General features: G+C 39.0%; 3 protein-coding genes and 1 non-coding gene across 10 annotated transcripts; 2 read left to right on the top strand and 2 right to left on the bottom strand.

Annotated features, from left to right (window-relative positions):
• Positions 1-25,569: 25,569 nt before the first annotated feature.
• HELQ (helicase, POLQ like) lies at positions 25,570-72,531 on the bottom strand. 6 transcript variants are annotated; one of them, XM_037530380.2, is made up of 18 exons: positions 72,098-72,531; positions 70,391-71,111; positions 67,035-67,213; positions 66,027-66,227; positions 65,573-65,645; positions 64,936-65,033; positions 62,571-62,669; positions 60,922-61,067; positions 60,063-60,302; positions 56,353-56,494; positions 55,927-56,031; positions 47,956-48,214; positions 44,251-44,408; positions 42,679-42,777; positions 40,929-41,102; positions 38,270-38,383; positions 37,243-37,377; positions 25,570-25,978 (listed from the first exon to the last, which is right to left on the bottom strand). In XM_037530380.2, the coding sequence occupies exons 1-18, from the start codon at positions 72,284-72,286 to the stop codon at positions 25,862-25,864; spliced, it is 3,249 nt and encodes a 1,082-aa protein (XP_037386277.1). In that variant the 5' UTR covers positions 72,287-72,531; the 3' UTR covers positions 25,570-25,861. The 6 variants fall into 6 exon arrangements, 5 of the variants coding, with proteins under 5 accessions (XP_037386277.1, XP_054544241.1, XP_037386278.1 ...); XM_037530381.2 differs by lacking the exon at positions 25,570-25,978 and adding an exon at positions 26,213-27,697; XM_054688266.1 differs by lacking the exon at positions 55,927-56,031.
• LOC119230276 (U6 spliceosomal RNA) lies at positions 32,744-32,850 on the top strand. The gene has a single exon (XR_005121720.1). It is a non-coding gene; the product is annotated as a U6 spliceosomal RNA (small nuclear RNA).
• Positions 72,532-72,635: 104 nt separating the features above from the next.
• Positions 72,636-92,336, top strand: MRPS18C (mitochondrial ribosomal protein S18C). Of its 2 annotated transcripts, none has more exons than XM_054688269.1 (6): positions 72,636-72,803; positions 74,014-74,066; positions 75,462-75,545; positions 76,453-76,510; positions 77,004-77,063; positions 91,817-92,336. In XM_054688269.1, the coding sequence occupies exons 1-6, from the start codon at positions 72,704-72,706 to the stop codon at positions 91,915-91,917; spliced, it is 456 nt and encodes a 151-aa protein (XP_054544244.1). In that variant the 5' UTR covers positions 72,636-72,703; the 3' UTR covers positions 91,918-92,336. The 2 variants fall into 2 exon arrangements, with proteins under 2 accessions (XP_054544244.1, XP_037386281.1); XM_037530384.2 differs by lacking the exon at positions 91,817-92,336 and adding an exon at positions 77,145-79,289 and having other exon boundaries at positions 72,639-72,803.
• Positions 76,372-99,981, bottom strand: ABRAXAS1 (abraxas 1, BRCA1 A complex subunit). The gene is made up of 9 exons (XM_037530385.2): positions 99,849-99,981; positions 97,796-97,886; positions 94,208-94,244; positions 90,024-90,090; positions 84,582-84,775; positions 83,732-83,851; positions 82,671-82,755; positions 80,878-80,992; positions 76,372-80,533 (listed from the first exon to the last, which is right to left on the bottom strand). Exons 1-9 carry the CDS (start codon positions 99,933-99,935, stop codon positions 80,097-80,099), a joined length of 1,233 nt encoding a protein of 410 aa, XP_037386282.1. The 5' UTR covers positions 99,936-99,981; the 3' UTR covers positions 76,372-80,096.
• Between the last annotated feature and the right edge of the window lie 40,501 nt (positions 99,982-140,482).

Here is a 140,482-nt window from a genome sequence, read left to right on the forward strand (position 1 = left end):
CAGGTCCCAGCCGGCGGCGCCAGGTCTTCCGACCCCCAACTCAGGCGTCCAGTTGCTCATTCAGCGCTTCTCCCCTCGCTTGGCTTATCAACATTTGCCCCTCAGTGCCAAATTTAATTTAACGCGTGTTCTCAGGCCGGAGAGCTTACTTAGGCATTTTTACCTCAAAATTCTGACCTGGCTTGGGCTCACGTAGAGAAGGAGAGCAACCTCTAAAAATGCTTTATCAACAACTTCTCAAGAAAAGTGTTAGGCAGCCTTAAAGTTTTTGGTGCTCAAACTTTTGAAATTCAGGACCTGAAGTCCCCTGCAGGCATGGGGTGGAAATAGTCCCTTGACTTTGGAGATTTTGACAAATTTCCCGTCTGTACATGTATCTTCAGCTGGTGGCCAAACTTTTCTTAGTTTTTCCTTAATGCTGTCATTGACATATAATTGAAAGTCGCACCATGCCTTAGGACTTACTGCATGCCTGATACAAGAGGTACCTTAACTTTTTTCTCCCTCATTCCCACAACTCTGCATATTATCCTCATTTTAAACAGGAGGATGCAAGCTCTGGGACATTAACAAGTGTCAAAATGGGAATGTGAATGACAGCAGTTATATAACACTTGAGCAGACGGCTTCCGAGTCTTAAACTCTTAAACGTGTCTCAGCTGACATGTTACTTCCCCAAAGAAGCTCTGCCTGAACCTCCAGACAGTTGAAGTCCCCTGGGACACACTCTCATATCCTTAACTTTTGAGAATTTAACAAATTTGTTGATAATGTGAATGTTGCACCACATTGGCCTCATTTGCTAGATTGAAAACTCCATGAATGCAGGGGCCTCCCTGATGGGGCAGGGGTTAAAGTGTCAGCACTGTCAAGCTATTACCAGCCACTGCTGCATTGAGTTCTATCCCCCTGGCCAGGGAGCTAACCCACAAGGAGCAGCAGACCTCTCCTGTCTCACCCGCTGCTCCCCTCAGCAGTGTATTTCAGTAGATCTGCCTGTTCTGCTCCCCACTCTGTCTCCGGTGAATCCTCTCACCACCACCCCTACCTCTGGCCTACACCCCAGCTCTTATATGCATAAGTAAATAAATAAAAATATCTTTAAAAAAAGTTAGAAAAACAAAACTCCATGAATGCAGAGATGGGGTTTGTCTTATTTTACAGAACTTGCGGGAGCAAACTTCCTCCCACCATTTCTTACTGTGCTTAGTAGATAGTAGGCTTCCAGTAAACGTATGCTGAGTAAGCAAATGACATCACAACTCTTAGAATTTTTCACTTGGAATCCACCAAGAATAAAAAAATAAATAAAAATAGGTTACTTTGAAGTGTAGATCTGATTAGCGTAGTTGTCTATTCTGAAGCAACTTTAAAAATGTGTAGTCAATGGTGCAAGTTTATAGTTGGGAGATTTTGTGTTTGTGTGTATCAGTTACTATTTTGCAACCTGAATAAGGCTCAAATCCTACAATCACACATTTTCAAGCCTCATATATAAGCACTAAACCAGAAGAGGACATGTGGTCACAGAGTGAGGTGCAGGAGCAGGAGCTAGCCTCTTTTCCAACCATTGTCATGACATTGACTTTACACCTGAACCCCCCTGCACCTGTTGTTGTGGCCTAAAGTCCACACCCCTTTCTTTGGAATATTTAGGTAAATTGAAAAGTGCATCATTGTAAATTTTCTAAGTAGTGAATGCTTGTGAAATCCTGAGATGTGGACCTGTGTGGGTGGCGCATGTGAGTTACTAATATGCAAATTGGGAAAAATTAAATGAGGAAGTGAAGAAGTGCATCTTACCCACAGGATGATCTGCTGGTTGAGATTAAATGATTTTTTACCCCTGAATTTAAGTTAGTTTGATCCAATGTACCAGAGATGAGGAATATTTGGGTACATAAAAGGGAGGAAATAGAAGAATTAGGGTATAAGCCAGAGGTGCGGGGGGTGAGAGGATTCACCAGAGACAGAATGGGGAGCAGAACAGGCAGATTGACTGAAATACACTGCTGAGGGGAGCAATGGCGGGACAGGAGAGGTCTGCTATGTCATGGGGTAGCTCCCTGGCTGGGATCAAACTGAGGCCATAGTGGTGATAGCACTAAGACTTAACCTCTAGGTCACCAGTCACTTTCCACTGTTATTTACTTTCTATCTACAGATTTATGTATTATACACTTTTCACACAAAAAGAATCACACAATAAAAAAAAAAAAGAATCATACAATACATGACTTTTGGTGTCTAGCTTGCTTTACTTGGCACAATGTTTTCAAAGTTTATTCATTTTGTTGCATGAATCAGTACTTTATTCCTTTTTATGGCTGAATAATATTCCTTAATATGGTGATACCACATGCATATATCGATTGACCAGTTGACAGACATTTGTGTTGTTTCTATTCTTTAACTATTATGTATGATGCACCTATAAGCATACATATGCCAGTTTTTGTGTGGACATACATGCTTTTAATTCTCTTGGGTATACATTTTAGGAATGGAATTATGGAGTGATATGTTAACTATCTTTTACATTTTGAAGAAGCGCCAAACTGTTTTCCAAAATGACTGTACCATATTACATTTCTACAAATAATATATAAGGGCTCCAGTTTTTCCACTGTGAGCACTTGTTATTGTCTGTCTTTTTCGTTATAGTCATCCTGGTAGGTGTGAGGTGATATTTCATTGTGATTTTGATTTTCAGTTCCCTAAAGACAAATGATGCAGAACATCTTTTTATCTTTTATTGGCCACTTGTATATTTTCTTTGTGAGCACTTGTTATTGTCTGTCTTTTTCGTTATAGTCATCCTGGTAGGTGTGAGGTGATATTTCATTGTGATTTTGATTTTCAGTTCCCTAATGACAAATGATGTGGAACATCTTTTTATGTTTTATTGGCCACTTGTATATTTTCTTTGAAGAAATATCTATTTGAATCCTTTATCCAACATCTGCCCCTCTCCCCCATGCATTGGAATGTAAGCATTACTCTTTTTTTTAAAGATTTATTTATTTATGCATGCAAGAACTGAGGTACAGGCCAGAGGTGCGGGGAGTGAGAGGATTCACCAGAGACAGAGTGGGAAACAAACAGGCAGATTAACTGAAATACACTGCTGAGAGGAGCAGCGGGCAAGTCAGAAGAGGTCTGCTGTGCCATGTGGGTAGCTCCTTGGCTGGCCAGGGATCAAACTCATGCTGCAGTGGCTGCAGACCGCTCCATAGGTTGTGTCTTAACCCTTTGCACCACCAGGAAGGCCCAATATTACATTACTTTAAAAGACTTGTGCATGCATACTATTAACTAGAGTTCAATATTTGTTGATGATTCTTTTGTTTTTAGGTAAAATTTACAAAATTTAGGTTAAAAAAAATTTTTTTTGAAGGCTCGTTTATTTTTTAAATTTTATTTATTTATTTAAACATTTATTTATTTATTTACACAAGCACTGGGCACAGTCAGAAGTGCGGGAGGGTGAGAGAATTCACCAGAGTCAGAGCAGGGAGCAGAGCAGGCAGAAGGATCGAAGTACACTGCTGAGGGGAGCAGCGGGCGGCAGGAGAGGTCTGCGCGCCATGTGGGACCCTCCCCCGGTAGCCGGGGAGCAGCCGGGGAGCAGCCGGGGATCGAACCGGCGCTGCAGAGGCTGTGGGCAGCCTCGCAACCCAGCGCTCAACCGCTGCGCCACTGGGGAGGCCCTAAATTTACAATCGTAAGTGTAACATAAGATTTGTATGTATTTTGACAAATAAATATTGACATAAACCCAACCTATCACCCCAGAAATTTCCTTCAAACTCTTTCCCAGTAAATCCCTGTTCCCATCCCGAGAGGCAATCACTATTCTGACTTCTTTCATCAAATACTAGTTTTGTCTACTCTAGAATGAAAAAAAAAAATCACACATTATATATATATACTTTTGTATAATGCTTCTTTCACTCAGCAAAACGTTTTTTTTAATTAATTAGGCTGTTGCATATATCAGAGTTCTTTTTTTTCTAAGTAGTTTTCGTTGTATACATTTAACTTCTCCATCCGTTTTCTATAGATGGGCATATGAGGTTGAGGTTGTTGCCAGGTTTGGGCTAGTATCAGCAAAACAGCTAAAAGCATTCTTAACTCAGTCTCTTTGTAGACATGCATTTTCATTTCTCTAGAGTAAACAGGCAGGAGTAGAATTGTTTGCTCATAGGATCATTACAAAACTACCCAAATGTTTTCCCAAGTGATTGTATCATTTCACACAATGGATCAGAGTTCCGGTTATTCCACATCTTAATCTGCATTTAGTATTGTCAGTTTTTAAAACTCTACCTATTATACACCCTAACCTTATCCCATTGTAGGTTTATTTTTCATCTCTCTGAAGACCGATGTTTTATAGGAGCTTATTTTCTTTTATGAAATGATAGTTCAAATTTTTAGTAGTTGTATAGCACTTTAATATATGACCAAAAGTGACCAAGAGGCAATTAAGGCTACTGTCTCTGACTGCATTATTACTCATGTGCATTCTAGATACATGTTGATTGCTGGTTCAATTAAAGCAATTGACATGCTGTTATTAGTCACACATTATTATTATTTTTTTAAGATTTATATATGCATACATGAACTGGGGTACAAGCCAGAGGTTTGGGGGGGTGAGAGGATTCACCAGAGACAGAGTGGGGAACAGAACAGGCAGATTGACTGAAATACACTGCTGAGGGAAGCAATGGTGAGTCAGGAGAGGTCTGCTGTGCCATCTGGGTAGCTCCCTGGCCAGGCATGGAACTCGTGCTGCAGCGGCTGCAGATAGCTTCATAGGTTGAGTTCTAAACCCTGGCACCACCAGGGAGGCCCTAGTCACACATTATTAATGCAGATGTCAAGAAATGTCAAATATAATTCCATTTTTTTATTTTTATTGTAAGATTTGTGAAAAGTTCCAGGTCCACGTGTATTATTGAGCAACAACAATGACTTTGTTGGCAGCTTTAGTATGTTCATTGCCAGCAATGGATGTTGTAACATGAAAAATTTTCATTAACTCCTGCCACCCAATTATCAATGCATGATAGGGCCTATGAACTGAGCTTATTGGTTCTAGTGGGATTATAAGTAAGCTGAGGGATCTAACATTACTTAGAAAGTTGTCCCAAATATTTATATTTGGATTCTCTGCTCTGTGATCCTAAGATTAACCTCATGAATTAACATGTGTCTTTAAAAGACTATAATAAGGGCCTCCCCGGTTGAGTGCTGGGCCCCACATGGCACTCAGACTTCTCCTGCCGCCCGCTGCTCCCCTCAGCAGTGTACTTTGTCAGTCTGCCTGCTCTTCTCTCTGCTCTGGCTCTGGTGAATTCTCTTACCCTCCCGCGCTTCTGACTGTACCCAGTGCTTTGTATAAATAAATAAATAAATAAATAAATCTTCAAAATAAATAAAGACTATAATGAAAGATCATTGCATATTTATTGAATAGTTTATATCCATTGTCAAATTGTTTTGCCCCAGAAGATTTTAAGTAACATTGGTAGAAAGGTAGAGTATATTATCCCTTTGGTGAAAATAAAATCATTTGTTGTACATAGTTCCTGGATCTCTGAAGTAAAGGTATGAGTAACGTAGGGTACAAATGGTTTCATCAAGGCTTTATTTAGGAAGTAAGAAAAATAGCAGTGATAATTAAGCTGCTGCTGCCCATAACTGTCCTTGTACTTGTACACTAACAATTTTTCCAAGCAAGTGACACTCTGTTACTTCCTGGTCCCCATCAGCAGGAGCCCTACTGCCTAGACACTATTTCATTTATTTATGTTTGGAAAATCCTTGACATTTGTGTTTGCAATTTATTTCTTTTGTTATGTTTTAGATCAAGTTTGAATATTATATAGTACCTAAATTGAAAAACTTTTGTCAAGTTTTTTCTTGTAAAATTTCTTTGCCTTGGGTCTCCCCGGTGGCGCAGTGATTGAGCGCTGGGTTGCAAGGCTGCCCGCAGCCTCTGCAGCGCCGGTTCGATCCCCGGCTGCTCCCTAGCCACTGGGGGAGGGTCCCACATGGCTCGCAGACCTCTCCTGGTGCCCGCTGCTTCCCTCAGCAGTGTACTTCGGTCCTTCTGCCTGCTCTGCTCCCCGCTCTGGCTCTGGTGAATTCTCTCACCCTCCCGTGCTTCTGACTGTACCCAGTGCTTGTATGCATGTATGTGTAAATCAATCAATTGATCAATAAATAAATCTTTAAAAAAAATTTCTTTGCCAGTATTGTCTTGCCAGTCAATCCCTCACCTTAAAATAAGAAATACATTTTGACAGAGACTTAATTTTTTAAAGATTTATTTATTTATGCATACAAGAACTGAGGTACAGGCCAGAAGTGGGGGTGGGGGGGTGAGAGGATTCACCAGAGACAGAGTGGGGAGCAGAACAGGTGGATTGACTGAAGTATACTGCTGAGGGGAGCAGTGGGCGAGACAGGAAAGGTCTGCTGTGCCATGTGGGTAGCTCCCTAGCCAGAGATTGAACTAGTGCTGCAGAGGCTGCAGACAGCTCCATAGGTGGTGTCTTAATCCTTGCACCACCAGGGGGGCCCGAGGCTTAATTTGAAAAAAAAAAAAAAAAAAAAAAAAAAAAAACCCAACAACAGAAAACATAGGAAAGAGTTATATGCACTTTAAGATAGTATTAAAAAAAAAGACAGAATTTTGATCCAGATATGTAGCTATTTGAAGAACCAAAGAAACACAAGTGCTTAGGCATAGTGGGCCAGTCTGGTAGGGGTGTGAGCTCTGTAAACTTAGGGTTAGGGCCTGGTGGAACTCATACCTATGGATGTGGGCTAAGCGACCAGGGTCACACTATGACTTTCTTAAGCTCTGGGCACTTTTGTCTATGTGGGAAAAAAACATTAAAAACTATATTTTACTACTGCATTATAAAAAGATGAACATAATCCAAAATTGATGCTATATTATCTATTGAGTATTATTACATTAATATTTTTCTTCTGATTTTAAAATAAATTAGATATTTTTGTGGGAACTTAAAGGACAGTGGGTCCTAGATAGAGGCTATGCCACTCTTCCTAATGTGTAAGTCAGCTCTGTTATTAACCTCCCTAAATTATGGCATAAAGAAACATCTAGAGGCTGTAAATAAGAACTCAACCTAGGTCAATGAGGTAAGAAAAGCCACTCTGGATCTCTATAGCCCAGAACTAATATCTGGGCTGAAACTCTAGTACTTCTGCCACCCATCAAGCATCTAAGAAAATAATTCCCAAAAAGTATGGAATAACATCATCTTTTCCTAGTGGATAAGCATCTCTCAGCCTCAGAAAGCATTAAGTTTTGGAGTGTTTAGGAAAATCATACCTATACATGAATATGATGGCATTAAAGAAACGGCACATAATTGATATTTTTGCTTAAGGAAATTTGGCCTTAGAGTTATGGGGCTGGTCTTCCCAAAAGAGTCAGATAGACCCAGTGTAGGCCTCCTGTCACCTTGGTATGGAAGGTCAATCAAGGCCCTGTGAGCCTCTGTGGGTCTGTTACCATTCTTTAAAAATGTGGATGATTTTGAGTTGAGTGTAAGAAGGGCTAGGAGAATCTTCTGACCTTGCCTAGGTGTTTTGCCTTCTCTAATCAAAAAAGAGATTGTATGACTTGAGCTTCTGTCCTTGTTTCATTGGAGAAGTAATCACTGTTCCCCTTTCATGAATTAGAAGGATGTTGTTTGGAGGGTTGGGGTGGCTTATCCAGTTTTAGGTTTCATGTGAAACATGAATCAGTGAACATGATTTTATGTAAAGACTCTTATCTCCACTCTCAGAATAAAGATGAGGTAATGCTTTCTCATCTGTCATATGAAGTTCCTCCCCCGCTTGATGCCCCAGATCCCTAAATATCCCTACTGCATTCAGTTATTCTTTAGAATTAATAACTATGGGGCCTCCCTAGTGGCACAGGGGTTAAGTCTCAGCGCTATCATGCCATCATGCCCGAGCTTGATCCCTGCCAGGGAGCTAACCCACATATGGCGCAGCAGACCTCTCTTATCTTGCCTGCTGCTACCCTTAGCAGTGTATTTCAGTAAATCTGCCTGTTCTGCTCCCCACGCTGTCTCTGGTGAATCCTCTCACTCCCTCCACCTCTGGCCTACACTCCAGTTCTTCTATGCATAAATAAATAAACAAATCTTTAAAAAAAGAATTAAGGGCCTCCCCGGTGGCGGTGGCGCAGCGGTTGAGCGCTGGGTTGAGAAGCTGCCCGTGGCCTCTGCAGCGCCGGTTCGATTCCTGGCTGCTCCCCGGCCAGCGGAGGAGGGTCCCACATGGCTCGCAGACCTTTCCTGCCACCCGCTGCTCCCCTCAGCAGTGTACTTCAGTCCTTCTGCCTGCTCTGCTCCCTGCTCTGGCTCTGGTGAATTCTTTCACCCTCCCGTGCTTCTGACTGTACCCAGTGCTTGTATAAATAAATAAATCTTTTTTTAAAAAAAGGAATTAACAACTATGTTAAGTCTCTGTATATATGGTATTTAATTGATTTTCCTTCTGCTAACCTCTCTGATGCTGTCTTGAGTACTTGGTCAGCCTGAAAGAAGCCCAGAGGGATATGAGATGATTTGCTTTGTACCATGACAAATTAATATTTTAATTTTGTAATTCCCAATTAAATATATCATTGAGCAATTGATTTAACTCATGATTTTTAAGTTAATAAGTCATATGTTTATTATATTTTAATTTATCTGAAAACATGGGAGAGTTTTGTTTAAACAGTACTTGAAAGGAAAATCAAACATATTAACTGTATGAGTTTAGTTGGAAATACTTAAGGGCGCCTACTCACATTAAAATACTCTTCAAGGTGAGTGTTAAAATTATCTACATTTATGGGCCTCCCCGGTGGCGCAGCGGTTGAGCCCTGGATTGCAAAGTTGCCTGCGGCCTCTGCGGCGCCCGTTCGATCCCCGGCTGCTCCCCGGCCACCGGAGGCGGGTCCCACATGGCGCGCAGACCTCTCCTGCCGCCCGCTGCTCCCCTCCGCAGTGTACTTCGGTCTTTCTGCCTGCTCTGCTCCCCGCTCTGGCTCTGGTGAAGTCTCTCACCCTCCCGCGCTTCTGACTGTACCCAGTGCTTGTATAAACAAAACAAACAAACAAACTAGAAAACAAATAAATAAAGCATGCCTCTATAAAAAAAAAATTATCTACATTTATAGAGTCACATTTTTAAAATTGTGACTTCTGAAAAGCTTAATTAGGTTTTCGATAATTTGAATATTGATTTTTTAAATAAAAAGAACTTTCTCTCTGTACACAAAAGCCACCCATGAGGACATTAAAAATATTGCAATGACAATATATATTGCCACAATGGGGGAAACAGGCTTTAGACAAGAAATGAGGAGGGCAAGTTGTATAAAGGGAGGATACCAGGAACCAAGTGAGAATAAAAGTCTGCTCCTCTGTCTAAACCTCATGTTTTTGGGCCTCAGTCCTAAGCACAAACTCAATGAAGTTGTATGGCATATGCCCTTGACACTGGCACACTAATGTCAAAGCCTTGTGCCAATCAATGTATTATGATCACCTTTCTATAAAATGCACTAAAAATATATCAACAGACCCCGATCTCTCAAATATGCCTTCCACTTTGGCCCAGACCCTCTGTTTTTGCATTATTTATCTGGTTATTTATTCCTCCCAAATTCTTCTTTGTACCTCCTGGGTGCAATTAGAGCTCTTGGAAGCCGACTCAAATTTTTCAGTCACTAGGGTCCTATTTACCAGAAAATAATTCCTTAAATGATGCCCTGGTGGCCTGGAATAAATGGATGCCCCTTCAAATGGTCTAATTTGCATCCAGAGCATGATTTAGTCACCTGGCAAGATCTAGAGTTCTATTTTTATTTATCTCATTAGCTAACTTTATAGTTACTTTGATAACTATTTTCACAGTAGCCACATCATATTGCTTGGAAAGGGAAATAGCAAAGCCACTGAGCTAGTGTGGGCTGCTTTAAATTGCTGTGTGAGAACATATACATATTCATATGCAAAGAGTATAATTTTTTGAATGTGAAGGTCATGATAACCTTCTATGTAGGTAGCTAGACTTACATTCACATAAAATTTACAAAGTCTTTGCTCCTTGTGGTACTGTTTTGCACACACTGTGGCTTGTTTATCTGCTCTTCATGCCACCAGGAACTAAGTGCTTCTCCCACCCCACAGGATACTCTTCAGGAGGGTCCTGCCCTCTCTCTTGTTTCATTTATTGGGCTTCAAAGTAATGGTTTAGTTGAAGAAAAAGGTTTAATGTATTAAAAAGAAACTTCAGGGCCTCCCTGGTGGCGCAAGGGGTTAAGCACAGCACTGTGAAGCTATCCACAGCCTCTGCAGCACAAGTTCGATCCCTGGCCAGCCAGGACTACCCACATGGCACAGCAGACCTCTCCCGTCTTACCCTGTTTCCCTTAGCAGTGTATTTCAGTAGATCTGCCTGTTCTGCTCCCCACTCTGTCTCTGGTGAATCCTCTCACCCCCTTTCACCTCTGGCCTGTACCCCAGCTCTTGTATGCATAATTAAATAAATCTTTAAAAAAAAAAAAACTTCATTGAGGTACGAATGACAGAATACAAACTGTATATTTTTAAATGTATAATTTGGTAAGTTCTGGTATGTCTATACTTGTGAAACTGTTATAGAGCAACCCCGATATTAAACGGGTTCCTGGCTGTGGGTCCTCACCCGCGCGCTTTAAAGGGACTTATGAATACTCTACTACAGACACACACAAAAGGGTTAATAAAAGGTTTATTTACAAGAGAAAAAGAAATAAGGAAAATGTACCACTCAGGGAGAAAATAGGGAAATAAAGTCTTTAATGCGTCCTACCCGATCCGACGACCTGGAAACCCAAAGTCCCTCTCAGAGCTGGCCGGACGCTCCTAGCTGGCCGAGAGCCCAAAAATGGAGAGCCCCCCAAAGCCCACGTGTCTGCCTTTTGTATCCACCTGGCTGCTTAACCCCACCCTCAGGTCCCAGCCACCTTCCCTTTGGTGGTGATGGGATTTGGAGTTCCCAGTGTCTTTGGCTTTGACCTGGGGTGGGGGTGGAGTCCACAAAGCCTGTATGGAATTTGCTTTGGGACAGCCTTTTCCCCCTAACAAAATTAACTTGTGAAACAAACAAGATAGTATGCTTATCCATTACTCTCAAACTCTACTTACAGCAAGAATAAGCCCTCTCTCTCCCCCCACTCAAGAAACCACTGATTTCCTTTTGTCACTGTAAATTAGCCTTCATTCTTTATATAAATGGACTCAGAAACCATGTACTTTTGGTTTTCTGGCTTCTTGTACTTCTCTAAATTATTTTCAGATTAATTCATGTTAGAATATGAATAGTATATCATAGCATATATTTATTCATCCCATCCATATGATAGTTTCAGTAGTCCATGTTGTTGATAAGTATTACATCTTGTGATGTCACAATTTGTTTGTTAATTTACATTTGAAGGGAGTGGGGGTTGGGTGGTTCCCAAAAAAAGTTCCTATGAATATCTGTGTATCAGCCTAAAAAATGTGGACTACATGAAAGCTGATTTTTCTTTTTTTTTTTTAAATATTTATTTATTTATTTATATATACAAGAACAGAGGTAAAGGCCAGCTATGTGGAGGGTGAGAGGATTCACCAGAGACAGAGTGGGGAACAGAACAGGCTGAAATACACTGCTGAGGGGAGCAGCAGGCGGGCGAGTCAGGAAAGATCTGTTGCGCCATGTGGGTAGCTCCCTGGGTGGGTATCGAACTTGTGTTGCAGTGGCTGCAGATAACTTCAAGGGTTACATAAGGGTTACCCTTGGGAGGGTTACGCCACCAGGGAGGCCCAAAAGCTGCTTTTTCTTGACACAGTTGTTTGACAACCCTGGAAATTGGATCTAAAATTATTCATTCCTTTCTGGGAAATTTGGACTCAGAGAACCAGGAGAGTGTTTGCTGGTATGCAAAGGAGAGGTCTTGTGAACAGGGTCTGAAGCTACTGCTGTTGGGCAACCTGCCTGCACCCACATCTGTAGAGTCACATCTGGGGGTGGGAAGAGAGAGCGAGAGAGGGAGAGGCCCAGCAAAGTAAAGGTAGGTAAGAGCCTGGCAGCATGGAAAAAGCAGCTGTTTCTGATAGCTTTTCGGTTCCTGGTTTCTGTCCCTGTGAACCTCAGTGCACATCTGTCCTTGGAATCTATGAAGTGACCTGTGTGTTACAATAAATTCTCCCATTCACCCAGGTTACTTTTTCTGGGTTTCTCTTACTTGTAACCCAAACAACTTTGACTAAAAAATAAAGGCCATTTGCTAAATAATAGTCATAGAATCAGAATCTTAAAAATAATTGAACTCCTTTAGAAGAAAAATCATGCAATCTTGAAAAAAAAAGGGAGGTCCACGTGTTAGGATTTCCCTTCCCAGGTTAAAACAAAGTGAAGTGTAAGTTCAGCCTAAAAATACCGAAATGAACTTGCATAGAAATAACCACATTGCCCATTTCCCCCTTGATTTCCTCAAAATCTTTTACTTTCCAGTAGAAATTTGTGAATTCTTCAATATATCCCATTCAATAACTCAATCTCTATAAGGTCTTACTTATAGAGATTACTAAAAGGTCTGGCGGGAACCAGAGTTACTAGGACGAAAAGGTATCTGGTATCTTGCTCAAGGGGGCTCCATGGCCCGCCTCCCTACTGGCGCCTGCTGAAAATCCTGAGTGACCCTGGGCCCAGATGTCCCCTCGAGAATGAGGAAGCCCACCTAGGGGCGAGAATGAAGGCCTGCTGGTACCATCAGAAAACAACTGTTCCTCATCAGACCTGTTCCCCCACCTGCAAGCCCTGACAATGGGCGCGACTTCACCGACCCCCACCTTGGGTCCGTGAATTTCGCCCGGGAACGCAATAGAGCCCCTCCCCGCCCACTTTAAACTTATTCTGTCGTCCTCGTCTTTCTCTGCCGACCCTTTCACTTATCACAGAGTATGCCAATATTGGGGCTACCCAATGAGAAGGACTGGCCCTTTGCCTGTAGAGGGAGTGCCCAACACATAGAGAGAGAAAGTCAGTAAATGTAGCTCTTTCCTCCCCTGTCTGCCCTTCCGGCTCTATAGCGGGGTGGAGTGTGCTCCCTGGGATCAGCTGACAGGTCCCATTTCCTGGAGTGTGATCTAGACCAAGAGCCTTGCATAGGAACCCTGGGCTCCAGTCTGGCCTTTGTCAACACTAACTCAGCTCTGGGAAGCCTTGTCTTAAGTCAGTTTTCCATTTATTTTCACAACACAAACAGGACTTCAGGAAATGGAGAACAGGGCTCACATGGGTAGATCATGCAGGATTCAGTTGTAGGCTGCAGACACACTCCACATGTTAAGCAGAAGGATTTCTTTTTTTTTAGAGGTTACTAAGCTCTTGCAAAACGACTGAAAGGACTAGAAGTAAGTGCTCCAGGCTGGGCCTCTGGGATGATTCTAAAGAACAGAGGGGAGCACCCCATCCCTCTAGTGAATCAGAGGCTAAAGCAGGATTTGTTGACTTCAAAGACACACCTCTATATGCTATATCCAAATGCCTCTGGCTACCCTAGAAGCTACTGATGGACACCAGAACTCTGCTATAGAAACCTGAATGGCTCCAGGATGAAATTTGCCAGACTAAGACAGTTCTATTGCAGAACATGACCTTTACCTCACCTCCACCTTCAAAAGAACAACATGGTTATAATAAACTAACTCTTGCTGATACTGTTATAGGACAGGGAGAGGGGCAGCCCAAACCCCGCAAACCTGCCTATTCTACATGGGTTCTGCCATCCGCCGCATCAACACAAAACATAGGAGACTTTAATGGGAAGGAACTTTAATAAAACTAGGAAGCAATACAGGTAAGGCAAAGAGTCTAGTTTCTAAATGAAGCACCCAAAGTTACCCGTCCCCTTGTGGGTAAAAGTCCATCCAAATGGGATCGGCCCAGAACAAGGCCCCAAAGCCTGCCACAAGTCTAAAGCATCTTCCAGTGGGGACCCACAGAAAAGGGTCACAAACAACTGGACAAGCCCGGAAGGAAAAGAGCAAAATCAACATCAAGATAAAAGCTGCCATTGTCACCTCCCCACGGGTCTCACCCACATCTGTGTCACCCAGACCACGACCAAAAGACAAGCGCAGTTTCTTCACGTGTCTCTAGGCTCCATGCGCCTCTTCCAGGTCTCCTGGCTCCATCCTGCTTCCTTCCTCAGTCTTTCTCCCCTTCCTTGGGTGGGGCAGGGAACCTGGAACCTCCCCCTTTCCTGGGGACCACCCTGTTACAATACTATATGCCTGGCTAGGCAAATTTTAGTGATTTAATTCAATTCTTATAAAACTGCTATGAGTTAGGTAAACGCTGTTACTATCTCTATTTTATAGACAAGGAACCTGAGGTTAAAAAAAAAAAAAAAAGTAAGCACACCCAGGTCACACACAAAGTAAATAGCAGGGGAAAAATGCATGCATCACATGTGCAGTCTATTTCATGCCAGAATGCCTTCTTGCAAGAAGTCTAGGAAGCAAACATTGATATTCCTCCCTCTGCAGCTTACAACGGCACTAGAAGGGGGTCTTCATGGTGCTGTGGGGCTGTCTTTCATATCTATTCCCTGCAGGCAGCTTCTGACCAAAGGCCCATTGTAGCAAAAATGCCACAGCAACAGATTCAGTGTAAATCAATTCAATGCAACGAATCTTGTCATCTGTGAACCTAAGATTAGCTCACCACAAAACCCTATCAAACAATACAGCTTCTAGATTGTATCTGACACACATTCTTATTTGAACAAGGCTAAATTATTTCTTGCCTGTGGTTATTTCAATGACAGAAAATTACAAACATGATTTTAAATTTGGTGCTTCAAATTTACTAATTTTTTGCAAAATATAAAGTGTTTTTCTTGAAAAGCAAGCAAACTCTGAGCAGTAATCACAAGCTCATTGGATGTCAATAATTTCACTGCGTTTTTCAGGACCAAACTCAAAAGGCATGTCTTTTGTAAATAAATAGAATAATATTAGTGATATCTTTCATTAAATATATTGTATTATGGTTTTTACCAATTAACATTAATGATCTAAGAGGTAATCTTCCCAGAAATGAAAGAACATATTATTCCTAAAATCATCCCATAAAGATGATGGCATTTGCTGATTTTTAGTACAATTTCCTATTGATCACAGGAAAAAAATGAATAGCTTTTCTGATAAATCTAAGTGCACAATTAAAACATTAAAAAAATCGAGCAATACAAGTAATGTGATGTTATTCCTAATATGTAGGAATAAGAGGTGTATAATTTTGAGCAGTTCAGAGTGGTACGGATGATCTCTATGCCTCACAATTCATTTAGCAGTGGTAAGTTAAGGCTGAGTACATTATTATTATTTTTTTAAGGTTTATTTATTTATTTATTTTTGCATAGAAGAACTGCAGGCCTGGGTGGGGGAGCTGGGGACAGGATTCACCAAAACAGAGTGGGGAGCGGAATAGGTGGATCTGTAACAGGGTGGTCCCCAGGAAAGGGGGAGGTTCCCTGCCCCACCCAAGGGAGGGTGGAGCTGAGCAGGAAGAGAAGAAGCTGCAGAAGAGACTGAGGAAGGAAGCAGGATGAAGCCAGAAGGAGACTTGGAGGAGGCTCATGGAGCCTAGAGACACGTGAAGAAACTGTGCTTGTCTTTTGGTCGTGGACTGGGTGACACAGATGTGGGTGAGACCCGTGGGGAGGTGACCATGGCAGCTTTTATCTTGATGTTGATTTTGCTCTTTTCCTTCCGGGCTTGTCCGGTTGTTTGTGACCCTTTTCTGTGGGTCCCCACTGGAAGATGCTTTAGACTTGTAGCAGGCTTTGGGGCCTTGCTCTGGGCCGATCCCATTTGGATGGACTTTTACCCACGAGGGGATGGGTAACTTTGGGTGCTTCATTTAGAAACTAGACTCTTTGCCTTTCCTGTATTGTTTCCTAGTTTTATTAAAGTTCCTTCCCATTAAAGTCTCCTATGTTTTGTGTTGATGCGGCGGATGGCAGAACCCATTTAGAATAGGCAGGTTTGCGGGGCTTGGGCTACCCCTCTCCTGTCCTACAACAGATTCACTGAAATACACTGCGAAGGGGAGCAGTAAGCAAAACAGGAGAGGTCTGCTGCGCATGTGGGTCAGCTCCCTGGCTAGGGATCAAACTCATGCTGTAGTGGCTGGTGATCGCTTGATAGCACTGAGACTTTAACCACTGCACCACCAGGGAGGCCCTAGAGTCTTCATTTCACTCTTGAGTGAGGAACTCCAGAACATATTCCTGCCAGTCGATAACAGGGTCATCCTCAGCTTCTAGATCTCCCACACCGCCAATCTCTCTGTCTCTGTCTCACACGGCATCTCCCCAGTGTCTTCACTTTGTCTTCTTATAAGGACATCAGTCATATTGGATTTAGACCCCACCATACCATTGCCCTGTGACCTTTGCAAACAGGGGTTGGGTCACTCGGTGAGTCAAGGTACTCACGATGATGAGGCTTAAGCAAGAGATTTATTTACTTGAATCAAGTAAAGTGGGTACCAAAGACAACTCCACAAAGCCATGCTGCCAAATGGGAGTAAGCTTTCTGTTTTGCCCCCTGATGCCCTGAGGGCCCCCTGGGATTTGGGCACAGGCTGCGTCACCATGATGCAACTCAGGCTTCCTGTGTGCCTTTCCTCTTTGCCATGTGTGTCACTCTGATCCCTGTATTCTTTCGTCTGGCTTCTGCTTTTTGCTTAGCACTTTGATTCTTTTTCTCCTTAGTGAGTCAAACTCTCCTCCATGGGGACCCAATTGCAATCTGGCCTCAGCAGGCTGCAGCCGTTTTCCCCCCTTTTGCCCTCCAGGTGTGTGATCAGCTCCTGCTTCCTCTGCTTGGAGTTACCCTTAGCACTGTCTTGCACATGAGGCTTTGGCTTATGTCATGGTGACGCCCATCTGGCTTCCACAATGAGTCGAGAGGAAGATTCAGTGTTCACACTGTGGAAGCTGAACCTGTTCATTCCCTGCCAGCTCCCTGGACTATCTTTCCTCCCTCTGTATTATTCCTTGCTCAAATAAATGGACACATGCCATGGTCAAACAGCTCAATCTTCCCTTCCATTCCCAGCCGATGTTTCTTGAATTTCTACTGTCCTCATGATACCGAACGCCAGCCTCAGTTTCCTTCAGCCAATAAAAAGGAAACAGAGTTTGAGAAAAAGGAAAGTAGCTTAATTTGTTGACAAATGAGGATGGCAGCAGACTCATCTCAAAGACCACCGTCCTGCTCTTTGGCAGAGTGCAGGGGTTTTTATACAAAGGGGAAAAAGGGGAAGATGGGTGTGGAATCAAGCTTAGCTGAAGCTTCGCCATTTTGTATATCCTCCATTTTGATATTTCAGTCCTTGCACAACTGCATTCCAGAGAGAGCTCCAACAGTCACCACCCTCACCCCACTTGGTGACGGAAAAACAGACCACCCCAACCACCAATGAGGATGCTCTTGCCCACTAGTGGGGGCTGCATCCCTACCCGACCAATCAGCCTGAAGCTGCAACTGTGCGACCCAAAATGCTTTCTTGTAGCCAATGAGTAACTGCCAGCTTATTTCAAAATTCGAGCCTGCGAACACCCCCATAAAAGACCCCTACTCCCTTTGTTCTGGGCTCTCGACCTCTGCCGCTGCGTCGTTGTATGTCGTGAGCCCAGACTCGAGCCCGAAATAAACTCCTTCGTGTTCTTGCATCGGTTGTCTGTGTGTCCTTGGGGCTGCACCCGCTGACGTTGGGCACAACAATGGGCAAGGGCCTGAAACGGGTGGGGGAAAAGGGGTCTGCACGGAGACAGGGGGGCGCCAGCTTGCTTTTTTCAACAACTCCTGTCTAGCTCCCTTTTCCTTGGAATGCAAGGAGACACACCTGTCAAACAAGGGGGAAATTGCAAGACATGGGGGAAAGAGAAACTTGTTAATGCTTCTCTGCGAGACTAGTCATTTGTAACTGCATCACTCATGCCACCAGTAGACTCCAAATATCGTAAATAGTTTCAACAGAGAGGCTGCTGTTGGAATAATGCTCATTTCAGATATCTCAGTTGAGGGAATATGATGTAGGAAACTAATTGCAAAGGTGCTGCAAGTGTTTAAAAGTCAAATCCATACACAGCAACAGTGGGAGCTGCTCTTACTCACAGGGCAGGAGGGAGCAAAGGAGAAAGGAATTTCAGGAGTCCAGGAACGGTGACCACCATCTTTCCTGGGAACTAACCACCTGGAGGTGGCCAGAGGAGCAGGAGTACAGAGGTGTAATCACGGAAACTGCAAACTTGGAGGAGACGCAGCCAGACATGCTACCACATCTCCTGGCACTGCCTCTTGGGCTGGTTGGAGTAGAAAAGCTTTTCTTCTACCCTCTTAAAATTTAGTAATGGGGGTCTTTGAATTTAACTGACAAAAGGCAGATTAACAAGAGAAAGACCATTTACTTATGTGTGCAATGCACAAACATGTGGGAGTGCTCAGTGACGAGAAAGTCAAAGGGGTGGTCAGAATTTGGGGGCTAATATACCTAAATTAGTAGTGGGAAAGGGTTGGGGAGGAGAAAAGATTTGTATGGGAAGAACAGACAGGATTCTTTTAGAAGGTTTATAGGCTATTTAGGAGAAGAATCAGGAGATAAGAAAGTTTGTAATAATGCTCACCTGTGCAAATGCAAATAGTCTTTATTTTTTATGGCCATGAGACACCCCTAAAGAGGGGATATGTAGTAGGTTTATTCTTGGTCTCGCTCCTGGGAACTGATGCACCCCAGAGAGAGAATTTAACAGTGCCTAATTTCTCAGAAGTTTCTCTTTGTAGTAAGAGAAGCCCTGAAAGGGCTTCTTTCAACGTCTGTTGAATCTCAGATCTTTTCAGGTTAAATAATCTTTATGCCAAGTCTGCAGTTCCAGTGGATCTGTGACAAGGCAGGGAGAGGGGCACCCCAGACCCCGCAAACCTGCCTACTCTAAATTGGTTCTTCCATCCACCTCATCAACACAAAACAAATGAGACTTTAATGGGAAGGAACTTTAATACAATTAGGAAACAATACAGGAAAGGCCAAGAATCTAGTTTCTAAATCAAGCACCCAGAGTTACCCGTCCCCTTGTGGGTAAAAGTCCACCCAAGCAGGATTGGCCCAGAGCAAGGTCCCAAAGCCTACCACAAGTCTAAAGCATCTTCCAGTGGGGACTCATAGAAAAGGATCAGCAACAACCAGACAAGTCTGGAAGGAAAAGAGCAAAATCGAAATCAAGACAAAAACCGCTATTGTCACCTCCCCACTGGTCTCACCCACATCTGTGTCACCCAGTCCACAACCAAAAGGCAAGTGAAGTTTCTTCACGTGTCTCTCGGCTCCATGTGCCTCCTCCAGGACTCCTTCTGGCTCTCCATCCTGCTTCCTTCCTTCCTCAGTCTCTTCTGCAGCTTCTCCTCTCCCTGCTCAGCTCCACCCTCCTTTTGGGTGGGGCAGGGAACCTGGAACCTCCCCCTTTCCTGGGGGGCACGTGTTACAGATCTTGATGGGGTTCAGGACATGCTAATCAAAATATGGTACCTTGAATATTTTAGGCTGAAGAAGTTTGAGAAAACAACAGACACAGGGAGGCCACTCTGACTGCCTTCTTTCCTCTAAAATCAGTCATAAAAACCTCCTGAGAAGGTTGCTGTCCTGCTCTCCAGGGGAAGGAGCAGCCTTATCTCTAAAGATAAAGGGCACTAAGGAGAATTCTAACAAGCGGACTTTGATAAGTGTTTCCCAGTTCACCACAATTACCTCACACTCTTTCACCTATAATATTTCTACAGTTGTCTACTCTTCATCAAAACTAGTATAAAAATACTTAGTTTAACTTTGAGTGTCAGATAAAACATATTAAATACATTTTCATGCTTTTCTCCCATTAATCTGTCTTTACTGGTTTAAATTTCAGCCCCAGCCTTGTCCCTGAAGTTCAAGGACACTTTTCCTCCCTTCTAGCTCCCAGAGGCCACTCCTTAGAGGCCAGTTGTGCAAAGGAGTCTGGGAAGTGGAAATGTCCAGACTAGCCCCTGCAAGCAGAGAAGAAACGGGGAATCGTTCTAAGAACAAGTAGGCAAAAGGCAATCCACCTCTTTTTCTGTGGTTACTTGTGACATAGTTTTGCCACATGTTACTTCTAGATTTGTCAGGCAGGAAGCAATGCCCACCCATAAAACTGCCAGTCCCATAGCTCACTTCAGAGTCTACGCAAAGTGCTGATTGATGGCACTGCCTGAAGAGCTTTTCATTGGATAGAGCTCTGACACAGCCCAACAGTCAGTCACACACGCAAAAGGTCTTCCTTTATGTTGCTTTATAAGCAAATCAATTTCAAGTTCTCAATTAAAACATCCTAAAGTAACCTAAAATCAACAATTAAAGGAGTACCCCTCTCCCCGTCTCAACCGAGAAGCACAAACTAAAGAACTAAGGTGCTGCTGGATGGCCTTGCGAAGAAACTGTGTCAATGACAAAAAAGGTTGTCTCCAGGGTAATCCACCACTTCAAAGAAAGACAGACTTCAAGGTTCATGGCATTGCTAAAGCTCCCAGTTCCCAGAAGATAAAGCTTAAATAGAGTGAGCCTTAACCCCCTTGTTTTCCTGTGTATAGAAAACATCAAAGAAATATATTGACTGGATACCTGCCTGGCCTTTCTCTATAAAAATCCTTGGAAATGTAAAATGTTTACTTGCAGACTGTATAATATTCTCACTCTGGTTTTCAGAATTCAGACAGCTTTCCTAGAGCTATGTGGGGGCTGTCCCCAGGCTTGAGTTCTCAGTCTTATTTTTTTTAATAAACTTACTTGGCCCAATTAATATAAGTCAACACCAATAACACTTGGGAGCTTCTAAATCCATAGTACAGATGTGATAAATGAGCTCATTCTTTTCCAAGCCACTTGAATCATCTGTGGGATAATTTCCCTACAATTCTAGTAGATATCAGCCAGGACACCTGTTACCACAAGTGAGATTCACACTTCTCATTCAACGGAGATCACTGAAATTCACATGGAAAAGCAGAAATCTGGAAAGGGATTCTTAGGTCTCCGCCTGCTTTATGACCCTTGTCAAATTATTTATGAATGGAACAACAAGCCTGTGTGAATCAACACGGTGACTATTATGATTGTGGAATAAGCAATGGGAAAGATGCTCTCTGCTGAATTGACAAGAAAGACATTCTGGTGGCATGTGATAGCATCTGCTCATTTTGCAGGGAAAAAGCACAAAAAGGGTCATTTCCAAAGTCTATCTCCGGCCCTGGCATAAGCACTGGCCCCTGTGACAGGAGGGCGGGCACAGCAATGGCCAGGCTTGCTCCTTGGTGCCTGGTGCTATTTAGGGTGGCAACAGGCAAGTCTTCTTTTTTTCTATGTGTGGGCTTGTGCCCTCCTTTTGCACTTCCCAAGGACTTATAGCTCCTCCTGCAATAACACATATTCTTCCAGTCCAATATCTTGGCAAAGGCTTCTTTTGGCAGCAGGACTGTTAATGATAGTAGGTGATGGCGTAAATCTTGGCAGCCAGGCCCAGGGGAAGGCAGTGACCCAATTACTGACAGCTGTTCCAGCCTCATTTCTCTGCATTTTAGTTTCCCAAACAGAATGGCACAGACACCACCATCATTAACATTTAATTTTGATTTAGAATGTCTGTGTAGGCTGGAACAACACAAATGCAGTCTGTTGGCTATAAAAGTTCAAGTCCCCTTGAGGTCATTTTGAATTGCACCTGTTCAGGTATGAGCAATGGGGAAAGGATCCTTTTCAAGGTCGTTCCTTTTTCTAAAGATTTCTGCTACAGGAGTTCTTGAACCATGAATTAGCTGTGGAAACAGCTGGAAAAACCCTTTTCTTACTCCCTGGTGATCATGTAGAGAAAAGTCAGAACTAAAATTACATTAAAGATTAGGTTTTACAATATAGATTGAACGAAATCCAGTCTTAGGATGGCATTTTAAAAAGTGAGCTGGTAGGGATGGAGTCTAGGGATGGTGGCCTATGGATGAAGTCTCAGATCTACCACTGCTACGGCCTGAGTTCAATCCCTGCCAAGGAGCTGACCCACATGGTGCAGCAGACCTCTCCTGTCTCACCCACTGCTCCCCTCAGCAATGTATTTCAGTCTATCTTCCTGTTCTGTTCCCCACTCTGTGTCTGGTGAATCCTCTTATCCCCTGTACCTCTGGCTACACCCCAGATCTTGTATGCAAAATAAAATAAAGCTTTTTTTAAAAAAAGTGAGCTAGTAGTACATTTTGTGCAAATTCTGGAAAATAACAAGGATTCTCTTCTTCACTAAACTTTACACAGGCTCCTTTGAATGCTTTTTTTTTTTTTTTTTGTGGGACCCTCACTGGTGGCTAGGGATCGAACTGGTGCTGCAGAGGCTGTGGGCAGCCTTGCAACCCAGCGCTCAACCGCTGCACCACCAGGGGAGGCCCTCCTTTGAATGCTTTTATTGACTAGGACTTCACTATGGCCTATAAAAACTGCAGGCATCCAACACAAATGATTTCACCCATTCCCTAAGGCCCCGCTAAAAGACTTGAACAAACACTAACAGTTTCTAACAGCTGAAGGTGGCATTCTTAGGATGACCCTAGCATCCATCTGAGAAATCTCAATGCTGCCATTATTGCCGCTTACTCCAGCCCAAAGCTGGAAATAGCTAAGCTCCTGAAGCCCCACCTCCTGGTCCATCAGCTCAGAAAGCTTACACTTGTAAATTCCCTGTCCTCCTCTTCCCCTTTCAGATATGGGTCTTCCATCACCCAGAACTATATTGTGGTACCTGTGAGTTCTTTGAAATGTAAACACTGAGGGAAACAACTCCTGCAGTGTTTCTCAGGCCTCAGGCTGCTTGCTCTAACTTGCACTGCTGCCTCCTGTCCTAAAGATACTACAGGTCAGCTTCTCCTCCAGAGAAGCACCAAGTAGTAAACCCAGACTCTGCGGGAGTCTTGTTTGTTCCCTTCCTCACACTCCCTTTAGAAGGCCCATTACCTCTATGCTAATCAGAGTTGAGCTCAGTTCTCTCTGGACCCTCTTCCTCATTGCAATGTTTTTTACTAAATAAAGTCTGTCTTTACCACCTATCACTGGTATCTGACTGATCTTTGATAAAGGTGAGACACATTTTCTATATGCCCTAGGGAGCTGTGATTAAACAGCACGAGCAAGGCCAAGGTTATGAGCTTGATCTCCATATGGCTGCCCATGTTGTGGTCACGTATGTACACATCTGTCAGCTGTTTCACAAGTGTCTCTCAGTGACTACAGGGGACACAAGATGAGAAACTAGAGATGAGAAACTCGTCACAAACTATTTGATGCTGCTTTTTTTGGTTCTCATTACTACTTTAAGAGCTCAAATACACAAGTGGTATAGCTTATAGCTGCCACTTTGTATACCTCAGCTAGAAGAGTATCTTCTTGTCAGCACTTATGCTCTCCTGTGCCCAAGACCCCTTTCTCCAACCTGGTCTGACCTCTCAGTGTCTAGCTCATCATCTACCTTTTCCATAAGTTCTTTAGTAACCGGGTGATCCCCAGGGAAAGGGGAGGTTCCAGGTTCCCTGCCCCACTCAAGGAAGGGTGGAGCTGAGCAGGGAGAAGTGATTACTGGCAGGGAGAAAGAAGAGAGGAGATCAAGAAGGAGACCTGGAGGAGGCACATGTCATGAAGAGACATGTGAAGAAGCTACACTTGCTTCTCAGCCTGGGACTTGTACCAGGGACTTGGGGGAAATGAGTCTCTTGAAACAAGCGTGGGTGAGAGGCCCGTGGGGAGGTTGACAATGGCAGTCTTCATCTTGATTTTGCTCCTTTTGTCCCAGATCTGCCTTACCCCTTTCTTGCTGTTCCCTGCCAGAAGGTGTCTTAGACTAGTAGCAAGCTTTCAGGTCTCAGTGGCCCAGCTTCAGGCCAACCCTGTTTGGCTGGGCATTTGTCTACGAAAGGATGGGTAATTCTTTGTGTTTTATTGGGAGACTTGTATTAGGAATATCCATTTTTCTCCTCTCTCTCTGCACACTAATCCTATTAAAGATCTATCTCACTAACAGTGTGCTTTCTTTGACTTTGTATGGTAGATGGTAGAATCTCTTTTAGAGCATACACTACTTAATAGTTTGGGATCCCTGGGCATCCCTTGTTCATGCACTAACAGAAACAAAACATACACTTGAATGTATCAGGTACCAAATTTTAAATATCAGTTACTAACAGTATATTAATTTATACTGCCAGTGTCATCTGTTTTAGAGCATCTGTTTTCTAAAAGCCAACTATTTGCATTTGGTGAAGCTTAATCATCTAAGACATTTGGTTCAGTTAGGAAAAAAAACCACTCATTTCCTTCAGAGTGACAGCTGTAGTGCCAAATAGTAAAATATTTATACAATGCATACTCATGATCTCCTGAAAGACAATTATCACATCTTTAAGAAGCGCTCCAAATGGCCACATATCACTGGATAGCTATTTACTAAAAAATCAAGACTATTTTAATCATGAAAAATAAAGTAAATGAAGCTTTATAATTCATCACAAAAAGTTCTTAATCATTTCATAGGATTTTACATAGGAGGAAGAACAAATACATACAGAAATAATTATCAGTATTATCCAGGTGTGAGCCTTTTCTTTATCTCTTATTATAGGTGAGCTGCACTTTTTTCATTTGTAACATGGGATAAAAAAAGGAATTATCTAAATAATATACACAAAATATTTAGCATAGCATAGTACTGGCACATGATAAGTCCTCAATGAATGGTAGTTTATTGTCACTCTCAGTCCTATAATTTATCATTAACAGTAACAAAAGAAAACACTTTCAGTATTACTAACAAATTACTGGAAATTGTCAAAGAAAACCAAGCATAATAATTAAGCATCCTTGGTGTTATGTCTTATTATAATGGGATGGTGTTCAAAAGCTGCAGTGACTCTTGTGTGAGAAGGTTCTTACAAAGGGAAGTGTAAAGCCAAGGAGGACCTTATCTCAGTCCTTCCTGAAAAAATATAAGTTTGGGTATTTGTTGAGAGGGTACCTTGAGTTTAAAAAGGCTTTAACTGGACAAAAAGTAGGATGTGCCCGATAGAAAAACCTTGTCTTGGGCCTCCCCGGTGGCGGAGAGGTTGAGTGCAGGGTTGCGAAGTTGCCCGCAGCCTCTACAGCGCTGGTTGGATCCTTGGCTGCTCCCAGGCCAGCGGAGGAGGGTCCCACATGGCTCGCAGACCTCTCCTGCCGCCCGCTGCTCCCCTCAGCAGTGTACTTCAGTCCTTCTGCCTGCTCTGCTCCCCACTCTGGCTCTGGTGAATTCTCTCACCCTCCCGCGCCTCTGACTGTACCCAGTGCTTGTATAAATAAATAAATCTTTAAAAAAAAAAAAAAAAGAAAAACCTTGGTGATTGTTGTTTAAACTCAAAGCGCAAATCAAAAGAAGCTAGAACATTAGAAAGATCTTGGTGAAGCATTCCAGAAATGAGCAAGTTGGGCTACAGCTTGAAAAAAATATTAAAATACAAAACCTGATACCACATTGGAACTGCTGAAATTTCAATGTTTTAAAGCCTGCTATGTAAAAACCACAGGTCATTTCTTTATGCTTCAGTACAGATGACAGCCTCAAAAATTCCATGTTCAAATCTTTGATTTGCCTCACCTTTTAAGTTGGTGTGGAGGTAAGCAGAAATTCAGCTTAATGTTTTCCTAAAAGGCTAGTTGTTCTAACTCCTGAGTTACAGTCTTCCACTGTGATTAAAGTGTCACTGACACTAGATATTGACTTCCTGCCTTCCACCTCTTCTCCCTGTTTCTGAAAAAATTAAAACAAAAACAAAGCTTCACTCTGGCCGAGGAGGTGGGCAAAGGACTCAACCTGGCCCAATAAGGGATTTTCTCCCTGAAATTAGAGCAGCAAGTTCATTTGTTCGTTCGTTCATTCGTTCGTTCCTTCTCTCCTTCCCTCGCTCTTTCCTTCCTTTTTTAAAGAAAGAATATGCATTTATTTACTGCACTGCTACAAGAGCTGGGATGCTAGGCTGCCAAAGGTGCAGGGATGTGTGTGTGTGTGTGTGTGTGTATGTTCATCAGAGACAGATGAACAGAACAGGATGCAGAACAGATGGATCTACTGAAATACACTGCTGAGTGGAACAGCAGGCAAGACAGAGGTCTGATGTACTATGTGGGTCAGGAATCCAACAGTGGCTGTGGATAGCTTCATAGAGCTGAGACAACCCTTTGCGCCACCAGGGAGGCCCTATTTCTTTCTTTTGAGCAAATTTGTTCATAATACGTTGCCATCTCTCTGTGGCTGCTCAGGTTTCTCCTTCACACTGCATCCAATCACCATCACCCTATTACCAAGTATCGTATGTTCTGCTGCTTTAGGAAACAGTCATTTTCCTAAAGAGGAAACAGAAGGAAGGAAACTAATCTTATGAGTGGAACTTTTGTCCTCTTCTAGAAAACAACAATCGGTGTAGTTAATTGGGTAATATTCATTTTTCACAGCAGTTCCTATTTTGTGCAGTGAGCCTCAGCGGGTGCTGTGTAGCATACAAAGATGATAAAAAGGACTTGGCTCTCCAGGAGATTACAAACTAGTAGTATTAAAAAAAGACATGGGATTTATTGTAAACACCTTGTTTTGTGGTTCCTGTAGTGTTTGGGGACAGACGGGAGGAAATGGAACAGAGAAGAAAAGTAACAATAGTCCATATATGCTTGGCATTTATTCAGTGGTGTGCAGAAAGTGATATTCTTTTGTAAAAAATGCCTTATGATTTTTAAAATAAATTTAGTGAAGCTATAAAATATTTTAACAGTATGTATTTTTATAAATATACATATATGTCTACATTTTCTTTTATATTTATGCCATGGGCATAAATGAGAAGCTTACAAAACCTATAGGACAGAAACCCTTATATGGGAGGGGGTGGATGAGGATGAACTTGGACAATTTCATAGAGGAGACTGTTACTTGAGCATTTACCACATATTTGAAATAAATAGCACATTTTAGATATTTTCCCACGCATTGGAGAGAGTTAAGAAGGAGGTTGGAAAGTCCCACAGTTAAGTTCTGGGATTTTCAAATAGTCTAGAGGTTTGTGAAAGAAATGGATAAGAAAATAATGAAATACCTGGGTACAAAGGTAAGATGGAGCTACGTTAAGGAGTTGGATTTCATTTTGTAGTGGGCATTATAGATTTTTGAGGAGAGAAAAAATATGTAAGTATTGAAGAAGATGAATTATTAGTGGAAATGTTACCGCAATTACAGGTGAGTTGAATATCTAAACATCATCCATAGTTCTTATATATCATTAAAATGTACTTTTTCACTTTAAATTACAGGGAATCTTTAATAAAACGTATGTCCAATAAATTCATATTTGAGAATGTTCATCAGATTACTTCATGCCTATTCAGTAGAAGAGACCTCAACACCGGGGAAATCACTAGGTAATCTCAATAACTCTTCTATTTCTTCTTGCAAAGCTTCTGCTTTTTCATGCAACAGCATCTATAATAAAAAATCATGACATGAGGTCAAAACATGCATTGCTATCAACATGTTCGATGCTGTCCCACATAGCAAGAGCATCTGCTCTGAACACTTTTACTGTACCATCAAACATTAGACATGCGCTGAATGCTAACTTACTACCATCCATTAGACACCTGAATCCTTATACATTAGCAATCTAGACATTAAAACTAATAATGAGATTGAAAAATGGTCACTTAAGTACAAGTGATTATAGTAAATGAAGCTAAGGCATTTAGTTAAAGTCATTTTAGCTGACCACTGCATTTAGTGTACCAAAAATGAAGGAGCTTTAATACTCTCAAAGATTTGTTTTATTGATGACTCAGCTACTTAAAAATTAACTTTTAATCTATAAAATCTAAGACAATTTTGCAAAAATTTAATTACCTCTTGAAAATGTTATCCTTTATATTTTATGATTTCTCGAAATTTAAGTCTGATCTTTTAGGAACCTATCAGTGCTTCAAAGAAAAGTTTTATTCAAGTTCCTAAAATTAATATCATTAATTTCAAATGGCACACAGAAGATGTAAAAGAATATTTTCTGAGCAATGACTTTTTTCCATTCTAAAGAGCAGAAATATATTGATAGTATTTTTTAGCAGCTGGGTTTTATATATATTGGGTGAAATATATGTCTACTTCCGTTACAAAATTTTCATAGTAAAAGTTTAGCAAAATTACGAGGAAATGTCATAAGAAACAAAGTGAAAAAACCCACATGCTTATCAATTTGATATAAAGCATAATATTACATGGTATTATATATGAATTAAAATTTATGATTAAATATATTAAAATATAATTAGGTAAGTTTTTCAGTAATGGTGAGCATGTAAAATGAATCTCCAAGCACACCCTCTAAAAACTGTACAGATAAACAACAAGTAAACCACGAAAAACTCATGTATCATCATTATTTGAATACAGAGAATGCCATCAACCTGAAATTACTTGTAGTTAAAAATATCCACCAATTCCCAGCAGGGCCATTTCTAAAACTTCTATCCCAAGTGCTTTGCAGAAAAAAACTACATGAGAAAGAAGAGAAGAAAAGGTCTATGAGTAAATAAAATCACCTCCAAAGAGAAAAACTTTACAATTACCCAAAGTACAAAAATAATCTTGGTATGTTAAAACATGTTTAGAGGAAGAGAATTAAAGTGGAACTCTAGAAGATAGTCTTGGAAAGGCAATATTTCTAGGGAAGAAAATAGGCAAAAAAGAGAGAGGTACCCTTTGGAAGTTGAGAAGGGAGGGAGCCTCCCTGGTGGCTCCAGGGGTTAAGTCTCAGACCTACAAAGCTATCTGCAGCCAGCCGCTGTGGCATGAGTTCTATCCCCAGCCAGGAAGGTGACCCGCATGACACAGCAGACCTCTCCTGTCTTGCCCGCTGCTCAGCAGTGTATTTCCGTCAATCTGCCTGTTCTGCTCCCCACTCTGTCTCTGGTGAATCCTCTTACTCCCTGCACCTCTTCTCTGGCCTGTACCCCAGTTCTTGTATGTATAAATAAATAAATCTTTTTTAAAAAAAGAGAGAAGGGAAAAAATAAGAGAACAAAATTCAGGATACTAGAGGACAAAGAAAAACTAAAAATCAGAGCACACAGTTTCTCCTTGTACTCCTCTCCTACCCCAAGCTTCCTATTAAAGAATCTATATTTTGCTACACTGACAGAAAACAGGCTCTTGAACTAGTATCCTTATAAATCAATCTAAATTGCTAGCCAGTCTAAGAAAAGCAGAGGCATACACAGTTCTCATCTATACAAAAGTACTACAGAAAACAAAACAAAACAAAACAGAAAATGAGACTCAAAACACTTCCGCTCATAAAAATTTCCTTCCCTGAAAACAAACCATGAAGTAGAAAAAAATGTAAGACAGCATTCCAAACAAAATTAAATATTCTAAAAGAAAGGATTTAGAGATGTTGGGTGAGGAGGGAAGGGAAACATACTCTGAATACAAAGTTCAAAAATTGACAACAGAATTGGACCAAACAGTTGGATAATTTCAGGAAAGAAACAGAAGGGCAAAATCATATATGAAATTAAAGCTAAGGGGATGCCCAAGGAAGAGCAGATTTGAACAAAAAACTAATTAGGGTCACTGAGAAAATATTAGGAAAACAATTACCAGAATGAAAATGAGATAAAAGGAAGGCATAGCCTCGTAAAATGACTTAAAATTCAAAATTAGGAGAATATGTTAATGAATTAATAGGATCCATAAAATTAATAGGATTTGATACTTCAAAAAAATCTATGACGTTGTGGAGCGAGGGGACTAAAACAAATATGTCAGAAACTAACCATACTAAAGCAGATAAAAAAGAAAACCACCACCAAGTAACATTTGAACACATTATTTCAATTTCATATTCTCATATGAAAGATAAAGTTATAAATAAATACTAAACTCTAATTAGTAAGTTTGCTTTCTTTGCGGTGGCATGCTTTAACAAATTCTAAAATTATTTTTCTAGGATTAAGCAAAAAAGATAAATATACTGATGAAAATAGGAACGAGGTTTGTCACTGTTGGGGAAACTAAAATTAAGAGAAGGAGGAAAACTACACAGACTTGTGTAACATGGAATTGGTGGGTCAGAGTAAAGACGAATAGGCATTTTTTTGACAACTCTACTGAGAGATCGATTCTCCTCTCAAATCAGTGCTGGTCTTGGTGATTCACTTGTGACTCAGAGAATGCAATAGAAATGATGTCGCATGATTTCCAAGGTCTAGTCAAAAGAAACTTTGCAGTTTTTGCCTTGTTTCTTGGAATGAGACCATTCAGATTTCTCTTTCCTCTTGGATCCCAGCAACCATGTGTATCAAAAACCAAGCTACATGGAAATTACAAATGAGTAAGAAACCCACAATGTTTTAAAAGAAATGATGCTAGCTTGAATAAAAAGGGAGAGAGAGAGAGGGTACAAAATAAAAAGAAGCTTGAACCTACAGCCAGGAAGTAGACTGAGAAAGCTACCTAGCTACAAATATAGGTCATTGCTTATGGAGAAAAGAGGAATGACTCACATGAGAGAAAATAAAGCCGGTAAGAATCATTCTCAGGGAATAGAACTGGGGTCTAATCAAGGAATTTACCACCTATGCCTGGCTGGATTTCAGAACTGTTAATACGTATCATCCATCTTCCCCACCTTTTGAATGTACTGTGTACTGTGCATGTGGTATCTTAGTTCAGGTTTTGAGATTGAAAAGGACAATACTTGTGAAATTGCAAGCAAAGAAGATCACTCATACCTGGACTTGATTTAGAAGAAATTCTGGATGTTGAGCCTGAGTCTGATGCCATAAACAAATAAATCTTTTGGGAGTGAACAGAATTTGCATGTGGGGAAAATGTAAATGATTTGTGATTAAAATGCAGACAAAGATGACTGAAAATTACTTGACATTCCCTTCATCTAGAGGTGGGGGTCTAATTCCCCTTCATTGTCATCAAGGTAGACCTTAGTGGCCTTCTTTCTAGTGACCAACAATATGCAACAGGAGTGACACTGTATAACTTCTGAGGTTAGTTCAGATTTCTTGCATTTTCTGCCTGATCTCTTGAAATGTTCACTCTCTGGATATGTCTCTTTAAAACCTATTTTCCATCTCAGGGTAGACACAAGCCCATGGAAAGACCATATGTAGTTGTTCCAGTTGAAAATCCTAAATAACACCCGGTTTTCAACTGCCATCTGTGTGAGTGAGCCATCTTGGATCTCCGGTCCAACCTTCAAATGACTACAGCCCCAGTCAAAATCTCATTGTGATGCATGAGACTCCAAATATGAATCACCTAACTGAGCCCTTCTAGAATTCCTGATCTACAAAAAACACCAGCAAAAATAAATAGCTATTCTAAGTCACTAAGTTTTGAGATGAAACTTTGTTATACAGTAATATGTACCTGGAAACATCAGAATTGCAATTATCAGTATGAGCTCACAGGCTTTAATGGTTTATACATAAGTATAGATTAAACTATATAGACATATGTGGGCTCTGTCTGCTGAGAGAACCCAGAAACAAAGATATATCCCGCTGGTGATGAGCACACTTAGTCCCTAAAACTTTACCACTCTTCACTAAAAAGAAAGAGGACTCTGGAAGAGTGGCTGATTTCATGACTGAGGCAAAGTAAATTACAAGCTGAACAGAAACATCTTGTTGTGCCAGAATGCTGGTTATTAATTTTATTGCTTCACAGCTCCAAATCTATCCTTCATTGTCCTGCTGGAAATACTAGAGCTAGATATTGTTCTAATTTCCCAGCTGGTACAACGTTATGCTTTGTCAACAAAGATACTGGAGAGACTCTAGAAGGAAGGGGAGTCTCTTCTTATGACTCCTGAAATGCTTGTCTGACATGCTGGACATCTGGCGGCACTTGAATTTCAATAGCACCCCCTACAGACAACTTTCTGACACGCTCCAAGGGCACCATAGCTATTAGAGCTTCCAAGTTCAACAGCACCTTTCAGAGAACTTCCTGGCAGTTTTGTCAGCATCCAAATGTGCAGTGTTTGCTTACCAGCCTTGGCTACAACACCTCAGTACACTTCTCCATTGTCTAGTGGGCCACAATCACACCTTCTCTAGAGACATCTGAATTCCCATCCACAGGGGTGATATAGCATGGGGTGGATCTTCTCTCATTATTCCTTCCTATATTCTTTAAATTTCTGTTTATCTATTCCTTCGAATCATATACAGTGATGGAAACTAATGCTACCTCAAATAAATAAATAATTAAATAAATGTCTCTTTATTCTGTAGAAATCAACTAGTAACCAGTTACTAATTATTAATTAATTAGACATTTCCATTCAAATTACTGGTGGTTTCCATTTCCTAACAAATAGACCTTGACAGATATAGTCAGAAAGCAAAAAAGAGCCCTAACAATGATGGGAACAAGTCAAAAAGACACAAGAACCAGTATGCAGGGGCTCCTGGTAGCCAAACCTAAGGCCATTTGAACATGAAAATATGTAATGGTGTGTTTGCTTCGGCAGCACATATACTAAAATTGGAACGATACAGAGAAGATTAGCATGGCCCCTGCGCAAGGATGACACGCAAATTCGTGAAGCGTTCCATATTTTTCTTGAAATTCTTGGGATACAAGGAACATACCTCAACATCATAAAGGCCATCTATGACAAGCCAACAGCCAGTATCATTCTCAATGGTGAAAAGCTGAAAGCAATTCCATTAAGATCTTGGAAACAAGACAAGGATGTCCACTCTCACCACTGCTTTTCAATATAATACTGGAAGTCCTAGCCAGAGCAATAAGACAAGAGAAAGACATCCAAGGAATCCAAATAGGAAAAGAAGAAGTCAAACTATCACTATTTGCAGATGATATGATAATATACATAGAGAACCCCAAAAATCTCCACAGAAAACTAATTCAACTCATTGGTCAGTTCAGTAAAGTGGCAGGATACAAAATCAACATGCAAAAGTCAGTAGCCTTCCTATACACAAACAATAAATCTGAAGAAGAAGAAATCAAAAAAACCACCCCTTTTATTATTGAAACAAAAAAAATCAAATATTTGGGAATAAATCTAACAAAAGAGGTAAAGGACACCTATACAAAGAAAAACTATAAAACACTGTTAAAAGAAATAGAAGAAGACACAAAGAAATGGAAAAGGACACCCCTGCTCATGGATTGAAGAATAAACATTATTAAAATGGCCATCCTACCAAAAGCAATATACAGATTCAATGCTATTCCAATCAAAATCTCAATGGCATTCTTCAAAGAAATAGAACAATTATTGATGAAATTCATGGAATCACAAAAACCCCGAATAGCCAAAGCTCTTACTGGAAAAAAAAAAAGAAGGAAATGGAGGCACAAACTCCCAGACTTCAAACTATACTACAAGCCTAATCATCAAAACGGCATGGTATTGGAACAAGACAGACATACAGACCCAATTGGATCGATAGAAAATCCAGAAATAAACCCACAGATTTATGGTCAACTAATCTTTGACAAAGGAGCAAAGACTATGCATTGGAGCAAAGAAAGTTTGTTCAATAAATGGTGCTGGGGGGCCTCCCAGGTGGCGCAGCGGTTGAGCGCTGGGTTGCGAAGCTGCCCGCGGCCTCTTGGCGCGCAGACCTCTCCTGCCGCCCGCTGCTCCCCTCAGCAGTGTACTTCGGTCCTTCTGCCTGCTCTACTCCCGGCTCTGGCTCTGGTGAATTCTCTCGCCCTCCCGGCTTCTGACTGTACCCAGTGCATGTATAAACCAAAACAAACAAACAAACAAAACAAATAGATAAATAAGACATGCTATAGAAAATTAAAAAAAAAAAAAAAAAAAAATAAATTGTGCTGGGAAAAACTGGGTCGCTACATGCAAAAGAATGAAGCTTGAACCACTACCTCACAACCATACACAAAAATCAACTCAAAATGGATTAAAGAACTAGACATTAAGACCTGAAACCATTAAAATATATAGAAGCGAAATATAGGCGAAACACTACGTGATTTGCACATCAAAGACATCTTTACAGACACATCACCCAAAGCAGTGATAGTGAAGGCAAAGATTAAACAGCAGGGACTACATCAAATTAAAGAGCTTCTGCCCACAGCAAAGAGACAATAACAAAAACAAAGAGAAACCCCACCAACTGGAGAACATTTTTGCACCCAACACTAATGATAAAGGACTGATCACAAAAAATCTGCAAAGAGCTGAGAGATCAGCAACAACAAAAGAAAATAATCCAGTCAAAAAAATGGGCAGAAGAGCTAAAAAGAAACTTCTCTGAAGAGGAAATGCAAATGGCCAACAGACATATGAAAAAATGTTCAACATCACTTGCAATCAGGGAAATGCAAATCAAAACTACCATGAGATACCATCTCACAACCAGTGAGAATGGCACATATTAAAAAACTAGCAACAACAAATGTTGGCGAGGAATGTGGAGAAAAATAACTCTTCTGCACTGTTGGTGGGAGTGCAAACTGGTCCAACCACTATGGAGAGCTGTGTGGAGATTTCTGGACCTACTAAACACAGAGCTTCCATATGATCCAGCAATTCCACTCCTAGGTATTTACCCAAAGGACACAGAAACATCAATTCCAAAGAGCACCTGCACCCCTATGTTTATAGCAGCACTGTTTACAATAGCTAAGCTTTGAAACAACCCAAATGCCCAAAAGTAGATGACTGGATCAAGAAGATGTGGTACATATATACATGGGAATATTACTCAGCATTCAAAAAAGATAAACACATGCAATTTGCAGCAACATGGATGGCGCTGGAAGGGATCATGCTCAGCGAAATAAGCCAAAAAGAAAAAGAAAAATACCGGATGGTCTCACTCATAGCAGGAATCTAGAAAACTTAAATAAGGGACCAGGAAAATGAATATAAGAAAGTGAAAATCAAAATCAACAAAAAACTATGAACCAGAGACACTTTTTGGGGGTGGGGGGCGGGAGGGGAAGGATTGGGTCAGAATGGGGCGTTTGCAATTGTATGGGGGAATATAAAAATAAAATTTAAGATTAAAAAAAAAAAAAAAAGAAAATATGTAATGGTAGTAATGGATTAAATCCCATTGAGGAAGCATGAACCTATGGCTCAAAATGATATAAATAAATAAATGAAGAAGGAAGTGCTTTTTTCATAGCAAAATGTCAAAAAATGCAGAAGGAACAATGTAGTCAGAATATCATCATTTGGCAAAAATCAGTGGATACTGAAAAAAGCATGTGAAAATAATGAAGAATAGGATATCTACATAGTCTCAAAGTTTCCACTTATAAAATATGAATTACAAAGGGAAAATAACTTTACAGTAGAGAAACTTGTCAAATAACAGTTTCTTAGCCATGTGAGCCAATGTTATATCAGTTATGGGACAATCTCATATCCTGTGGCTTCTGATAGACATACATCACTGTAGTGGCCTTCCTACAAAAAGCTATGTAACTTCAATACAATCCTAAATGATTTCCTTATTTCCATTCTTACTCTACAATTTACAACCTCAAATCAACTCCTCTACTCAAAATCTTCCAAGGAAAAATTCATTTTACTCTTTCAAGCTCTCTGGAAAGCACAAGGATGTTGGGAACCAGAGCCCGTGTCTTAGGTTGCGAGATGGAAGCCATGCATTGAGAATGGCTGAGCAATGAGACAAATCAAGTATGGGTCTGTAAGGGCAGGAAGGGCACAGTGCAGGTTTTCTGATCCAGCAAGCTGGGTAAAGAAGGAGTCCTAAAGAGTCCTCGGTGGGTTTTGCAGGCTTTTTATTTAGATTTACCAGGCACATGGCAGGCAGGGGTGCTGGGGGGCTGGGAGGCTGGCAGTCATCCCAGCCCCCAGCAAATCCTCACTCTATCTGGGCTCTCTGGTGTTCTCTCTGCTTCTCTTCCTCTTCTGTTCGTTCTTGGCTTCTGCTGGAGTCCCTGTGATGCCGCCCTTATAAACTGTCTCTCAGCCCAGGTGTACCCACTCCGCCATCAGGCATGCATTCAGGACCACAGGGTTCCCTCATCTATCCTAATGGCGGGAGGGCAGAAAAGCCTGATACTTTTTCCTTAGCCTACACGGTCCTTGGATTTACCACTGTGTCTTCTTATCAGCTACCTGCCAACCCCAAGAATTTCTGATGGATCAAGATCAGTTTTAGTGTCTTCATCTGTCAACTAATGCTGACACTGACTGTCCAACTCCTAAGATTACTATAAAGATCAGTGTGAGCACCTACTTTTTATTCAAAAGAGGAAGATGAAATTTACCTTTTAACAAATTCAGATCTATGTATATTACAACAGTGTAACAATACAGTTAAAAAAAGTTAAACAACTTCAGACTACAAGAATAGAACTATATTTGAGATCAAGAAGGAAATGATCCCAAACAGCTGTGAGTGGCTTTATCCACACAGAACAGAAGGGTAATGACAATTGCATCTGGCAAAGGGTAACCAGGAGAGTGAATAGTCTAAAACTAGATTATTTAATATTGATGAGAGAAACAGAAAAGAGCTAATTTTGGGCACAATAAGAGCAGTTTTCAAATGTTTGACAAATTAACATATGAACAAAAAAATAAAATAGTTCCAGAAGGAAGTAGTACAATGCAACCCTAACAGTGTCAAAAAATAGAACTACCTGATTTTTGAGATGGTAAGCTCTTTGTCAATGAAGGTGTTTCACAAGTGGGAAGACCAGATGTTGGGATGCTGACAGAAGGACTTCTATGAATAGGATCGGGGTGACAGAAAGCATCGTGTGCCAGAGTTCCCTGTACTTCAATGAATTCTGGAAACTGCTTTTATTTTTTAGGAGGTCCTCTTTTTCTTTTTTTTAGCAAGACTTGGATCATAACATATGAACTATTTTTATCCACACATTGTTAAGTCCACACTTTTATGTCTATAGATAAATATATTTTTATGTCTAAAGTATAAAATATCATGAAGGTTAAAATATGGTTTGCTTACCTTTGCTGATGAAACAATTTGCTTGGCCTGGCGTCTTGATAAATGATCAATTGTCCTTATTAACACTTCAGGATCTGCATTAGCTAAGTGCATTAGACTTTTATAACCTGCATTGTGTAATTGTTTTGCTCGACCCTGAAAAGTATCATGAAAATCAGTAGGATCAGACTTTGGGATTAGGAAAAAAACATTAAAGTGTCTTATTCAAATGAAAATTTTGCATGTAAAGAAAGGAATAAATTAATAAAGTAAACAAATTTTGAGGAACTTTTTTTCTCTTTTATTTTGTATTTTCTTTATAAGGATTTAATCTAGAAAACTTCTATAGATGGTGTTATATTGAATTTTGAGGAATTTTAAAGATGCACTTGGGTGGTTCCAGTGTGACTTGCAAGAGAGCTTTCCGTGCAGCTTAAGTAAACTGAGGTGTGCTGTAATTAGGAATGGAAACCCATTAAGGCACTTAGGATAGAGCCATTATTTTAAATCTCCAGTCAAATGTTCAAGGCCAATACTTACCAGCTACTTAGGGGACCACTAATGAGTGTGTGCATGTGCTTTCCCAGCAGAACAACTTCTCACACAAAATAACAGAGAATAAAATGAAATTGAAGGTTGGTGAAAAAAGCTTAAAAACCAGCTGATGATACTTTTTTCTAACTCTCTTAGGAATGTAAATAACCCTAGTTACCACCAAATCACTACTACATTAAATAAGTACTTCTAAACTGACAGAAGTGAGGGAGGCAGGAAGAGATGCTAAGGATGAACTGTAGCACAGGCATAACTGTGAGAGTCATTTTCATCCCCATTGTCATTTTTTTGCCTGTACATGTTATTTTTCGTCAAGAATGCTTCCAGGTTAATGGGGGATTCTGAGAGGCCATGGCAATAATTTTTTTTCCTAAAGGGGCTGCCATGACAAATGAGCAACAGAGCTGTAAAGTCTTATCATAAACAAAACAGTAAAACCTGATTTTTCTGTTAGTTGAAATTATCTCAACTGGCAAACTGCAAAGTTACTAACCTCTAAAACTCCAGTCACTTCCATGAGAGGAATTAGCTCTGCCTTTACACAGTAAGTCAACCTCTTGGTAAGTTCTACCAAAAGGGCTCTATAAACCCAAAACTCCTCAAGTTCCTGTAGGACACAAAGCAATATACAGAATTAAAAGCTGTTTTTTCAAAGTTCCGTTCGTGTGATAAAAGACTCAGAGAGGATGTTCTATTATGTAAGTTCTGAACTTGAATTAAGCCAGAGTGAAAAATGACTCAAGCAAAATTATTATGAGGAAACAACACGGAGACTCTGAGAGGACCAAGTAGTTTAGGGATAAGATTGGAAACTGAAAAATAAGTCAATATGAAAAGTTCTATTCTTTTATCTATTATATATTCTTTTATCTATTCTATTCTCTCTCTATATATTTATATATATCAAAACATCAGGAAAAGCATGCATAGCATTTTTTTTTCAAATGACCAAAAATAATTTCTACCTCTGGGAATTTATCCTGAAGACAACTTATTAAATATGGAGGGATTCAAATGTAAGACGATGTTCTGTGAAACCAATACTTAAAACAAAAATACTGGAAGCCATGAGTTGATAATTATTAATGCTGGTGGTTAAATGGGTATTCATTATATTATTTTGTCTTCTTTTGTGATGGAGATTTTCTATAACAGTATTTTTTAAAATGCCCTTTTAGGCATCATTGTGAGATTATGAGGAGCATACAACAGCATTAGCTGGCATGTTTGTACTCAGTAGGAAAGTCAATACACTAAAGGTGGTTGTAAAAATAACACCTTGAATAGAACTACTACATCAATCAACCCTGAAACTGCCTTACTGCCCGGAGCCGTCCGGAGTATGTGCCGTGTTGCATATGCGTGCCATGAGTTCGCTTTACCGTTTCGCCTTCGGAGAACCACAGGTTTTTCCTGTAAAGCACATGAGACTGGGAGGTACGGGGGGAGGAGCTACGAGGGTATAAGAGGAGAACGCGGGAGAGAGAGGAGAAGAAGAAAAGAGATTTAAGAGGAGAACGCGGGAGAGAGAGGAGAAGAAGAAAAGAGATTTAAGAGGAGAACGCGGGAGAGAGAGGAGAAGAAGAAAAGAGATTTAAGAGGAGAACCACGAGAGAGGAGAGTTACTGCGAGAGGAGCAGAGAGAAGGCCAGGGAAGTAAGAAAGACAGGGAAAAGTAAAAGAGAAGGAAAAGGAAAAATAAAGAAGCAAACGCTAGCGTCAAGTTGTCAAGCCCCTCATTTCAATCCTCAGCCCTTCTCTTTTCGTGCCTCCGAATCCCGCGGGTCGGGACACCTTACCACTGTATCTTTACTGCTATATAAGACTATAATTTTCCCTTGTTGTTCACACTTTTGTGGGTACTTCTATCATTTGTTAAAAATATCGTAACTAATACTATCTTAACTAATACTAATACAATGATGTACATTCTATACCACCTTCATAACTTTTTAGAAAAAAATACTTTAAAATATTGAAAAGACATTTATGAGCACAGAAGTTGTCAGGTAGACTGTTACTAGAACTGACAATCAAAATTATAGTTGTTTTTAAAGTTCAACATATAGATTCTTTTACTTGAACAATTCTCAAATCCTTATAGTCCAAGTAAAATAAAGGTAATGAATATTAGGAAAAGCATCTTTAATTACAAAGACCAACAAACAAAAAATATTTAAGAAAATCATTTTAAAAGCTAATTTCTCCCCTATTATCTATAATTTTTACCTACTGTTTAAGTAGCATGTGATTAAGAAAAATAACCTAATATTAAAAAGTTAGCATAAGCAGCAAGTTTGCTAAAATAGTTATTCAATTCAAACATTATAATAAAATTAATTGCCATGTACATACACAGAATATGTGACTAAGATAGGAAAATGAAGTAGATTTTAAGTAAAAAAAAAATGGAGTAAAATGTTTTCAAAAATTGAGTATAGAAACAAACATGTAAAGAATTTATGATGCCCCCAATAAGAAGAAATTTAAACATAAAAATTGTTTATACATTAATTAAAAAAATTATCTGAGCAGAACAGTCTGGTAATTTTGATTGAAATACTTAAGGAAATTCTGAAAGTTTCTTTTAGCAAAGTCTTAAAAAAAACATCCCAAATGCATTTGGGCAAAATAACATTTTCTTCATGAATATTTTATAAAGTAAAATTTGATGTAGGAATTTAAAGTAAATGTCTGACATTGGAAACAAAAATGGTAAATTACTATGGCAATCAAAAGTACATGATATTAAGTAGTCTCGGGGTACCTGCTGGATATTAGTGATATACTGATCAAACACTTAATGTGATTATCATGTAAGAGAAAGACACACAGAATCTACAATGAAGTGTCCTTAAGAGATGATTCCAAATATCTGAAACAACTAATGGTGGTTGAAAGAGAATGGTTAAACTAGGTGCTTTCTACTTTTTCATTATATATTTTAGTTAATTCTGTCATTTTTGTATCTTTATCATACATTTATGTATTCCTGTAAGTGGATAAAAACACAGATAAAATAAATTCTGAATGCTTTGTAATAACAGAATTAAGTCAGCAATGGGAAAATAATGACTAACTGGTTTTGAGCTTAGTGCAACAGTTAAATAAAAATATGCACAAAGTATACATCAATTACTCAATGGAATTACCTCACAGAAATGTAACAGACATGATGAGAATGCAGCAGCTCCAGTGTGGAGATTTTGTATATATCCTCGAGGCATATTAAATTTTTCAGACACACTCCAAATATTGGTCTCTTTGAGCAAAGTATAAAGAACAAAAGATAGGTATAGTCTGTTGACAATGTCCTTGTCCACCTTCTAGAACGACATAATCAAATGTATTTATGTACCAGACCTGTTAAAAATGTAAAATATTAAAAAAATGTACAATATTTTCAAACTGGACAAAAGATAAAAGTGAAGTTGTATTACCGAAAAGCAAGGACAAAATGATTCCATAGAAATAAAGCTAATTTCGGGCCTCCCTGGTGGCGCAGCGGTTGAGCGCTGGGTTGCGAAGCTGCCCGCAGCCTCTGCAGTGCTGGTTCGATTCCCGGCTGCTCCCTGGCCACCGGAGGAGGGTCCCACATGGGGCGCAGACCTCTCCTGCCGCCCTCTGCTCCCCTCAGCAGTGTACTTCGGTCCTTCTGCCTGCTTTGCTCCCCGCTCTGGCTCTGGTGAATTCTCTCACCCTCCCGCGCTTCTGACTGTACCCAGTGCTTGCATAAATAAATAAATAAATCTTAAAAAAAAAAAAAAAAGAAATAAAGCTAATTTCTAACACATGTATTTTAGATTCATTCAAATTACTATTTTTCTAAGTATAAAAAAAAGAGATGAGTCAAACTGTTTTTGTTTTAAATTAAACTTCTCTCTACAGAGAGATTAGTGGGTTCATTTGTGTTCCTCCTCTCCCTCTGAGAAAAGATATGTTCAAGTCTTAACCCCTGGTACCTGTGAATGTGATCTTATTTAGAAATAGGACCTTTGCAGATGTAATTAGTTAAGGATCCTGAGATTACATCATTCTAGATTTCTAGGTATATGGTGGGTCCTTTAGGGCTCTTTGTTCAACGACTGATGTCTTCATGTTTATAAAAGGAAGAGAGAAATGAAGCAATAGAGAGAACAAAGCAATGTGAAGATGGAGGCAGAGATTGGAGGGATGCATCTATAAGTCAAGGAACACTAGTAACTGCTAGCAGCAACTAGAAAGTAGGAGAGACGCAAGACTCCCCCTTCGTCAGAGCCTCCAGAAGGAACCATTCTTGCCAGCATCTTGATTTCAGACTGCTGGCCCCCTCCTCTGTGAGAGAATACATTTCTGTTGTTTTAAGACACCCAGTTTGTGCTAATTTGTGATGGCTGTACTAGGGAAAAATAGAAAGGGAAGCATTTCATGTACTAGATGGGGAGTTCTTTGAGGACAACAAACAGCAACAAAAACACAAAACTTGTCCCATCTTAGGTTCCCTGATACCAAGTAGAATGTCTAATATACATTTCTGGAAGATGTATTTTTCTCCCTTGAATTGAAATTACTACAGGATTATATATACAATGAAAACATTTTATAAATATTTTACAATTTTTTTATTGTAGTCTAAGAAAGCTTACAGAGGTTTAACTTTTCCCATGATGAAAGTCTTACTTGTCCATGGCTGACATTTCAGAATACAAAGATCTGAAAAAAAGGTCATCACACCAACCAGAATTATTTTTGGTAAATGTATAAGTTTATGGTTCTCAGATATGTTTTATATAGCAGCACGGGCATTATATTAAAGAAAAAAATGAAAATGATCAATTCAACAAAGGAAATAATAAGTTAACAGTATTAATTTTGTTAAATAGATTTAGTTAATTGTTTAGTAAGGAAAAAAAAGACTGGTACCTTCTTGACAACTTGACCTGATGCTTTTTTCACAAGAAAGCTTTCAGAGATGCCAACAAGAGCAGCTACCTTTTGTTCTGCTGGATTGAGTTTGTTGAACTACGTAAAAAGGGTAAATACATGAAAAAATTAAATTGTAACCATAAAAAATTCTGTCATTTGAATCAAACCCAGTACTTCCTTTGATATCTCATTTTCATCAAGAGGAGATGAAAACAACGTAAATGCTTTTTACAAATACTGTAAGCTTAAGAAATATATTATTAAAATATAACATCTGTTAGACTTAGACACACACATGGTCACAAATACGGATTTCCATGGACTTTGTGTTTATGTTTAATATTGGAGATGTTTAGGGAGAAGAGGGAAAGATTTTGAAAGTAACCGCAGTATATAGTTTCAATTAAAAACACTCATGGTAACAACTTAATGATATGACATTAAAAAGAAAGTATTTCCTGCAGTTAAAGCTGTATACCACTCTGTCTAATGTATGTTCATACATCTAGTCTGTTCACAGTTATGTCATGAAAGACTGAACTTCATGTTATATGTACTGTTTTTACAGTAATCCTGACTGAGCAGGAAATAGGTATAAATGAAGTGACTTATGCTATCAATTAAAGCAGCCACTTGTTTATGAAGATACTGACAAACAGATGAGAAGAAAGGATAGACAGACTAGCTGAGGGAGAAGACAAGGTCAAAATAAAATTAATAGGTGGCCCAGATACTATATCTTTGAAAGCAGTATAAGTGTAGTAACTGAATTAAACCATGTGAAATGCTTTGGATTTCATGCCCATGGGTCCTCCTAAGTTTTGGCAACTGTGGCTTGAGGCTTGGTCTACAGAAGCAGCCTTTCCCTCCTGAGAGTTGTCCTTCTACAGAAACTCATCTTAGTGGTTCTTATTTCCTCCCCCTTTTACTGCAAATTAAATTGTATGCTTATATATTATAATGTGAGTTTCCTCCAGTGAATTATAGTGTAATTATATGTGACTGACTGGAATTGTAAGTTAAATCTCTTCACCCAGGTGGAAGTTAGCACGTTGAGATCCAAACTTCATACTGCACTTTACCATTTGGTTTTGTAACAAACAGGGTCAATTGCACCTTGCCACTGCTGATATAATAGATAGTCCTGCTCGGGTACAAACATCACAGCTTTGTGTGGATCTGACAGAGCTGTCATGTAATTAGAATCTCAATCATCAGAAATGGCTCTCACTGTTTTCTTTACATTCTAGGCATTATAAAATGTAGTGGTCACCAAATCATAACAGAAACTGTCAGTGGAAAAACAGAACAAGGAATGATTCTTTTTATCCTGCACCTTTCTTTATTTTTCAATAATAAGTTCATATTTAATAGAAAGATAATATTTATGTTAAATAAAACAAAAATGCAGTTGCCATGTGATTATTTTCAAAAATTGAAAGACAAAGGCAATTTCAATTTTTTCAAATGTTTTTAATAGAGAAAAACAAACTGAATAACTTCTTGATAGAATTCATATCATTATTAATAAACTAAAATAGCTTATATTGCAGAATCTTAAATTCTTACCTGCCTGAAGTATATCATCCAGTCGGGGTCACACTGAGAAGCCATATCATAGGGAGTTGATAGGTAGATTAGATGGAGAAGGTTTTCAAGCACAAGCCCTTCAAGACCTTTCTTCAAGTCTCTGTAGAGAATGTCACAATAAGCCAAATCTATAGTTCCTAAAAGACACACATAAATATTTCATCTTTCAAATTATCAGAGAGGGAAAGAAAGTCTTGGTAGTAGTTATCTAAATACAGCAAAAAGTCTTCAAAAATCTATTATTTTGTGGGTTAGCATAACTATTTTGGAGGTCATTTTGACAATATCCATCTACATTTAATAAGTATATACCTTCTGATCCATGTACTCTATTTTTGGGATTATAATCCAGGAAAATATTTTCATATATACCCAAAAATACATGAATAGAATTGACCATGTAGCCTTGTTTAAAATTGAAAAAAAAAAAACCATTTAATTCAAGTGTCCATTAGTAGGGGGACGATTAAATAAATACTATGGATTACTATAGTATTAGAAAAAAGAGGTATTTAGTGGACTGACATGTGAAGATGCTCATAATATTTTATAAATAAAAACAGCAATTTGCCAAAACCTGTACTCTTTTTTTAATTATTTTTTTATTTTAACATTTAACATTTTTTACATTTTTTTAGACATTATTTGCTTTCCCCCACCCCTTCAGATTGAGTCCCCATAGAATTTCCTTCCCTAAGGTACCCATGCACCATCACCACAGTCCCCAGTGCTTCTCCCTCCCTCCCTCTCACCCCTTTCCCACCTCCTCTTTCCCACTGTCTCTGGTTTATAATTGTCTGTTTTTGTTATGTTATGTTTTGTACTTGTACTCTTATTCCTTCAAAAGGTAAACTACGTGCATATGAAGATACATATTTGTTTATATATATATATGCGTATATATACATATGCTCATACACACACTAATAGAGAGTGGAACTAGGAAAAGAGTATGGGATTACCCTTTCCATAATTCTGAGTTCTTAGAATTTTTTAAAAAGATTTATTTATTTATGCATACAAGAACTAGAGTGTAAGCCAGAGGTGCAGGGTGGTGGTGGTGAGAGTATTCACTAGATAAGAGTGCGGAGCAGAACAGGCAGATGTACTGAAATACATTGCTGAGGGAAATAGCAGGTGATACAGGAGAGGTCTGCTGTGCCATGTGGGTTAGCTCCCTGCCCGGCCTGGGACTGAACTCATGCTGTGGTGGCTGGCAGTAGCTTGATAGCGCTGTCTTTAACCTCTATGCCACCAATGAGGCCCTTCTTAGGATTTGTTTTTAAGACATGAATTATTTTACATTAAATAAATTATGATGCAGCTATCAAAAAAGGAACTATTCACTGTTATGGAACAATCATTCAGGTACCGTATTAAGCAGAAAATGCAAATTCCAAAACAATATAAATGATTGTTTAAAAACAAAAACTTTAAAAATTTTAAAACTGTATATATGTATGTAATATGCATTATAAAAAAATATCAGGAAAGATATACATCAAACTGGTATTCTTAGAGAGATACTCAGATTTGTGTGATTGATGAGGAAGAGGAGTGTGAAAGAAGGATAACATTTTTTTCCTCTGTATATGTCAGTAGTATTCTAAATTACTTAAAATTCAAAACATTTTTCAGCCTTTAAAAGTTGAAGTATTCTAATAACTTTTAAGATTCTTGTTACTCATTATCAAAATGCCCATCCTACCAAAAGCAATTTACAGACTCAATGCTATTCCAATAACAATTTCAATGACATTCTTCAGAGAAATAGAACTAATATTCATGAAATTCATATGGAGCCACCAAAAACCCTGAATAGCCAAAATTCTCCTGAAAAAAAAAAAAAGAAGGGAATGGAGGTATCATACTCCCAGACTTCAAACTACACTACAAAGCCACAATAATCAAAACTGCATAGTATTGGAACAAAAACAAACACATGGGCCAAGGGAATCGAATAGAAAATCCAGAAATAAACCCACAGATTTACGGTCAAGTAAAGGAGCAAAGAATATGCAATGGAGCAAAGAAAGTTTGTTCAATAAATGGTGCTGGGAAAACTGGGTCACTACATGCAAAAGAATGAAGCTTGACTACTACCTCACAACATGCACAAAAACCAACTCAAAATGGATTAAAGAACTTGACTTAAGACCTGACACCATAAAATATATAGAAGGAAATATAGGTGAAACACTACATGACATACACCTCAGTAACATCTTTAAAGACACATCACCAAAAGCAGTGAAAGCAAAGATAAACAGCTGGGACTACATAAAATTAAAGAGCTTTGGCCTCCCCGGTGGCGCAGCGGGTGAGCGCCATGCTGTGAAGCTGTCCGCAGACTCTGCAGTGTGGGTTCGATTCCTGGCTGGCCAGGTAGAAACCCACATGATGTGGCAGACCTCTTTTGTCTCGCTCTTCTGCACCCCTCAGCAGTGTCTTCGGTCTGTCTGCCTGTTCTGCTTCCCACTCAGTCTCTGGTGAATTCTCTCACCCTCCCACGCCTCTGACATGTACCCCAGTTCTTGTATAAATAAATGAATCTTTACAAAAGAAAAAAAATTAAAGTGCTTCCATACAGCAAAAGAGACAGAAACCAAAACAAAGAGACACCCCACCGAATGGGAGAAAATTTTTGCACACAACACTAATGATAAAGTGCTGATCACAAAAATCTACAAAGAGCTGATGAGACTCAACAAAAACAAAGTAAACAACCCAGTCAAAAAATGAGCAGAAGAGCTAAAAAGAAACTTCTCCAAAGAGGAAATGCAAATGGGCAATAGGCATATGAAAAAAATGTTCAACATTACGTGTAATCAGGGAAATGCATATCAAAACTACAATGAGATACCATCTTACACCAGTGAGAATGGCATATATTAAAAAAAACATCAACAACAAATGCTGATGAGGATGTGGAGAAAAAGGAACTCTCCTGCACTGCTGGTGCAAACTGGTCTAACCATTCTGGAGAGCTGTGTGGAGATTCCTCAGTCTGCTAAAGATGGAGCTCCCATATGATCCAGTAATTCCATTCCTAGGTATTTACCCAAAGGACATGGAGACATTAATTCAAAAGGGCACCTGCACCCCTATGTTTATAGCAACACTATTTACAATAAGTAAGCTATGGAAACAACCCAAATGCCCAAAAATAGATGACTGGATCAAGATGTGATACATATACACAATGGAATATTACTCAGCAATCAAAAAAGATAAACTCATGCAATTTGCAGCAACATGAATGGAGCTGGAAGGGATCATGCTCAGTGAAATAAGCCAGAAAGAAAAAGAAAAACACCAGATGGTCTCACTCATAGCAGAAATTTAGAAAACCTAAATAAGGGACCAGGAAAAAGACTAATTATTATAAAGTAAAAATCAAAATCAACAAGCAACTATAAACCAGAGATATACTCTGGGGGTGAGGGGTTGGGGAAGGGAGCAGGATCAAAACAAGTGGGGTGGGAATTGTATGGGGACTATAACCAAGATGATAATGCACTCATTGTGCAAAAATGAAAAATGATGTAAAAAATATATAAAATAAAAGGAAAAAAAAGACTGTTACTAATATGAAATTACAAATCCAAATCAAAGTAACAGACTATTTTCTATTTTTTCCAATGGATTTCACAGATTAATAACAAGATTTAGCTAAGCTCTTACCCTTAAAGGAAGCTTGGCCCAACTTTGTAATATGAAAATTATGTTGAAACTCTTCTTCAGATTGATGAATAGCATCCTTTTGTAGAAATCCCTTTTCTGTCAAAATAGGGTCTTTTTTTAGGAGTCCTTTTTCTGTCAGGTATCTAAGTGATTCTATGGTTATTTCCCAGAGACTTTTTTCTTTCAACAAAATCTTTTGCTGAACACCAAGAAATGTACCACTCATAAAGCGATGTATGTCACCAAGATTTGTTGCAATCTGAAACAATTCAGAACACCAACAGAGTACTTTCTTTAATTCAATACATCATTTTGAATACCTATTAATCAAATGATGACTTATCTCTAGTTCAAAGCTACTGAAAGAAAAAAATTAGTACAAAATCTATACAGTTGCATATATAAAGGTGCAGTAGTCTCTCCTTAATGGTGGTTTTGCTTTTCAGTTTCAGCCACTCCAGGTAGTTGTCCAAAAATATTACCTAAAAGAGTAATAGATAAGATACTCTAAACAAGATTTTTTTTAAAAGATTTATTTATTTATACAAGCACTGGGGTACAAGCCAGAGGCACGGGAGGGTGAGAGAATTTACCAGAGACAGAGCAGGGAGCAGAACAGGCAGAAGGACTGAAATACACTGCTGAGGGGAGCAGTGGGCAAGGCAGGCGAGGTCTGCCACGCCATGTGTCAATCTCCCTGACTGGCTGGGAATCAAAGCAGCAGTGCAGAGACGGTGGACACCTTCACAGCGTGCACTCAACCCGCTGCTCCACAGGGGAGGCCCTGAACAAGATTAATGAAACTTTTTTAACAGTAGATTGTTATAGTTGCTACTGTGCCTAATTTATAAATGAAACTTTATTATAGACTGGTATTCTTAGGTAAAAACAACATATATCAAATTCAGTACTATCCTCAGTTTCAGGTACCCATTGAGAGTCTTGGTACATATACCTTGCAGTTAAGGAAGGACTACTGTAATTTTATTATGGTATTTTAAAATTAATGAGAAAAAAACAAAGGGAAAAGACAGTTACAATATTCATATTTTTTGCTCAAAAACTTTTCATATTTCCCCATTAGAAAGACTGAGTTATAATTTTATTATTATTTTTTAAAGATTTATTTTATTTATTTATGCATATAAGAGCTGGGGTATAGGCCAGAGCTGAAGGGTGGGGGGATGAGAGAATTCACCAGAGACAGAGTGGGGAGCAGAACAGGTAGATTAACTGAAATACACTGCTGAGGGGAGCAGCAGGCAAGACAGGAGAGGTCTGCTGCGCCATGTGGGTTACCTCCCTGGCCATGGATCGAACTCATGCTGCAGTGGCTGCTGATAGCTTCATAGGGCTGAGTCTTAAACCCCTGCACCACTAGGGAGGCCCCATGAGATATAATTAACTTGTGATACTAGTTCCAGGTATACAATATTACTATATGTATATACTGTGAAATGATCATCAAAGTAAGTCTAGTAAACATCCAGCACCACAAAGAGTTACAAATTCTTTTTCTTGTGATGAGAACTTTTAAGTGCTACTCCCTTCTTAAGTTTTTGAATATTTTTTCACAAGGTCTTCAAAGCTGTACTCTTTGTTTATTTCCCAATTGATATTACTAATTCCTGTTCAGTCCCCTTTAGAAACTCTCGCTTCTCACCTCTCCAGCATCCTTTACCTCTAACATTTGCATTAAAAAAAGAAAAACAACCATGTAGAAAACACAACTAAATGAGTCCACTAACACAGGACCAGGCAACACTTTCCTTGACATGCAACCTAAAAATAAATAATAGTTTCCTACCTCTTCTTCTTCTTTTTTTTTTGAAAGGTTTATTTATTATGTATACAAGAATTGGGGTATAGGCCAGAGGTATGGGGGATGAGAGGATTCACCAGAGACAGAGTGGGGAACAGAATAGGCAGATTGACTGAAATACACTGCTGAGGAGAGCAGTGGGCGAGTCAGGAGAGGTCTGCTGTGCCATGTGGGTAGCTCCTGGCCAGGGATCGAACTCGTGCTGCAGTGGCTGCGGATAGCTTCATAGGTTGCGTACCAACCCTTTGTGCCACCAGGGAGGCCCTTCCTCCCTCTTCTTGATGTTCTCTCACTCCCAACTCTTTTTCCTGTGTGTGTGTGTGTGTGTGTGTGTTTGGTGTTGTTACCTTCTTCTTTCCCCATCTTATTGCTATGTAAAATTTATAATGGCAATCAAAAGTAGTATTATTTAAAATTCAATTTGGTGTTCATATGTACAGTTGATTCCAAATTAGAATAATTTTATATGAGCCAATTTCAATGAAATCAGCATGTTACATTTAAATATAGTCAATCAATAAGTACATTTCTTTTAAAATTCTTTCAACTGGAGAACTTTAATTATTTCATATCAAACCATTATAAGGGATAAAAAATACTTATACAGTATAGACATTTTATATTATTCTTTTAATAAAAATCATGCTTAATAAAGTATCCAAATGGGCTAAAACTGCACTTTTAAAATAGTCAAGAACTGGGGCCTCTCTGGTGGTGCAAGGGGTTAAGATTCAGCACTATGAAGCTATCCACAGAGTTCCATACCTGGCAAGGAGCTTCCCACATGGTGCTGCAGACCTCTCTGGTCTCCCCACTGGTCCCCTCAGCAGTGTATTTCATTCAACCTGCCTGTTCTGTTTCCCACTATTTCTGGTGAATCCTCTTACACACACCCCCACATCTCTGGCATGTACCCCAATTTATTTATGCATGTATCATAAATAAATGAATCTTTAAGAAAAATAGTCAAGAACTGATAGTTTGTAGATTATCAACAAACTTATTTTCTGTACTGCTTTCTACTTGGTTGGTTACTGTTAACACTGGAATGTGTGTGACTAAGGAGGCAGAAGGTTTACAAAGCGAACTGCTAGTTATTAGGACAAACCCTTAGAACGATTTTAAGGCTCTTTAGTTTGGGGTTAGGTGCTCACTCAAGCTGAAACTAGTTAAACCAACATGCGCAGAGAAGACCCTTTGTGACCTAATCACCTGAGGTTTATTTACATAATAAAATTTCCACCAAAGGGGGTACTTTGTCACCACTTTCTAAACATGTAACCCATGAAGAAGCCTGATCTGGTTATGAAACTACACTGCAACTGTGCAACCAAGATTCTGAATATTTCATCCTGCCCTCCACCCTGTACAAATACCCAGTATTCTTATAAAAATCCTATCTTCCTTTAGGAAGCTGAGTCTGTACTTTGGGAGTGATCCCTTTCCTTCTTACTCAATTCAAGCAATTAAATTCTTTCTGAACTCATGGATCTATTGGTCAGTATGTTATCCTCTCACCAGTACCACATTATTTTGGCTGGTTACTGAAGCTTTCCAGTAGTAAGTCTGGAAGTCAAGTAGTATGTGAAATAGTGTGAACTCTCTAACTTTATTCTTTTTTTTTTATAGAGGCATGTTTATTTATTTATTTATTTGTTTGTTTGTTTGTTTTGTTTATACATGCACTGGGTACAGTCAGAAGCACGCGAGGGTGAGAGAATTCACCAGAGCCAGAGCGGGGAGCAGAGCAGGCAGAAGGACCGAAGTACACTGCTGAGGGGAGCAGCGGGCGGCAGGAGAGGTCTGCGCGCCATGTGGGACCCTCCTCCTCCGGTGGCCGGGGAGCAGCCGTGGATCGAACCGGCGCTGCAGAGGCCGCGGGCAGCTTCGCAACCCAGCGCTCAACCGCTGCACCACCGGGGAGGCCCTCTCTAACTTTATTCTTTTACAAAACTGTTTTTGGCCATTCTGGTCTTATTTTTTTTTTTTAATAGAGGCATGTTTTATTTATTTATTTGTTTGTTTGTTTTGTTTATACATGCACTGGGTACAGTCAGAAGCGCGGGAGGGTGAGAATTCACCAGAGCCAGAGCAGGGAGCAGAGCAGGCAGAAGGACCGAAGTACACTGCTGAGGGGAGCAGCGGGCGGCAGGAGAGGTCTGCGCGCCATGTGGGACCCTCCTCCAGTGGCCGGGGAGCAGCCGGGGATTGAACCGGCACCGCAGAGGCCGCGGGCAGCTTTGCAATCCAGCGCTCAACCGCTGCACCACCGGGGAGGCCCTCATTCTGTTCTTTTGCCTTTCCAAATACATTCCAGCAGCCTGCAATTTCAACGAAAGAAAAAAAGTCTGCTGGGATTTTGATTAGGATTACATTTAATTTATATATCAATTTAAGAAATAATATTTGAATAACATTGAGTGTTCTAATTCATGAACATGATGTCCTTCTCCATTTATCAGGCCTTCTTTAATTTCTCTCAGCAGTATTTTAGTTTTTAATATATAAAGGTATGACACATATTTGTTGAATTTATCCCTGTTTCATGTTTTTGATGTTATTAAAAATGGGATTGTTTTTTCCATTATTTAAAATATAAAAATACAATTTTATATAAAAATACAATTGAGTTTTATACTTTGGCCCTAAATCCTGTTAAACAGCTAATTAAATTCTAGTTTTCTGTTCATTCCTTTGAATTTCTCTTGAACTCAGTGTCATTAGAAAATAAGATAGCTTTGGGGCCTCCCCAGTGGTGCAGTGGTTGATTGCTGGGTTGCGAAGGTGCCCGCAGCATCTGCAGTACTGATTCAATCCCTGGCCACCAGGTGAGGGTCCCACATGGCGCGCAGACCTCTCTGCCGCCTGCTGCTCCCCTCAGCAGTGTACTTAGTCAGTCTGCCTGTTCTGCTCCCTGCTCTGGCTCTGGTGAATCATCTCACCCTCCTGCGCTTCTGACTGTACCCAGTGCTTGTATAAATAAATAAATTAATTTTAAAAAATCCAAATTTAAAAAAAAAAAGAAAATAAGATAGCTTTACTTTCTCCTTTCCCAATCTCTATGCCTTTATTTTCCTTCCTATCTTATTGTATAGCTACAGCCTGGTGGCATGGAGAAATCAGATATCTTTGCTTTTCCTAATTTTAAGGAGATAAACATTTAGTCTTCACCATGAAGTATGATGTTACCTTCATTGTTTAAAATAAACACCCTTCATCAGGTTGAAGAAGTTCTCTTACTACTTATTTGTTGAGTTTTTATCTAATGATGTGATGAATTATGTCAAATAGAGAATTACACCGAATTTTAAATGCTAAACCAACAGCATTACTGGAATAAATTCTAACTGATCATGGTATATTACTCTGACAATGTATTGCTGAAGTACTAATATTTTGATATTTTTATATCTCTGTTTACCAGAAATGTTGTCCTGTAGTTTTATCTTTCTGCATATCTTTCTCTGGTTTTGTATCAGAATAAAATTAGTCTCATGAAAAGGAGCAGTGTTCTTTCTCCCACCATTTTCTGGAAGAATGTATGATTAGCATTATTTTTTCCTTAAGTGTTTAACAGAATGCATTAGTGAAGTCAGTTGGGACTGGCGTTTTCTTTGTGGGAAGGCATCTAAATTCAATTTACTTAATAGGTATAGAGTTACTTACATTTTTCTAATACATTTTCAATTAATTTTGGAAATTGTGTTGTTCTCCAATGTCCTCCGTTTTGTTTAAGCTGTTGAACTCATATTTTAGGTTCAAAGATAATCCCTTTCATTTTTATTTATTTTTATTTTTTAAAGATTTATTTACTTATGCATACAAGAACTGGGGTACAGTCCAGATGTATGGAGGATTCACCAGAGACAGAGTGGGGAACAGAACAGGCAGATTGGTTGAAAATACACTGCTGAGGGGAGCAGCGAGCAAGTCAGGAGAGGTCTGCTATGCCATGTAGGTTGCTCCCTGGCCAGCAGTGGGAATCGAACTCGTGCTGCAGTGGCTGCGGAGAGCTCCATAGTTTGTGTCTTAACCCCTTGTGCCACCAAGTAGGTCCCCAAAGATAATCCCTTTTATATTTAGGATCTTTAGTAATTTAGGTATTCTCTTTTTCTCCTAATTAATTCAATCAATAATCTTACTGAGCTTTTCAAAGAATCAGCATGTGGCTTCATAATTTTTCCCCTCTTGTTTGTCTATTTTTTTCATTGATTTCTGCTTTTAACTGTATTATGTTCTTTACTTATTTTGTTATTGTTGCTCTTTCTTAAGATGAAACTTAGATTACTGATGTTGGAGCTTTCTTGTATTCTAATAAGCATTTAAAGCTATAAATTTCCCCTTAAACATTTCTTTAGCCAGAGTCCACTAATTTTGATACCTGTTTCATTTTTACTCTATTTAAGACACTTTGTAAGTGCTCTTGTAATTTTTACACTGACCATAGTTCAAAGTATGCTGTTTTGATGCTGTTTTATTTCCAAATATTTGACTATCTTCCTGATATCTTTCTACTTCTGATGAATATTATAATTCTGTTGTATTTAGATACATGCTTTCAATTCTTTTAAGTGTACTGAGACTTGTTTTATGGTCCAGAATACCATCTATCTTGCTGAGTGCTTTATGGGCACTTAACAAATTTTCACATACACAGTGACATCCAGAAAGAATAGAGGCTAGCTAGGAAGACAGAAACCTAAATTATAGCCCATCTAAACTGTAACTCACTGAAGGTGGCTATGTAGTACAATGGATAGCGCACTGGACTGCTATACTGTAATTCACTGAATAACCTTGAACTAATGACTGATTCACTGGGTTGGTCACCTTATCATATATATATATATGCAGTAGCACTTGATGATCTTCATGATCTTTCTTCCTTTTTTTCCTTGGAAACCTTCTTACTGCAGGTTTTTTATCACATTTCACATGGATTACTACAAGTACTTTCAAACTAATCATGCAATATTTCTGCATAATATTATTATCACCCCTGTTTTACAGATAGGACAACTAATTAAGGCTTAAGAGAGATAAGGTAATAAGAAACATAATTGACGTAGAGATCAGGGCATGTTTGCTATCAAACCCCAGTTCTAAATAACCACACCCAACAATTTTACTAATTCTCTACTGAAAACTGACAGTTTCACAATTCTTTAGTTTGATATTTATGCTCTCCCATCTCTTCCAGTCTACAGCAATCTGGCCCCAACTTTTTCCACCTTCCTTTTATTCTTTAGGAACTTTACCCCTCCTCAAGAGCTATAGAGTAGAATCTGGTCTATTGGCTGATACCCCACATCATCTCACACTTTCTCATCTTTCAATCAGTTTTTTTAAGTGCCTTGAATAGCTTATCCCTTTCTTCTGCTTATCTAAAACCTCTCTCTCTTTTAATATACAGCACTCGTTCCTTGTCTTCCTTGCAATTGCTACTCTTCTAAATTGCCAGGGGATATTACATATTGCATCACTCACCTACCTTTTCTCATATCCTTTATTAACCAATCACTTTTTATATTTTCACCTAAGCTGGTCAGGTCAATGAAAGAAGATTGTATAACTGGCTAAGAGCACTGGTTTTACTGTTAGAGAAAGCTGAATTCAAACCTTGGCATTCAAACTTTGTGGATAAGTGACCTTTGGCACAAGGTTAAAATTTATTTAAGAGTAATCCTTAAGAAAAGAGCTAATTTCTAATCTTAGAGAAGAAAGTGCTTTTCTGCTATGTCCTTTTTTTTTTTCTTTTTAAACTTTCTGCTGGTAAAGGCTACACAAATGTTTATTATATCCCAGAATGGTCAGAGTACTACAGGTAAAACTTACTCTGAGCAAGGACAAAGTCTCTAGATTATTTCACATCAGGACCCACATCTGCAGTTCTTTGCTTCCCCCCTAGTAGCCACCAAAATCTCTTACTTGTTATGGATACCAGCTGTGATTGTTAATTTTTCATATTTGTTATAATTCAATGGATTAAAAATGCACATATAAACCTAGGTTCAGAGTTATCATGTCACAGGCTATTTGTCCATATTAGACTAAAGGTTGACATTTTCTCATATTTTACAGTTTTTGTAACTTTTTAACCTCTATTATTTCAGGTGACAGTAATAAGATTTAAAAATATTAAAAAATACCTTTAAACCAATCAAAGAGAGAAACAAAGTTTGGATTCCTCTGGTGACTTCTTGAACAAGACAGCTATAGCAGTTTTCCAGTGGTCTATTTATTAACTCCAATACCTACAAAAGTTAAAATATCATCCACTGTGTTATAAAAAAATGGTGTTTTATATATAAAGATTTTATATTCTGCATAAATTTTATGGTGATAGAGAGAGAAAAAATATAAAGACAGAAGAATAAGAATTTAGAAGGTATTTTGAGAATGGAAGAAAGATAAATAGGGAAAATATATTCTATTAATTAATTTAAAAATAACAATTTCTTCAAGTATTTTGAAGAGAATAGTAACTGAAAAATGATCTCATTAAAGGCTTAAACCAAAAACCAACAAAGAAAGTCAAACCAACCAGCCAGCCAACCAATCAACCTGACTATTACCTGTTGTTTGTCTTTTTCTTGCAATATAAGAATACTCTCCCCAGTAGTATCCATTCCAGCACGGCCAGCTCTGCCAATCATCTGTTGATATTGATTTCTCTTTAAAAATTCCCTAGCAACATAGGGAGCTCTTAAAATGACTCTGTGGAATTAACACAATTAATGAAAATTGACACTCCTTCTACTACAATAGCATCTATTTTTCAAACTCTTAATTTCACTATATCTCTGTGATATGAAATTCAATGACATATGAACTTCAGATAGTAACTACTATTATTTCCAAGAATCTATAATGTCATAGGGTCTTAATGTATATTATCTGTAATTCTCACAAAACTCTTGGCAATAATATATTTTTTAAAAAAATGGGTTAACTGAAGACAAATGGTTTATCTTTAACCACAAAATTAGTAATCACCAAAATCATGACTTGAATTCAAGTATGTCTAGCTGAAAAACTTATGATCAATCCATTATCACAATAATGTCCAAAGCTTTTGGTTTTTAGTGCATAAATGAAAAATTTGACCATGCATTACCAACATATGCATATTTTATGAACATATATTATTGTCAACTATATGCAAATGCAGATTTCAACTATTTTTGGTCTACAACAATGATGATTTCAATCCTATTCACCTATATATTAGTCTACAGTCAGTTTTTCTGTTCAAAGAGAGAAAATCTATGTCATTTATCTATAATAACCAACTGCTTTATTTATAAATCTCAATAGTCAAAAGTAATAAACACTTGAAGAAAATTAGTAACCAAAAAAAAACCAACAGGAACATGCAGAACAAATGTTTGACAAAAGCAAAAAAAACAGGTAACAGAAGAGAATTTTAAAAAATTATAATTAGTATTCATAGCAAATTCTAGAAGGTATTGCATTCAGAATATGAGAGCTGACAATATGAAGAAAGAGTAATAAGAGTTCTTGCAAATTAAGAAAAATATTTAAAGTCATTTGAAAAATTCAAAAGAACAAAATTACGAGTGAAAATAGTAAACAGATATAGTTATAACCTGCTTTTCCTATATAGAAGATAATGTTGAATAAGAACAGAAAAATATGCAAGAAAAGATTGAAAAATGTATTAGAAAAGTTAAAAATTGAAGGCTGAATCTAAGAGGTGTCAACACTGTCTAACAAGTTACAGGAGCAGAGAACAGAGATAATGGAGGGAAATAAAGAATTGAAACAAATTAAGATGAAGAAAGGCATAAAACATCAAATCCAGAGAATTGCCCAAGTGCTAAGCCTTATGAAAAAAAGTAGGTCAGTTAGGATAGTTGGGGTTGTAGAATTAGACTTTCCAAGTGCAAAGGTTGGCTTTGAAACCCATTTGCTGGGCATGAGTCAGGTAAGTTACTTAACTGTTCAGTGCCCCATATTCCTTTCCTCGCAGAGATGCTGTAAGGATCTATTAAGTGAGTACATGTGAAGTTGTTATGACATGGGTGGGGATGGTATAAAGCTGCAGTTATTATTACACACTATAATTAAATTTGAAGGTTAAAGAGAAATGTCTAGACACTTCTGGAGAGGAACAAACAGCAAACCCATGCAAAAAAAAAAAAAAAAAAAGAGCAACACATGCTTCTAGAAAATATGGAGCGACAATAGTACAAAGTCCCCAAAGGAAAAAAATGAAGCTAGAATTCTTTTCATAGCAAGGTGTTAAAGTCTGAGGCCAAATTAAGATGTCTTCAACTATGCAAATACTCAAAATATTTTATATTCACTGCATTAAAAATATTCCTCAGGAATAGCAAAATAAAAAATAAGTCATAGAAAGAAGATGAAGGATACAAGAGGCAGTGGTAAGCACAAAAATAAGTGAAATTCAAAGGTAAGTTTAAATTATTATCAAGTGTAAAATGAAAGAAAATTAAAATTCTCTAAAATACTAGGTAACTGCAACATACATAAGGTAGAGTCAGAGAATATACAAATGTTAACTCTGGTTATCTGCAGGAGAGGTTATAGTCAAAGAGGTTATAGTTATAATTCTGAAGTGATAGAAAAACATTTAATTATAACTGTTAAAATTTTAAGAATAACAATTGAAATAAGAGCAATAGTCTAAATGTAATTTCCATTTTTTTTCTCTATTTGTTAGGAAATGGAAAACTTAATCAGTGACAGTTTAAAAACTAAAGGATGGGGGCCTCCCTGGTGGCGCAGGCGGTTGAGTGCAGCGCTGTGAAGCTGTCCACAGCCTCTGCAGTGCCGGTTCAATCCCTGCCGGCCTCGGAGCAACCCACATGGCAAGCAGACCTCTCCTGTCTTGCCCACTGCTCCCCTCAGCAGTGTATTTTGTCAGTTTCCCTGTTCTGTTCCCCGCTCTGTCTCTGGTGACTCCTCTCACCCTCCCGTGCATCTGGCCTGTACCCCAGTTTTGAATAAATAAAATAAATCTTAAAAAAATAAATAAATAAAAGCATATCCCAAGGTTTAAAAAAATAAAAACTAAAGGATGGGAAAATAATATACTTGGCAAAAAATATAGTTCTAATACTCAAAGTAAAATCACTAAATGAGGAAAACAAGGACCTATTACATTGAGGAAAGGTATAATTCAGAAATAAGATATTTGGAGTAAAATGTTGTTTATCTAAATAGTTTTAAAGCATACAAAGCAAAAACTTCTATAAATGCAAAAAGGTGAAACTGACAACTCCAAGGGAGTTGTCAAGGAGACTAATATAGTTAATTATAAGGGAGACTAATATACTTCTCTGAAATAGACAGATCAAGGAATCACAAAGAAGAAAATATAAGTGCTTTTAATACAATTAATAACTGATCTCATTAATGTATACAAACTGCACACCTAGCAGAAAATACATGTTAATATTTATGCAATATTTCAAAAAATCTCACAAATTATAAAGAACAGAAATCTATTACATGGGCCGGCAACTTTGGTAATAACTGAAAAAGAAATCAAGACTCTACTATGAAAACAGACATTAGAACAATAGAATTGGCATGAAAGAAGTTTCTGGGTAATTAAAATGGTTTATATCTTGAGTGTGATATTGGATTATTTGTCAAAATTCAGTAAAAGAAATGCTTAAAATTTCTAAAAAAATAATTTTTTGGAAATTTTGTGTACTCTTGGGAGAGTTGTCCATTCAAATGTATGTATGTACCTGTGTACATACATAGATATTTATAGAAGTATGAATTCATAGATATTTTGTTTGGATTTTGTTTCATTGTTGGCTCTTGGGAACTTTTTCAGTTGGTTCCTAAGTCCCTGATTTTAACATAAATCATGTTATTCTTAAAAAAATAAAAGATACTAGTACAAGTTTGCTGCTGTTTCAAGGAAACACCAAGGCATTTACAAATGGTGGATAGTTCGCCAACTACTTCTAGACAACTAGCATGATAAACCCTAACATCAAAACCAAAGAGAGAAGGCACAAAGAGAGAAGGAATCTAATACTGGGAAATGTAATTCAATAAAAAATGAATCACAGGAGGAGGAGGATGGATACAAGAGGCAGTGGTAAGCACAAAAACAAGTAAAAAATTAAAGGGAAAAACCCAAACAACCAATTCAGAGAATGGTGAAAAAACACTGGATAAATTCTCACTGACTACTGAAAAGGAGTAAAGTGTCAACAAAACCTTGACAAGATAGGGACTGAAAAGTGTTGAGTCTGGCCCAGAATTTCTTATATCTCACCTTCGCGCTGGTAGGTTAACGCCTGCTGCTAGGGTGGACGTGCAGGTAAAAATGCAGAGAACTCCTGTGGAGTAGGCCTCCTCCAGCACCTTCCTCTCATCACTTGTTAAACCACTGTGGTGATAAGCAACTCCAAATGGGATAGTGTGTTTTAAAACAGGACACAGGTTGCCACTGCTGATATTCCTCAAGTTCTTCATCACCTCCTGTTTTTCTTTCTCCTTGTGTTTCAGATAGTTCCTAGAAAAACCATCTCTTAGAGATTTGAACGCTTGATCTTATAGTGACAAAATGTCTATCATTTTAATTTCAGGTGATGCATGTAAACATTCTATTTTTAAAAATGTGTTATTTCTGCTGATGTAAGTGTATAAAATATTCTTAGAATTTTGATTCTGATTTCATTAACTGTCAGGAAGTCTCCCTCAATGTTTTTTTGTGGATCATAGATTCCTATGAAAATATAAGAAAGCTATGTAAAAAAATATTCACATAAATACAACACTTTGTATATAATTTCAGAGGATTCATGAACTTCATCCTTATATTTCTAAAGAATCCATGAATTACAGGGCCTACGACTAGGCCCCTGCTCTAGATGTTACCAATATTATTTTCATTAGAACATACACCTTTACTGAAGATGATTTTATGCCAGACGTTTTCTTCTCAAGAGGCATTAGCAGCAAGAATCAAAATGACAGCTGACAGTTAAACTTTCAAGGTCACAGTCTTTAGAATCTAGCATAACATCTTACTATAAAGTTTTGCAAGAAGCAATTAGTGCTTGTTGAATAAACAGGAAACACAGCATACATACATCATGACAAAAACTGAACAGTTTGTAAGATCAACATACTTGCTTAAAAATTTGCATATCATTTCAGCAACATTTTCACAGTTCTTCTTAGTGGGACAAAAAACTAAGCAGGAATAATTAGGAATCACTTCTGTCACCAATGCTACCAAGTGATCAGGATCCATCCTTTTCAGAATATCAGAATACTGCATAAAAAGATGTAGGAACAAGTTAGCAATTGTGAAATTCTGTTATTTTATCAGTTTTGAATGGTAGGTAAGCCATCTCTAATTCTGAAATTCTCATTTAATAAATCTAATTACTTAAAAGAAAACATGAAACCTATATTAAATAACAAAATGTTAGGTTCTACTTTTCTCTTAATTAGGGCTTTGTTAAGTATATTTAGTTTTAAAGAAGTGAAAATAGTTAATGTTATTAATAACGACACACATGCCCATGTCCATCAAAGCAAAACAAAGATAACCAGAGAAACTCAGATTGTCCCTAATAATAATCAAAGAACTGCATAAGTAAAATATTCTTCTTATTATTACTAATAGTTTTCAAAAACATTGATTCAGTATACTATAGTATACTACAGCATATATTTTCAGAAATATTTATCAAGCAGACACAGGAAAACAAAAACATGAAGAACCATGTAAAATTACTTAAAATCTCATTCCTTCTACATTAAAAATTAAATTAATTAAAATACAGATTTGAAATATACCTTTATAAAAGAATAAAACTGGTAAAATCCCTTTTCCCCTTTTAATATCTTTCACCTAAGTCATAGCACATTAACTTAGTGAACACTAACATTTCATACATATCTGAACTACAGAACCCAAGATACTTCATTTTATTGTCACTGAATGAATAAAAATTTAAGGGAGAGGTTCCCAAGTTTTCTTGGTTCATGGAGCCCCAAGGTCAAAAGAAATACCTGAACATTTTATTAGGTAGTTAGGTGCCAACAACTTATTAAGTGTGTATTTCCTCACAACTTAGGTGTCATTTGGGCCTCCCCTGTCTGCAGCCTCTGCGGTGCGGGTTTGATCCCGGCCAGCTGGGGAGAAACCCACATGGCGTGGCAGATCTCTCCTGTCTTGCCCGCTGCTCCCCTCAGCAATGTATTTCAGTCAGTCTGCCTGTTCTGTTCCCACTCTGTCTCTGGTGAATCCTCTCACCCTCCCGTGCATCTGGCCTGTACCCCGATTCTTGTATAAATAAATAAATCTTTAAAAAAAATTCTGTTTAAAAAAAAAAAAACTTAGGTGCCATTTGAATAAATAATACACATCAGTTGAATGAATGAAAAGAAACTTATTTCATTTTTAAATAATCCTACGCCCACCAACAGGATGTGCGCACAACTGAGCACAGTTCAAACCTTAGAATCAATTGGATATAGCCACCCTCATTTTCTGTGCTACATTGATCTTTCACAAGTTATCTGCTTATTGTAACAAAAGTAACCCAACTTCACAACAATATAGGATATCACAAAGAGGAATGTAGTGTGATCTCAAGTTGAAACTGAAATTGCATTGAACCAGCAGTTTGTATGGTGTCCAAGAGATGTCAGGCATCAGTTGTTTCTCTCAAAAACCTGAACTCTCCATGGTACCCACATGAATCTTGTGCAGCTCCCCTTGGCATAAAATCTGGAAATCCTGATGTTCAAGAGTGAGTAATATTACCTTATAATTAAGGAGACGTGAAAAAGTCATTCCATTCTCAGCTTTGCTGTCAACCTCGTATATTGAATCACTTATTTTTAGATATTCTTTTAATTCAACCTTGAATTAAAAGGACATTTGCAATTAATACCATATATAATTCCTCTTTACAGTTTTAGGTTTTGTAAATTACGTTGTAAAAAATGATAGCTATATAAAAATCTGAGCTTTCCTAATGTATGTAATGTGTACTTCAACTTAAAAGTTTTTCTTTGTCATTTGTCTCTTTTTCCTTTAAATCAAAATAGTAATTAACATCCTTGAAGAAGTACTTTTGAATTGAATAGTCACATATCTAAAAGGAAATAATACATGTTTATATTTAGTATAAGAAAAAATATAAATGAGTCAAGTGTTCACACTCACATGTTTATTTAGGAGATATTTGTGTTATCCTTCAAAATCTAAAATTTTCTTACTAGTCATCAGTTTCAATTCTAAATATCACCATAATATTTCTAATTTGTAGACAAAAAGTTTATAAATATAAGGAGCTCCCTGGTGGCACAGGGATTAAAGTCTCAGCACTATCAAGCTATCACCAGTCAGTGCTGCATGAGTTCAATCCCCAGCCAGGGAGCTAACGCACATGGAGCAGCAGACCTCTCTGTCTCACTTGCTGCTCCCCTCAGCAGTGTATTTCAGTAGATTCGCCTGTACTGTTCCCCACTCTGTCTCTGGTGAATCCTCTCACCCCCTCCCCGCCTCGCCCCTGCACCTCTGGCCTGTACCCCATTTCTTGCATGCATAAATAAATTTTTAAAAAGTTTATAAACATAGTGCATTGCATTTTTATTTTTTTTTTAAAGATTTATTTATTTATTATTTATACAAACACTGGGTACAGTCAGAAGCGCGGGAGGGTGAGAGAATTCACCAGAGCCAGAGCAGAGAGCAGAACAGGCAGAAGGACCGAAGTACACTGCTGAGGGGAGCAGTGGGCGGCAGGAGAGGTCTGCGCGCCTTGTGGGACCCTCCTCCGGTGGCCGGGGAGCAGCCGGGGTGCTGCAGAGGCTGCGGGCACGTTCGCAACCCAGCGCTCAACCACTGCGCCACCGGGGAGGCCCTGCATTGCATTTTTAAAGAACAGCATCTAATTTGAAAATTAAGGTCAGAAACATCTCTTGAAAAGTCTCATATTTTGTGAAAATTTAAAAACATCAAATTTCAAATAAAAATTATACTTTGAAAACCTGACTAAATACAGAACATGCACACTAGAACTGCACCCAGAGCCCCTTTCAAATAAATGTGAATTAAATTTATGAGCTTTCTTCAAACCCAATAATGCTATTAAATTTAAGTCTTAATTTATTAAAAAAGTGTAACTACCAAAACATATACATTCTAAAACATTTTAACTTTTAGATAATTTTATTTATGTGCTAATAACATGAATCAAATGAAAACAATTGTTTAAAGAATAAGAAGTATAAAAATAAAATGGGTCAGAAAACTTCATTCAATAAATATTCATTGAAGGTCAATGGCTAAACAATATTAAAGGTGCAAGAGATATATTAGTCACCATAGCCAAAGTGACCCCAAATAGTTTAATTTCCTTTTTTAAAAACGATTTATTTATTTATTTTTGCATAGATGAACAAGGGTGTAGGCCAGAGGTGTGGAGGGTGAGAGGATACACCAGAGACAGAGTAGGGAGCAGAACAGGCAGATCTACTGAAATGCACTGCTGAGGCGGGTAGAAGGGGAGACAGGAGAGGTCCGTGAGCACCATGTAGGTTAGCTCCCTGGCTGGGGATCAAACTCAGGCCACTGCAGTGATAGCATTGAGACTTAACCCCTACGTCACTGGGAAAGCCCTAGTTTAATTTTCTTTTTTTTTTTTAAAGTTTTTTTTGTTTGTTTGTTTTTTTAATAGAGGCATGTTTATTTATTTATTTATTTGTTTGTTTGTTTGTTTGTTTATACATGCACTGGGTACAGTCAGAAGCGCGGGAGGGTGAGAGAATTCACCAGAGCCAGAGCGGGGAGCAGAGCAGGCAGAAGGACCGAAGTACACTGCTGAGGGGAGCAGCGGGCGGCAGGAGAGGTCTGCGCGCCATGTGGGACCCTCCTCCAGTGGCCGGGAGCAGCCGAGGATCGAACCGTCGCCGCAGAGGCCGCGGGCAGCTTCGCAACCCAGCGCTCAACCGCTGCGCCACCGGGGAGGCCCACCTAGTTTAATTTTCTTTACAGCCTTGGTGAGTAGAATTAGGCCCCTTCACTATCCCATAGAATTTTTTGATGTAATATGTTTGCTACTTTTCTTTCTAAACAAGATGATACATTACAAATCAGTACAGTGCAAACCTTAGGTACATACTGGTCTAAACTGACTGGTATAATATTCTGCTTGTAGGAACTCTTGGAGATCTTCAACATTGTTCAGTGTTGCACTCATACCAATAACTTGAGTTGTTTCTAAAATAAAACCACAGTATAGAAGAAATATATTCTTTAGTATCTCATAATAGTAATTTTAGCAACCTTTTAGGTTCTGAATTCTTTCTGCTTGATCTGGGAAAGGAGGATGGGGACAGAGTAAGAAAAATATTGATACAAATATATTACCAGAGCAGCATACTCATGAGTGCCATGTGCTAGCCATTGCTCAAACCTTTCCATGTGTTAATGCATGTAAACCTCACAGCAATCCCATCACATCAATGCCATTATTATCTCTAGCTTAGTGATCAAGAAGCAAAAAATGATTGAATCACATGTTAAAACACATACAGTAAGTGAAAGATAATGACAGGACATTCTTAAACGTTAAATCATTGATATTCACAATTACACTCATTCATTCATTCTTCCAATAAAAATTTATAAGCTTACTTTAGAAGTGAAAAACTAAGGCAAAATATATCTAGGTTATATCTATGTAAGAAAGAGGTTAGTCTTTTCTAGGTCTCTGATTTAAAATCAATTAAGCAACCACATTTGAAAAAAATACTTACTGCTAGTGTAGAGGATTTTTGCCAGGGTCATTTCTAGTATAGCCCCACGGCTTCCTTCGCCAATCATGTGCAACTTTGAGATTGAAAAAAAAAAAAGTAAATCTGCATTTAGTACCCATAGAAAACATGCATATATATTTATGACAAGAACTAACCCTTGTTTTATAACTCAAATATTCAATTAGAGAACATATGCATTATTTCACATTGAAGTTATGAGGTTTGGAGTCAACATCGGGACACATCTTGAATTCATAAGTACTCTTAAAAAATATAACACCACACAAATACACTCACACTCAAGAAACACTTAACACAAAACTGAATTTAAGATTACCAAGCATGAAATGTCTATCTCCATTATCTTTATATAGTCTCATAGAGCTACTAAAAAGAGTCACATAATAATGTTAATATAATAAAAATGCTGATAAATTCAAAAGTAGTAACCTACCTCATCAACAACAACTAGACCTAGACAGTTAATCCTTCCAGTTTCAATTAAGGAGTTTACCAGACTATGTCCTTTTTCAATAGTGGCAATATATAATGATTTCTTTTCCCTTCTTTTAATTGGAGGAAATTTTCCTTTGCTTCCAGCATATTCTTCAACAAAGAATCCCAACTCTATACCAAAACTCGACAAACCTGAAATCTAGAATATTAATTAAAATCAACAACAACAACAACAACAACCCCCCAGATAAATAAGAACTCTATTTAATGTTCACAGGGATTTAAAAACAACTGTGAATATTTAATACAGATCAATTGGGAACAAGGCCACAAAGATAAAACATATATATTTAAGAAATGTTATAGTGTGTTGATCTTTGCAAAATAGATGCAACTTTTAAACTACAGAAAGTGAAAATAAATTTCAACTGTCTCCTCTAACATAAAAGGCACCAGAATAATTCATTTATTTTGATAAAACTAGTTTCTGCTTGAAAAACTAGGCTAAATATTAATAGAACATTTAAAGGCATTTAATCCATCAATTTAGAAAAAAAGAAACTGCAACAGATAGAGTTAGATTTTCAGAAAGTACACCAGCTGATATTGCGCACCCTAAAAATATTAGTTCTCCATCATTAATAGAGGTATCTTTTTTTAAAAAAAAAAGATTTATTTTATTTATGCATACAGGAGCTGGGGTATAGGCCAGAGGTGCAGGAGGTGGGGGGAGATGAGAGGATTCACCAGAAACAGAGTGGGGAGCAGACAGGCAGATCTACTGAGATACACTGCTGAGGGGAGCAGTGGAGAGGTCCAGGTATTAAACTCATGCTGCAGTGGCGGCTGATAGCTTCATAGGGCTGAGACTTAGCCCCTTTGCCACCTTGGAGGCCCAACAGAGATATTTTTCTTAATAAATACTTGTTACATCTATACTAGTTTTTATATCCTAATATCAAAATAATATTAGCAAATACCACCTGTTTAAAAAAAAAAATCCAACCTTTTCTTGGACAATTGCTACATATGGTAGGATCATCAGCACATCTTTCCGCCGGCAAAGCAATTCTTGTAGCATTAGTATCTCAGCCACGAGAGTTTTTCCACCACTTGTTGGCAAGGAATATATTAAATTTTTCCTTTCTTTCACAGAATTCAATGTTAAGCAAGTATGTTGCCATTCTGTGGAATTTTAAGAAAAAGAATTATTTTCCTGTTTTGCAATCTCAAGATTTTCTAAGAAGGAATAATCAAATCCCCTTTTAGCAATATTTTCATGATAAATGTATTGATGTATTACATCAATGTTAAATATAAAAAATAACTCCAATTCTGTATGCTGTGCACAATCAGTGAAAGTCTAATTCAGGCCTGGTTAGTGTGTGTAGGCAACTGACCTACCCATTGCCAGCTGCAGGCTCAGGTCTAAGATTCCAGCAGGGCAGACAGGGCATACTGGACAAGGGGCATCTGGGAAGAAGCTCAAGGACATTTCAAAGTCTGTGTGAATTTAAGGCCTTCCTCTTATATCTTACAAGGGCATTGTGTAAGCTTCCCTTCCTCATTCACCCAAACACCACCTTAGAGGGAAATAGGGGGAAAGGAAAAAGAGCTGAACTGAAATTGTTTAAACCACAAAGACTAGGATTATCAACTGGCATATATATGATTTTCATGATCTATTTTTAGGTAAAATTTACAAAAAGGGACCAGATTCAAAATACAGTGTAAAAACCAGTATTAACTACTCCGTAGGGTAATTTGACAATGTGGACTATCCAAAACTTTCAAGATGCACATATTTTATCACTAGAAGAAAAGGCAAAAGATATGATATTTCACAGCAGGGAGAAATGCAAATGGCTAGCAAACACATGAAAAGATGTTCAACTGCTACCTACTATTTTGGTAAATTAACAAATAAAAAACAGGAACCCTTCCCCCCCCAAAAAAAAGCCCAATTATGCAAAATCTAGAGTGGAGACAAACAGGCATTCTTGTGTATTGTTTATGGGAACATAAACTCCTACAATCTTTTTGGAAAGCAGTATAGAAGTATAAAAATAAAACTGCACATTGCCTTTGAGTTGGCAGGATTAGTTTAGGACTAAAAGCGAAAATATATAATGTGTGTGATGTTCATCATAGCCTTGTTTACTAAGCAATGAGGATGGGGGTGAAGGTTGAATGAATTATTATATGATCATGATTATTTGCAACCTAAAAATGGAAGGTGGATTGATTTCTGTATGTTAAATACATAATTAAGTGAAGAGAACAGATAATAAATGTGTTTTGGATAGAAATTACCAATTACTGACAGCCAAGTACCTGGCCTTGACTCAGACTATAACTTGCAAAGCAACTATTATCATTACCATTAAAACCCCTTTTTAATACATCAGGAACTGAAATGAACCCAATTATGCTAGATACTGGAAAAGGATATATGCACAGAAGTTGGCCTTGAATATATTCCATGATTTCAAAATAAAAAGGCCTAACAGGTTGTATTAACAGTGGTATTAAAAAGTTTTATCTGAATGATAAGTTACTTAAATTTATTGTGCTTTGGTAATCCCCAAATATTTTCAAATTACGTACTTTTTTACATCTTGTATAGATACATCTTGGCCATATTCACAATTTACCCAATTCAGATTTTTAAAGTACAAAGTGACCAAAATAACAAATAGTTAGATTATAATTTCTCTTCACACCTTAAAAAAATTACATTAATTTAGTTCTCAGTATTTATATAAAGCACATTAAATATGGAATTCTATGATTATAAGGTAAATATAACAGCGTAAGATTGAGGTTCTATAGCTCAGCGGTTCTCAAACTTTTAGCACATCAGAATTCCTGGGGAGCTTGTTAGGACCATTGTCAGGTCCTACCCCCAGAGGTTCTGAGCCAGTAGGTCTGCAGTGGAGCCTGAGAAAGTGCATTTCAACAAATTCCCAGGTGACACCCTGCATTCCAGAAACTGTACTTTGAGAACCACTGCTTAGCTCAATGAAAAGTAGCACACATATTTATGCATTACATTGGTCATGTTATTAAACTAGATTTATAAGTAAAAGGAGATTTAAAAGTTGTTATTTACTGACATTCTTACTTAGAAGTTACCAATTACTGAGAGCCAAAGTCCAATGTGGCCTGTCCTTGACAAAGAATATAACTGGCAAAGCAACTATTAGTATCATTACTATTAGTACCCCTTTTTAATAGATCAGGAACTAAGGCGCAGAGTGTTAATCTTGTACTTAAGTGACAGGGCCAGAATTCATACTAGGTTGACAACCCCCAGCAGTTGAGAACCTACCAGAGCAGAACAGGTACAGTGCTAGTTACATAAGAAAAAGGTGAATTAAATAGAGCCCTGTCCTCAGGGTACTCATTCTGCCAGGAGATGCAGATTAAGCAAAGAACAAGGTGCTAGAAGAAAAGCAAAAGGGAGAAAATTAATATCTACTTCAAGGGCAAAACACACCATTAGCTCTTAAACAGCCGGTCTCACAATTTGAAATTAGAGTCTTGGAGAGCCTTGTATTAGACGGTTTTCTGTAGTCCTAGTTCTCCAATTTGATTATCTTCTCCCTGAGATGAGAATCCATGTTTTCTTAAGATACTAACTTAAAAGTTTCAGAAACACTATGACCAGCTGATAGGCTGATGTTGTAATAAGGCAGCAACTGTCTCTTCTTTGTCAAAAATGACAAGCATTTACAAGACATGCAAGGACCCAGTATTTTTGAAAAGCATTAGAAGATACATTGTTATTAATACTACTATCTCTTTGCACTTAAATTAACTTTAGCTGTTTTTAAAGATGTTTAGTTCTAATTAGTGGTATTATATAACGATTTCCTTCACTCCAGACATACTCAGAGACATTTTAACAACTAGTTTTCAGCAAGTGGACAGTTAAGGAACCATCAACTAAGAAAACTGAGGAAGAGTTAGGCAGAGAGAAAACTAGGAGTGCAGTATCATAAGTCAAGAAAGTGTAGGTGAACTACTGACAAGACAGGTATGGTGGCTAAAAAATATATTTGGGTTTAGACACCCTATTCATTATATATCTTACAAGAGTATAAAACGCACAGTTGAACTGGAAATGATTTGAAGACAGGAAAGGGAGAAGCAAGGACAACTGGCTTGAGAAGTATAATCATGAAGGGAAGGAAAGAGAGTCAATAGTAGCAAGATAGGGCTGGAAAGCTGAGAAGGGACTGATACTTTGTTTTTAAGATGAGTAATATGGGTATGGAAGCATCTGCTTTCTATGGATTTGCACTAAAATTATGGTTAATGGTGGTAATATATTTTTTTCATGCCAGCAAAAAGCATTACCATATAAATTTTCAATTCCCTTGAACTGAACATAAAGGTCTTTCACTTTGCTGGGTAATGAATAAAAAGGACCAAGGTCATCTGATGATGACTCAATTGTTTTCTTAGCAACATTAATTTCCTCAGATAGGAGAGTCTCTTTGAGTTGTTTAGTCCTAGAAAATAATGGTGTTTGGACCTTCTTGGCATTTCCAGTCATGGCACTTTTTAGATGATCTTTAATACTCTTCCTTCTATTCACATCTGATTTAGTTTTGACTTCAGAAGAGGATTCATCAATTTGCTGGGGTTGCTCTATGATCTCACATGGCAATTCTTCATTCACAGTCTGGTGAGACAATGATTTCCAATCCCTCTCTTTAGTAGTCTGATCACCAAAATTATTTGAAGAGTTCTGCAAATTTTCAAAATATAAAACTTGTGAAGAAGGTATGTCATACAAAATATCAACTCCAGGTTCAGTAGAAACATCTTCATGCTCACTCGGGTTTTTTGTGTGCTCATCCACTTTTAATTCAGTAAAGTTGCCTACACTAGCATTGCTGAGTTTGTTGTGTTTGATGTTTTCTAAACAAAGATCTTCAGTGCTAAGGTCTGTAGTATGTTTTCTATGTTCAGGAAGTTGCATATATTTTTGTTCCACAGCATCAGCTTGAACTAAAAACGAGTTTTCACCAAAGCTGTCATAGTCACCAAACATGTCCTCTTCACTGTCATTAGGCTGGAAAGAAAAAAAAAAGATATATGGCCAATTGTAGCTTCATTAAGAATAAGAGTTTCAGCTTATGATTATACTAGATATATAATTATATGGTCACCATTCACAGACCTAAATATAATCACCTTGTGAAACAGATCTTATCCCTATTTTACAGATGAAGAAGGGAGGCCCACAGAAATTAAGTGACTTGTCTAAATTGCACTCGTAGTATGTGGCAATGCTGGGCTCTAATTCTTACTTCAGTGCTAAATCCTTTAAATGATAGCAAGACTGATACATCTATTGGAATGTTATCTCACTACAAGTTTCTGATAACTGCAGAAACTCTTCCCTTGCCAGAATCGAATTCACAGAAATCGACTTGTAACAAAATCATGCTGTACCAGTGGAAACTCCAGGAATATTCTCTTCCTGGGACATTAGAATTGAGAGGGTCTGTCTACATATGGACTTGGGTTGGTCTACCAAAAAAAAAAAAAAAAAAAAAAGAAATGCGAATTCGGAGGTAACGATACAGTGAATTAAGAACGCAGGACTTGGAGTCAGGAGAGCATTTCTTAAAATTTTTAAGGTCTGATCTGCTGTAAAATCAGATAATATAAACAGCTTAACAGAGTAATCCAACGTATAAGAGATCTGCAAAAAATGGTAGATTTTATTATTACTACGGAAGCAGCAGTCACTTCGAAGTCTAGGTTTGATTCTTAGTCATGACACATATTTGCTGCATGTGTTTCATGTCTCGGGGTGTACGTTTTACATCTACACAAAAATGGAAACAACAGCTAAAGAGGGTTAGCAGATAGAACAATGCATACGAAGGCTAGCAGATTAGTAACTGGTCAAATGTCTGCACCTGAACCGGAATAGCTAAACTTTACAGCTGCCAAGTTCCAAGTGCGGTTTCCCATTCCATTATCCGCAGGAATGCACCGTAGAATATCTGGGTTCGCTTTATCGCCCCCATGGGCTAGGGCTGTGTGTACCTCGGCAGGTTGCGCGCCCACAGTTTTCCGCCGCCGGCTTTCAAACACCATCTCCTTCTCCTCCACCTTCTCTTCATCACCGGGCCTGAGCTCAGCTGCGGTGGGGGCTGCACAAACGCTCCCTAAGCTAGCACGGTTCCTCTTGCGGACAGACACTCGCCGGCGGATGCAAGAACCACCTTCATCCATGGCAGGGGCCAAGGGCCCTGCCCTCCGTCACCCGCCGCGATCCAGCCGCCAACCCCAGCGTGGGGCGTGAGCGGAGGACCGGATGCTGACAGCAACAGTGGAAAACTCGATTCGCCTCTGTCTACCTATGGGAAAGACAGCAGCGTCAACGTCAGGGGTCCCCCAGAAGCAGCGGCAGCAGCCTAAGAGGCCGCCTTGTCTTTCAATCGTACGCGTCGGAATCGCGCCGCGCGTCAGCCTGAGAACGGAAGGTGATGCGCAGGCGCACTGAAAACATCTCCGGCTCCTTTTTTTCTGGTGCAGGGGGTTTGCCCCCGGAACCTTTGAATAGAGTTCCCGGGCCAGGCGGGGAAGAGCACCGGAAGGGACTTGTCAGGACGGTTAGGAAAAGGGAAAGGAAGAGGAGGGGCGAGAAACATGGCGTCTGTGCTTGCTGTTTGTAGTGGTCTAGGGAGGACAAAGTTGACGCACTTTTTAAAGACTACTGTTCGTCTTACACATCCGGGGACTCACACGGGTAAAATGTCTATATCCGCTACTGTATTGTGGCTGTGTAGCCTTTGCCTTACTCTCAATTAGATTGGTAGAATTGATGGGGCCCAGGGGTGCCGGGGGACCCTGGATGTTCTTCTGGGTAGGAAAGAATTCTTGCGGGAGTCAGAACAGATGAGTTAGAAATGAAGCTTTATTGTTGAGTGATAGTACGCACTTAGGAGAGTGAGGGCAAATTCAAGGAAGAATGGCCCTTGGGATCTTAAGGCTGCTGATAGAAATTTGAGGAGATGGGCTCACTGATAGAATCCTGAGCGGGTTCAGACCAGTTTTGTTTAACAAGACTACTGGGCCTTAACATCTTGTTACTGATTTAAGTTAGGAGAAGTTTTACAGCTAGTGGTGTCCAGAGTGAGGTAAGTTTCTAAACTGATAGGGTTTGGGTCACTTTGCTTTGGAATTTGCATACTAGTTTTTTTAGTTATTGGATGGGGAAAGAGGGGGGCGGCAGCTTTTGTGCTAAATTCCTGTTCTACCGCAGACTCGGGACTCCGGCTTCTAGGGGATTAAGCGTTTCTCTAAGACAGGTAGAAATCTGTAATCACCCAAGACTAGTATTTTTAATCTTAAGGGGAGGTAGGATGTCCTTCGTTACACACACACACTCCCCACACTCCCCACCCCACCATAGAAGAGTGATGGGGTGTTATCAAAAAGTCAGGGACTTACCTAAGATCCCCAGGTAAACTTGGTAAAGAATGGACATTTCCAGAGTCATCCAACAGCAGATTCCATGGATATCCCAGATCAGAGCAAAATTGTGACATAGACCCTTGAATCCATCATCTCCATGTTTCCTTATCAATAACTACTCTTTGTAGTAGCCTGTTACTAATTCTTCCGGTGGTAGGACCCACCTTTCTCTTGCTTGTCCCTAAGTATTTGCATTTGAATGTGCCTGCAGTGAAGGGAAAATAAATTTCAAGAAGAGAGCAACTGGAGGTTGTATGGGTGGGGAATAAATGCCCTCTCCCCAAAGTCTGGGAATCAGGCCCATCTGCAGTATTACTCTGCCTCACACCTAAAGGTTATCTTGTCATTGTGAGTGTAATGAATGCGAAATCTTTTACGTTGTATTGATTCATTTTGTCTTAATAAAAAATAAAATCTATCTTTACTTGGCTCAGATAACAACAAAAAATAAACTGGTTTGTTGCCTTTCTGTTTTACTGCAGTGTTTTGGAAAAATTATTCACAGTATCAACAGATAACAAGCAATGAGGACATGGTAAGTTTTTTCTTCCTTTTTATTAGGTATTTGTAAATATGACCAAATTATTGTATTTAGTTAAATGGAGTTCAGCTGGCTGCCAGAACAGTTAATAATCATTACTCATCAATGAATAATCACAAGTGATTTTGAAGTAAGAGAATTCCTGAATTCCTAACAAGAAGCTTGACTTTTGTAATAACATATTTTCTTCCTTGAGCTTGTATTTAGTATATGCTTTGTGAATTTAAAAAAGGTCATCTCCGTATATGGAACAATTACAGGTAATCCAACAAAGGTACTGTACAAAGTTTACCTACTGGTTGCCTCTCTTCCCATTTCAAATTCGATTCTTTTTCCCATTCACCACTTGAGGGAGGAGAGAGCTCTTCTAATAAATGATCAAATTCTGTACCAGGCCAATTAATGTTACTTCCAACCTGTAGATATATTTTTATGGGTTTCAAGTACTAGCACTGAATTTGAGCAGTGTAGGTGTTCTTGCTATAGGCATCATTTTGCACTATTAGAACATATAAAGCATTTAGCACAGTATAGAAAAGGAATATACTCATGACACGTGAGCTGCTTATAAATTAAATTGGAAGAGTTTAAAGAGTTGATTAAACAAAAACTAGTCCCTCTGAGCATCTATCTTGGTGATCTGATTCATCACACCATAGTTCAAGAGAGTAAAGAAAATTATTAGAGTTTCTTTTTAGGTCATAAACCCCACTGAGACCAATGGAAACTATAAACCCCCAGAACAAGGCACAGAGTTTCATTCATTTGAAAGTTTGCATACAACTACAGTGGTTCAAGGACTTCAAAGCCATTTCAAGAGTTAGTAAATCTTTAGAGACTCATTGATTGTAGGCAGGACATTGTGACAGTTGCATGAGATGGTGTAGTGAAGACAGAAAAACCAAAAAGAAGCATTGTCTATTGATAAACACCTGATAGATGCAAAGATAGATTTAGGGACTATACTAAGAACTTAACTGAATATGTTACCTATTTTTATCCTGAATTAAATCTAAGTTAAGAATTTTATGGTCTTCTACAGTGTGGGCAGAACATTTCAAGAGAGTTACTTTACAGTGAAGTAAAAATTCAAATGCATATTTGAACTTTTTTCTCCAAAGATTGTATTTTACCCCAGAATCCTTCCTAACTTAATTCCTTCTTAGCCAAACTAAGACAAAATAAAGTACAAGCCCAACAAAATATTTAAAATGGTGAATCTGTTTCAGAAGTACTTGATTTTTCCTTTACAAGCCAAGTTATTATATTCATCAGTAAGAAGGGTATACGTAATCCTTTGGGGACATCTAAATGTAGTAACCTTGAGTTTGTTTTTTAATTCAAAATTAACACATTAAACCATCATTTTTTTTTTCTCCCTTTACCTAGCCCATTCCAATGGAAAACCCTTATAAGGAGCCTCTTAAAAAATGTATCTTGTGTGGAAAACGTGTAGATTATAAGAATGTACAGGTGAGCTCTCACTTTATTTCATCATGATACTTGATTTAACTTGATTTTGCTCCATTATCAGACCTTTCTAAAGAAAACCAAGTCAGTTTTGTAACAGATTTTGGGTAGAAGTAACTTTTAGCAACTTGATAATTTCAAATCTTTCATGTTTATGTTTAGGCAACTTTTGTTCAAATAAGCACTCTTTGGCTGTGTCTCAATTATTACTTTAGTTCAAAGTTTCTTCCTCACTATAGCAGTGATTTTCAGTTGTTGGAAAAAGCTCATGTGGTGAGGTTGATCTGTGCTTTGCCATCATTATCAAAGTGGCAAATTTGGGGTAGAAAATGGTGCTGCAGTTTAAGTACACTTACGTTAGTTAAAGTGACAATTGCCCTAGAGAAAAACCAAGAAAATTTTAAATGCAAGGTACTAAGAAAATTACTCATAGTGCCAAGAACAGGGCCTGGCACCTGGAAAAGTGTTAAAGAATAATTTGTTAATAAAACATAAAATGAAACAGATGGCTCAATCCACATGAACATATTGATAACTATGCCTGATATTATGTGATACAAGGTCATGATAGGTTAATTATTACCTGTTACAAGTGCTACTTTAGACAAATACCTGTGAAAAAGTTAAAGTAGCTTTAGCACTGAAAGAATATGCTCATTAATCTCTCACATACTTTTTTGACACACTGGACATAAAAGCTGTTAGTTTTAGTAATTGATTTAAAAAGATGACCCAATGGGATGAACATAGTTCAATATTTTAATTCATTTTATGAAGTTTATCTGAAGTTTATTAATAAACCTTTACATAATATGAAGCTGACATAAAATTTTCTTCAATTTATAGTCAAGGTTGAATAACAAATGTATTAACACAACTTTGTTTCTTTTTCCAAATAAACTCAAAACAGCTTTTGTCCCAGTTTATTTCTCCATTTACTGGATGCATTTATGGAAGGCACATAACAGGTATTTGCTTTCTGTTGTTAACAGCTTACATGTGATTAATAATGATATAAATCTGTTATTTATTTATAAATAACTTGTTATTTAATAGAACTCAAAAGATTTTCAAATAGTGCTGTAAATCACCATCAGACCAGATATTACAGGTACTTTGAGAAAGCCACTTCTTAGGCCAAAAGCGTTATTTTGTGTATCTTTATGCTCATAGTTAACCATGCTGACATGTAGAAACTTTGGGCTTAAAAAATTGCCTTGTTATTTTGGAGTATACTATAATTATGCTAGACTAAGTATTTAAATCAGGAGCCTACTGCTCTAGTTACACAGTTTTTGTGGCTGCTTTGTGAGCTATAATAGCGGAGTTAATGGTTAGGAAACAACTGTATGACCTACAAGGCCTAAGATATTTACTATCTGGCTCTTTACAAGTTTTCCAGCCTTTCCTTGATGTATTTAAATAATAATTATTATTGACTAGGAAAGTTTCCTTTTACAGGTCTTTGTGGGAAGAAACAAAAAGAAATCACAAAAGCAATAAAGAGAGCTCAAATAATGGGTAAGTGTGTCTGAAATACTGAATTGGGCTAATCAAAATATTGCTCATCTTTTGTGAAGAACTTTCATTATCTCTTTACAGGATTTATGCCAGTTACATACAAGGATCCTGCATATCTCAAAGACCCTAAAGTTTGTAATATCAAATATAGGGAGTAAATTATGTTATCATCAATAAACTTATTTTACATGAATGGTTGTGTGAGGCTAATAATAATTTAGAGTCTTAAGATTTAATAAACTTTGCATAGAAAGTATACTAAATCTTCTCAAACTAAGTTTTTAACTTAATTTGAAAACTTAGGAAAAAATGTTTCAGGAGTGAAGCTTCCTCTTCATACCAATGAATGTTAAGAAAACATAATTTAAAATGTTATTACTTTGGGGGCCTCTCTGGTGGTGCAGCGGGTTGAGCACAGTGCTATGAAGCTGTCCACAGCCTCTGCAGCGCAGGTTTGATTCCTGGCCAGCCAGGGAGATACCCACATGGCGAGGCAGACCTCTCCTGTCTCGCCCACTGCTCCCCTCAGCAGTGTATTTTGGTCAGTCTGCCTGTTCTGCTCCCTGCTCTGTCTCTGGTGAATCCTCTCACCCTCCCGCGCCTCTGGCCTGTACCCCAGTTCTTGTATAAAAATAAATCTTTTAAAAAATTTTTTTAAAAATGTTACTACTTTTTACATGTATGAATAAAAAAAAAATGGTGCTATAGGATTGTCATTTTTGTCTAGTCCCCAGATAGGCTCATACTATTCATACAATACATACAATACATACAATAGGCTCATACAATACATACAATACATTCATACAATACATACAATAGGCTCATACTATTCATACAATAGTAAACCTCTAGTATGGGGATATAAAACATGGAAGTGATGCTTTATTGAAATTTTATTTTAGGCCCAGATTCTGTCTTATGAGATTTTAGGGACATGGGTGTAGGAAAAATAAAATGCTTGTGTAATAGACCCATCACATGTAACAGGATATGGACTTGAAATTACTCAGGAAGATTTTCTAACTATCATATGTGCCTGGCTAGGACAGTGGGTCTTTGGTTTGTGGAGATGTTACATGGGTCATGAGGATGTATTGTGGTGATATCACAGAACCTGGTATTTACTCCACGACTATTCTATTCCAAATTTGGTAGTGTCCTTTAAATACACTATACAGGCAGTCTGTTACATCACTTTATCTTACTCCAGTAATGCAAATTAATTCCAAAAGATGAGTAACTGGGGGAAAAATGTCCTATAATGGACACTTTTCCTCCTTTTCATTGGATAGCTTGAAAGTTGGGTCATCTAACTCAATTATGGAAACATGGCTGTGTACTGACCTCAGCAAGCTTCTCACTAAATTTATTAGCAGTGCTGTCTTCAAAGGAGACTGGTAATTGTGCAAAAATGAGCTTAATACTTTTGTAGCTTCTCCATAGCAATTTAGCAAACTGAGCTTGTACGAAGACCCATGTAGACTTTTATTTCAGTAAGTAAGCAGTCTTTGAAAAAAAATCTCAATCTTGTCTTCAGAAGACATTTGCGTGTTGGCTTGCTGCTTCTAAGTTCCTAGTCTACTTTGTATATCGTTTTATTAATTTGTTGATTGAATTCAATCATTGTGTTGTGTGATAAGTTCTAGTATGCTCTGGTTGTGTTTGTAATTAAATTAGGGTTTAGACTGACAGCATATTTCCACTCCTTCTGCCCTGCACTACATCACAGTAATCAGTAAATCAATCCCAGCAGAAACTCATTATTTGTACAAATCATCTATAATGCTATGTGGGTTTCAAAAGCACTCCATGGTAATGCATATTTACACAGATAAAAGATGACAGCTTTTGATAGTAGCTATGAATCTATTATTTAGTAACAGATGGAAGTACAATGGTCAGAATGTGTGTTTGCAGTCTCATCCACTGAATGAAATACAAAGGCTTCATGTGATATACATGCTTCATGGAAAATTCTCACAAGTATGGAAAAGACAAACACTAGACAACAAAAGGTCTCTTAGCTGCCACTTCACTAACTCACGGGATTACACTGGGCTTTACATCCTTCCTAAATATCACATTAAAGCCCATGAGCCGTGCATTGTCAAGAGTCAGGTATTTTGTTCTTAGAACTGTGTCAGTTTCATTTGTTATTGTACTGATAAAATGTGAGCAGTAAGTTGTTTTTGCAGTGAATATTAAATGACTTGGAAAAACAAAAGTTGGCTTTTAAAAAATACTTGTTAAATTAGATGTGACTAGAACAACTTAGTAAGACCAAGGGTGGGAGAGTGCTGAGAAATGAAAAAACCCAGTAGCATTTCGTACTGAGGCTGCTTCACAAATTTAAGTTTTTCACTTTAAAGAAACTGGGAATTGCAAAGATTAAATTATGACTGATTTACATAATCACTGAACTTATACTGCGATAAAGTTCCTGGCCTTACAACAGAAAGTTGACAAATGTATACTTTGCTTTATATTCAAAGGAAATCTGATAGGCATTCATATGTAAGTAATATATATTTTTCTGAGTCCCCACTTTAGCATTTTTCAGCTTAATTGACCAAATGCTGTGCCCAAATACACTGCATTACCAAGCTTATTCTGTATTCAAATTTTGGATTCACTCATTTTTGTGTAGCGGACACTAGAGTAGGGATAGATTACCGTTTATGATGCACTATCGTTATGCCATAATTGGAACCTCTAGATTCATCACTAAGGAGTAGGAATTTTAATGACAGGTAAAAATTTCCATGATTTAGATTTTCTATTGTGAAAATAAGGCTAGTCTCTTTTCCAATTCTAATGACGGCTGTATGAATTTAAAAGAAAAGGTGTTCAAGCTTTTTTACATGGGAAAAAAAGGTTTTGGTTTTAAAATAAAAGCATGATATTTTTTAAAATATTTATGAAATAAATGTACTTATCTATGTATGACTTAAAATAACTGAACAGAATCAAAACAATAGCAATATTTAGTTTTATCCTTCAGCCAGTCAAAAATCATTTGGCCTAAAAGAATCAAAAAGTAGGAGACTGTGGATAGTCACCAGAACCCTTCATTTTCTCAATCTCTTCATCTATTTCTGGGCTGCTTGCGGTGGATGCTTTTTCTTGGTTACTACTGTCAGTATCTGTTTTTAATAGTTTGTTTTGTGTCTCTGACAGCCGTGTCCTCTTGAATTGCCAATCATCATCTGTATCTAAAGCTTTACGCTTAGTCACCTGCAGTGCACCACTAGCTGGACTAGCTTCTGGAATGTCGGTGTATTCTACCATTAAGGTCAGGTTGTCTGCCACACTGAGATGGTGGTTGGTTTGACAGGTACTTTTAGAAACATGTCTGTTTTTCAAGGAGATAACACATGAATGAAGAAATTCAGAGTCAGGGAAAAAAGTCCGTAAAGCTTGACAAAGAAAAACGTTCTCCTGAGGCTCTTTTTGCATATTCGTATCTCCTAAACAAAACAAAACAAAACACAATTTAACCTAAAGTTCGTTCTAGGACGTTTTTATCAAATTCGTTAAATCATAGATTTTAAACAATTTTACCAAATTAAAGTGAGAAAAATGACACGTATTACAATAGTCTTAAGAAAAAAACTAAATTATATTCTTTAATAGCAACAATAATAGTATAGTTAGAATTATACCATGTTCTTTGTTCAGTGGGATTTTAAGACTATTAATTACTTTTAATCCTAAGGTGGCTAAATTCATTAGTGCAGCTGGCTCACAAAGTTCAAGTTCAGTGAGACTTTTTAAGCATAGAAAGTAGTGATGTATGAACTTTTTTACTTACGTGCTGCTTGAGTCTGTGCTCTTTTTCTTTTTTTAATTTCTCGTTTTAATCTACTTACATCCTTTAGTAGTTTTTCTACTGCTTGCTCACTGTGTTCTACTTTTTTGCAAATACTCTGCAAAATAGTTTATGGGCAAAGATGAAATTCCAAGTTGTGTACTATAGTCTAGGTTCATAAATAATACCAAATTCTTTGTGGTATATCAAATATTATTTGACTTACAATAATTTTATTTTCTGAAGGAACTCAGTAACAAGTACTTGTATTGTGCTTTATAGATCATAAAATGCTTTCAGATATATTAAACTTCACATTTATATATGGCTTTTCATGAGTTATTTCCTTGATTTAAAAAAATTTAAATCATACTACACTGTTTTGCAATATGTAAGTCATTACATTTAACATTAAGTAAATGACAATTCAATAAAAGACTAAAGTACTTATTTCTAATTATAGGGTAACAGGTTGTTAAAACCAGTTTTGGTGGATACTTTTTAGGATGTCTCAACAGCCTATTTTTCCCTGGTTGTTCCCCATGTTACTAAAGTTCCAAAATATAATTCTACATTCCCTATTTTAGTCTAGATTGTACTTCTAACATAAGAGTTCTAATAACTTAGTTACACGGTGTACTGCCATCAAAAACTAAGAATATGTAGCAACATGAAAAATGCTTAAAATGATATATAAAGATATATATATATATAGACACACACATACACAGACGTGTGTGTGTGTGTGTTAGGGAATAACTGGAGAATATTGCAAAATGAAGGTAGTTATGCTATAATCGTGGGATATTTCTTCAGTTTCTAAAATTGCTATACTATCATTCATACTAAAAATTATGAAATATTAGAGTATAAAATATTTTGACCTCATTTTTCTCAGCTGCTACATTGATGAGTATAGCAGCCATGAAATATACTACTCAGATCTCATTTTGGGAGAGGCAAAGTTGACTGCAGCCCCACCTGCCAGTATTTTGGGTTTTCTATATTTGTGCTAAGGCAGGGCTTTCCCTAAATGTGGTACTTAGCACCTTGGGGATATTAGTACAACTCCATCCTGTAGGATAAAGATTGTCTTGTCAGTTTGGCTGAAGCTTTTCTGACCCTGCAGTCCAAAGTTATTCTTACTGAATGCTCCCTTCCTTGTCTCCCTTCAGGTGTCAGACTTGCATTGCAATTGCAAGTCTTCCTACCTGCCCTTGTTCCCTCTTCTTTATCCTTCTTAGGCTCGCTAAATCTCTTACATATCTATTCCCATCCTGATGTCTACTTTTTAAAGTATCTAAACTGACACAATGAGGTAGAACTTATTTTGCTGTGAATGATTATTTTGTCCCCAAATATTTGCTTCCCTTTTTATCCTATAATAGCATTATAGATCCCTGCCTGTTGCCATCTAATGTACTCTGGTCAATGAAATGTGAATGAATGTGATACTACAGCTCTGCACAGTTTTAAGAGCTATTTTGAATCTCCACCAACTTTCTTTGTCTTTTTCTCTTCTTCCTTTGTCATAAGAGGAACATGTTCCACATAAGAGATGCTGTAACCTGAGATAAAGATATATTTAGAATAGGAGCCAAGCTACAGCTAAAATATAATTGAGGCTAGACTTTGGTTTTTGCAGGCCATGAAGATCCAGATGTTTTTTCCTGAAGCCAAACTAATTAAAAAAAAAAAAAACCTAATCAAATATCAGTTTATTCCTAAAAAATTTCCATGATAATTTTGATATAATTTCTAGAAGTAGTCTTTAAATGTTTGATGTGATGACTTACCTTTAATTCCTCTTGTAAAGAAGCATACATTTCATTTATCTTGTGTACCTCCTTTAAAGATCCATCTTCTTTAAAAAATTCAGGGCTGTAAAAAAATGACCATTTCCTCAAGCAAATGTACATAACTCATTTTAATACAGCGATACAATGAAAAGCTTAGATTTATAGTTAAGGAGCAATGAAAGATTTTTACTGGCTTTTTTAGGGACCATAATTTTGTCAACCTACTGCACACAGCATAACCAACCAGAAACCCCAGTTCACATATCTTATATTAATAATATAACTTCTTAACCTCCTAAGTACTATTGCCAAAACTTAAAAAACAGATTGAGTAAAAATAAACACTGAAGGAGGGAGGGGGAATGAAGGTTCCTTTTTTGATAATGGGGATTGTTAATTTAAAAAAGTTACTGAATTTAAGTCATCATTGATTGAAAAATGCAATATTATTTTATATATGATGAAAAACACATTCTGAGGCATGGCCTATAAAACATTCCAGTTTGAGGTAATGTGAATTTGTCTACTTTAGAAAGAATGAAATGTGAGACACTGCTCAGCACTGTAGGACACAAAGAAAATAGTATCTGTCCCTTATTTCAATAGTTTACACTATATCCCCTTATCGTATCAGTATTATTTCTGACATTAATTTTCCCTTAATGACCATAAAAAATTGATACCTCAACAACCTATTCAATGAGTGAGTCTTGGCTAAATCATCATTTTCTGGCTTTATTTAATATCCAGTCTTATTTCATACCTTTAATCTGAACTACTGCCTTAGAAAAAAGCAGCAGTTATTATTTTGAGGATGACTGTTTATGTTTAGACTAAATATGTTAAAATATGCAGGATATTCAACAACGTCCCTCTCTTGTATTTCATAAATGGACAAGTGCTAGAAGGAAATAGGGAGAAAGTTAAAAAGAGTGTGGTTTACTTGAATAATGTGGTTATTAGTTTTCCTTTCATTTTTTTTCTATTATGCAATATAAGTTAATTTAAAAAAAATGAGTACGAGTAGGTTTACTAGGGAAGCACTTGCAGAATCTCACCTGTGTGTTTTCACTGCTCGATTAAAACCAGCAGACATACAGGAGCCGGACACAGTTTTATAGCCCAGTTGTTCAGACATGCCCAGATTCGCCACAACTAAAGGTATTCTATGAAAAAGTCTGAAGAAATAAAAATTAAAATATAAATTTAGAATAAAGTGAAAAACTAATATCTACCCTTTAGTATAGACTACTTCCTCCTACAAGAATGAAAACCAAACAAACAAACCATTCCCATCAGCTACCCAAGACAGAATTTACTGACTTGAGGCAAATGGCTTTTAAAAGCTGTGAGATGTGCAGTGTGAAAAGATTCTTTAATTGCTATTTCAAACAACTGGCACATATAAAAATAAGGCAGTATTGTTGAGGTCTAGCTTACTTCCATAAATAATAAAATTAACCTTGGTACTCTCAACTTAATTCTTGTGATCCACGAAAATGTGTTTATCACCCGTGGAGGGTCCCTATGAACTCATTTGGTGGATCAAGAACTACCTTGTTTTAGTGCAGAGGTTTTAGAAAAGCTGCTCAGATACCTAGCCATTCTACATTATATCCTTTAGCAGCCATTTTTTTTTGGTCCACTTTATGGTAAATAACTGCAAATCTTTAGTACTAGAAACAAAAGGCATTCTGAAACTGGCTTCTAATTATCTAATTTTCTTTATTTTTCACATCTGTAAAGAACAGATTGTAAGACTGATTTCAGAGGATTATTGTGACATTCTGATGCAATAATATAAGGAAATATTTAGTAATCTGCAAAAGTACAATGAAAATATTGGGTATAATTTTCTATTAGCTAAAGATACCAGCTTAAGATAGCCTGTGACTGGCCAACATTTACCCTTTTTGAGGTTTATATAAGGCATGTTCCAGACGATGAGTAGAGCAGCTTTCAGTTACTATACTTGGTGTTAATAGCAGAAAAACAAGTTCTTGGCTTGAAAGATGCTGCTGTAAGTTTCTGTGAAGCAATCGCTCTCTAAATGTCATGATCTGGTCTGAATGACGTCGGAATTTGTACCAACCAACCACATCCTGAAAGAAAATATAGAAAAAAATACCAAGTGCAGAGTTTAATGGTTATAATTAGTATGCGTTATTGTCATAATTAGGTAATAAAACTGACAGTTTTTAAAATGACTTAGTATTTACTGAGATAAACAAAGCATATAGTTAAGTATACAATTTAGTTACAGTATTATTCAATATACACTAGAGAGAAAAAAATTCTTAATTTTCTCTAGTTTCTTTTAGGCCATTTTTCTTAAAATCTTAATCTGTAGTCAAAATTTAAAAGAAAATGTCAGTGAAACAAGTTTACTTCCTGTGTAGGTAACCTTGTTTGCTAATTAGATAAGGTAAACTGAATCCAGTGGCTTTTTTGTCAAGATTTACTGATTTGCCACTAGTTTACTTAACCATATAATTTTGGGAGGATGTATTCACACCACCACATATGAACGTCTCTCACCCTCCAACAAAGTTCCAGTGCCGCAACCCTGACACTTTCCTACCCCCTGCTCCCATTGCCTCTGGTAACCAGTATATTACTTAGAATCTAGGAATTATTCTTGTTTTGCTAGTTTTTTCTCTTTGGTTATTTATCTTCCACAAATGAGACCATGTATGTAACTGTCTTTCATTTCTGACTTATTTCACCACAATGGTGAAAAAGCAGAAGCTTTTCAGTGATGGAATGCCAGTTGTTCATACTCTCTTTTGTTTTCCTTGCTGTTGGAGAACCCAAAATACATCTCTGAAGCATGTATTACAGAGTGTTTTGCCTATACATAGTGTTGTCGTCTATGTATTTTATGATTTCAGGTCTTACATACAAGTCTTTTATCCATTCTGAGTTAATTTTTGTGTATGTTGGGAGATAATGGTCTAGTTTTATTTTTATCATGTGGCTGTCCAGTTTTCCTAACACCATTTATTAAAGAGGTCTCCTTTCTCCAACATGTATTCTTGCATGTGTTGTAGATTCATTGTCCATGTAAGTATGGGTTTATTCTGGACTCTCAATTCTATTCTATTGGTCAATGTATTTATCCCAGTACCATGATGTTTGATTACTATAGCTTTGTAGCATAGTTTGAAGTTTAGGTCTGTGATACCACTATTCTCCCCACCTTTTTTGGGTCAGGATTGCTTTGGCTATTCAGAATCTTGTGGTTCCATATGAATTTCAGTAATGTTTGTTCTATATCTTTGGACAAGATTGCCATTTTAATAACATTAATTTTTCCTGTCCATCAGCATGGAATATGTTTCCTTTCCTTGCTGGCAATTTATATTTTTAGGTTTTCTATTTCTTCCTGATTTGGTCTTGATTAGTTGTGTTCCTGGGGATTTGTCCATCTTTTCTAGGCTCTTCAACTTATGCTACAAATGTCATAGTAATTTTTTATGATTCTTTGAATTTTTGAGATGTCCTTTTGTAACCTTATTTTTGTTCCCTATTATGAGTTTTCTCCTTTCTTTTTCTGTGAGTCCACTTAATTTGTTAACTTTTTCAAAGTCAGAGCTTTTAGTTTGCTTCATCTTTTGGACTGCCTTTGATTTCTATTTCATTAATTTCTGCTTAGTTTTTATTATGCTCGTCCTTCTACTGGCTTTTGGTTTGTCTGTTCCTCTTTTTCTAGTTTGTTTATAGTGACAATAAGATTATCTGAGCTCTTATTTTTTGATGTGGACCTGTACTGCTATATACTTCCTTCTTAGTACTGCCTCTGTTGTGTCCTGTCAGGTGTGGAAGGTTGTGTCTTCATTTTCATTTGTGTGGAGATACTTTTTAATATCTTTGATTTCCTTAATGTGTTGTTCAATCCCCACACATTAGAGTTCTTTCCTACTTTCTTTCTGTGGTTAATTTCTATACTGTTGTGGTCAAAGATGCTTGGTATGATTTTAATCTTTATGAATCTGATACTTGTTTTGTGGCTGAACATGTGGTCAATCCTGGATAATGTCTTATGTACACTTAAGAAGAATGTGTATTTGTGGCTGTCTTCAGGTATGATGTATACTGAGCCCATGTAGTCTAATTCTGTTTAAGACTATTGTGACCTTGATTGTTTTGTCTGGTTGATCTACTGGTGAAGTGGGATGATAAAGTGCCCAGCCACTGAGCTATTTTTTCCAGTGTCTGTTTTCAGACTTGATAGTATTTGCCCTATAAATTGGATGCTCCTTGTTGAGTATAGACTGATGAGTGTTATATCTTCCTGATGTATTGGTCCCTTAATCAGTATATGGTGTTCATTCCTCTCATTAGCTTTTTAAACCGAAAGTCTGTTAAAAATATGGCTGTCCCTGCTATCCCATTTGCTTGTAGGATTATTTTCTAGCTCTTTACTTCTGAGCCAGTCTTTGTCTTTGGTGCTCATATTTTCTGGACACAGCAGAAAGTTGAATTGTTTTATGATCCAGCCAGCCAATATGTCTTTTAAATGGTTGGTTAGTCTGTTCACCTTTAGGGTGATTATGATAATATGAAAATCTGCTATTGCCTTTTGCCCTTAATTTTGTCATTCTATTTCCTTGCTCAGTTTCTTTTAGATGTTTTTCTCATTGACTTAGATGTGAGAGGTCCTTAAGTATTTGGATCATTTCACTCTATTCTCTCCTTGCTCATGGTTTTTCTTCAGAAAAGTCAGGTGTAAGCCTGATTTTGGTTCCTGTATAGGTTAGCTGCCTCTTCCCCATAGCTAGCTTCAATATTCTTAGTTTTGAATTGCTGAAAATTTCACTGCTGTGTGTCTTGATAGGTCTCAACACATTTATGTAGACAGGCATTCTTTTATTTTCGTGGACTTGTCTACATAGTTCCTTCCCTGCTTGGGAAATTTTCTCATATTATTTCTTTAAATAGGTTCTCTGTTCCTTCTCTTTTCCCCTTCAGAGATGTCCATTATGCTTATATTGCTTTTCCCCATGGAGTCAGGTTAATTCTTAGGCATTTCATTTCTTCCCTTCTTTTACTTCTTCCATCTGGATTCTTTGTGCATTATCATCTTTGAGGCCACTGATTTGATGTTCCATTTGTTCTATTCTACTTCCATAGCTTTCTCTAGAGTTTTTTTTTAATCTCTTCTGTTGAACTTTTACACTTTGCAGCTGTTATTTTCTCATTTAAAGCATCAATTTCTATTTTTGTTCATTAATATTATTTCTCAAGATATTCATTTATTTTTCTGAGTTTTCTTGTACATCTTTGATCGGCTTTTCTGTGTTTTTGAATTTATCATGGCAGTTTTAAATTTTTATCTAATAGGAAGAAAAGATCATCCATGTCTTTGTGGTTGGATTCTGGAGATTAGTTACACCCTGTGGCCTATATTCCCCTGAGGACTCAGGCTGCCGTTTGCTGTATTTTTCCATTTCCCCATTTATTAGTTTTTTATATATTAAGAGTACAGGGTTTCCACTTTTCCAGTAGATGGTGCTGTATGTCAGGAAAACCTAATCTACAGCTGGATATTCTGGGGGATGGGTGACAGTCCTGGAGGGATCCATTGCTGGTCAAAATCGTTTGTGTATGTGCAGCTTGTGCTTGTGGTATAGCTGACAGACCACTCTCTTTGCACTCTGCGGGCTGGGCTTTATGAGCACTCTTCAGCTTTCACAGTATCTGCTTCATCACTAGGCCGCCATTCCTGAGAGAAGTTGGTAAGGGGAGTTTTAACTTTCTCACCTTTGTCTTCCTCGCTGAAGGTTCCTTCACCCTGGCTCATCGTAACACGCTCTTACGTATCTCCCCACTGTTAGATCCACTGTAAGCAGCTCTTTCCTCCCTGGGTGCATGGATGAATTGAGATTTCTGCCTCAACAGATCTGTATCCCCACACACCTTTGTTGCCTAGAGTTAAATTTCCTCAGTGTGTCTTTTTTCTTGTGCAGTTAGCACTGGTCTCTGATGTTTAGGAGGTGCTCTGTGTTTGCCCCTTGCAATCCTCTGAATTCAGTGCCTGAACTACTGTAGTTTATTCTTCCAGGACCAAGGTAGAGAACCAAACTCACTCTTCAGGACACAAACCATGTTGAGCTGGGAGCAGTGAGAGGCAAATCTTAATCCATTTCTTGAATTAAGATTTGTGTATGGAGTTTAATTTTTATTTTTTTCTCATGTGGTTAAGTCTTCCAGCACTATTTTTTGGAGAGTCTTTCCTGTCAATGTATTATCTTGGCTCCTCTGTCAAAAGGATAAACTTCTCCTATCTGAGTGGATTTATTTCTGGACTCTCCAGTCTATTCCATTGTGAACCCAGTAATTTTTAACTGAAATTTACATGGGACTGCTTTACTTGCCCCATAGTGAATGTCAAGATTGAACAAGATTTAATAAACATTTTTGTAAACTAACATGCTAAACCATTAGTGTTAGTATTACTAAACCATTTTTTTAATTATTAGAAAGGAATCTGATTTACTAAAAACTTAGTATTTGTAACAAAGGAAACCATCTCACCTCAGGATCTGTTTGTAACATTTTCAGTAACTTAAGTTTTATATTTGCATATTTAAATTGATGAAATTAAAATTATTTCTCTTCTTTTAAAGCTAAAACATTTTTACAGGTACATTTGAAATAAACCAAATATAACTGGGGCACAGCCCAGTCATTTTCAACAAAAGGTGTTTTTTTTTTCTGATACAGACTTAATATTACTATATCTACTTTCATTCTTAACTCAGGATTTAAAAATCCTTAAAAAAGGATTTAAAAACAAAAATTTTTTTTCCAAAAGTTTTAAGAGGAAGAAGTACATCAAAAATTTGTATTTGGAAAATCTATCTTGATCATTCAACAAGTTTCAACTAACCAACCATGTTGTGGAGGATTCAGATTAGGTGCTGTATAAGAAATTGTCCTTGCTGGATAAAGACTAACCGCAGCTATGTAAAATAATAGTAACAGATTTAAATGCTAGAATAGTAACAGATATAGTAATTGCTATAGTAACAGTAATAGTAACAGAATAATAGTAACAGATTTAAATGCTAGAATAAATTGTACTAGAAAGAGGTATGGTGGAAATATAGAGAGGAAGATCAATGTTACAGTAGTTGAAGGTAAGATGAGAACAAGATTAATACTTTTAATGACTGGTTTTGCTTTCAGAGCAATCTTGGATTTCTGGAAGAACAAGCCTTTCCTTGCCTGTGTTATAGGACATTGTAAAGATAAATGCTGCTTAAAAGTTCTGTTAAGGTATTACACATTTTTAGGACCTGAAAAAAAGAAATATAATACCAAAAAAGAAGATACATCAGATAATACCTTTTTGACACTTGATAATATTTTCTTCAGTGCTTGTTCATTTACTTCACCAGAAGAATTGTAAAAGCTGTAAAAACCAAAGTTAAAGGTATTTCAAATAAACTAAAAATGATTTTATTAGAACTTTCAGATTTAGATATCGCTAATCAAACTATCCAACTACAATCCACATACCTGTGTGCCAGATAAAGTACTAAAATAAATAATAGAGTAAGTTTTCATATGACAAGACAAAGTGGTACAAATATGAGGTCCATGAGCAATGAAAAAATGGAGTAGAAAAACTTTTTTCAATTTTTTTTTGTTAAAACTGCTTAATACAGGTATTTGTAAATTCACAGATCCAGTTTACAATTCCTTCACAATTTTCTTATTAAAATTAAAAAAAAAAAAAGTGATACAGGGGCCTCCCCCGTGGCCCAGCGGTTGAGCTCTGGGCTGCGAAGCAGCCTCTGCAGTGCCGGTTCTGGCCAGGGTCCCACAGGGCGCGCAGACCTCTCGTGCCACTCCCGCTGCTCCCCTCAGAAGTGTGTTTTGTCAGTCTGCCTGTTTCTTCCCTGCTCTGGCTCTGGTGAATTCTCTCTCACCCTCCCGCGCTTCTGACTGTACCCAGTGCTTGTATAAAGAAATAAATAAATCTTTAAAAAAAAAAAAGTGATACAAAAGAATTATTTTTCAAAAAAGATTTATTTCTTTATACAAGCACTGGGTACAGTCAGAAGTGCGGGAGAGTGAGAAGAATCCACCAGAGCCAGAGCAGGGAACAGAATAGGCAGAAGGACCTAAGTACACTGCTGAGGGGACCAGTGGGTGCGGCAGGAGAGGTCTGCGCGCCATGTGGGATCCTCACCCGGAGGCCGGGGATCGAAGGGGAGTTGCAGAGGCTGGGGTAGCCTTGCAGCCCAGGGCTCAACCACTGCACCACCAGGGAGGCCCTGATACAAAAGAATTTTTAAGGGGCTTCCCTGGTGGCTCAAGGGGTTAAGTGTCAACACTATGAAGCTATCCACAGTCACTACAGTATGAGTTCCATCCCTGGCCAGGGAGGTTACCCACATGCCGGAGCAGAACTCTCCTGTCTTGCCAGTGTATTTTGGTCAATCTGCCTGTTCTGCTCCCCACTCTGTTCTGGTGAATCCTCTCACCCCCCTGCACCTCTGATATGCACCCCAGCTCTTATATGTATAAATAAATATTTAAAAAAGAATTTTTTAATCGAAAACTTAGGATACAAAAGAATGTGTAACATGAGTAATGGAATTCAGTAACAAAACATTTTACTCATTGCAAATTTTAAAAGGTATATAAAAAATTAACAGAAGTATTTTAGGTTTTGACTAGATTTTTGGGGAATTATTGAGGAACAGTACTGGTTTAGTTTAGTGATCTTCAATAGTTAGAATGTCACAGATGTAAGGAAAATTGGAAGATAACTCTAAAAGATTCTCAAGTATTTACGTCTAGCTTTCTTTTCCCTCAAGTGATATAGATTACAAGTAATATTTTTCTCTTTAATACTGAGATCAGTATTCTTTTCTATGATGGTGAAATGTTATGCAAAATCCTTTACAAATAATATTAATAGGCTCTTACTGGTAATTCTAATCTAGTTACATAAAACTGAAAAAATCAATTTTAATGGGAAAACTAAGTGTCCTGTCTACCAAAGGGGGATATTCAGCTGATCAAACAAATCCCTCTATGTTACTTTTATTGTTTCTGCTCCATTTTTTCATTGCTCATGGACCACATGAAAAGACTAAATATAAGACTTTACTTCTCTGTTTCTCTAGGTGGCCCACTTTTGAGACTCTCAAACTGGGGCATAAGACAACACACCAGGGCGTATAAAGAACAGCAGGATAACTATGTACATCATCTGTGCAAATACTGATTTTATGTGAAGTTTCTTGGAGAGGAGACATTTTCATACAGAAATAGATGAACTGTGCAACAAAATTCATGTTCAAGTACATAATTTTCTTAAGTGACTAAGTTTTAGTATTCAGTGGGCTATTTTTCAGGTACTTCTCTCAGGTTCCTGGAGTAAGTGAATCAGTGTATTTCAGTGGAAAACACTGAAAAGCAATGTTTAGGGCAGGATTGGCAAACTTTTTCTGTAAAGAATCAAGTAGTTACATATTTTTAGCTTCGCTGGAAATGCATTTTTTTGTTGTTGTTTTACAACCCTTCCTAATAATCACATAAAAATAGGTGGTGAGGCCAAACTTTGCCACTCTCTATTAAAACATAAACCTGGGGCCTCCCCGGTGGCGCAGCGGTTGAGCGCTGGGTTGCGACGCTGCCCGCGGCCTCTGCAGCGCCGGTTCGATCCCCGGCTGCTCCCCGGCCACCAGAGGAGGGTCCCACATGGCGCGCAGACCTCTCCTGCCGCCCGCTGCTCCCCTCAGCAGTGTACTTCGGTCCCTCTGCCTGCTCTGCTCCCCGCTCTGGCTCTAGTGAATTCTCTCACCCTCCCGTGCTTCTGACTGTACCCAGTGCATGTATAAACAAAACAAACAAATAAACAAATAAATAAATAAAACATGCCTCTATTAAAAAAAAAAAAAAAAAACATAAACCTGGCTGTTAAAAGCTTATTGAACTTGGACTCTAAGAAATATGGTATCAGCAGACTGTTTTTAACATGTTCACTTGTATTATTTAAAACAAGGCAGAAACAGCATGGTATGCTGTTGGATTAGAAATCAAAAATCCTGATTCATCTAGTTTTTGTCATACTATTAACCTGTGGCTACCTGATGAACTTTTTAGGCCTGGTATTTTGGAAAATGAAGTAGGCAGTAAATATTTTCAAATAAGCCATTTTGATGGTTTATGACCTCCCTTCCTCATTTAATTTATAAAGCTAAAGTCTGAGGCATGGGCTTCTCATCACTAGATCTGAGGTTCCTTGCTCCAAGACTCAATAAGTTGGTCTGATAATATAAAGTAAGTGCCAAAAAATAATGAATTACTTTGTTTTTCACTCTCCCTTCTTAATACTTTGCTGGTCCAGTATCTGGCAAGGAAGTACTTTTATTAAGTCTCCACCAAGAATCCCCCTCATTCAACAGATATTTTTGTACATTCATTGTATGTAAAACACATAGGAACTATGCCTCTTTCTGGGACAGCAGTTTAAAACCACACTAAGGCTTTATTTCTGTCCTCCCCTCCCATAGTTTTCTCACCTTTACTATATGTTCCACTACAACTCTTACACAACCTTAGAGATAATATACATAATAGTATGACTCTAAGGGATTTTCATCTAAGTTTATATAAATCATAAAGCTGTTTTATTAAAATTACAGTGCTGTGATTACAGGTGTCTGTTTTATGAAAATTCATTTATTAGTGCACTTTTCTATATCTATGTTATACCTCAATAAAAAAGTTTTAAAAAATATCAGTCTATTAGGCCTTAACAACTACTATCGGTAGGACTAACAGTGCAGATTTTCACCCTAGAAAAGCAAGAGGAAGCAGGTTATGTAAAAAAAACTAATTGGTTTGACGGAAAATAACAAGGTACTATATAGATGAAGAAAAAAGATAATAAACTGGAATAAAAGCATATAAAAAAGGGCTGTCATTGATGTATGAGAATTTGTCACTGAGTTTATAATATGCAACAAGGGTATAAGAAGGCGAGAACTCCTCAAGGTAAACAGGTGCCTGGAAGAGTCAGTGCAGACCAGTTAAATTGAGCATATAAATACAGAGAAAAAACTATTCAAGTTAAAACTCATGGGTAATTAAAAGGAAATCTTTTTAAATAGTACCACCATCATAACTATAAGGTACTGGGCCTCCCTAGTGGCACAAGGGGTTAAGTCTCAGCACTATGAAGCTATCAGCAGCCAGTGCAGCACAAGTTCTATCCCCCAGCCAGGGAAGTGGCCCAGGGAAGTGACACACATGGCGTAGCAGACCTCTCCTGTCTTGCCCGCTGCTCCCCTCAGCAGTGTATTTCAGTCAATCTGCCTGTTCTGCTCCCCACTGTGTCTCTGTTTCTGGTGAATCCTCACCAACCCCCCTGTCTCTGGCCTATTCCCCAGTTCTTGTATGTATAAATAAAAATAAATCTTTAAAAAAAAAACAACTATAAGGTTCTGTTAGTTTAAAATATTTTATTTGTAGAGATTAATTTTCACAGGATTCATTTACTTGCTACTCACCTAAAAAGCTGATAGCATGGAATATATTTTTGAATATCTGGGGAAAAAAAAGAATTTTAGTCATGATTACATTATTATCATGGCAATAAACACATTGAACACCTTATTAGGATATACTTCATCATTATTTCCTTTAACCCTCACAATAAACCTGAGAAAGATGTTATTCTTTTCATTTTAAAGGTAGCAGAGAGGTTAAGTGAGTTACCCATTCTCATGGTGATGCCAAAATTCAAACTCAGAGCCTCATTTGTAACCAGAATGCTGCATTCTAAATTTAAATAGGTAACACAAAAGATAAGGTCAAGTTGCTTTATTTTCACTGAGTTCTTAAAAGGTTATGCTCTAATATTACCCAATTTATAAAAAATAGCTATTAGATTATCTTTTGTTCAGCCAAGTAGTCGTTTCATAAAGGGTTCATGAATATAACTAGATTACAGAGAAAAAAATCTAAAGAGTTGAATTTTATTTTCTTGCCAATTCAAGTACCACATTTAAGAGGAAAAGTGATCATCCTCCTTAGACATTTTTCTTCTAGTAAATGTATGGTACCCTCAGATAAATCCCTGTGTCTGAAAAAATACTACACAAGAAAACAGTTTTTGTTAACTGATAGGCAAACACAGTAAGTCCTCATTCAACAGTGTTGATAAACGAAAGTAGATTTTGAGGGCCTCTCTCGTGGCGCAGTGGGTAAAGCACAGCATTGTGAAGCTGCACAGCCTCTGCAGCGCCGGTTCGATTCCCAGCCGGCCAGGGAGATTCCCACATGGAGCGGCAGACCTCTCCTGTCTTCCCGCTGCTCCCCTCAGCAGTGTATTTCAGTCGTCTTCCTGTTCTGCTCCCCGCTCTGTCTCTGGTGAATCCTCTCACCCTCCCACGCCTCTGTCCTGTACCCCAGCACTTGTAATAAAAAACAAAATAAATAAATAAATAAATAAATCTTTAAAAGAAAAAAAAAGTAGATCTTGAATAATGTCATTTCAGTCACCATTGTGGTTATTTTTTCTTATCAATGTTATAATGAAATGATGTTGAATAAAATGACTTTATTCAATGAGCTGCTGTATTCTGATGCAGACAAGCGAAAGTATAAGATTATGGAAATCTCATTAACCAAAACAATGTAGTACTTGTCTTGGATTTTACCTCTTAGCCATCTGTTTTAAAGTAATCCAACATTTTAATATAAATTTGAACAAATAAGTGGTTTTTTTTTTTTTTTAGCATTTGGTCTGGTACCTTAAAGCTTAGCATTGTTCCTAGCACAATGGAGTTGTTCAATAAATAGTTGCATAATTAAACTACTCAAAATATGGTAGATACTTTTAGCAGCATTCCAATTAGGACAAATATGCCCTCAGGGCTTGCTTTTAAAACTGAAATGTCTGAGCAGAAAAAAATAATACTACTGAAATAAAATCACAAACTATATAAATGTATGTAACATGAAAAAAGGCCAACTTCCTTAAGTTATAGTATAGTATTATAGTGCAGTAAGAAAAAACAAAATAGCCTAATAGGAATATAGTCAAGATACAGAAAACATACTTCACCTTAAAAAAGTCAAATAAGTAATACTCTCATTAATAATTAAGAGATGCAAAACATCACTTTTTAACTTACCATTTGACAAAGATACAAAGATTTGTTAATATTTAATGTTGGCAAAAGTATGGACACCCAGGCAATTTTACATAAGATAGAAGAGTCTTAAAATGTGTAAGTTTTCCAAAAAGCAATTGTCTACCTCTAGGAATTTGACTTTCAGAGATACTCAAAGATGTATGCACTATAATGTATTAGTTGTAATATTCTGTATTAACAAAAAGAAAGTTATTCACAGCTGCTTAAATAAGTTATGGTACATCCATACAATGGGAGTACACAACCATTAGAAAAGAATGGCAAACTATTTTGCATCAATGACATCTTGGAGGTATTTATACATGTATATTATGATCCCATTTGTGTAAATAAAAATACATACACATTTATGTATGTGTTATGTGTATTGCTAAGGAGTTAAAATAAAAAAATACCCCTGAAACTAGCAGTGGTTGGCACAGAGGACTCTAACCAGAGTTTAAATGCACTTTACACCTGTTTATTTATTTTATATTTATATATTACATATATATATATATATACACACACACACACACGCACACACACTCTTCTTGATATACAGTGTTATTTGGTTGTCAGAAGAGTCATGACGTATTTTTTCTGTGTTTTTCAAGCAAAATGTGTAATGACTTTTCCGACAGCCCAGCAGTATAAACTGATATATTTCTGAACAGCAAGTTGCTAGTACAGATGAGGAACCTTAAAAATATTCAGATCAGGGCCTCCTGTGGCCTAGGGGTTAAGTCTCAGCACTATCACCTCTGCAGTCTGAGTTCCATCTGGCCAGGGAGCTAACCCATATATGATGAAGCAGACCTCTCTTGTCTTGCCTACTGCTCCCCTTAGCAGTGTATTTCAGTTAAATCCACCTGTTCTGCTCCTTACTCTGTCTCTGGTGAATCCTCTCACCCCCTGTACCACCTCTGGACTACACCCCAGTTCTTCTACTAAAAATATAAATCTTTTATTTTTTTATTTTTAAGATTTATTTATTTATTTATACAAACACTGGGTACAGTCAGAATCGCGGGAAGGTGAGAGAATTCACCAGAGCCAGAGCAGGGAACAGAACAGGCAGACCAATGAAGTACACTGCTGAGGGGAGCAGCGGGTGGCAGGAGAGGTCTGCGTGCCATGTGGGACTCTTCCCCGCGGCTGGGGATCGAACCGGCGCTGCAGAGGCTGCGGGCAGCTTCGCAACCCTGCGCTCAACCACTGCACCACAGGGGAGGCCCTAAAAATATAAATCTTTTAAAAAAGAAAATATTCATATCCTTTTACATTATAATACCATTTCTAGGTTTCTAGTTATAATAGTTGTAGAAAATACTTATGACAAAGATGTTCAGTATAATAAAAAATTAATAAACATTATTTAAAGGTCTGCTGAAATGACAGTCATAAAAGGTCATAGAGAACACAATGCAGTTATTAAAAAATGATATATTACTTAACATGGGAAAATGTTGATGAAACAGTATGTCATGATGACTTTTTAATATACCACCAATTTTAACCTATATACGCACTTAAAAAACTTCCATTTCTCTTTTTTTCCTGAAAGAATGACTGCCACCACCTGCAGCTCCTTCACACTTCATACCATTCCTCAAACCCTTTGCAGTCTATCCTTTTTGCTGTAACACTCAAGAGTTACTTAATGTTTTCAATGATCTAATCACCGAGGTTTCTTTTTGCTGGATCATCCTTCTGCCATTCAAATATATGCAAGAACTGTGTCATCCTTTTCCCCACTGTAATCTTACCTGCTTCCCATGTCTTATACTGCTTCTTCCTTTAGGTCAGTGCATTGTCCTAATTTTAATTGAGAAATGAGTGCAATGTATCCTTTCAAAATTTACTTTTAAAACTTGGTACCTATTTTTTAACAATTAAAAAAATTATGCTTATCCCTTTCAGCATAAACTATCAATAGGAGACAAATAAGTGACTCACCAATTGTATAAATAACTTCAACATCATCCATCTGGGAATCCGTTATACTATTTTTGGCTTCACCTTTCACTTCCCCAAGGAGAAAACCTTCCTATGAGGATAAAAATAAGTAGTATATGGAAAACAGAGATAAAATAACCAGTCATTTAATTAAATAATATTTCTTAAGTATATTAGGATGTACACAAATGAGTGCTACCTATTGGGGGGCACATAGAAGATGCACTTGCAGTTTAGATGGGAAACATGACCAGTTAGATAAAAAGAGTAGGAGAGATTATAAATACCATTGTCATTTTAGCATAAACGGCTTAAAACAATCCCCCCCCCCAAAAAAAAAAACAAAAAACTTGAGCATACAAAGATGTTTGAGGGAGGAGGAACAGAGCAATTCTTAAAACAGAAGACTCATTTGTGAGTAAGGAAATCATACAGACAGGATTAGCACCAATAAAAACCCTGAATGTCTAGCCATGGACTCTGCACATCCATCTAGGAGCCAGTGGAGGATTCTGAATTATGAAATGACATAATGATCAGTGTTTTTAAAATAAAAATCATGCAAAATATTCAAGATTTGGAATTCAGTGTCAGAATCTGCTTTCTAAAAGGGGAACTTTGATCCCTGGTTCTTTTAAAAACACTGGCATTTTGCCCCAACCATGGTGATATCTTTAAATTTCGGAAAATTAACACATTTAAAATACCAATGTGCTTGACAGACAGTGATTTGGTCATCTTTGTAATTAGCTGAGTGTCCTCCCCCGCTTTATTAAAAGGGATGCCTCCACAATGTGAATGAATCTTTATCAGAAACCAGGGGAAACAATCTAGAAATGTACATTCCAGTGTTAATTTTGATACTTCCAAGGAGAAACCCTGGGAAAAGAAGCAACGAAAAATGCAAGTACGACTATCTAAAAAACCATCCTTTAGACTTAAGAGTTTAGGGAAAAGATCTAAGAAACAAGGGCCTCTCTAACACCGTACTTTTCGAGCGCTAGTCCTTTAAGATTATGGGCAGATGGGACCAATTCTGTTGTTTACATTAATACATTGCAATACATACATTTTAAGTTGTCATATATCGCTCTTGGTAGGTGTCCATCTACAAGGCTAAATTGTATACACTAAAGATATCAAGTCCAACTTTAGAATTATGCCCCAAGAAACTTTTTATAACGCAGACCTTCCATTTTAAAAGGGCAGAAATTCCTAGACTTTGGCTTTATGGTATTCTCTAAACTGTATTAGCAAGTACTAAGCCCTTAAGACGCTACGTTGGCTCAAAGTTTTAACAGTGCCGTGTTTTAAAATTTCATAAAAATAAAGTTTTAGAAAATAAGCATTTTTTTTAAAAAAACCTTCACTACTCAACTTCACCAGGTTTTAAATCTTGACAGAAATATGAAACATTTAAGTATTTGAAGATAAAACTAAGTTTAAATTGTAACTGGAAGCGTCAGAAAAGGAACTAGCTGAGTTCCTTACAGCAAATTTACATCATAATGCAAACAAGATATCCGATATACCAGAAAAGCTTTTTCATTCACTAAGATCTAAAAACTTTTATTGGATGTAACACCTATTATCCCCTTACCAGTCTACCACTTCAACAAACATGCACGGTAGGTACACTGCATGAAAAAAATTAGTTTGTCTTTGAAAACGACTGTAGGTAGTTTGGAGAAAAGGTAAGTTAACCGGTAGTCTCCCTGGCGGGAGCGGGAAATCACTGCGTGAACTTTCCATCCTCTTACAACCAAGTTTAGCAAGAAAAAAGGGGGGCTGTTGAAAGAGAGTAATGGGGGTGTGGGGCCTTCGTGCCGGGCATGGAATAAACTGGTTAGAAGAGGACTAATCCTGGAAAAGCCCGAGCGGGCGGGGCACGTCGAAGACGGCCCGGGTGCGGGAGAAGGCAGAGACCCGCGGGCAGAGGGCGATGCAGCGTCGAGGGGCTCGCGGGCGAGCTCCGGCGCGGCGGCGGGGAGGGTGCCCGCGCGCAGGCCCGCTTCCCGAGCGCCGCCGCAGCCCGTCCCGCCCCACGGCTCACCGTGTCCGAGTCGGTGTTAAGGTGCTGGAATGCGAGCGCGCCGAGCACAAAGCCCGAGAGCACCGCCGACGTACTCTCGCCCTCCATACTTCCGCCGCCGCAGCGCCGCGCGCGACGGCGGGGGCGGGGCACGCTGGGCCTGGGGCCGCGGGCGGCGCGGCGGAGAGAGCGGCAGGGCGGGGCCGGTGAGGCGCGGCGGGGCGCGGCGGGGCGGGGCGCGGCGGGGGCGGGGCCTGCGCCGGCGCACAGGCGACGGCGCTTTTCGGGGAGGTGACGGGCGGCGGAGGCGCGGGCACCCTGCTTGGGGGGTGGACGCGGCCAGGCGGGCGCTCTTCCCCCGCTGCGCGCTGGGGGTCGCTCGGACGCCTTCGACTGACGACTTCACCCTGAAGGCGCTGGGTGTTGGGGCGCTGGGTGTTGGGCCCCTGTGCGGGGAGCCGCGAACTTTCGCCTGCCAGAGGCCGCTGAGGGCTTATATGCAAAACTGTAAAAAACTGCTGACGGTGTAAACGCGTTACTTAGCGACGTATTGTTATAACATCGCGGTGGATCTGCCACGTTAATTGTTTCTGAAGTGTAATAGACGAGCATGGGGAGTTCTAGAACGCGCGGTTCAGGGGTTGTGACGTCTAGAACGCTGCGGCGACGTTCCATGGGGGGGGGAAGATGGAGGAGCGAAAGGTTTCATTCAGTCTTTGCGTTTATAAAATTAAGGATTGGGGTTAATTTAAAGAATACTTAGATTTTAAACATTGTCTAGTAGTGTAATTGGCATAATCATACTATCTTGGATAGTTTGATACAACTGGTAAGAGGAGTGCAAAGACCAGGGCTTGCAGTTTTTAACCCATGATATATATGTAAAGGTTTTTAAATGACTGGAAAATCAGCAAAGTGTCAGCTTGCGGACTTGAATTCGCATTGAACGTCTCTGGGATTTTTTTGTGGCAGACATGTCTGTGTAGCATGTTAACAACACAGTTATAGAAATAATTGTGTTTATTCCCTAAAATTACACTTCTTTTTTTCTTGTTGGTATCTACATCTAATGAGTAAAAATGAGTAGCAACAACTGAATCACTAGTACCTTTGTGACGTCTGTATAAACATTTTGTATTGCTTTAGAGTTTCCCAGTAGACACAGACCGGAATCTAAATCAAATTTAGAGAAAGCCTTTATTAGCCAGCCAGGGAGGTGACTGTCCCTCTGGTAGGGAGCAGCCCCGAGCAGGGGGTGATAAGGGTTTTTAAAGCCAAAAACCACAACCGGTAGTTTGCAGTTACCACAGCAAGTAGGGTACAGAAGCCAAACTGTGCTGTTGGAAGCAGCAGAGCGCTTCACCACATCCCATGTTTTAGGTACAAAGGGTCCATACATCTTATTTTTGATGGGAACCGGGCCGCTATTGTTTTGACTTGGAATTTTCCCACAGCCCAAACTGTCCTCCTGCGCGAACTCAAGCTTAGACCTTGCGTGGTCTGCTACATTTCACAATGCCGCCATTTCACAGTACCTGAATTTCAATGTGAATACAGTCTCCTCATGGAACCAACACAGTGTAAGTCTTTCTTTGTGCATTTCTTTATACTCGTTTTTCACTCATTTGAGAATAAATTTTTTTATTTAAGATTTATTTATGCATACAAGAGCTGGGGTACAGGCCAGAGATGCCGGGTTGGGGGTGGGGGAGGATTCACCAGAGACAGAGTGGGGAGCAGAACAGGCAGACTTATGAAATACACTGCTGAGGGGAGCAGCGGGCGAGACAGGAGAGGTCTGCTGCGCCGTGTGGGATTCTCCCTGGCCGGTTGGGCATGGAACTCGTACTGCAGAGGCTGCGGATTGCTTCACAGTACAGTACTAAACCCCTTGCACCACCAGGGAGGCCCAAGAATAAAAAAAAAAAATTGATAATAAAAGAAAGCACAACCCAATAATTGTCACCCTTGCCCCTCCCAACTACCACCTTTCCCCCTTTGGTAACCTCAGTTCTGTTGTTCAAGTTCATTGGTTTATTTTTATTTTGTTTTGTCACTTGATCTACTTTGTTTCCTTATATTCTGCAGATATTTGTCTTTTGCCCTCTGTTTTATTTCACTTAAAAAAAACTCTTGAGTTTCTTCCATTTGCTGCAAATGGTGAATTTTCATGTGTTCTTACATCTGAATTGTCTTCTATTGTGTGTTTGTACCTTATCTTTATCCTATCATCCATTAATGCACGGTTAGATTGTTTCTATATATTGGCTGTTGTAAAAAGTGCTGCAGGGGCCTTCCCTGGCGGCACAGTGGTTGAGCGCTGGGCTGCGAAGCTGCCCGCATCCCCTGCAGTGCTGGGCAAGGGTCCCACGTGGCGCACAGACCTCTCCTGCCGCCCGCTGCTCCCCTCAGCAGTGTATTTCGTCAGTCTGCCTGTTCTGTTCCCCCGCTCTGGCGCTGGTGAATTCTCACACCCTCCCGCGCTTCCGACTGTACCCAGTGCTGTATAAATAAATAAATCTTAAAAAAAAAAAAAAGTGCTGCAGTGTGCATGGACGGGCATTTAACTCTTCGAGAGTTAGAGTTAATAATTTTCTAACATAGATACCCAGAAGTGAGATTGCTGGGTCATATGGTAGCACTATTTTTAGTTACTTGAGGAAGCTCTCTGCTGTTTTCCAAAATAATTGCACTAGTTAATAGTCCCACCAACAGTGTATGATGGTTCCCTTTTTTTTTTTTTTGCACACCCTTGCAAACACTTGTTATACTCCTTTTGATGTAAGTCACTATAATAGTTGTGAAATGATATCTTATTGTGCTTTCTATTTCATATCCCTGATAAAAAGAGATAAGCATTTTTTCAGATGTTAGCCATCTTTATGTCCTCTTTGGAGAAGTGTCTATTCAGATCTTCTGACCATTTTTTAACTGGATTGTTTATTTTTTTTGTTGTATCAATAGTTCTGTTGTCCAAGTTCACCTGGACATGTGATGTGCAAATATTTTCTCCCCTTCAGTAGGCTGTATTTTACTGCTGAACATTTATTTTGCTATACAGAAGCATTTTCTTTGGTATAGTCCCATTTGTTTATTTTTGCTTTTGTTTCCTTTACCGATGGGGTCAAGTCCCCAAAGACATCTCTAATTGTTATCATGGAGTGTATTACTTGTCTATTTCTATGTATTTTATAGTTTTGAATATTATGTCCAAGTCTTTAATACATTTTGAATTTATTTTTGTGTGAGTTAGAGAGTGATCAAGTTTCATTCCTTTGCATGTGGCTGTCCAATTTTTCCAATACCATTTGTTGAAGAGATTTTCCTTTTTATGGGAGTAGATGTTATATATGACTGGAAGACACTTTCTTTATCCAAATGATAAAACCAAAATTTATTAAGGCTTTTAATTCATATAATCAAATTGTCTAAAATAAAGCTCTTCTGATTTATAATTTTTGCCAATGTTATGGGTCAAAAACTTTCTTTTAGGTAGTTTCAAGTGGTAAAGTTGGTATTTTTGCTTCGTCATGAAGCTGAGATGTGGTTTTTTGTCATTTGTATTTGCTCTCTTGTGACTCACATTGTGAGAAGTAACGTCACCTGTCTGAACCCCAGAAACTGAATACAACAGGAAATGAAACTTGATTGAATGTCCTGTAGGGTGGATACTAGCCCATATGCCAGCACACCAAAGAACATTTTTATTCAGTTTATATACTCTAGTGTGCAAGTCCCTTCCCCCTTTTCTCATTGGCTGAGTACCTAGGGGCTTACAATCTTCCTGTACATTGCCTAAATTCCTTTCCATAATGGTAATATACGTTGAAAACCCCTGTTGTTCCTTTTGAGGTCATCTGGCCTGTTTTATGTTATCAGTGTACATTTGCTTGGTTTTAAAATTTCATTTTACTCCGAAATATCAGATATACAATGGGGCTCTGCATTCCTTGCGGTTACCGCATCTGCAGTTAGCATATGGAGGGGGCAAGAGTCAGTACTTTTCCATTTTACCCGAAAATAGAAAACTGACTAAGCAGCATTTCTTTCAACATCAGTAAATATTTCCCCTTTTATACTGCTACTTATATCTTAATTTATAAGTGTTTATATATTAAAGCCATTAATCTTTTTTTCTGTTTTATATTGAAAGTATTTTTCCCCAGATGGTTTTTAACTTGTAGTTGTGTTTAAGGTAATTATTTTTAATACAAAAGCTTTATAACTTTTGTAACAGGGTGGTCCCCAGGGAAAGGGGAGGTTCCAGGTTCCCTGCCCCACCCAAGGAAGGGTGGAGCTGAGCAAGAAGGAGGAGAAGATGGAGGGAGGAAGAAGGATGGAGAGCCAGAAAGAGACACATGGAGCAGAGACATGTGAAGAAGCTGCACTTGCTTCTTGCTCTTGGACTGGTTGAACCAGATGTAGGTGGGAGACCCGTGGGGAGGTTATCAACTGCAATTTTAACTTGATTTTATTTTTGTTCCTTCAGGCCCAGACATGCTAAGCCTCTTCGGCCCCTTTCCTATGGGTCCCCACCAGGAGGTGCCTTAGACTTGTGGTGGGATTTCCGGGCCTCAGTGGTCCTGCTTTGGGCCAACCCAGTTTTTGGCTGGACATTTACCCATGAGGGGATGGATAACTTAGGGTGCTTGATTTGGAAACTATATTCTTTGTCACACACTCATTGTATTAAAGTTCTTCATTACTAAAGGTCTTACTCACTAGAGTGTATTTGTCTTGATGCAGCGATTGGCAGAACCTATTTAGATTGGCAAGTTTGGGGGTCCTGGGGTGCCCTTCACCCTGCCCTGTAACACTTTCTATTGAAAACTTAAGCTCATATCCTTTATCTTTTCGTCTAAGCTATCACATTTAGTAAGACTTTTCTTGCCTTGTGATTAATAACTAGAAATAGGAGTAAAGAAATACAGACCTAAAATGGAATAATTTATGTCAGCCTACACCAAGACTTAACACCTAACCTAACTCAGTTTCAACTTCTCCCCAAAATGGAATTTTAAATGAATCAAACTGGCATTTCCTGGTCAGTACTGCTAAAGTGATCTACACGAAAGACTCCCCTCCCTACTCCTGAGGGAAGGTGGCTTTGCCTGAAATAATGTAAATTAATCTTTCTCTTTTTTCTAATAACCTGTTTCATTCTCTTTCTGATCTGACTATACAAGTCTCCATTTCGTGAACTCCTCATAGAGCCGTTCTCCTTTCTAGATGGGATGCTGCCTGGTTTAATAAGGCCAATTCGATCTTGAAATTTACTCCATTGAATTGTTTTTTAATGGAGACACTTACTGCTTAAGACTTATAGACTAATTCCATGAGCTGAATGAAACCATAATAGAGATCATTTACCAAAAGTATAAATGTTAGACCTATACAAATAATAGAATTATTAAAAAATGTTTAGTGATAATTTGTTCCTTACCTCACTAAAAGAAAAAAAAGACTGATCTCAAAGGCTGGACAGAGAAAATTTTACAGGGCAGGGTGAGGACCCCCAAACCTGTCTGCTCTAAATAGGTTCTGCGATACGTCACATCAAGACAAAACATTCTCTAGTGCATAAGACCTTCAGCAGAAAGGAACTTTAACATAACTAGTGTGCAATAAAAAGAAAAAGAGAATGAGTATAATTAAACTAGTTTCCTCACAAAACCCCCAAAGTTACCCATCTTCTCGTGGGCAAATGCCCAACCAAACATGTCATGGGGGAGAACTGGATGTAGACCAGAGGCACGGGGTGAAGGAATTCACCAGAGACTGAGTGGAGAACAGAACAGGTGGATTTGTTGAAATACACTGCTAAAAGAAGCAGTGGGAGAGACAGGAGGGATCTGCTGTGCAGACAGGGAGGATCCCAAGGCTTTATACTCCAGGGATCATTGACTGGTTATGGTGACTAGTTTTGAGTGTGATCTGAATTAGTTTTGAGTGTGATCTGAATTAGCATAAAGGATCGTCAGCTTAATGTTCAGATATCTATGGCAGTTCCATCTATTCCCTTTATCCATTTAAGCCTCCCAAACTTGCCTGCTTGGTAAGGAATGGAGGCTTGGATTTTTAAATTTAGCAATGATCCTCAACAAACAGTGTTGGCTCAAAAGCTTGCTGCAAGTCTAAGTCACCTTACAGTGGGGACTCATAAGAAAGGGGCAGAAGGGACCAGAAAAGTGTGGAAGGAAAAGAACAAAATCAAAACCCAAGTCAATACAAAGGCTGCCATTGTCATAGTAGTAATCAGTAATAAATTTATTTTCCCACTAGGAAAATAAACAAGTAATGAAACATGATCTCATTTTATGTTTGGAATTCCTATGAAAGTCAGTAGGTGCTTTATCTGAATAAGAGAAAAAGATTTATGCCCACTACAGTACAACTTTGTGAATAATATAGCTCATTGACCTAGTAGTCCAATAAAACCAGAATAAAGAAGACTAACTGCCAAAACATGGAAAACACTTAGCTGCTTTATCACAATAATGTTAGCTGTAGGTTTGATTACTTCAGAGGGCTGTGTTAGTCCAATAATACTCATTTCTATTAGGTATTTGTGACATTTTAAATATGGAGTTTACTGCAAACAAATTTCAAGGAAAAACTGCACACTTACCTCTCTATTTGCATTTTATGTATTTTTCATCATTAAATGGATCATAATGTGAATACAGGAAACAATGATTGCATTATTGGAACCAAGGCTAAATTGTTAAATTGGCTCACACCCCTAAAGAGCACAAAAGAAAAAAACTTATTTAAACAAGTACAAGTCTCTTTGAGGCTTGTACTTACAGATGCAGTTTATCTGATATCTGAGCAAGCAGAAACAACCTTGAGCTGAGCTCCAAGATCAGTTGGGAACTGAGAAGGCAGAAAAAGGAGGGGCTAACCGGAGGAGGAGGTGCACATCAATAGAAATTCCAAATTGCAGTTTTCTGAAGAAAAGACTCTTCATGTTTCCCTGTGATTGGCCAATAAACTTCAGCCAAGTCCATATTTCTTTGCCCCAGCCCACTTTTCAGTTTCTTTTGATAGTTGGACTGTTACCTGAATTACTTCATTCCCTCTGTCTCTAAAAGGTGGGGACATTTAACTTCCAAATAATTGTAACTTAATTAGAAAAAAAAAAAAGTTGGTATTAGAATCCAGTGACAAGCAGTCAGTCCTCAAGTGAGCTAGGGAAAGATTCTGCTCTCTGTGAACCCCCAAACCTCTGTCCTTATTCACAGGAAGTAGTTTTAGAAGATGGACTTCTGCCCATTGTCTCTCAAAAATAAGGACTGGGGCCCTTCCTGGTGGCCTAGGAGTTAAGTCTCTGGCTATCACTGCTATGGCCTGAGTTCAATCACCCACTAGGGAGCTAACCCACAGATGGCTCATTAGACCTTTCCTGTCTCATGCGCTGCTCCCCTCAGCAGTGTATTTCAGTAAATCTGCCTGTTCTGCTCCCCACTCTATCTCTGGTAAATCCTCTCCCCACTCCTGACCCCCTACACTTCTGGCTTACACCCCAGTTCTTCTATGGAAAATTAAATAATAATGAATAAATAAGGACAGGATATGGACAGAAGAGGAAATTGTCATTGGTCTAGTAATCATGATTTCCTCGTCCTTGCTCTGCTTTCATTCATTTAATGACATACCAAATTTTGAACAAATATGCATAGAAATAAATGAATAGCAGAAAGGAAAATAAGTTCTTTTTTTACAACTTATTAATTTTGCCATTTCTTCAAAATGAATGGAGTGCAATGGCCATGGATGTGCTCACTCAGTTCTCCTTCAGGAAAACCCATGGGGGTTGGGGAGTGGGGAAGCAAATAGAGAGGTCGCTGCCTGCAGCCCCTGTGAAGGTCATGGTCATACTTCCCCAGTCCTATCTCAACAGCTCATAGTCAGTCAGCAGAATGGAGTACTAACACAGGCCCAGTCTTCTGAGATACCAGCTTCCTTTGGCAGGGCCTTTTGGCTCAAGGACTCCCTACCAGCCTGCCAGAGATCTTCTTGTCTTGCATTGCACTTCAGTTTGACAGTCCTCTTACACAATCCTCTCATTTTCTCTTTCTCCTTTTTTCAGGAGTCACATGCATGGCATTCTGAAGCCTCGGCCTGCTTATTCTCACTCTCTCCCTTTATCTTTCACAGGTATTTCCCCCAGGATGTCTCTTGCACATCTAATCCTGGCTTTGTATCTGCTTGTCAGAGGATACAAGTGGACAGAGTACTTGCTTTTCACATCACCCAAACACTTTTTGAAACATAAAGATCACATTCTCAAATTTGTGCCATTTTAAACTTACCTTGAGTGATCCAACATGAATATTCATGTTGACTATTATACAGTCATAACAAAGTCATTCTTTTTTTTCTCCCCAGCTTATTGAGGTATAATTGAAAAATGAAACTGTTGTAGAGCAACCCCGATACAAAACGGGGTGCCTAACTGTGGGTTCTCACCCGCGCGCTTAAAAGGACTTATCAATGCTCTACTGCAGGCACACGCGAAAGGTTAATAAAGGTTTATTTACAAGGAAAGGGGAAATGAGGAAATGTACAGCTCAGGGAGAAAAGTGGGAGACAAAGTTTTAAATGAGTCCTACCCGATCCGCCAATCAGGAATCCCAAAATGGCGCTCTGAGAGCTGGCCGCGAGCCAGGAGCTGTGTAGCCAGGAGGCGAGCGATAGCGAACCATCCCAAGGCCCATGTGTTTGGTTTTTATATCCAACCTGGCTGCCCAATTCCACCCTCAGGTCCCAGTCACCCTCCCTTTGGTGGTGAGGGGGATTTGTCTTTCCCAATGTCTTGATGGCTTTAGTCTGGAGTGGGGGTGGAGTCCACAAAGCCTGTATGGGATTAGTTCAGGACATCATTTCCCCCTAACAAAAGTAATTAATTAATTTAAGGTATATAATGTTTTGATTTCATATATATATACATAGATAATTACTGCAAAGTTAGTTAACACAACCATCACCTCATATAGTGTCCTTTTTTTTTTTTTTTCTAGTCAGAACAGCTAAGATCTTCTCTCAGGAAATTTAAAATATATAAAACAATATTGTTACCTATAGTCACCATGCTGTACATCAGACCCCCAGAATTTAGTCATCTTCTAATTGGAAGTTTGTGCATATTGACAATTATCTCCCCACTTCCCCCATGCTCTCGTCCCAACAACGACCATTTTATTCTCTGCTTCTGTGAGTTCAAATTTTTTAGATTCCACATGTGAGATAATAACACTATTTGTCTTTCTCTGTCTACTTAGTTAGCTTAGCATAATTCCCTCAAGGTTTATTCATGTTGCTGCAAGTGGCAGAATTTCCTTTTTTTGTTTTTTGGTGGGAACCTTGCCCGCGGCCAGGGAACGAACTGGCACTGCAGACGCTGCGGGCAGCCTCGCAACCCAGCGCTCAACCGCTGCGCCACCAGGGGAGGCCCTCCTTTTTTTTAATGGCTGAATAAGATTCTATTATATTTGTATATAACCATATTTTCTTAAATAAACTTATTTTAATGTTTATAGCTCATAGTCATATAATATGCATATAATATGGTGTTATATATAAATATTTATAAAATCTCTAAAAATGAAATCAGAAAAGATTTTTCTATCATTTACAAGTGTGTAGTGTTATTAGCTTATAAGACATTGTTTAGTTTTACTCATAAGGACAAAAAAATTCTTCCATGGTTTATGCTATTTTCTATGTCTGGTTCCCAAAATTGCTTTTTTTTTAGGATTTACTTTATTTGTGCATACAAGAACTGGGGTATAGGCCAGAGGTGCCGGGGGTGAGAGGATTCACCAGAGACAAAGTGGGGAGCAGAACAGGCAGACTGACAGAAATACACTGCTGAGGGGAGCAGTGGGCTAGACAGGAGACGTCTGTGGTGCCGAGTGGGTAGCTTCCTGGGTGGCTAGGGGATCGAACTCTGCTGCAGTGGCCACCAGTAGCTTGATAGTGCTGTCTTTAACCCCTCTGCCACCAGGGAGACCCTGGTTCCCAAAATTTCTAAATGTTCAGTACTTACCATATTACTTAGCTAGGACTTCCTTAAGTACTACAGACTGGGTGTTTTAAATATTAGAAATATATTTCCTCACAATTTTGGAGACTAGGAGTTCAAGAGCAAGGTGTTGGCAAGATTGGTTACACCTGAGACATCTCCCTTTGGCTTGCAGATTGGATTCTCTTCTCTTCCTTATGTTCTCTCTGTTCTGCATGTGGTTCTTCCCCTTTGTGTATCTGAGGACTAATTTCCTTTTCTTGTAAGGACACCAGTCATATTGAATTAGGATTTATCCTTATGACCTTGTTTAATATTAATTATCTCTTTCAATCCTTATCTCCAAATATAGTCACTTTCTGAAATATTGGAGGATAGGACTTCAATGTATGAATTTGGAGGACACAATTCTGTCCTTAATCTTTACTTATATATATACAGAAAGAACACACCCCTCATTGTGTTTCTCACTTATGCTCACACTATTACTAGATAATACTTCTGTCACAGATATGTGGATTTTTCTCACATCGAGCAATTCTTCACTGCCACGTAGATGCTTGCGATTAAATTCACCCGTGGGGCCTTCCTGGTGGCACAGGGGTTAAAGGCAGTGCTATCCAGCTATCGCCAGCCACTGCAGCATGAGTTCGATGCCCCGGCTGGCCAGGGAGGTGACCCACATGGCGTAGCAGACCTCTCCTGTCTTGCCCACTGCCCCCCTCAGCAGTATATTTCAGTAGATCTGCCTGTTCTGCTCCCCACTCTGTCTCTGGTGAATCCTCTCACCCCCTCCTTGCAAATCTGACCTACACCCGAGCTTTTGTATGCATAAATTAATTAATTAAAAAAATAAATTCAGCCTTGACACTTGTTACTAGCAATAAAATATAATTGCTAGCCCTGTGCACAGGTGTTTGAGGGAGGCTCGATTCCGTGGGATTCAATGACCACACCGTTTTAAAAGAGAAAGGATTTATTGTGAGCAACATAGGCGATGTGTGAGCAAAATTATAAACAGTGCCCCAAGCCCAACCAAACTGATAAACATGCATACATACTGTACAGTTTCCTCAGAAATCAGCATCACGGAGGCAAAGAGTCAACGCTCCGGAAAACAGCATCACGAAGGCAAAAAGTCAGCACTCTGGAGAATAGCACGGGAGACTTATCCAAGTCCAGCAGCTGCGAGCAGCAGCAGCTAGGCGACCACTGTGTGTGTGTGTGTTTTTTTTTTTTTTAATAGAGGCATGTTTATTTATTTATTTGTTTGTTTGTTTGTTTTGTTTATACATGCACTGGGTACAGTCAGAAGTGCGGGAGGGTGAGAGAATTCACCAGAGCCAGAGCGGGGAGCAGAGCAGGCAGAAGGACCGCAGTACACTGCTGAGGGGAGCAGCGGGCGGCAGGAGAGGTCTGCGCGCCATGTGGGACCCTCCTCTGGTGGCTGGGGAGCAGCCGGGGATCGAACCGGCGGCGCAGAGGCCACGGGCAGCTTCGCAACCCAGGGCTCAACCGCTGCACCACCGGGGAGGCCCGCGACCACTGTGTTTTTATCTCCCAAGGTCGGATATGGCCAGTATCCAAGCCCAGGGATTCATGGTGAGCTGGTCACGTTTCTGCGCACAATGCCCCGGAGTTACATAACCAGCCATATTTCTTGGTGGTTCCGGACATCGTGAACAGTTACATAACCAGCCCTATCTTTTGGCTCCTGGTCGGGGCGCTGGCCAGGCTCCCGAATCAGGGGCCCAAAAGGTGGTCGCATGTCTTCCAATGTCCCCGGCAAAATGACATTAACACTTTATTTTCCTACTACAACACTGTATACCTAAAGTTAATTTCAGTCATTTTCACCTCTTAGCACATCACTACTCCTACTTCTGTGGAAGCCAAAGGTTCATGTGTTCCAGGCTCAACTTGCACACACTTGCAGAAGCCAGGATGGAAAAATGATATTCCATGCAAATATTAACCAAAAGAGGGCAGATCCCCGGTGGCGCAGCGGTTGAGCGCTGGGTTGCGAAGCTGCCCGCGGACTCTGCGGCGCCGGTTCGATCCCCGGTTGCTCCCCGGCCACCAGAGGAGGGTCCCACATGGCGCGCAGACCTCTCCTGCCGCCCGCTGCTCCCCTCAGCAGTGCGCTTCGGTCCTTCTGCCTGCTCTGCTCCCCGCTCTGGCTCTGGTGAATTCTCTCACCCTCCCGTGCTTCTGACTGTACCCAGTGCATGTATAAACAAAAAACACAAACAAAAAACAAACAAACAAAAAAAAAAAGAAAACATGCCTCTATAAAAAAAAAAAAAAAAAAAAATAAAGCATGAAAAAAAAAAAAAGAGGGCAGAAATGGCTATACAAATGTAAGACAAAATAGACTTTAAATCAGAAAAAGGTTACAGGAAGCAAAGGATATTGTCTGTTAATAAGAAGTGCAACACACTAAGAAGATATGACAGTTATATACATCTATATACACAAAACCAGATAATCAAAATATGTAAAACAGGGCCTCCCTGGTAGCACAAGGGGTTGAGCGCTGCACTATGAAGCAATCCGCAGCCTCTGCAGCACAGGTTCGATTTCATGGCGCAGCGAACCTCTCCTGTCTGGTCTGCTGCTCCCCTCAGCAGTGTACTTCGGTCTATCTGCCTGTTCTGTTCCCCACTCTGTCCCAGGTGAATCCTCTCACCCCCCACATCTCTGGCCTGTATCCCAGTGTTTGTATGCAGAGATAAATGAATCTTTAAAAAAAAAATATGTAAAGCAAAAACTTACAGAAATGAGGGGAGAAATAGACAATTTTGTAATAGTTGAAGGCTTCAAGATCCCACACTCACATAATGGAAAGGGCAGCCAGACAGGATTTTTTTTTTTAAAGATTTATTTATTTATTCATATAAGCACTGGGTACAGTCAGAAGTGCGGGAGGGTGAGAGAATTCACCAGAGCCAGACTGGAGAGCAGAACAGGCAGACTGACGAAGTACACTGCTGAGGGGAGCAGTGTGCGAGGCAGGAGAGGTCTGTCGCGCCATGTGGGATACTCACAAGTGGCCGGGGATCGAACCGGTGCTGCAGAGGCTGTGGGCAGCTTCACAGCCCAGTGCTCAACTGCTGTGCCACTGGGGAGGCCCCAGACAGGATTTAAGTAAGGAAATAGAGGACTTAAATAACACAGTAAACCAGCTAGATCTAATAAACATGTACAGAACACTCAATAATGAAAGCATATTCATTCTTCTCAAAATCACATAGGGCATTTTCTAGCATAGACCCATATGTTAGGCTACAATTAAGTCTCATTAGTTTTAAAAAGATAGATATACAGGTATCTTCTCCAACCATGTGGGAAATAGTTAGAAATCAATAACAGAAGGAAAACTGGAAAATTCACAAACTTGGAGAAATTAGACATTGTATTTTTAAATAATGGAGAAATCACAAAGGAAACTTGAAAATAAGTAGAGATGAATGAAAAGGAAAACACAACATTAAATGTAAACATGTCAAAAGTGTTGCTAACGGAGACATTTATACCAATAGGTAATTATATTAAAAAAACAAGAAAGAACTCAAATCTATAACCTAACTTTGCAATTTAAGGAACTGGAGGAAGAACCCATTAAACCCAAAGCTTGTACAAAGAAGGATGTAATAAAGATTTAAGCAGAGATAAATGAAGTTAAAAATAGAAAAACAATAGAGAGAAATCAATGAAACCCAAAGTTGTCTCTCTTTCTGATGAAGGGCAGGAATCTTTTATATGGGAAATTCTATGACCTGTTTTTTTTTTATATAAAGGAGGAGGTCAGAGTGTTCTTCCTGAATTTGTGATTTTTCAAATGTCAGTTCAAATTAAGTGATGTGACAAAGCAGCATATTTTGAGGTGGCATGTTCTGAACCCTTTCACATTCATTCTATGCTAAAAGTAGATTTACTAAACATTTGCCCTGGTTACAGGCATCCAATAATAAGAGTTAAAGGGAATCTTGGAAATTATGTGACACATCCTTTTCATTTTACTGATGCAGAAATTGAAGCCCAGAACAATTAATTAAACCATCCAACTTTGAAATTATAATTCTTTAAAATTATTTTGTAGGCATATCTCAGAGATATCAGAGATTCAGGTCCCTATCCATAAAGAGATATTGGACTAAAGTGAGTCACAAAAATTTTTTAGTTTTCCAGTGTCTATAAAATTGTTTATTCTGTAGTCTATTAAGTACACAATAGCATTACATGTCAAAAATATATATACATATCTTAATCTAAAAATACATTATTGCTGAGAAATACTAACCACCATCTGAGCCTTGAGTGAGTTGTTTTGCTTGTGGAATATCTTTCTTCCACGCTGATGGCTGCTGACTGATCAGAGTGGTTGCTGAAGTTGGGGTGGCTGTGGCAATTTCTAGATTAAGACAATAACAAAGTCTGTTGCATTGATTGACTCTTCCTTTTACAAAAAATTTCTCTGTAGCACTTGATATAGTTTGATAGCATTTTACCTACATAGAACTTCTTTCAAAATTGGCGTTCTTGGGCCTCCCCGGTGGCGCAGCGGTTGAGCGCTGGGTTGCGAAGCTGCCCGCGGCCTCGGCGGCGCCGGTTCGATCCCCGGCTGCTCCCCGGCCACCGGAGGAGGATCCACATGGTGCGCAGATCTTCCTGCCACCCGCCGCTCCTCAGCAGTGTACTTAGTCCTTCTGCCTGCTCTGCTCCCACTTCTGGCTCTGGTGAATTCTCTCACCTTCCGCGCTTCTGACTGTACCCATGCATGTATAAACAAAAAAAAAAAAAAAAAAAAAAAAAAAAACAAAATTGGCGTTCTTTCAAATCCTGTACTGTTTTTATCTGCTAAGTTTATGTGCTATTCTAAACACTTTGTTGTCATGCCAATGTTCAGGAGGAGTAGATTCAATATCAAGAATCCACTTTCTTCTCTCATCTATAAGAAGCGATTTCTCATCCATTTAAATTTTACCATGCGTTGCAGCAATTCAGTAACATCTTCAGACTCTGCTTCTAATTCTAGTTATCTTGCTCTGTCTACCACATCTATAGTTACATCCTTCACCAAAAACTTGAATCCCTAAAGTCAACCTTGAGGATTAAAATCAATTTCTTCTGAACTCCTGCTAATGTTGATATTTTGATCTTATCCTATGAATTACAAATGTTCTTAATCACAAAATCCTTAATGGACATTTAGGTCATTTCCATATCTTGGCTATTGTGAATAATGTTGAATGTACTGTACATATTAATTTGAAGCAGAGTCAGAGGTAGAAATCTGGGGTCATTATTTCTACAACTCTATAGTATCCACTAGACCAAAAAGAATAGAGATGCCAGAGAGACAGTCACATATATAAGGCCAATAAGCTTGGGAAATCCTCTGAAATGCCAAGAAGCCTGGTCATAACAGGTCTACCAAAGGAGTTAAGACCTCAAGTGCAGGGCCTCTCTGGTGGCTCAAGGGGTTAAGATGCAACCTATGAAGCTATCTGCAGCCACTGCAGCACGAGTTCGATCCCCGGCCAGGGAGCTACCAACATGACACAGCAGACCTCTCCTGACTCGCCCACTGCTCCCCCCAGCAGTGTATTTCAGTCTGCCTCTTCTGTTCCTCACTCTGTCTCTGGTGAATCCTCTCACCCCCCCCACACACACCTCTTGCCTGTACCCCAATAAAGAGCTGTATACATAAATAAAGAAATAAATCTTAAAAAAAAAAAGACCTCAAGTGCAATTCCTGAGAAGCCTACCTACAGATGGTTCCCAATTTATGATTGGTTTGGTTTACAATTTTCAACTTTTTGGTGGTGTCATAGCAACATGTATTCTGTAGAACCCATGTAACCATTCTGCTTTTCTTTTTTTTTTTTTGATGTAATTTAAATTTTATTTTTATATTCCCCATACAATTACAACCCCCTTATTTTGACCCCAATCCCTCCTTTTCCCGCCCCCCACCCCTATAGAGTGTCTCTGGTTCATAGTTGTTTGTTGATTTTGATATTTTCTTTCTTATAGTTATTCTTTTTCCTGGTCCTTTATTTAAGTTTTCTAGATTCCTGCTAGGAGTGAGACCATCCGGTATTTTTCTTTTTCTTTCTGGCTTATTTCGCTGAGCATGATCCCTTCCAGCTCCATCCATGTTGCTGCAAATTGCATGTGTTTATCTTTTTTGAATGCTGAGTAATATTCCATGGTGTATATGTACCACATCTTCTTGATCCAGTCATCTATTTTTGGACATTTGGGTTGTTTCCAAAGCTTAGCTATTGTAAACAGTGCTGCTATAAATATAGGGGTGCTGGTGCTCTTTGGAATTGATGTTTCTGTGTCCTTTGGGTAAATACCTAGGAGTGGAATTGCTGGATCATATGGAAGCTCTATGTTTAGTAGGTCAAGAAATCTCCACACAGCTCTCCATAGTGGTTGGACCAGTTTGCACTCCCACCAACAGTGCAGGAGAGTTCCTTTTTCTCTACAACCTCGCCAACATTTGTTGTTGCTAGTTTTTTTAATATGTGCCATTCTCACTGATGTAAGATGGTATCTCATGGTAGTTTTGATTTGTATTTCCCTGATTACAAATGATGTTGAACATTTTTTCATGTGCCTGTTGGCCATTTGCATTTCCTCTTCAGATAAGTTTCTTTTTAGCTCTTCTGCCCATTTTTTGACTGGATTATTTTCTTTGTTGTTGTTGAGTCTCATCAGCTCTTTGCAGATTTTTGTGATCAGTCCTTTATCATTAGTGTTGTGTGCAAAAATGTTCTCCCAGTTGGTGGGGTTTCTCTTTGTTTTTGTTATTGTCTCTTTTGCTGTGCAGAAGCTCTTTAATTTGATGTAGTCCCAGCTGTTTATCTTTCCTTCACTATCACTGCTTTGGGTGATGTGTCTGTAAAGATGTCTTTGATGTGCATATTCTGCTTTCCTTTTTCAGTAGTGTATTCATTAAATTATGAGGTATTTTAACACTATTCTGAAATAGGCTTGTACAAGATGATTTTACCCAAATGTCGGCTAATGTAAGTGTTGAGAGCACATTTAAGGTAGGCTAGACTAAGCTATGATGTTCATTTAGTAAGTTAGGTATATTAAATGCATTTTCAACCTATGGTATTTTTATTTCACTTAAGATGGTTTTAACAGGTTTTAATCCCATTGTAAGTCTAGGGAGGTCTGCAAGTCTTTGTGAGAACCTATACTATTTTGCATTAGTAAACATTAGTAAGCATTCTTTTAATTCTTAACTTACAGATGAACCTTTCACTTCTGACTTAATTAGTTCTTGGTGGTCAAAAGTTAGAGATAGGGGCCTCCCTGGTGGCAGCAGACCTTTCCTGTCTGCCCACTGCTCCCCTCAGCAGTGTATCTCAGTAGATCCACCTGTTCTGCCCAGGCATTTAACGTTCTTAATTTATATTTTTATCAAATTTTATTGATTTTCCCTTCATTTACATAATTATATAATTTGGAGATACAACTTTACTCCTCCTCCCCCAATGTTCCCTGTCCCAATATACTCTCCTGTTACCCGCCCCCTACCTATCCTCTTCTCCCTCACTTCTTCCCTCCTAGAGTTATCTTTGTTGTGTTTTCCTTTGGTTATTTATAGTTCACAAATTAATGAAATCATCTGGTAATTGTCTTTCACTTTGACTAATTTCACTTAGCATAATCATGTCAAGCTCTACCCATTTTGTCCCAAAAGACACTATTATATTTTAAAAAGCTGAGTAGTATTCCATTGGGTATATATTCATAATTTCTTTATCCATTTGTCTGTTGATGGGCATTTCTTTTGGTTCCATGATGTGGTTTTAGTGACTAATACTGCTATGAACATAGGTGTGCATCAGTCTTTTAATTTTAGAGTATTCACATTCTTTGGTAAATACCTAGGAGTGGTGTTGCTGAGTCACATGGCGGTTCCATTTTTAGTCTTTAAGGAACCTCCATGCCATTTTCCATATATGCTGTACCAGCTTACATTCCCACCATCAAAGAAAAATTACCTTTTCTCCACATTTTCACCAATTTTTGTAGTTACCAATTTTTTTTAATGTAGAGGTCATTTTTTTAAGGGTGAGATTGATATTTCACTGTGGTTCTGATTTGCATTTCTTTAATAATAAGTGGTATTGAGCATTTTATTGTGCCTGGGGGCCATATATGTGTCTTCTTAAGAGCAGTGTCTATTTAGGTCTTTTGCCCATTTTTTGATTGGATTGTTTTTTGTTGTTGAGTTGTTTGAACACTGTATGAATATTTTGGAAATTAACCCCTTGTTGTGCATGTGATGTGCAAGTATCTTCTCCCAGTCCATAAGTTGTCATTTTGCTTTTGTGGTGGTTTCTTTTGAGGTACAACAGCTTCATAGTTTAACTTAATGACTGGGCATTTTTTTTTATTTAAAAAAAATTTTTTTTAAGATTAATTTATTTTATTTACTTATTTATACAAGCACTGGGTACAGTCAGAAGCGGGAGAGGTTGAGAGAATTCACCAGAGTCAGAGCTGGGAACAGAACAGGCAGAAGGACCGAAATACACTGCTGTGGGGGGCAGTGGGCAGCAGGAGAGGTCTGCACACCATGCAGGACCCTCCTCCAGTGGCTGGGGAGCAGCCGGGGATTGAACCAGCGCCGCAGAGGCTTCAGGCAGCTTCGCAACCCAGTGCTCAACCGCTGCACCACCTGCAAGGCCCATGACTGGACATTTTAAAGGGAGGATAAAGGAGTAGGGAGGGAGAGAGCAGGGACTCAAGTATTGGCAAGGAAGTAAAATATTACAAAGTGTTGGTTGCTATAAAGGATATTAAGCCTACCCAGTGTGTTTCTGGAAGTTATCCAAAGTTAGGATTCTGTTTTCCCACAAAGACTGGGAGACAGAGGCCTTAACCTTCCTAGTGATTACATTTCAGAGCAATGGTTTTCAGGTCCTTAAGAAAGACATTTTTGAATTATAGGAGATACAAACACAACTCAAAGGTACAGAGGAAGGATTTACAGCTGTAACCCCCTTTTAGCTAATGTTCTAGCATTGGCTAGACCAAACAGAAAATTCTTTTTGTAGCCTTGAACTATTTCCAGACAGCAGCTCTACTGGGGCCTGGAGTATTCTACAGAGTGGCCTTAGTCCATAGAAGTTGTGTTCAAGTTTGATCAAGTTTTCTACTGAAGAGGTTTGCACATAGTGCTTCTACCAAAAGTTTTTGCAGTTCTCAGAGGTTTGAATCAACCAAATCCTTTTTTCCTAAAGGTGCAGTGTCATACATTGGATTTTCACTCCTAGCAACTCATTTCATACTACAAATATGTCAAAACTGTTGAGTAAGTGAAGTAGGAAAAAAATGCAAATGTGTGCTTTTATAAACATGAATTAACTAAATACAATGTATAATTCACAACCATAGGACATTTTTGAAGCACATAGTATGTGAGGGATGGTGCTAAGTGGTTTCCTAATGACAATTTTAGGAATCACCTAAGATTTATATTAATTTTATTTTATTTACATTTTATTTATTATTTTAAATAAATGCATACCATCTTATAATATAAATTTTAGAAGTTAAATAAGCAGTGACATTTCTCCTTACTATTTCATTCCTCAAGGACCTGAAAGATCCTAGAACATCCTATAAAAATTGTTTCCTAGGTTTCAGGAGGGATAATGAGTCAGAAACATCAGAGATGATGCTTGTAGACATTGGCATTTTTGAAAAGGTGATTCTGATAGTCTTTATATTGGTAAGTGCTTTTATTATCCAAATTTTAGAGAGGAGAAAACTGATGTTACCTCATAGCCTGGAGAGTGAGCTTGGGCAGATCTTATCTACTTACAACAATAGTGAGGAGTCAGTTGTGTGTGTGTGTGTGTGTGTGTGTGTGTGTGTGTATTGGGGACGTGGGGGTGGGAGACAAGACCAATAGGGAAAGAGTCGACCCTCCACCCTCTTTTGCCTCTGAAGTGGTTTCTGTCTCAGTAGTCTAACAATTTCCCTAGCAGGTGTGCCCATTCAGTGAAGAACCAAGAGAATTCTTTCAACTCTTTATTTCATACTTTCCCTGTATCACTCACTCATCTATTTGGAAAGTTCCTTGGGTTTCAAAGGGTGCACCTTGCCTGGCTCTCCTCCCTGAGAGACGTGTTTTGCCTTGACTCAGAAGGGTAGGTAAACACCTTCTCAGATGTGCATCACCATAACCCACCTATCAGAGCACCCATACCCCATATTCCTCCCTCCCACTCACTCTAGTGGCCTCAATTCTGCAGTCATTTTTAGGCTTTGTTTTGATGTAGTGTTATCAGTTCCTTTGTTTTGTATCTTTGTATTTCACATATGAATGAAATCATTCAGTATTTATCTTTTTTTGGTTTATTTCACTTAGCATACTCCCTTCTGATTCCACCCCTGTTGTCACAAATGGCAAGAGTTCACCCTTTTTTTAGCTGAATAGTATTCTACTGTGTATATGTACCATGTCTTCTTAATCCTATTACTGGGTCATAATATATATATATATATATATATATATATAGTCTATGAAGATCTGGGGGTGGAGTTCATTGAGGACATCATTCATAACTCAGAGTTTTCTCCTTACTCCAATATGATGATATAATTGAAATTCTGATAAACACTTTGTAGGAAAAATATAAAAATCCAGAAGGATCACTAAGGAACTCCCCTACTTCTCTCAGTGTTGGGATCAGGGAAGCATTCTTAAGAACCTAAAGTTTCAGAGATAGAAAGTGGCCAATCAAAGGAACATCAAAGGAAGCCCTAACCAAACCGGTGGAAAGAGTTACTTGAGGTGGGAGAGAAAACTAATAAATATTTTTAGAATCTTATTGAGTCAACTATGAATTGTTTCTTTGTTCTGAGAAGTCACTTGAATGGATCCTTTAATTACACAAATGTAAAACAAGTACTTACCATTTGTTTTCTCTTTGTTTCAGAAAACTGAAAAACTAACAAACCCAAAACAAGAATGTAGGTTTTTGAGACATAAGTCTAAATCAGTGCTATGTTTGGACTCTTAAATAGTTGCATATTGTTGAATCATAACCATATACTTGGCTCATTTGCCTGTGTGTTAAGATATGTTATTTTATTTACAAGCACAGATACTACAGGTTCAATTCCAGACCACCACAGTAAAGTGATAACACAATAAAAAGGATTACAAGAATTTTTTGGTTTCCCAGTGCATATAAGAGTTATGTTTACACTCTGTACTGTATTCTATTGTATGTGCAACAGCATTATGTTTAAAAAAAAAAAAAAGACCAATGTAGATCCCTTAATAAATAGGATGCAGATACATGAAGTGAGCACATGCTATTGGAAAAATGATGTCAACTGACCTGCTCCATGCGGGGTTGCCACAAACCTTCAATTTGTAAAAAATTAATATCTATAAAACTCAATAAACCAAAATACAATACAACGAGAAGCCTCTGCGTACCTAGAGTTCATGGTATAACAAAGGAAACATACCTTTGGGGAGTGGGTACAAGAACTGTTTACAGGAAATCGAGAGCCAAGGATGCAGAGTCTTCACCTTTTATTAAAAGAGACACCTTTTATTAGTGAGGGCCTCCACTGGTGGCGCAGCGGTTGAGCGCTGGGCTGCGAAGCTGCCTGCAGCCTCTGCAGCGCCGGTTCGATCCCCGGGCCACCTGCAAGGGTCCCGCATGGCGCACAGACCTCTCCTGCTGCCCACTGCTCCCCCCAGCAGCGTATTTCGTCAGTCTGCCTGTTCTGTTACCTGCTGTGGCTCTGATGAATTCTCTCACCCTCCCGCGCTTCTGACTGTGCCCAGTGCTTGTATAAAAAAATAAATGAATCTTAAAAAAAAAAAAAAAAAAAGGAGACAATAGTGAGAACCAGTCTGGGTTTGGCATAATGCAATCTGTGGTGAATGTTGATATCTTACACATGACCATAAAGCTGAATAATCCAAAACACATTGACACTTGCTTGCTTTTAGAACTACTGCTAAAATAGGGGGAGGGAGAAAGAATTGGAAGGGGCAAAAGTAGGTCATTATTATTATAGGTCATTCTGTATTTATGGATCTCCTTCATTTCTTTTCCACTAGACCATTTTATTCTTCTTTAAACCTCCAGGTTTTTGATAATATCTGGTATATGTACCCAGTATACCTTCCATATTTGCCTGTTGAGTGAATTGAACTTTTTATTAGGAAGTAGAGTATTTAAAAATGTATTTATATAGAATATGAAGTTAAACATTCCGGATCACCAGAATTTGGAATGTCCAAATGAAAATAATGTATGTGTTTATTTCTTTGCTCATCATTTTTTCCTTGATTACTAACTCTCATATTTTTTCAACAATGATTTAGAGAGAATGAATGAAACCAGATAATGAGTCATTTGTTGTGATAAGCCAAAAGAAAAAGACTGGTAAGTGTTATAAAGAGATTTATTTATTTATGCACATAAGAGCTGGGGTATAGGCCAGAGATGTGGGTGTGAGAGGATTCACCAGACAGAGTGGGGAACAGAACAGGCAGATTGACTGAAATACACTGCTGAGGGGAGCAGCAGGTGAGACAGGAGAGGCCTGCTGTGCCATGTAGGTAGCTCCCTGGCTGGGGATCAAACTCATGTGGATTGCTTCATAGTGCTGAGACTTAACTCCTTGCTCTACCAGGGAGGCCCCTGATTTGGTCAGTTTTGTGACTAGTTCATTATAATCAAATTCACAGGTGACTGAGCTGTGACTCAGAATGCCAAGTGCCATGTATGATCCTGAATACATTTTCCCAGTAAACAGAACATTTTCTTTTTTATACCATAAATTTATTTATTTTTTTTAACATATTCTTTTTTTTAAAGATTTATTTATTTATTTATACAAGAACTGGGGTACGGGCCAGATGTGTGGGAGGGTTAGAGGATTCACCAGAGACAGAGCGGGACAGAACAGGCAGACTGACAAAATACACTGCTGAGGGGAGCAGTGGGCGTGACAGGAGAGGTCTGCTGTGCCATGTGGGACCCTCGCCGGCTGGCTGGGATCGAACCCATGCTGCAGAGTCTGTGGACAGCTTCACAGTGTGGTGCTCAATCGCCTGTGCCACCAGGGGAAGCCCAATGCCATAAATTTATTTACAAGTTCAAGAGTTTCCTTTTTCAAAGAGATTGTAATACAACCTTTTTAGATCTGCTTCATAGATGAACTAAAACTTCCTTATTTCCTAAGTAGCTGGTGTCTTACTCTAAAGGTGCAACAAATCCAGAATCAAGCACACAGACATCATACTTAGTAGCAGTCACTTGTTTTTCAGTGAAAATGGCAAATTCTTCCCAGGGCCCTCCTCATAGACGTTTCTGCAGACCACAGAGGGTGTAAGTCTCTAGATGTTCTGTCCCATCATAGTGCAGTTGGAAACTCTGGAAAAGACTCAGACACAGAGGGCTGAGGAAATGGCTGCAGCACAATAAATCAACCATTACATTTTCTTTTCTTTTAAAGATTTTTACTTATTTTTATACAAGAACCGGGGTACAGGCCAGATGTGTGGGAGGGTGAGAGGATTCACCAGAGACAGAGCGGGAACAGAACAGGCAGACTGACAAAATACACTGCTGAGGGGAGCAGTGGGCATGACAGGAGCGGTCTGCAGCGCCATGTGGGATTCTCGCTGGCTGGCTGGAATCGAAACCGTGCTGCGGAGGCTGTAGACAGCTTCACAGTGCGGCGCTCAACCACCTGCACCACCAGGGAGGCCCCAAGCATTACATTTTCAAAAGAATGCCTACTCTAGCTTTAAGCTCATCAATTTCAGAACCATATCACCATTTTCCTGGGATGATTGAACCAGAATTTTTCGTATCTCTAAGAAGATGCTTGTATACTCTAATTTAAGAATTATTGAATTTAAAGATTGGATGGCCACTACTTATTCAGAGAGGACTTACAGACCCAAGAATATGTCTAGGTTTCCCAGCAGGTTCTAGAGACTTAATTATGAAAAACAAGGGGTAGAAAATTGTCCTCACCTTTTTATTTACTCATGGATGAGCTGGATTATTAATTTTCTTTGCATCTATTTTGAGATCTTGCTAAGAATTTTGCTAATTTTCTTCTAGTGAGACCATTTGTTAAAATAATCATAAGAATAGTGGAAATAATGAAATCATAGAAATCATCCTGGGAATAGCTTGGCATCTGTACTGGTTTGATGAGGGGAGTATTTTTTTTTCCTCTCAGGACTCCAGAAAAGAGAAGGCAGGGGAGGACAAGTAAAGAGTAATGGGTGAAACATTATAAATAGTAACAGCTATCATGGTAGTTGAAGCTATTTTATTTTTAACAGAGACCAGAGTACACTGAAGATACTAATTAGTCAGCAGGTTGTTTTCTTCTTAGTTATTTTGTCAGCTGGTTTTTCTCTGCTCAAAATGCAGAATTGAACTTTAACACTAGATGTTACAAGATGGTGCTGATGGCACTCCATTAATTAAAGGAAGCCCTCAAGATTTGAACAGGTTTTTCACTAGTAAACTTACAGATTCTGAAACTAATTCTGGGATAAATCTATTTATTTTTATTTTGCTTTATCATTGAAAGGTGCATTTGGTCTTTTAAATTTTTTATTTTTAAGTTTTTTATGTTCCCTGAAATGTAAATACATATTGAAATTCGGGACTCCCCTGGTGGCACAGTGGTTGAGCGCTGGGCTGTGAGGCTGCCCACAGCCTCTGCAGCACCGGTTCGTTCCCTGGCCGCCGGCGAGTGTCCCACAAAAAAAAAAAAAAAAAAGATTGAAATTCATTCTTTATTTTCTAATCACATGTGTTTTTCAGTGTGTGACTGATTATTCCACTAAAGGATAATAAATCATGCCTGGATGACCAAAGCATAGACACCTTATTACATGTATATATGTGTATGCGTGCACATGTGGTGTGTATATTGACATGGTGCAATATACACATTCTCTAGAGAAAATACTCTTTCTCTAGAGATCTGAGTACTTTACCCACTCTCAAGTAAGTTCAGAAGGTTAGGTATAGCATCAGCATCTGAGCGAAATGTCACTATTATGCATAAAAGTTGAATATAAACTCAATTTCAAAATCTGTTAATGGTTTTAGTGGTTATTACAAAGATGTTATGATTATTGGAGAAATATTTTGAGAGGATTAGTTTTTTTAAAGATTCATTTATTTATGCATACAAGAATTGGGGTACTGGCCAGAGGTGCTGGGGGTGAGAAGATTCACTAGAGACAGAAAGGGGAGCAAAACAGGCAGACTGACTGAAATACACTGCTGAGGGGAGCAGTGGAGGAGACAAGAGAGGTCTGCTGTGCCATGTGGGTAGCTCCTTGGCTGGCCAGGGATCAAACTCGGGTTGCAGAGGCTGTGGATTGCTTCATAGTGCGGTGCTTAACCCCTTGCACCACCAGGAAGTCCTGGGTTGTTAAGTTATATATAATTACTGGGGATAAAATGCTTAAAACTGCCCAAGGAAGAAAAGATTCTTCCTAGTGAGTGGATTTTTAATGGAAACATTGTAACATATTATCTTCCAATTTTGTTTTCCTTTGTCACAATTTCTCTTCCCTTCCCCTAAGGTGCTAACCTATGGGGTCTACTGTCTTAGTATTGTCTTTCCTAGGAGCCTATGGCACTTGACCATCAAAATGTTTCTCTAAAGACACATACACACACAGATTCTCTTATCTTTCTGACAAAAAAAGTAAGGAAGATAGAAGGAAGAAAATCATCTTAGGGATTCTGAAAATCCAAAGCTGATGAGGTGGGTAATAGAAGTCACAGTGGAAGAAATTCTAACTAAATGGGGACAGCTGGGGCATGTCTACATTCAAATTCTAATACCTTCTGAGAGAGATTGGGCAGGTAATAAAAAGGAGGAAGAAAGTTGGAGTGAAGAGAAATTTTGATAAGTACTTAGGTACAAAGCCCGTGTCTTTTTTCTCTTAGGTGTATGTCATGGTGTTGACAAAAATTCATGAGTACAACAGAAAAAGTGTTCACTAGAGAATTTTTTGCACTATAGAAATTTGGGCTTTGTGTTGTCTGATTTAGGAGAACCCAGAAATTCTAATTTTATTTTAGTGTGAATATTTTAATGTAGACATCAACTCAAATCTTCTCTAAAATGTGAAGGACCTTGTAAAGGGATTCTAGTTTCTCACTGCTGTAAAAATGCATCAGGAAGAGAAAAGGGCTTTCTGGTAAGAGGTGCCCTTTTCCCCAGTGGACACACTCTTTGTAGCTGTGTTATTGGCCATTTTGGGAATTACTGTTCAATTTAGAAAGAGTGCAGTGAGGATGTCACTATAACACGTTGTGCTGGGATAAAAAAATTTTATCACTAATTCTCACTATTGCTTTTGGAGACTTTATAGAGTAGGTTCAGATATCAGGTGCTTCCCAGTCAGTGTTGATTAGAATCTGTGGGATCATATCATAGTTCCAAGAGTTAGGGTCTTTGCATACTCATAAAGAAAAAGTTGGATGTGTCAAAATCATCCTTGAAAAAGACCCTGGTAATGCTCCATTATGGATACTGTTATAGAGCAACCCCGATATTAAACGGGTTCCTGGCTGTGGGTCCTCACCCGCGCGCTTTAAAGGGACTTATGAATACTCTACTACAGACACACACAAAAAGGTTAATAAAAAGTTTATTTACAAGAGGAAAGGAAATAAGGAAAATGTACAACTCAGGGAGAAAATAGGGAAATAAAGTCTTTAATGCGTCCTACCCGATCCGACGACCTGGAAACCCAAAGTCACTCTCAGAGCTGGCCGGACGCTGCGAGCAGGTGGAAAGCCAAAATGGGGTCCCCCAAAGCCCACGTGTCTGCCTTTTATATCCACCTGGCTGCTTAACCCCACCCTCAGGTCCCAGCCACCTTCCCTTTGGTGGTGATGGGATTTGGAGTTCCCAGTGTCTTTGGCTTTGACCTGGGGTGGGGGTGGAGTCCACAAATCCTATATGGAATTTGCTTTGGGACATCCTTTTCCCCCTAACAATACCAGTCTCTCACCTTGTCAGTATCCCTCCAATATTGAAACAGATTCATTACCTCTTGGATAGGGCATCGATGGAAGTGTTATTTGGCTTTTAAGGCTAAGCAGTTTAGAAAACATGCACTCTAGCTTTATTTTTTTTTTTAAAGATTTATTTATTTATGCATACAAGAACTGGGGTGTAGACCAAAGGTGCAGGGGTGGAGGTGAGAGGATTCACTAGAGTGGGGAGCGGAAAAGGCAGATGTAGTGAAGTACACTGCTGAGGGGAGCAGCGGCTATGTGGGTTGCTCCCTGGCCAGGGATTGAACTTGTGCTGCAGTGGCTGGTGATAGCTTGATAGCACTGTGTCTTTAACTCCTGTGCCACCAGGGAGGCCCTGCACTCTAGCTTTAAATGCCAATTCACACTAGGTAGGGGAAATCACACTTTGAGAGTTGCCCAGGAACTAAAACCTCTAGAAGAAAAGGAGATTTATGTTGCCGATCAAAAAATGCTACCTGAGTGGAATGGCCGCTATTCCTTTTTGCTCTTTTCACTTTATAATATGTATAATTTAATTAATATGAGTTAAATGAGATAAGAGGTATTAGGTAACTCCACTATAAATAATGAGCCCCCATGCAGTATTACTTTTTTGTACTTTTATATAAGTCAGCATTTCTCAAAGTATAGCCCAGACATGCCTGGAAGTTTTGAGATTCTTTTAGGGTATGCTTGTAGTCAAAATTATTTTTATTATATTACCAAGACATTATATTCTTTTCTACCCCTATTTTGTCATATGTGTGATTGATGGTCTTTTTGATATATCCACAGGCTATCATCCTCAGTTACTCAAACACTAACCTAGGTGTTTGTATGAAGGTATTTTATAGATATAATTAAAGTACATGGTTGTAATATGAAGTTCAAATCTCAAAAGTGTTGCCTCTTGTCAGAGTAGGGAGGTTTCCCTTACTACTCAGGTCAATTGCATATAATCATGATATAATTTTATTGGGGAGAATCTACGTTCAACACTGTAAGCATACAATTCAATTGGCAGAAAAGCAAGAAAGGGATACGAACTTCTAAGATAAGGAAACTGCGTGAACTCACTGGGAGGGAATGTTGCTTCTCTGGGCAGAATCTCTGGCAGCAGATGCCAAATCTGGAGAAAGTTTTGGAGACCTCACAGGCATGGAGTTCAAAGTGTCTCCAATTGGCTTTATTTAGCTCCCATATTTATATAGCTCTCAGGGGTGTGTTATTGAATCCACCTATTATTTTTAATTTGACTTGGCATGGCTAAGCGTTTATCTTTCCTTGCCTCCAGTATGTCTGTCTATTATTGCCTTATGAACAAGTGATTGCTTTTCACTGATAACTTAAGTCATTGTATTTCAGTAGTCTCAGTGATCAGGCAATTGCAATTCATCAGTAGCAATACATGTAACATTCAGTAAGAGAGATTATTTTATGAAACTTTTACGGGCCTCCCTGGTGGCGCAGTGGTTGAGCGCTGGGTTGCGAAGCTGCCAGCGACCTCTGCGGCGCTGGTTCGATCCCCAGCTGCTCCCCTGCCACTGGAGGAGGGTCCCACATGGTGCGCAGACCTCTCCTGCCGCCCACTGCTCCCCTCAGCAGTGTACTTCGGTCCTTCTGCCTGCTCTGCTCCCTGCTCTGGTGAATTCTCTCACCCTCCCACGCTTCTGACTGTACCCAGTGCATGTATAAACAAACAAACAAACAAACAAACAAAAAAAAAGAATGGAAATAAAATCAATGTTTCAATAAAATTGGTACAAAGAAACTAGAAAGAAGCAACAAAACTTTAAAAAAAAAAAAAAAAGAGAGAGATTATTTTAGATAAACTGGCAGGCCTGAGGTCAATCAGTCTCCAAACATTAAACACAGAGCTGTGACTTCTCTGAAGAAATTCCACCTCTGGACTGTAGTTTCTTATGCCTTTGAATTCTATCCTACTTTCCTGATAGCCTGTCTTATGGATTTCAGATTTGCCTAGCCAGCACCTCCTATCACATAAGCAATTCTTTTTTTTTTTTTTTTAGATTTATGTATTTATGCAAACAAGAACTGGGGTACAGGCCAGAAGTGTGGGGGGTAAGAGGACTCACCAAGGACAGAGTGGGGAACAGAACAGGCAGGTCTACTGAAATACACTGCTGAGGGGAACAGCAGACGAGTCAGGAGAGGTCTGCTGCGCCATGTGGGTAGCTCCCTGGCTGGCTGGGGTCGAACTTGTGCTGCAGTGGCTGCTGATAGTTTCATAGGTTGTGTCTTAAGCTCTTGCGCCACCAGGGAGGCCTAACATAAGCAATTCTTAAAGGTAAAATCTTAATATATATCTCCTACTGTTCTGCTTCTTTTCTTTAACTGTAACTAATTGAGGTGGTGATGAAGGAACAAAACCTGAAGACAGTTTTCTGGCATTAGTTTTTTAATCTAATTAGATTTAAAGGCACTAAGTCTCTGTTTTTAGTCATAAAGAGGACACTGGTAGTCCTTGTTATAATATAGTAAGAAATATGCAAAATATGGCCATTGAATATTCCTTATCAATACAGAAGTGAAGGTTTTGGTTGATCATATATTTGCTATTTTAGAATATTTTAGAAAAATTAACAAATATAATGGTTAGTGTCATAGGGGAGAATTGGGTGTAGACCAGAGGCACGGGGTGAGGGAATTCACCAGAGACTGAGTGGAGAACATAACAGGTGGATTTATTGAAATACAGTGCTAAGAGAAGCAGCAGGTGAGACAGGAGGGGTCTGCTGTGCAGAGTGAGGGTCCCAAGGTTCTAAACTCCAGGCATCATTTACTGGTTAAGGTGACTAGTCTTGAGTGTGTCCTGACTGATGATTGAATTAGCATAAAGGATCATCAGCTCTTTGGATCATCAGCTTAATGTCCATGTTCCCATGGCAATTCCATCTATTCCCTTTATCCATTCAAGCCTCCCAAACTTGCCTGCTGGGCAAGGTGTGGGGGATTGGGTTTTTAAATTTTGCAATGATACCAGAACAGTTAAGGCTTTAAGGAGTCACTTCCCATACCCTTCTTAGTTCTTGGAGGCTGGCAAACCAAACAAGCATCATACAGATATATAAGAGGAAAAGAAATAAAGAAATTTAGTAAGAGTATGCATACCTCCTGTATACATCAGAGATCCAGTAACACCAAGGAACTCAACCACAAGGTTTTGGTCACTACCTTAAAATAACCTCAGCTATGACCCACCAATTCTACTCCTGGGAATCAATCCAAAGGACCCAAAAACATTAATTCAAAAGGATACCTGCACCCCAATGTTTATTGCAGAACTATTTATAATAAATAAGATATGGAAACAACACAAATGCCCAAAAATAGATGACTGGATCAAGAAGATGTGGTTTATATACACAATGGAATACTATTCAGCAATCAAAAAAGATAAACTCATGGGCCTTCCTTGTGGCCAAGGAGTTAAGATGCAACCTATCAAGCTGTCCACAGCCACACAGCATGAGTTTGATCCCCAGCCAGGGAGTTACCCACATGGCGCAGCAGACCTCTCCTGTTTCACCTGTTCCTCCCCTCAGCAGTGTATTTCGGTCAGTCTGCCTGTTCTATTCCCCACTCTGTCTCTGGTGGATCCTCTGACCTCCCACACCTCTGGCCTATACTCCAGTTCTGTATGCATAAATAAATGAATCTTTAAAAAAAAAATAAACTCATGCCATTCACAAGGACATGGATGGAGCTAGAAGGGATTATGCTCAGAAAATAAACCAGAAGGAAAAAGAAAAATATCAGATGGCTTCACTTATAGGAGAAATATAGGGGAACCAAATAAGGGATCAGGGAAAAAATAACAATAAAAACAAAATTAACAGAGACTATAAATCAGAGACACTGTGCAAGGGAGGGGAGGGAGAGAGATCAAAACAGGGGAGGGAAGAACACAAGAGACTATGGTGATGGTGCAGGGGTGAATTGGTGGTGTGAATTCTATGGGGACTACACCTTAGAGGAGAAAGCAATCATTTTACAAAAATGAACAGTGACATAAAATATATCTATAAATATATATCTATAAATAATATATCTATAAAAATATATCTATAAATAAATTTGACAAAAATTAAAAAAAAAAAAACAAACACCTCAGCTAAGACAAAGACTTTGGGTGTTGGGGCAGGAAGATCAACTAGGAGAAGTCTCCAGGAAAGGTGCAGAAGTAAAGGAATGGCCATTATGTAGATTCGAGTTCTGGCTTAGCTGTCAAGGTCAAGAATTAAAGGGATTATGACTTCATAAAATGGTAAGAGAATCCTTTTTTAGAGATTTTTGTAAATGTCTCTTAACTAGGGCAAACTCCACCCATGCTTATAACCCCCTCCATGAAATAATCCTTTTGCCAATGGTCATATTTTGGTGGAGGCAGATTTTTGCTCCCCTACAAATGAATTGACTGGTAGCTCCTAACTAGATTCCAGTTGTAGGGAAAGGAAAAGAAATGCTCAGTGCTTCAAATCTTAGGTCAAGTTCTGTACAGATGGCTTGAAGGTTTCTATATCTGTCCTGAAACAAACAAACAAACAAAACTTTTATCTCCATACGGCCATGGGGCCAAGATTTTGAAAACCAATCCCAGACACTTATCTTCTGAGTGGTTGAATTACAACACAAGAGTAAGGGTGTTAAATGGCAAGGAACAAGATCCTGTATATCTTGATGAAGATGGGGACAGCCAACCCCCAAATTATGCTGAGTCTACTTTGCCAGTAGAAACTTCTTTCCATTTTTTTTTTTTAAAGATTTATTTATTTATACAAGAACTGGGTACAGGCCAGAGGTGTGGGAGGGTGAGAAGATTCACCAGAGACAGAGGAGGGAGCAGAACAGGCAGACGAGCTGAAAACACTGCTGAGGGGAGCAGTGGGCAAGACAAGAGAGGCCTGCTGCGCCATGTGGGTTTCTCCCTGACCAGTTGGGAATCAAACCGGCACTGCAGAGGCTGCAGACGGCTTCACAGTGCTGAGCTCAACCTGCTGAGTCACCGGGGAGGCCCTCTTTCCATTTTTGCTTGAGGAAGTTGAAAGGTCCATGCAGGAGGCCTGAATGCAAAAACCCACCAGGAAGCCCACCTGGGAACAGGAATGCGGAAGCCTGCCTAAAGAATTCAGATAATGATCCCACCCCTACAAATCTTTTCTCAGACAAAGAAACTCCCCCCACCCTACAAATCTTTTTGTGCCCTATAAACCCAGTCTCCCACCCGACCTCTGCTCACCCTATAAAAGCCTGCTTCCCCCTGACAACGTGCGTGGCTTCATGGACCCCCACCTTGGGTCCGCGAGGTCCGCCCGGGGCACAATAAATTTTCCCTTCCTTTGAGAAATTTATCCTGGCTCTCCTTTTCTTTACCACTCCGAACCTTTCAGAAGTTAGCCTGCCTTTGTCTGAAGACCTCTAAGTTTCTCCCCTGAAATATTTGCTTTAAGATGCTGAGTTGCCTCAGGATGAGCCTCTATGACTGCACCAGATTGGGAACTAAACTTTAAGCCCAGCAGGCTCTCAAAAGATGTACAAAGTGTGACCCATGAGCAGTTGCTCTGTGTTTCAAAAGAACAGCAAGAGGGCCTCCCTGGTGGCGCAGGCAGTTGAGCGCAGCACTGTGAAGCTGTCTGCAGACTTTGCAGTGCCGTTTCAATCCCCGCCGGCCTCGGAGCAACCCACAGGGTGAGCAGACCTCTCCTGCCTCACCGGCTGCTCCCCTCAGCAGTGTATTTCGTCAGTCTGCCTGTTCTGTTCACCACTCTGTCTCTGGTGAATCCTCACACCCTCCCGTGCATCTAGCCTGTACCCCGGCTCTTGTATAAATAAAATAAATCTTTAAAAAAAAAACAGCAAGATTTTTTCCAGTTTTTACAGATAGAAATTTGGGGGCTACGTGTGCAAATGGATATTAAAGGTGTGGAATTGTTAGGGGGAAAGGATGTTCTGAACTAATCCCATACAGGCTTTGTGGACTCCACCCCCACTCTGTACCACAGCCATCAAGACATTGGGAAAGACAAATCCGGTTACCACCAAAGGGAAGGTGGCTGGGACCTGAGGGTGGAGTTAGCAGCCAGGTTGGGTATAAAAACCAGACACGTGGGCCTTGGGGTCTCTCGCTCTGTCGCTAGCCTCCTGGATTCATGGCTCCTGGCTTGCGGCCATCTCTCAGAGTGCCATTTGGGATTCCAGATTGGCAGATCGGGTAGGATGCATTTAAAACTTTGTCTCCCATTTTTCTCCCTGAGCTGTACATTTCCTCATTTGCCCTTCCCTTGTAAATAAACCTTTTATTAACCTTTCGTGTGTGCCTGCAGTAGAGCATTGATAAGTCCTTTCAAGTGCGTGGGTGAGGACCCATAGTCAGGCACCCCGTTTTGTATCGGGGCTACCCTATAACAGAACCATGGTGGAAGGAACATAAAGTTGGATCAGGTGAAATTTATTGAGATAGGCCCAATAAGCAGAAATTTTGGATTTAGTGTTTTAGCTTGCTACAAATCTAGGAGGCAATTGAAAAGAGATGGCACATTTATTTAGAATCAAAGAATTGCAATTTATGATACAGATTCAGGTAGAAAACCTAAATTGTACCCCAGGCTGATATTTTTTGGGAGAAGAGGAAGAGGTGGTTAGTGGTTTAAAAAGAGTTGATTAGTGTTAGCTTAAACTATTCTTGGCTATACTTAATAGGTTACTGATTCTATCCTTCAGCTGAAATCCATAATCATCAGTCTAATGATTGAGATTGTAACAGAGTAATCTAAAAAGTGGAGGTTCTAGGTCCCCTGCCCATCTAATGAAGGGTGGAGCTGAGCAGAGAGGAAAGGCTGAAGACTTGGAAGAGGGTACTTAGAGAAGATATATGGAGTAGGCATGTGAAGGAGGGTGTCCTTGCCTCTTTGCCTTGGATTTGCACCAGGGACTTGGGGGACATGGAAGGAGACACTTGAAAGAGACAGAGATGTGGGTGACAGATCCGTGGGGAGGCTGACAGTGGCAGCCTTTGTCTTGACTTGGGTTTATATTTTGCTCTTTCCCTTCCAGACTTGCCTGGCCCCTTCTGACACTTTCCTATGGGTCCCTACTGGAAGGTGCCTTAGATCTGTGGCAAGCTTTTGAGCCTTAGTGGTCTTGCTTTGGACCAACTGTTATAGGACAGGGAGAGGGGCAGCCCAAACCCCGCAAACCTGCCTATTCTAAATGGGTTCTGCCATGCGCCGCATCAACACAAAACATATGAGACTTTAGTGGGAAGGAACTTTAATAAAACTAGGAAACAATACAGGTAAGGCAAAGAGTCTAGTTTCTAAATGAAGCACCCAAAGTTACCCATCCCCTCGTGGGTAAAAGTCCATCCATATGGGATTGGCCCAGAGCAAGGCCCCGAAGCCTGCCACAAGTCTAAAGCATCTTCCAGTGGGGACCCACAGAAAAGGGTCAGAAACAACCAGACAAGCCCGGAAGGAAAAGAGCAAAATCAACATCAAGATAAAGGCTGCCATTGTCACCTCCCAATGGATCTCACCCACATCTGTGTCACCCAGTCCACGACCAAAAGACAAGCACAGTTTCTTCACGTGTCTCTAGGCTCCATGTGCCTCCTCCAGGTCTCCTTCTGGCTCCATCCTGTTTCCTTCCTTCCTCAGTCTCTTCTGCAGCTTCTCCTCTTCCTGCTCAGCTCCACCCTCCCTTGGGTGGGACAGGGAACCTGGAACCTCCCCCTTTCCTGGGGACCACCCTGTTACAATCCCCCCTTTTAGTTTTTATTCCACCATGTCTATGGTGGCACAGATCTCAGGGTGTAGTCTTAGGAGACAGTCTTTTTTTAGGGTTACAATGTGTGTAAGAGAAGTAACAATTAGTCAGCAGCATTGTCCATGAATGTCCAGTATGACAGTTTTTCATTACTTGAAAATAGTTCATTATCCAAGCCAAAAGAAAAAAAAATTTGGAGCATTGGCTAAAACAAGATAGCAAATATATCAAAATTACAGGAAAAAATGTTAAAATGGCTCAACTTATGCAAAAATGAATTCTCTCAACCTTGATCCCAAACTTTAACAGCATAGCAAAAGTTTGCAAATTAAATTTACTTTTAAACCATTTTTCCTATTTTTGCATAAAATCACAGGGCAGAAAATAACTAACAGCAATTTTTAGCTGGCTTTGTTGAAATACTCCATATAGGATCAGAGCGAACCGGTGGCATCCAGTCGATGTAGGCTTCAGGTACAAAGTTGGTCTCATCAGACGCCACCTGGGCTTCCTCTTCTCGAGGGTACCAGGGCTTTTTCGTTGACCGGGTTGTCTAGTCCTGCCAATGGAGGCAAGCTTCCTCACCTTGTTTGGAGGTCTCTGGAACCCTACAAACAAGGCAAACAGGTTCTCCTCTTCTTGGTTTAGCTCTTTTTCAACTTTCTGGAAGAACTTCACACAAAGCCACACAAACTCACGTCCAATTTTTGTTTAAGCAGACAAAATCCCTATGGAAGTTATGCAAAAACAGACTTTGAGATACGTAGTAAAAATTACTACCACTATTTGTATGCTGTGTTGGTATCAAGGGGAGAGAAAATGTGACAAGTTAGCTTTGCTGGAAAAAAAAATTGCAACCTTGCTGCAGATCCTGGTTACTCAAAACAAAACAAAAAACAAAACAAAAACAAAAACTTTGTGGATTCAGGACAGAATGCATAAAAAATTACCAGTGTCATGTCAAAGAAAACTTAGTAAATGTCAGGTGTATTTCCAGGTCTATTCAGTCCTTTGTAGGAAAGTTTTTTTTTTTTTTACTCTCAACAGTTCCATCAATAGGAATCTGTTGAGACCTTTTCTCCCTATATTTCCAGAAACAATTTTTGTAGATATGAAACAATTGAATTACACAATATTACAAGGTGACAATCATCATTGACAATTTACATCCATATCAGGTCAAGGTGTTTGAAAGGTCCATGCAGGGGGCCGGAATGCAGGAGCCAACCAGGAAGCCCACCTGGGGGGCAGGAATGCGGATACCTGCCTGGAGGATTCAGGCGGTGCGCCTCCCCTCTTCCCCCACGAGTCTCTTCTCAGACAAAAAACTCCTACCTGCCCCACGAACCTTTTCGCGCCCTACAAACTTTTCCTGCTGAACGAGCCCACCTGACCTCTCCTCACCCTATAAAACCCTGCTTTCCCCTGACAACGTGCGCGACTCCACTGACCCCTGCCTTGGGTCTGTGAGGTCCGCCCGGGAGCAATAAACTTTCCCTTCCCCCCCAAGGAAACTTGGCCTGGCTCTTCTTTACCACGCTGAACCTTTCAGTGTTATTACCCGTTTTCCCAAGTGACAATGCTTCCCTTCTAGTTTTACTCTACTAGGTGAGCCAAATAGAACAAATTTATCTAATGCCTTTCCCAGGAGGAAAGGGAGAAACTTCGTGGAGTGTCTCAGGAGCTCTACTGAGGTTCCACAAAATTTCCTTGCATCAGCCAAATGACAGGCTACCAAATTTGTACTTGAATTTAGATTTCTGGAAAGCTTTGCTATAAGTATCAGAAAAATTAACAGAAACAACAATATTCAATCTCTATGAAGGCACCGGCTTAGTTCAGTAGCACAATGTTGACAATCAAACAATAACCTTTGTGTTTCCTCATAACTGGAGACTCTTTTTTTTTTTCAACATTTATGGGCACCATGTATACCAATTTTAACCTCTAGAGGCCAAGACAGTTAGACACAAGGACATACAGACATACAACATGTAGACAAAGACAGTTTTTTTTTTTTAGTTATGCCACGTGGAATATGTTAGGTAACTGCAGTTTTACTCCATAGGCTCAGAAAAAAAATGTCAAAGTCCAAAAAAAATGTGGAGTGTTGCTGGCAGAAAAATTTCCAGTTGTCATCCTACAAACCTAAGACTTTGGAAATAGGAAGGAAAAGTTTTATTAATCACAAGAGTTACATGACCTTGTTTATCACCTTAGTGTTTTCAGTGTTGAAGACTTTTTATTAGAAGTCAATCCTGGGGTATTCTGTACAGCAACTGAAAGAATAAAAGTTAACTTTTAAGCAAAAGGAGTCATCTCTTGTTAGCCACCAAGTAGGCACTCCTTGGGTTTCCTGGAATAGAACCTGAAAAAGCAAAATCAAAATATCAGTTAATTAACTTTCAATTAAAAGGAGTCATCTCCTTACTTCTGTTAGCCACTCTGGGACAGAAGCTGAAAGAGCAGATTAAACATCTAAGCACAGATTACACCTCCCCCACACTAGGGAGGGACAACAACAACACAGGTATGAAAACCTGGTACAGTTACATGATGCACCCTAAAAAGTGCTTTCCATAACGGACCTTCCTCAGTAGGAAGCAGAAACTTAGAATCTTGTCTTGCACCAGCAATTGAACAAATCCAGTATTCAAAATGGCAAACATGCCCAAAACAAATTGTGTAAACAAAATTCACAGCAGCAAATCCTTTCAGACTCAGACAAAATCTTATTAATTTTTCTGATCCAGACTTTGCAAAAATTCAAGTTATCTCCAAGAATCCATCAATTACCAGTTACTGCTTAAGGCTACTCTTTTCTTAACACCCAGGCATACATTTGCTAATTTAAACACCACTACTCCACAATTGGCTTGCAAAATCCATCAGGCAGAGAGCAGGAAGTAGCCAAAGACAAAGCAACATACCACTGAAGAACCATTATTGCCTTTAGAAATGCTAATGAGACAGCAGAGATTACAAAAAGAAAGAAAAAAAAAGTTCCAAAGTCCTAGCAACAAGAACCTCTGAATTTTACAAGAGCCCGCCAAGTGGCCTCAGACGCCATTTTTGATCTGGCCACATGGTCCAATGTACTGCCTAATCTTTTGAGTAAAACTGGCACAGAACAATTTCCACAAATTAAAATCTCTTAGCAAGTCACTACAAACAAATTACACACACACAGAATCTTCACAAAGCCCAAGCCAGTTTTTCAACAGCAAATCAACATATGAAACAAACACACTGGAGAAACCAAAAATCACATTTGCGCTTATGGTAGCCAGTGCCATAGGGAAGCCCAATTTCCCCATGGGGCTGACTAACCACGGATGGCTCTGTCCTAAATCCCTTCGTGGTTGCCAAATCTGTTATAGGGCAGGGAGAGGGGCAGCCCAAACCCCGCAAACCTGCCTATTCTAAATGGGTTCTGCCATGCGCCGCATCAACACAAAACATATGAGACTTTAATGGGAAGGAACTTTAATAAAACTAGGAAACAATACAGGTAAGGCAAAGAGTCTAGTTTCTAAATGAAGCACCCAAAGTTACCCATCCCCTCGTGGGTAAAAGTCCATCCATATGGGATTGGCCCAGAGCAAGGCCCCGAAGCCTGCCACAAGTCTAAAGCATCTTCCAGTGGGGACCCACAGAAAGGGGCCAGAAACAACCAGACAAGCCCGGAAGGAAAAGAGCAAAATCAACATCAAGATAAAGGCTGCCATTGTCACCTCCCAATGGATCTCACCCACATCTGTGTCACCCAGTCCACGACCAAAAGACAAGCACAGTTTCTTCACGTGTCTCTAGGCTCCATGCGCCTCCTCTAGGTCTCCTGGCTCCATCCTGTTTCCTTCCTTCCTCAGTCTCTTCTGCAGCTTCTCCTCTTCCTGCTCAGCTCCACCCTCCCTTGGGTGGGGCAGGGAACCTGGAACCTCCCCCTTTCCTGGGGACCACCCTGTTACATAACCTTGTTTGGCTGGGTCTTTACCCATGAGGAAATGGGTAACTTTGGTTGTTTCGTGGGGAAACTAGTTTAATCATACTCTTTCTCTTCTCTTTATTGACACTAATTATATTAAAATTCCCTTCCATTGAAGGTCTAATACGCACTAGAATATGTTTCGTCTTGATGGGGAAGATGGCAGAACCCACTTATAGTAGGCAGGTTTGGGGTCCTGGGTTGCCCCTCACCCTGCCTTGTAACAGAACCATCCCAAGATCTTTAGCTGGGTTCACATTGTAACAGGGTGGTCCCCAGGAAAGGGGGAGGTTCCCTGCCCCTCCCAAGGGAGGGTGGAGCTGAGCAGGAAGAGGAGAAGCTGGAGAAGAGACTGAGGAAGGAAGCAGGATGGAGCCAGAAGGAGACCTGGAGGAGGCGCATGGAGCCTAGAGACACGTAAAGAAACTGTGCTTGTCTTTTGGTTGTGGACTGGGTGACACAGATGTGGGTGAGACCCGTGGGGAGGTGACCATGGCAGCTTTTATCTTGATGTTGATTTTGCTCTTTTCCTTCCGGGCTTGTCCGGTTGTTTGTGACCCTTTGCTGTGGGTCCCCACTGGAAGATGCTTTAGACTTGTAGCAGGCTTTGGGGCCTTGTTCTGGGCCGATCCCATATGGATGGAGTTTTACCCACGAGGGGACGGGTAACTTTGGGTGCTTCATTTAGAAACTAGACTCTTTGCCTTACCTGTATTGTTTCCTAGTTTTATTAAAGTTCCTTTTCATTAAAGTCTCCTATGTTTTGTGTTGATGCGGCGGATGGCAGAACCCATTTAGAATAGGCAGGTTTGCGGGGTTTGGGCTGACCCTTTTCCCTGTCCTATAACAACATGAGACAGATAATGCAATTTCTCTGTGATGACTTCCCTCATCCTTCCACATCACTGTGAAGGTGAGACTTAATTCCTTTTGGGAACATATGTGGGCTCTTCCATGTTTTAGCCAAGAAAAAGATGGAGAGCTTTTGCACTCACACCAACTTGCCATTCTCCTTTATCTCCCTTTTTAAACCAAGCTGCCTGCCATCTGATATCTGCACAGATCTTTGTCTTAACAAAGTAATTTTGGGCCTCCCAGGTTGCTCAAGGGGTTTAGATGCAACCTATGAAGCTATTCACAGCCACTGCAGCACGAGTTCGATCCCCAGGCAGGGAACTACCCACATGGCACAGCAGACTCTCCTGACTAGCCTGCTGTTCCCCTCAGCAATGTATTTCAGTCATTCTGTTGTAGAGCAACCCCGATACAAAACGGGGTGCCTGACTGTGGGTCCTCACCCGCGCGCTTAAAAGGACTTATCAATGCTCTACTGCAGGCACACGCGAAAGGTTCATAAAAGGTTTATTTACATGGGAATGGGAAATGAGGAAATGTACAGCTCAGGGAGAAAAGTGAGAGACAAAATTTTAAATGAGTCCTACCCGATCCGCCGATCAGGAATCCCAAAATGGCGCTCTGAGAGCTGGCTGCCAGCCAGGAGCGGTGAAGCCAGGAGGCGAGCAATAGCGAGCCCCCTCAAGGCCCACGTGTTTGGTTTTTATATCCAACCTGGCTGCTCAACTCCACCCTCAGGTCCCAGCTACCCTCCTTTTGGTGGTGATGAGATTTGTCTTTCCCAATGTCCTGATGGCTTTATTCTGAAGTGGGGGTGGGGTCCACAAAGCCTGTATGGGATTAGCTAGGGACATCCTTTCCCCCTAACAATTCTGCCTGTTCTGCTCCCCACTCTGTCTCTGGTGAATCCTCTCAC

The sequence above is a fragment of the Talpa occidentalis genome, unplaced genomic scaffold, assembly GCF_014898055.3.
Source record: "Talpa occidentalis isolate TD23 unplaced genomic scaffold, MPIMG_talOcc4v2.1 talOcc4.6, whole genome shotgun sequence".
Taxonomy (NCBI): Eukaryota; Metazoa; Chordata; class Mammalia; order Eulipotyphla; family Talpidae; genus Talpa; species Talpa occidentalis.

Excerpts from the sequence above, each read along its gene's own strand:
- HELQ (XM_037530380.2), bottom strand. The coding sequence starts at position 72,286 with ATGGATGAAGGTGGTTCTTGCATCCGCCGGCGAGTGTCTGTCCGCAAG. Across the intron at positions 65,646-66,026 it reads GTCTAGTTGTTGTTGATGAG|TTGCACATGATTGGCGAAGG; the intron begins GTAGGTTACTAC and ends TCAATCTCAAAG. Across the intron at positions 61,068-62,570 it reads CACGTCTCCTTAATTATAAG|TATTCTGATATTCTGAAAAG; the intron begins GTAATATTACTC and ends CTTTTTATGCAG.
- ABRAXAS1 (XM_037530385.2), bottom strand. The coding sequence starts at position 99,935 with ATGGAGGGCGAGAGTACGTCGGCGGTGCTCTCGGGCTTTGTGCTCGGC. Across the intron at positions 90,091-94,207 it reads CCATGCTATCAGCTTTTTAG|CTTTTACAATTCTTCTGGTG; the intron begins GTGAGTAGCAAG and ends TGGTTTTTACAG. Across the intron at positions 83,852-84,581 it reads TTATATAAACCTCAAAAAGG|ACTTTTTCATAGAATACCTT; the intron begins GTAAATGTTGGC and ends TTATTTCTTCAG.
- MRPS18C (XM_054688269.1), top strand. The coding sequence starts at position 72,704 with ATGGCGTCTGTGCTTGCTGTTTGTAGTGGTCTAGGGAGGACAAAGTTG. Across the intron at positions 75,546-76,452 it reads TAGATTATAAGAATGTACAG|CTTTTGTCCCAGTTTATTTC; the intron begins GTGAGCTCTCAC and ends AACTCAAAACAG. Across the intron at positions 77,064-91,816 it reads AAAGAGAGCTCAAATAATGG|GTGGCCCACTTTTGAGACTC; the intron begins GTAAGTGTGTCT and ends CTGTTTCTCTAG.